A 144,179-nucleotide genomic window follows, 5' to 3' on the forward strand; every position below is an offset into this window, starting at 1 on the left:
GGAGAAAACCCACGCAGGCACGGGGAGAACATGCAAACTCCACACAGGCGGGGCCGGGGATTGAACCCGGGTCCTCAGAACTGTGAGGCTGACACTCTAACCAGTCGTCCACTGTGCCGCCCATTTTTATACTTGTTTTCTGTTAAGTTTGATGTGAATGTGACGATTAGCTTATTCTCAGTGTTGTCAGGAATGAGATGGCTCAAATGGGCGCCGCCATTGAAAAATCTGAAAATGGCCTACTTAAGCATCACAGTTTCATCTCAAATCATAAGAAACATATGGCCATTTTTCTACCAAAAAGTCAAAGTTTCGGTCACAAAGTGAATACATTAATTAGGCTTAGAGAAGTGTTTATTATTTAAAAGGGCAATTATTTAACCGTTAAGCCTTAAAAGACAGTGTGTGTAAGTGACTAAAGACAGCTGCCTCATTATCACCAGGTTAACTACTGTCTGTTTCGTGACACTGTGAGGAGCCTCAGAAGTAACACAGTCATAACAGCCTGTTGCAAATTCATTTATCTTAAATTAATGAGATCATTAAATTACATTTTTGGACATAATGTAATAGTACAAATGAGAGGGGGAAAAAAAGTTTCTTTTTTTATTTTTAGTAGGAAAAGCAGGGTTTGCCTGATAATGTAATTTCGGCCCGTGATTGAATTGTCAGGAAAAGATTTGGCCCGGGGCCAAACTTAGTAGCCGACCCGTGTTCTATCACATCAATTCTACCCATGAGACCCATCTGATGCTGCAGAAGCTCTTTACAGATCATGCCTTGTGTTGGAAGGTGCGACTACAAAAATGTCAGGCATTGGATGTTAGAACAGCTGAGATTTATTTGGAGTTAATTAGACGCACTTGAAATGGTCGTAGTTGTGTGGTGACTCCAATTTAACATGAGTTTGAATGTGATTGCGCACATGTTAGCGCACATGTCTGACTGGGCCCCTGAGGTCAACCATAACTACAATATAGTCATTGATAATACTGTAAGATGCTTGCAGACGTGGCTAAGGTATTCAGACTCTGTGCTTAAGAAGAAGAACAGAAGACTGGTAAAGGTATGGATTATTTTACGTCATTTAAGTAACCTATGTAATAAGTGAATAAGTACAGACTCAACTACAAAGAGAAACTGTTTTTATAACTTGTCACAACAACAAAAAAACCTCTGCACGCAAAACAGTTTCCCTACTTTATCAAATTGCATAGTGCACATACTGAGAAGGGAAATAAAAAAATCACTGTACATGCTATCAAAACATGTTCCCATAGCTTTGCTAGCTTTGCTAGCATTGCAAACTGCCTAAGAAAAAAATGCTAAATTAGCTCATAATAACAGCTAAAAAATACACCTTACCTCTGTTTTTCCAAATTAGAGGGAGATTTTCTTTTTTTAACCCATCATTCTCAATGTCGACTACATCGAACAATTTTCTTGAACAAATACTGAGTGTGGAATATCTTGCTCCTCTCTATCTGTTTCATGCTTCCTGCATGGTTCACTGTTTCCACCCCGGCTTCTGCATCCCCGAGGTCTTTAATCAAGTCTAACTCTTTTTATTAACGCATTCTTTACCTTGGGCGGCACGGTGGTCGACTGGTTAGAGCGTCAGCCTCACAGTTCTGAGGACCCGGATTCAATCCCCGGCCCCGCCTGTGTGGAGTTTGCATGTTCTCCCCGTGCCTGCGTGGGTTTTCTCCGGGTACTCCGGTTTCCTCCCACATCCCAAAAACATGCATGAATTGGAGACTCTACATTGCCCGTAGGCATGACTGTGAGTGCGAATGGTTGTTTGTTCCTATGTGCCCTGCGATTGGCTGGCAACCAGTTCAGGGTGTACCCCGCCTCCTGCCCGATGACAGCTGGGATAGGCTCCAGCACGCCCGCGACCCTAGTGAGGAGAAGCGGCTCAGAAAATGGATGGATGGATGGATTCTTTACCTTGTGTCTTCATCGGCAAAGGTTGAAAAAACATTAACTGGGGAAAAAAAAGGTACCTGAAAAAATGTCAGTACCCACAACTGGAAGTGCGACACCGCTGCTGTAGCTGGTGAATACCGATGGCGGCGCTGTCGTCTGTTGCAGGTTGCAACACACCTGCTGCTCAGGTAATTTCGCGCAAGAAGGAAGCGGGCCGCAGGGGCGCGGCTTCCGCAAACAACGAGGAAGCGGAGTGCAGCTCGCGGAAGAAGCTTGTGACAATTTCCAGGTCGAGTTTTGCTGTGCCCGACAGTATCAACATGCAAAGACAGGCATGCGAAAAAAAAACAAAAAAAAAACAGAAATACACACCGAGGAATCCAAAAGAAACTTTTCAGGTCATGTTTTCTATGGAGATAATTTAGGTACATAAGCACACCCAGTATGCTGTCAAAGTCATTTCAGGTATGCGCGAGACCTTGCTTTGGCAGAGGAACTATTTAACCCCTCCCTGCCACTGACAGCGACCAATTTTCACGGCAAATAACATGCACCGACGTGTTTTTCGGCTCGATTTCTTCCCGGAGCCGCATTCCGCCCCACCCCTCGCAAACACCATCATCACTACACGCCTACCGAAATCAGGAAGCGCCGACGCACGCCGCTGTTTTCTTTTCCTCCTTTTATTTGCGTCCACATTTTGACGAGAGTAGCGTCGAGGGAAAACAAGTGAAGGGTTTGACATATTCGATGTTGACGACCGCTGACAGGACTGAGGCTGTGGATGCAGTCGACGGGCTAACCGGAGAGAGAGAGAGAAGGGGGATGTGCGCGACAGCCCTGTTCTGAGCCACGACAACAACTGTGAGTAAACAGTAAAGCGAGGACACAACCACGATATGATTATGACCTTTTCCATGTGTTTATATGCCTCCACTGCAACAGAACTGCGCGAGTGCGTGGTGGTGGACGACAAACACGTCATCCACTTCTGCGTATTTACTCCGCTTTGGCATGCGTCGTGTTTCGCAACAAATCATGTTTTTATGAATACCGTTTTCAGATTGATCGTAGTCTCCCCATTTGTCACTAATAGTACTTCTTCATAATTTGCCCCCCCTCACGCACATGCTCAAATTGCTAAAATATTACTAGAACCACAACCACCCCGACTGACTAATAACCGAACACAAATCTTACAATTTAACGTGAAGACAACTCTGCTATAAATGTGCTATAAAGCAAATTATTCAGTTACATTTAATTTTTTTTATAGGATTTGCATTCATTTGGGGTGATATCAAAACCTACAAAAAACGGCCATTCACTTAATTTTGAGTATTACATGAATTCACCCAATCTTTTCATGGAACTATTGGTATGTTTTCATAGAAGCTGAGTTTAAAGGGGAGTGTATATACTGACGATTTAAAGTATAGTAGGGCTACAAATGTTTACGGTCCCTGTTGATAATCTTGATATTTTACATCCAACCTCATTTGTTTTCCCCAACCAATAACCCTTTAGTGTATGAAGTACTGCACGTACTGCTATCAGGGGCCGCCATGAGATTTGATGCCTGTGAAAAATATCATTTTGGAACCCATAACTTTAATATTGCAAATTGAAAATGCTCTTTTCTGGGGCCCCTGTCAGGTCTTGGGCCATTGGACTCATCATCACTTTTCTCTCCTTTACTACCTGACAACTACAATGCGTATGTTGTGGAATTTTCCTAATCTTTTCAATATTTGGTTCATTATTTTAAAATTGTAAATGGATGGTATCAATTCAGTCAGTGTATGCTAGTAATTGTACATACTAAGGGTGGGAGAAAGGATTCTCAATTAGTTGATACATATGAGTAATTGATGAATAAATACTGGTAACCTATAGCTGGTAAAATAAAATTCAATGCAGAAGTGTAGCACCCTCCGGACATTGTGGCGTACATAGCGGGTCTTGTCGCTATAACAATGAATATATATTTAAATCTTCAGTCGCATCATGTGACGTACAGACCCTTTCCAAAAAAAATTTGAATACCATGGAAAAGTTGAATTAGTTCCATAATTCCATTCAAAGAGTTAAATTTTCATAGATTATAGATTCAGGCCCCACAGTTTAAATAATTTCAAGTATTTAATTGTTTATTTTCACATAAGGCGGCACGGTGGACGACTGGTTAGAGCGTCTGCCTTACAGTTCTGAGGACTGGGCTTCAATCCCCGGCTCCGCCTGTGTGGAGTTTGCATGTTCTCCCCGTGCCTGCGTGGGTTTTCTCCAGGCGCTCCGGTTTCCTCCCACATCCCAAAAACACGCATGGTAGGTTGACTGAAGACTCTAAATTGCCCGTAGGTGTGAATGTGAGTGCGAATGGTTGTTTGTTTATGTGTGCCCTGCAATTGGCTGGCAACCAGTTCAGGGTGTACCCCGCCTCCTGCCCGAAGATAGCTGGGATAGGCTCCAGCACTCCCGCGACCCTTGTGAGGGGAAGCGGCTCAGAAAATGGATGGATGGATGGATGGATTTTCACATAATGTGGGTTTCCAGCTCATAAAACCCAAAAAATCAGGAATTAAAAAAAATGTAATACTATGAAGAAATCAGCCCAAAATTTGCAGGCGATAAATGTTTTAAACTGAGTGTCACACACTAATCATCTACTAAACTCAAAGCACCTACACAGGCTTCCCCAGGTGTCATTAAATTGCTTCAGTTCAGTATTGGTTTCAATATGGGGAAGACTGCAGACTTGACAACTGGCCAGAAGACCATCATTGATACCCTCCATAGGATGGGTAAGCCACAAAATTTCAACGCTAAGGAGGCTGGCTGTTCACACAGTGTTGTGTCCAAGCATATCCATGGAAATCTAGTGGAAGGACAAAATGTGGCAGGAGATGATGCACCAGCAAAAGAGATGACCGTGGGCTTCAGTTGATTATCAAACAGAGAAGATTTAAGAATCTAGCAGAGGTCCAGAAAGAGTGGAATGAGGCGGGAGTCACAGCTTCAAAAAACACCACATTCAGGCGCATCCGGGAGATAGGCTACAACTGTCGGGTTCCTTGGGTCAAGCCACTTCTGAGGATGAGTCAGAAGGAAGGAGGAAGCGTCTCAATTGGGCCAAGGAGAAAAAGGACTGGACTGTTGGCCAGTCGTCCGAGGTCCTATTTTGAATGAAAGTGTGCCTTTCATTCGGGAATCAAGTTCCAACGGTTTGGAGGAAGGCGGGTGAAGAACAAAACCCAAGCTGCTTGAGGTTCAATGTGAAATATCCACAGTCAGTCATGATTTGGGGTGCAATGTCCAGTGCAGGTGTTGGTAAACTCTGCTTTCTTAAATCCAAGGTCACCGTAACAGTCTACCAGAATGTTTTAGAGGACTTACAAGACAGGACTTAGAGACAGCAAGCATCAAGGAAACCTGGGCTTCCATAACTCCCAGGCAATGCCACAGGCTGATTGCCTCAATGCCACGGCGCATCGAGGCAGTGATTAAAACAAAGGGATTCCCAACCAAGTATTGAAGATTAACGTATCGTTTTGAAAGTACCATATTTTGATTTATTTAATGCGACCCTAATTTCCTTCTTTTTTTAAATGTAAATGGTGATTTCTTCACAGTATTCTAATTTTTGGAATTTCAGATTTTGTGGGTTTTATGAGCTGGTAGCCCAAATTATGTGAAAATAAACAAATAAATACTTGAAATTGGCGACACGGTGGACGACTGGTTAGAGCGTCAGCCTCACAGTTCTGAGGACCCGGGTTCAATCCCCGGCCCCGACTGTGTGGAGTTTGCATGTTCTCCCCGTGCCTGCGTGGGTTTTCTCCAGGCACTCCGGTTTCCTCCCACATCCCAAAAACATGCATTAATTGGAGACTCTAAATTGCCCGTAGGTGTGACTGTGAGTGCGAATGGTTGTCTGTTTGTATGTGCCCTGCGATTGGCTGGCAACCAGTTCAGGGGGTACCCCGCCTCCTGCCCGATGACAGCTGGGATAGGCTCCAGCACGCCCGCGACCCTAGTGAGGATAAGCGGCTCAGAAAATGGATGGATGGATGGATACTTGAAATTGTTTCAATTGTGGACCCTGAATCTATAATTCATGAAACTTTAACTTTTTAAATGGAATTATGGAAATAAATCAACTTTTCCATGATATTAAAATTTTTGGGAAAGGGTCTGTAATTCCCAAACCAGCTAAACTAGAAAATAGAACCACATTAATCGGGGGTTCGTTATGTCTGTGGCTCTGAGGAACGAACACCTGACACATCAGTCCATAACACGTTATTAGGATTCCCACATAGTTTTCTGGCAGGACACGCCCCACTGCATATCATCATTGGTGCCTACGTCGCGGGAACGGCAGGCTGCGCAGCTGTAACCAGATGACCATCCCAAACATGTATCACATTTGTACGAAATAAAAACTAAGAAGTTTGTTCTGGTTAGGTTTAGGGCAAGGATAGGTTTTAGGATAGGTTAAGGTTAGGACTAGGGTGGGTTAGCGTTAGGTAAGTCACATACTTCTTTTCCCGTCTGGAACCAGTAGGGCGTGCTCTACCGGGATACTGCAGCCAATCATAGAGCAGCGGTATGTGTCCTGGAGCCAGTAATATTGGAGCAGGGTGTGTCCTGCCTGGAAACTACAGTATGTGGGAATTCTAATAAGGCATCAATAACGAAGCATCTCAGTGCGATCCCTTTGTTGTTTTTGTGAGTGAAATCTGAATTGATTTGCGTGTGAAAAGACATAGAGCCTAATTCAGATATTTACCACTACAGGATGACATTGTAATTTATACATGTTCCATTTTATTTTAAAGAAGGTAATGGAAACAAATATGTCTGTAATTTATTTTAGTCATGGAAATAGGGGTCATTACGAATACTGTTTTAAAAATCGAAAGTAGTCACACAGTAAGAAAAAAAATGAATGCTGTACACTGGATCATTTGAAGAGGTATCGTGATGCATTTATAAACTGTAATAGGTTAAAATCATAGCCTGCTGATGTGGTGAGAAGTTTCCTACCCAAACACATGCAATTCATATTATCATCCATCCATATTTTCTGTTCTGCTTATACTGTATTTCACATCTCAAAAAACAAAGTTGGTTGTTGCATCACAAGTACCGGTACATGTGAAATAATCGCTGTAAAGTGTGATATTTCACAATCTCTGGTGAAATATGAAAATGCACTGTCGCTGTGATCCACTATATGGGGATATACAGGGGGGTGAAAGGTAACTAGGCCTTGAAAATTGGTAATAATATCCATAGCCACCCTATTACAAACAGTGTTTCCCACAGGACCAGAATCTATTTGTGGTGGTGGCTATCCGGCGGCTGGCCACGGGTTTTGGGTGTGATGGGGGTTAGACCCAAACAAACAATTACGGAATATCTTATTCTAAATAAAAAAATATTTTTTTAATTACATTTGCTTGAATAAATAAATACGTAAATAAATAAATGTAAAGTCAAAAACTTACAGGGCACTACACTAACTTTTCCATTTGTAGCACTGGACCATGCATGATGTGTATAGTCTAACGTAATTGGCGTACTGCAGTTTTTTATATAATAAAGATTGACAGTGACTCGAGTTATCTGCAAAATATTTTACTGTGAATATGAAGTTTGTCTGCAACGAGCAGTGGCTGACTAAACAAGTCATTTCTTTTACATACAGTAATTTTAAAAGACAATGGAAACATATTCTTGTTCGGATTAAAGCAACACATAACGTGTTTGTGTGCATGTGTTTACATGTATTCTATGTATTCTGTTTTGTTTTTTCAACTTTTCATAAAAGACGTACTTAAATTAACGTATCGACAGCATAACCTTTAACTTAATATCTTTAACTTAATAAAAAAAAACAATAAGTGTGATTTGAATATAAAACGTTTATTTGTTAACAAACAAGCAGAACTTGATTTTTGGTAACAATGTAGTTGCTTTCAAAACTTGCAGTACTTTACATAAAATTACAACTAAATACCTTTGTTGGAACTTTTTCAAAGTTACTTATTGGCAGTATTGAAGTGAAGTGGGATGCTGAGCTGACACTGTCCTAAATGAATGGTGGACATGAGACTTACTGTAAAGGCCTCTTTTTTTTGCAATGCGGCCGACAACGCATTGCATCACGTGACTGACGAATTGGCCCGCGCGGCCCGTCTGCATAGCTTGACGCGCACACGGCAAAAATTGTTGCTGTGTGTAGAATGCCGCGGAGATCATCTCTCGTGATTGGTCCGTTTTAGTCACATGCTGTGATGATATAATCGGTGTTCCTCCCGGTTCCACATAGCACCTATGCCGCCGCCTTCTCGATTGATTTTGCAGCATAATTAAATGTATCATCTGGTCATCTAGGTCCATTTGTTCTAGCAGACTTTGTTCCACGGTCGCCATTGTTCTTGCTTTGTTCCTTGTTACGGAAAGGAAAGTAAAAAGGGCTACCAGAAATGGCCATAAAATGCAGAGGAAACGCCACTGTGGCGTCCTAGCCAATACCAGCCATAGCGACACCCCCGACTTGGAGGAGAACCGCAGCACACTTTCAAAACAGCGCGCGTGCGTTGCGCTCGAGTATGAAAGCAAACTGCGTGCGGGGTAGCCGCAGTGACGTCAGCGTGGTTGCCGTCCGCGCGGGTATAAAGAAGCCTTAACAGTTAACTTGAGTAACGCGTGGGCGCGTTAACTCGCCGTGCTCGGCTTTGCAGCTTTGCTTCACTTCCTGTTATAGTCTTTTCGCAGCGTCATCCTAGTCTCAAAAGATCCTGAAGACTGTACGTAGGCTTTGCCCAACATGGAATGGCATTTCCAAGCGAAATACACACAATTACAAACAAAAACAGTACAGAGTGTGCTGTGAAGAGACGCCATTACGCCGGCTGGATCAGCATCACTGGTGTGGGGGACGGATCGATACTGTCTGAAATGTTCACGTCGCTGAAACCAGAAAACCGATTGTCAAAATTAAATATTGATATTTTTGATGCTTAAGTCATTTGAGGGACGGAATTTTAAGTATCATATCAGAAAGGAAATCAGTGGTATGGATCATTAGCAGACACACAAAAAGAACACAATTTCTGCGCAGCAAAAGCCAAAATCTATTTGTGGCAGCCAAAATTTAATTGTGGCGGCCCGCCACAAATAAATGTTTATGTGGAAAACCCTGACAAATGTATTGAGGCAAATGGTACATGTTCTTTATTATATTGGAAAATGAAAGTAAATCCTTATATTTCAACATAAGCACCAGTGATGTCAACCACTTTCCTTAAAGGGCCAGGGAAGGAATGAACAACCTTGTGAAAGACCCCGTCTGAAATATAATCCAGTATATGCACAATCAGCTTCCACATTCCGCAACAGTGGTACAAGCACTTTCTCCTCGCATGAGTGAATGGTGAAGTGGATGGTTTCAAAGCACACATAGGAACTCTAAAGTCTACAATGTCTTTTTTTTCAACACAAAATGTCACCACGGCGCTGCCAAAGATGACAATAGACGGGGTTTCGGCTTGCTTCATGTTTATGTATCATATGATCCATCCATCCATTTTCAACACCGCTTATCCAGGTTAGGGTCACGGGGCGCTGGAGCCTATCCCAGCTGACTTCGGGCGAAAGGCGGACTTCACCCTGAACTGGTCGCCAGTCAGTCGCAGGGCACATATAGACACGGACAACCATTCGCACTCACATTCATACCGTCACTGAGTGGGAACTGAACCCACGCTGCCCGCACCAAAGCCAGGCGAGTGTACAACTACACCATCAGTGACTTGTATCATATGATATTTGTATAAATAAATGATATACATGTATTCAACTTTTGTCTGAAGACACTAGCTATAAAGAAAAATAAAATAGCTTGTTTGGCTTCAGGCGGCACGGTGGCCGACTGGTTAGAGCGTCAGCCTCACAGGTCTGAGGAGCGGGGTTCAATCCCCGGCCCCGCCTGTGTGGAGCTTGCATGTTCTCCCCGTGCCTGCGTGGGTTTTCTCCAGGCACTCCGGTTTCCTCCCACATCCCAAAAACATGCATTAATTGGAGACTCTAAATTGCCCGTAGGTGTGTATGTGAGTGCGAATGGTTGTTTGTTGTGAACTGCGATTGGCTGGCAACCAGTTCAGGGTGTACACGCCTCCTGCCCGATGTTAGCTGGGATAGGCTCCAGCACGCCCGCGACCCTAGTGAGGAGATGCGGGTCAGAAAATGGATGGATGGATGTTTGGCTTCAAACAATCATGTCATCAATCCAAGTTATGCTCGTTAGCATAGCATACACAGAACGTCAGCTATCCCGTGTCCCGCGTTGGTCACGTGACATTCTTCATATAGCGGATTGAGAACCTACTGAAGTCGTGTCTCCAAGTCCTCCAGTGTCTGAGGTTTTGTCTTGTACAGAAACCGCTATGAGTGTTGTCTGTTTAAATTTTTTTTCGAAATGACTTCATTCATTCATTCATTTTCCATACCGTTTCTCCTCACTAAGGTCGTGGGCGGGCTGGAGCCAATCCCAGCTATCTTCATTGAAACCAAAAAATTCTATAGGCAAATTCTAAGGCCCAGTTACTTTTCATCCACCCTTTACAGTACCCTAATCGGTCATAACATGATGACTACTCGAACAATCTAAAGAGATCCAATTCACGATCCGTATCATACCATTTGGATTACCGCCATACAAGAAAGGATGCCAGTAGTTGCAGTTTAACCTTCAAATCGTTTAAGGCCAAGCCTCTGTTTGCCTGTGACTATTTGGCTGGTAAATCTGCAGGGATGTGTTCATCTGCATCCCTCTGAATTTCATAAGATATTCATCAGCACACTTGGGACCAAATATAATGTGCATTTGCATTACTTTCTCTTTGTGAACAGGCACATTTATACGAGTTAATAGCAACTAGTAGCAACAAGTCCCCAAAATTGTGAGTGTATGTGAATACAATGAACAAATTCAGAAGTGTTGAATGTGAAGGTGATACAGTATATTGAAATTAGTCAACTTCCGTCCTCTCTTCCTCTCCAGTTGCTGCCTCTTCTCGGTAAACAGACTGAGTCACATTACCTGCAGTACAAACAGCCCCAGAACTACAATACTGTTTTGTTGTTGTTGTTGCTGTTGTTGGTTGACCATATAGGCTTGGTGCTGCCTGTCAACATGAGGCACTAGACTGACCACATGCATATGCTGTCATCTGCAGCAGGAGCTCAGCTTGCATTGTTGTGACAGTTCAGTATTTTCCCTCCAAATCCATGTTAAGAGGTTGTAACTTGTCTTGTTAGACATCAAACCCCGTGTGACTGTGATTGTCCCTCTCAGTTTGAGAAGATTATGCGTAGTCCTCATGCATGAGAGTGTATCGCAAGGACACCCCTGGGAGGAATGGGAGGTACCCATGCATAATGAAACAAAACAAACAAATGCTTGAATTAACAGCACATAATTTATGCACAGTAGTGCCCACAGAGAGACATGTTTTGTATCATCCTCACAACAGCCTTCTTTTTAACAAACAAAAATAAAAAATCTGCAACTGCCAGTACAGTGTATTTTCCAACATCTTCCCAGCAATACATTTAGACTAGGCATATGGTCATGACAGATGGATTTAAAATAAAGAAACATTTGACTGTTAAATTTGCATTTTAGAATCAATGTTAAATTTTGTCATAGACATCTTAATGGGTACATAATTGGCTATTTAATGTTTGTATAAAAATAGGTCTCTGTGTCTGCCCACACATCAAGTGTGAAATTTAAGTATTACACACCCTCAAGTCCACTGTCATTTTAGTGAAAGCCGGACTCGCCATTGGTCCAGCAGTATGTGGGGTGGGGTGAAGACTGGCTCACTGAAAAACAAGTTCACCCCTAAAAAAAAGCTGGTTTCACAATGGCAAGAAATATGCACAAAATTTGGGGCAATTATATAAATACTTTGAGTCTAAAAGCATTTCTATAATTCATGATCTTTGGGGTATTTTGACAAAAGCATGCCACAGACATGCTATTAAGACACTTGGGAACTGTTTTAAATTGTGAAAGAAGAAAAAAACAATATGTTTATTAAAACCTTGTAAGCCTGATAAATTTGAATGCATGGCAGTAACCAATTAAAAAAAAAGTGTTGAAATAATATATATATGAAAATAAACCTTCAGCGGCACAGTGAACAACTGGTTAACACATCTGCCTCACAGTTCTGAGGACACTCGTTCAAATCCGGCCCCACCTGTGTGGAGTTTGCATGTTCTCCCCATGCCTGCGTGGGTTTTTCTTCCACATCACAAAAACATACATGGTAGGTTAATTGAAGACTCTAAATTGCCCGAAGGTATGAATTTGTGTGTGAATGCTTGTTTGTTTTCTACAATATGGGTCCTACAATTGGCAGGCAACCAGTCCAGGGTGTACCCCGCCTTTCGCCCAGCGTTAGCTGGGATAGGCTCCAGCACGCCTCCGACCCTAGGGAGGATCAGTGGTACGGAAAATGAAAATAAACCTTCAGAAAATCTTTATCTATTGTGCAGCCAATGTTGTAGGAAACTTAACGTGTTTATCAGCAATACTGTCACGATTGGTTTTTGAAGGAGATGAAGGCAAGGCAAAAACGTGGAGGACCCAAGTGCAGGCAAGGTAGAAGTCCCAAAATATTTAATTCCAAATCAAAGGTAAACAAGAGTCATGGAAAAAGCAAACTAAACAAAGTCCCCAAACTGATATTGAAAGTAACAAAGAAACACTTGAACAAACCAAAAATGGAACCAAAACATGACTGGTGAGTAAGACGTGGAACAGACAGGGACAATGACACTTGACAATGACATACCACAATGACAGTGAACCAACAAGACCTGAACGAAACCAGGGAACTAAATACAAACAGATTGACACCTGGACAAGACACGAGTGGCTGGAGAGAGCTAAATGTCGACACAAGGCAGAAGGTTGACGAGAACAGGTGGACACAACAAACAAATGAGCCCACGGCAAACATGGAACACAGGAAAACACAACACAACCCAAACCAAAACACAGACCATGACAAATACAAGTGTAAAAATGAATTAGCCACCATAATATCTAATAGTAATATTGTGTTGCAGGCATTCATTAAAAAAAAAATAATACTGCCACACTGGTGTAAAAAGGTATTAACCGTTATGAAACGTAACATAAATAAAACACTACCTTTAGTTAAAAGTGAGGGCACTGATTGCAACTAAGTTCTAGAAATCAACAGTAAATTAAATACTAAACGAACAAATACAAAGACAAAAATAATAATGTTAATAATAAAACAGATCCATTGTAAACATTGCAATAAGTGCTGCTTGTGTTAACAAAGCGGGAAGGACAGCAGGCAGTGGGCCTGATGTTTCAGAGCAACAGTGGGAGCCCTCAGGCTTTTCTCAGTGGAGGAACTGCTGTACTTCTCACCAGACATTTACAGCTGACTGGTCACTGAGTTGACAACATCTACGTATTGGCCTCTTCTCCTGGTTGTATTTTCAGTATAGCCCTTCTCACTTATTCAACAAACTGACATTGTTATCCTGACAAGGAACAATTATGTCATCATGAGTATGAGTCATGAGGGTGACTATATGTTAACTAGCAGCCCATGACTTTTGTGGGCTCAAGATCATTCAGTTTTCATTTCTTGACATGCAGAAGTAACATTTTAATATGACCAATTATCTCAACATATCTTCTCATTATGTCTTGCCTTGCCTGCAATTTCATTGAGTTAGATGGGACACGTACTAGGGTCACATTGTGTTTTTTTGTTGTTGTGTCTGATCACATTTGTGGATTGGTGGCAGTTCCGTGCAGCACGTGTTCTGACAAGAATCAGGCAGTAGATGGCAAATAATGGCCTTTAATGTGAACCCACAAACAAATGACAAAGACAATGATCTACTGAGTGCAGCCAGTTAACTCGTGGTGCAACATAAAATGTCATTAAAACAATTCAGCCAACATGCTGTAAATACTACCTCGTCTTAACTAGCTGGCTATATTAGTTTTTATATTACTATATTGGCATTCATCAAAATGCACAAAAGTCACAATAAATACAGTATATGGGCCAGGTTATATAATTCTTAGTGTAATGATGAAATTAAAATCCTACCACTAAACTACTCCTGTTCTCCCACTTTCAGTCTGAAGGCGAGATTGACTCAGTAATTAAGTGTTTTGGTAAATCTCCTGTTGACTTTCCATCCAAAAACAATAAAGACTGCAGTGCACATTTGCTCAACACAAAATTATTGCTGACTGCATGCATTAGTCATGTTTGAACACAATGATAAGCTTCAGTGGCAAAACAAATGCTCAAATAAAGAGGCCGATGTAGTGCTTGCTGGATTTGAAACTATGCTCACTGCAGGCAAATGCCGTCACTTTAGGACCTTTGACCTCAAATCCTTGAGTATAGAGCTTACAGTGGCAGCTTGTTACTACTTGGTCCTCTAGTCACACTTTGGCCTTCTTCCACTGGCACCCACACATAATGTACGTATTACATAAGTGGCTCAGACTAAAGGACTACGGTGGAAACAAAAAATAAAACTAAATCAAATTTGTTGTGCATTTTTTGTATTTAATATTATTGTGCTCTCTTCCACCAACTGAGGGGTAGTCTTAAAAAGACTAATCTTGTACGATATATACAGTGTATATAAAGTCTACCCATCCCTGTTCAAATGCCAGGTTTTTGTGGTGTTAAAAAATGAGACCAAAATAAGCCATTAATGTGACCTAATCTGTATAACTCAATTGAAAAAATAAATAAAAATCAGTGAACTTCAAAATAATCAGTAGTTTTGGCAGAAAGAATTCTTTAAAATAGCCTCTCCCAGTTTAAGTTTATTGTAAAACTAAACATAAAACAAAGAAAGTTACACATGTATTTAATCAAACCACATAACTTTGTCTTACAAAAGTCCGCTAATTTAATGGTAACACACAATGCAAAATGCCGTCATAGTTGTAGTTGCCTTTTCAGATAGGTGTGCAGTTATCTATTTTGTTTTTTTTATATTTGAGGAGATGGTAAATGGACTGCAATTATATAGCGCTTTATCTACACCATCACAAGACTTGCATATTTTGTACGTCCCCATGCTACCAAGTTAGTTTTTAATAAAACATTTCCTCATGCTTGAGGCACCTCTGCTTGTTCGCTGCACTGACCGACAACCTGTTGATTTCACCAAGGCGTCCGTATTGTTAATGCCAAGACACATGACTGACGATCAATCGACTTCAAGCTTTTACCGTCATTGTGGAGTGGTAAAAGTGAGGCGTCCACTCGTCGATTCAATGTTGACAATATAGCAATACTCACAGGCAATTTATTCTTTATTCATCTATGAAAAACAACTATTATTACTGAGGCTTACTGAGCAGTTGTGACCATCTTCATCGTGTATATACGTTTGTATTATACTGCCACCTGGTGGAGAGGCGCACACGCCATAAGGCACTGCACAGTGCATTAAAGCATGAAATCATGATTTACAAAGTTTAATTCTTTACGTTCTTTTGAATAGTTTTTACTATATGTTTTTATAAAGTACAATCCTGTCGAGTGCTATTTTTCTTATTCAAAACAGCATTTCTGTTCAGTTCAATCGAAAAAAGATGTGATTTGAGTTACTAGTGTGATCATGGATCAAATTAAACTCTTAAGTCAAAGCACCACTGTATATGGCAAAAAATAATGCATTGTTTACTTGCCCTCTCACATCCACCCATCCATCCATTTTCAATATCAATTATCCTGTTTAGGGTTGTAGTGTGCTGCTGCCAATCCCAGTTTACTCCGGGTGAAAGGCAGACTACACCCTGAACTGCTCGCCAGTCAGTTGCAGGGCACATGCATTGTAGAGACAGACAACCATTCACACTCACTTTCACACCGTCACCGAGTGGGAACTGAACCCACGCTGCCTGCACCGCAGTCAGGCAAATGTACCACTACACCATCAGTGACCCTCTCACAACCATCTTGAAATATAAAAAGTCATTTTAATATTATGCGTTACATGCTCAGAATTTTTGGGGCTGATCACCGATCAGCAAGTTTAAAAAATGATAACCGATCACCGATCCGATCACAAGATGGAGCAATGTGTCTATTTAAATGAGCTGTTCATTTACTGTATATACTGGTGTACCTAATTGCTAAAAGAAAATATTTACAATAAATAATGTATCTTTGTACATCTATTTATATCTATTTTTCATTTTGTCATGTTATGTGTGATGATGTTTTCACAGTTTGTTGTGCTATCAGGTAATCCATTCTCCCTTTGGTCAAAATTATAAAACCTGTAATCTAAGCCTGACAAGGAGATGTATGTTATGTTGCCATATTCGCATGCTCTCAAACTAAATCACTGAAGTAAATAATGTAATTGTAGGCTACTGTACCATGTGTGGCGATGGATTTGTGAGATGTCTGTCATTTTGTGTAAATCCAGCCACACTTTAAACTGACATGCAAGTGGTCCGTCAAAATTAAGTGGACCAATCAGGACCCTGGGCCAGCTTGGCTCAGGTGTAGAGTTGTTGTCATGGTCAACCTAAAGTTTGAGAGTTCGATCCACTGTCTGAGTTAACGCGTGGTGAAGGTGTCAATGTATAAGAGCTGTGAGGTTGTTGAACACTTTATTAGGAGAAACCCTTTGAGATGCATCAGATTGTACATGTTCCCGGTTTCAATGTACAGTGAACGCCCATTTATTAAGGTGATATGTTCCAGATCCATCAGCAGTAGGTGAAAATATGCAATATTTTGAATCTTCCCCATGGCACACACATAAAATAAATGTAATATTATTAGGCTTTACACGATGAGGATTTTTAGGGCCAATCACCGATCCGCAAGTTTAAAAAAAAAACGATCACCGATTACCAGATGGAGCAATGTGTCTATTTACACGACTTGTGCATTTATTGTATATACTTGTGTACTGTATACTGCATCCATCAATCCATCCATTTTCTGTACAGCTTATCCTCACAAGGGTTGTGGGCGTGCTGGAGCCTTTAGATTTAGCATTTGGTTGACGTTCCCCACGATGTACTTCAGTTGTCCACAGACTGCAAATAACTTACGTGTTGTTTGTCTGAGACATCGAAAAATAGTCCCACACCGACGACGTGTTTTTTCACCGACAAGATTGAAAACTTTATTGGCCGTCAGATAGTTACAGTACTGTGCGAGACTCTAGCTTTTGGATTCATACGTGACGAAGACGCGGAGTTTAATGTCTTGTGCGGAGCCGATCGATTATGTCATTGATCGGATCGGCGAATTATGACCTGAAAGCTTATCAGCCGATCATCATAAAATGCTAATTATCGGCTGATACCGACAACGGCGACCAGATCGGCGTAAAGTCTAAATATTATTCAAACACACCTAAACTTGTTGATGCACACTTTTTCAAGTATTCCTTGGCACCTGTTGTCACTCTCTTGGTGTCAAGAAATGGGAGACAACCTCTGTTGTGATTTGGTGCTATACATATAAAATTTTAATTATTTGAATGAAATTTGGACTTGCCTGTATACTGTGACCCCCCCAACCACACAAACACACACAAAAAAAACACCAAATGCTGAAAAGTAAGCGATATAGCAGGGTCTTGAAAGTTGAACCGCAATATAGTGGGAGCTCACTGTATAGGGTTAAACTGGGAAAAGAGTTTTTTAACACCACCCCTATGGCTTTCTAAATCACAGGACACTGGGGGCGAGAGGAAAGGCTGGCATATTGTGTTTGCGTGTGGGCTCATTTGAGAAGTAATGTTGCTGAATTATAATTGTAGGCTTTTATCACACACCCACCGCTCAACAGCCCTTTCTGCCTTTTTCCACTAGATTATGCAACAGTCTTTTCTCGCAAGTCCTTCCAGGATCACAGCTCTGATTGTGTAAGGTTCTATAGTGAAACTGGCTGTGAGGCCTCATATTTAGTTTTAGTGACATCTTTCTATGCCTGACAAAAACATTTTGGTCTGCAGTAAATTTGAATACGGCACTAAACTGAACACCCAGCTTCTGGCAATTGCAATTGTTTTCTCCTCGTATATTTAGCAGTACGTTTTGCCATATTTTTGGGTTGCTAGCTTTTGCTTCCCGAGTTTTTCTTTTCTAAAACCGGCACATTCAGCACACCAAGTACAATTTTTAGTTCAGAATTATTATTTTTTTTTCCAATTATAGAAATTTTGTACTAGACGATTAATGCTAAAGTCATGTTACGATTATTCCCCAAATTGTCCACTAAACAGTGATTTGTCCGTTACAAACAAACAAAAATGTAATTTTCCACCCCAAGCCGTAATCACTTCGGGCCATATTGTCCCGTGTGCGTAAGTCAGAGGCGTCGTCAAATTTGTTGGTGGTGATGATGCCAAAAAGGGGCGGCACGGTGAGCGACTGGTTAGCACATCTGCCTCACAGTTCTTAGGACCGGGTTTCAAATCCTGGCCCCGCCTGTGTGGAGTTTGGCTGTTCTCCCCGTGCCTGCGTGGTTTTTCTCCAAGCACTCTGGTTTCCTCCCACATCCCAAAAACATGCATGGTAGGTTGATTGGAGACTCTAAATTGTCCTTAGGTATGAATGTGTGCGTGAATGGTTATTTGTTTATATGTGCCCTGCGATTGGCTGGCAACCAGTTCAGAACTCCTTTTTTTAATGTTCATTTTTTTACTGAAAGTGGGAATAAATTACAGCTTTCACACACATAACGTGGACATCAGAATCAGAATCATCTTTATTTGCCAAGTATGTCCAAAACACACAAGGAATTTGTCTCCGGTAGTTGTCTAGTACGACAACAGACAGTCAATTTACAGAACACATAAAGACATTGACAAAAAAGAAACAGTCACTGAGCAGTAAAGGGTTGCTAGTTATCTGGTAATGCCGGTACATTTTTATTATTTTTTTTTTTGACAATTGTGCAAAAAGATGCAGTGTCCTCTAGCACTTAGAGCAGTTCAAATGGCTAATATTGCAATAGTCCGGTGCAATGACCATTGTACAAAGGGCGCTGAGACTTCAAGGAGTGTATGCGGTTTAAAGTGACGAGTAGTGCGATAATCTGGGACAATGTTGGTTGTGCAAATAATTATATTATGAATTATATTTTACATTAGGAATCAAGAAAATGAGGCATAGATTGGGTAAACCTATGTAGCTTCAGCACAAGATCGTCTGCATAGATGACCAAAGACGTCACAGTTTTTCTGCAAAGTTTAAGTATGACTTTTTTTTGTGTGGCGCATTTTTGTAATGATCTGGTACAGTAGCTTATAAGGTTTATGGCTCATGATCTCAGGCACACATGGTATCTGAAATATGAAGTGTATTGATATGTTTATGAAAGTAATCCACATCCGCTCTGCAGTGAGCCCACGTGAGACATTTGTGGTCAAGCATATCTGCCTCCAAGATCTTGCCAAAAATTGACACGAATCCTGATGATACTGGTGAAAGTGCCACTCATTTGCGTTCGGTGTTTTATAGCACACTGCATATCATTAGCATAATAGCATAATTGCCTAAGTCATTTTTAACTAACTTTCAATATAGCAATCAAAAATACCAATGCGCTTGCCAAAAATCATGTATTTTCTTTGTCTGTGTAGATTTTCAGTTATCCAGGTCATGGTAATCTGCAAAGATTGAATTGAGGCAACTGTACTCTTCTTTGTTGAATTTTCTCCTTGATGACTGAAAACGTTCAAAAATGACTGAGGCAATTATGCTATTAGGCTTATGATATATACAGCATGATATTAGGAATACTAGATGAAATCACAACGGAAATTGTTTTGCATTACAAAATTATTATTAGTGGTGTGCAACATTCTGGGTATATTCACGTGTCTAGGTAGATTTTATTCATACTTTAGTAATCACTCTTCTTGCTTATACAGTATAAGCAGTATGACCTCGCTCTCACCCTTTTTATTGAGTCCTGGTTTTTACTGGTCTTTCCTTTTCAGCCTCTGTCAGCAGCATGGGGCAGCGTCTAGGAAGGAGAGACTCACCAACAGACAAGGTACAAGTCCCTTAAAGTGCTTTAATGTCTGTATGTCAGTGTGAACATTAGCTTTTATTAGTTGGAATTTGGACTGATTGTGGACAAGCATTCATGTTCCTTTATTCCCACTAACTGGAGTCAACTTTTCAAATTCCCTCAAATAACAGAGCAGTGTGTAAAAAGAAAAAAAAAAACATTTTTTTTCAGGATTAATCTCTATATTTGCACTTGACTAATCTGTAACAAAAGTGCTTTACCCATTAGACCACCTGTTATAAAGGGACCACCCAGCTTCACTGAATGCTTTCAATGCCTTCGTTTTACAATTTAGAACACGAATAAGGAATTTACAAACTGAATTCCTCTTTTTATACACAAATTTAAGGATGCTCACTATGCTTTAAAATTTATAAAAACAATTATCAAGCATTGCATTCACCCACTAAAACTAATTACCAAAGCTGATAATTTAGCTGTAGTATAAACACTGGGTAAAGAGTTAATACATTTAAGCAATGTATAGATGTATAGGAACCTTTAGAAATTTACAAGATTAATTCGAGTTTTCATACTTTGAGCTGAACAAAACGTTTTTTTATTATTATGGTAAAAAAAAAAAAAACAATGCACTGTGTCACAAAGTGAAAGAACTAATTTGTCAAGCTGTCATCCAAAATACAATGTATTTTACTCACATCTGACTGCACAACACTTGATAATCCAAATTCTATAAATGTAGTCATGATTGAAGATTGAGAACACCTGCATATGGCTACTTACTGTGTTGTCAGCATGTTAACACCCACTATACACTATGTTTGTCTGTGGATCATCCTCTGATGAATAGTCCAGACTGCCTGTAAGGCTGTCACTAGAACTTTTCTTTCATTTGTAATGGTTAAATGTTACGAGGACTTTTGTTCAACTGCAGTAGGTTACACACTGATACTATACTATTACTGAAGATAGTGTGACATGTGGCCAATACTTCCCAGGAATTGAGAATCAAAGAAAATGTTAAGGTAGATTTTGGAGTGTATGGGAGTTATCTATTCTTCCAGAAGAACATTTGTGAGGTCAGATCACTGATGCTGGTTGAGAGGCCCGGGCTTGAAAACTCTATTCCAGTTCATCCCAAAGGAGATGGGTGGATTCAGGGCTTGGGCATTCAAATCCATCCAAAGCAAACCCATCATACATGTCCTACCGGAACCAAAAAGGACCTCCACAAACTGTTGGGAGCATAAAGTTGTCTAAAGTTGCCCCAGTAAGCCAAACATGTTCACCCATTTCTAGCCTGAGTGATTATTTCAAGGTTTGTCTCAAACATTTTGTCTGTCCTGTGTCTATTTATCATAAAAGTAACATTTGTAAGTTGTTGACATTGTTCTTCAGATTTGACTCAGCATTTTGCCATGTCAGAAGCGTGGGTTAGATTGTGTGTTGGTAAGCAGTTATATTTTGTGATGGGTTATTTTCTTCCTGTCGAAATACTTGTTCATTGAGTGTGCAGCAAGAACTGTCCATCCATTTTCTCTTCCGCTTACACTATTTATACTTAAAGGCATCAGCATGGATCAGTGACTGCTTTGAACTGGGTTATAAAAAGAAGGTTTGCATTGTTGGGAAATTTTAATTTTCTACACGAACTAGTTCAAAGTTCAGTTCACCGTTCCAAAAATGAAGTAGTTCATAGTTCTTTTTTTTTTTTTTTTTAATTGTCAATATGTTCCTGACAGGCTGTTTCATTTAAAATACTGGCATTTCATTTTCCCATTGTTGCCACTCATTCAGTCCACATTGTCACAATTCGTTTTTGACTGAACCCAGAAGCAGGTGGAGGCTGAGAGGTTGTGATGAAAGGTTTATTGAAAGAGGAAATGGAGATGATCCTTGAGACGTGCTGGCGGGTTGTAGAGGCAGGGAACGTGTGGCAGGCAGTGGCGAGAACAGGCGGATGGCTTGGCGGCGTGGTAGAAGAAGTCAACTCGGCAGGGGACACGGAGGGAGCACTGAGTTATAAGGAGAAACATGGAGGTCAGAAAGATAGCCAGGAATGGCGTAGCTTACGTGAATGCTTGAGAGCCGTTGTACCACAGGAGAACAAATTGCACAAAACTAAATTGCACAAATATATTTGAGCCACGCCTTTGCAACATTCATTCTGTTTTGTTAGCTGCAGACATGACGGGTGAGAGGCTGTTACTGTTGGTGTGAGTGTGGGGGTCAGGTTGAAACTGGAACACATGCAATTGAATGATATTATATAATTAAGATGAGCCTTTCTTAAGTCATTATTGTCACAGACGCTCAAAATTGTAGAAGCTGTCAAGAGTGTGGGCCATTAGAGGCGAGATGGCTATCAGCTATGCAAAGGTTACAGGGTTGTTGTGTGTAGGCTATTGCGGGTGAGGGGGAAAAAAGAAATAGATGTCAGCTAAAAGCTTTTTCCTATGTCGTGGACCGTGTACTTCTGCTTATATTTGCCTGCCTGGCTGAAGCCTAATGGGCAAAGGGATTGCATTGGGAAAAGGGAAGCCCAAACAAGCTGGAAGACTTGTCTCAGCTGACCCCCAATCTTTTCATTTGCCAGAAAATTCCTTAGTTCAAAGCAGATTGTGTCAAATGCAAATGTCCAAGGAGAGGGATTATTGCAACTGGAGCAAATTACAGCCACAATTAATTAAGTAATGTAGATGTAATATTGTTACATTAACATCTTTATTTCAGCGTCAATCAGATCTGAACATTATTATCTTTGTGAATGTTTAATCCTTGATGTAGATCTTGTATTTGGTGCAAGTCGCCATATAGTTTGCAGCTGGTCGCTGTAGATCTCAGTTTCCCTTTTTTTTTTTTTTGGGGGGGGGGTTCACGAAACTAACATCAGTCAATTGCCCATCTTGCAAAACAACTGGTAGTCATAGCAATAATTAGACAAGAACATGACAGAGTCACACAGGTTGTTTTTGGGTGCAAGTTAGGTCTGATCCCCCTCCCATTTACAGGACAGGAAGGGTCTAATATTATAACAGCTCAAGACATGCTTTCTTCAATTGTTAGTTTTGCAACTCTATTAATGATTTGGTGCTTCCGGAATGTATTAAATAACAACTGTTACTGTACAGTATTTCTCAAGAGGAGGCATAGACAAATTGCATTGCACACTTGCGTTATTGTGACACATCACATAGTTCCTGCTGAGTTGCTGTAAAACTGATTTGGTTTTCTGCGGTCTCAGCATCAGCATGTACTTCAGGATGTGGTGCGAGGCAGGCCATGCGGCCACTGTGCATTCAGATTCACAGTGCTCCTTGTAAATACTAAGCAGATAAATATACTGCAGCAAAATCAGTCCCTAGTCACCAATTTCTCACGTGACTAAGGTCAATCGGTATGAATACAGTGTAGTCAACAGTAGCGGGCGGTGAGTTTGAGACCTTGGGCTTCAGTGACTTAATCCACCTCTTAAAAACACGATCACATCGAAAAAAATAATGTACAAAAATGCTACAAATGTATAACTATGTGTGGCATTAAAGAAGAGACAACCCATATTCAGCTCAAACAATTAGAGCACTATTTAGCTGAACCAATCAGGGAATGGGAGAAATACCAACGTGACTCAGCCTGTGTCAAGGTGCAGAGTGTTGAATCTAAAATCTGATTGGTTAGACCATTTCACCAGAGTGTGTTTGTGTTTCACTTTGTTTACGTCAGTACTTGGGATTCTGAAGGCCTTTGGTAGATAACATTTACAACCCCAATTTCAATGAAGTTGGGACGTTGTGTTAAACATAAATGAAAACAGAATACATCCATCCATCCATTTTCTGATCCGCTTCTCCTCACTAGGGCCATGGGCGTGCTGGAGCCTATCCCAGCTATCATCGGGCAGGAGGCGGGGTACACCCTGAACTTGCCAGCCAATCGCAGGGCACATACAAACAAACAACCATTCGCACTCACATTCACACCTATGGGCAATTTAGAGTCGTCAATTAACCTACCACGCATGTTTTTGGGATGTGGGAGGAAACCGGAGTGTCCGGCGAAAACCCACGCAGGCACGGGGAGAACATGCAAACTCCACACAGGCGGGGCCGGGGATTGAACCCGGGTCCTCAGAACTGTGAGGCAGACGCTCTAACCAGTCGCCCACCATGCCGCCAAAACAGAATACAATGATTTGCAAATCATGTTCAATCTATATTTAGCTGAATACACTACAAAGACAATATATTTAATGTTCAAACTGATAAACTTTATTGTTTTTAGCAAATACTCATTAACTGAGAATTGTATGGCTGCAACACATTCCAAAAGAGCTGGGACAGGTGGCAAAAGAGACTGAGAAAGTTGAGGAATGCTCATCAAACAGCTGTTTGGAACATCCCGCAGGTGAACAGGCTAATTGGGAACAGGTGGGTGCCATGATTGGGTATAAAAGGAGCTTCCATGAATTGCTCAGTCATGCACAAGCAAAGATGGGGTGAGGTTCACCTCTTTGTGAACAAGTCCATGAGAAAATAGTCAAACAGTTTAAGGACAATGTTCCTCAACATACAATTGCGAGGAATTTAGGGATTTCATCATCTACGGTCCATAATATCATCAAAAGGTTCAGAGAATCTGGAGAAATCACTGCATGTAAGCGGCAAGGCCAGAAACCAACATTTAATGCCCGTGACCTTTGATCCCTCAGGAGGCACTGCATCAAAAACCAACATCAATGCGTAAAGGATATCACCACATGGGCTCGGGAACCTTCCGAAAACCAATGTCGAAAACTTATGTACAGTTCGGCGCTACATCCGTTACTGCAACCTGAAACTCTAGTGTGCAAAGCAAAAGCCACTTATCAACAACACCCAGAAACGCCACCGGCTTCTCTGGGCCCGAGCTCATCTAAGATGGACTGATGCAAAGTGGAAAAGTGTTCTGTGGTCCGACGAGTCCACATTTCAAATTTTTTTTGTAAATTGTGGACGTCGTGAGGCCAATGAGGAAAAGAACCATCCGGACTGCTATGGACGCAAAGTTCAAAAGCCAGCATCTGCGATGGTATGGGGCTGTATTGGTGCCAATGGCATGGATAACTTACACATCTGTGAAGGCACCATTAATACTGAAAGGTACATACAGGTTTTGGAGAAACATATGCTGCCATCCAAGCAACGTCTTTTTCATGGAAGCCCCTGCTTATTTCAGCAAGACAATGCCAAACCACATTCTGCACGTTACAACAGCGTGGCTTTGTAGTAAAAGAGTGCGGGTACTAGACTGGCCTGCCTTCAGTCCAGACCTGTCTCCCATTGAAAATGTGTGGCGCATTATGAAGCGTAAAATACAACAACGGAGACCCCGGACTGTTGAACAGCTAAAGCTGTACATCAAGCAAGAATGGGAAAGAATTCCACCAACAAAGCTTCAACAATTCGTGTCCTCAGTTCCCAAACGTTTGTTGAATGTTGTTAAAAGAAAATTGATCTAACACAGTGATAAACATGACCCTGTCCCAACCTTTCGGGAACGTGTTGCAGCCATAAAATTCTAAGTTAATGATTATTTGCTAAAAACAATAGTTTATCAGTTTGAACATTGAATATCTTGTCTTTGTAGTGTATTCAAAAAAATATAGGTTGAACATGATTTACAAATCATTGTATTCTGTTTTTATTTATGTTTAACACAACGTCCCAACTTCATTGGAATTGGGGTTGTAGATGGCAACACATAGAAGCTGAAATGTGATTGGACAAAAGAAATTGTACATATACAACACTGTACATGACTGGAAGCTGAGAAAAGCATATGTAGACTTGGAAATAAATTAATATATATATTACGTATACACATATGTTTTATTATATTATTGTCGTGGTCTGTGTTTTTGTTTGGGTTGTGTTTAGTTTTGTTCCATGTTTTCCTGTGTTCCATGTTTGTCGTGTGCTCATTAGGTTGTTGTGTCCACCTGTTCTCGTCTACTTTGTGTCGACCAATCAGCTCTCTCCAGCCACTCGTGTCTTGTCCAGGTGTTCCTCGTTGTCTCGTCAATTTGTTTGTATTTAGTTCCCTGGTTTCTTTCAGCTCTTGTCGGTTCAATGTCATTGTCACGTCTTTGCCATGTCATAGTCGCCAGTTGTCGCTCAGGTATTTCACCAGTCATGTCTTGTTTCTTGTTTTGGGTTCACTCAAGTGTTTCTTTGTTACTTTGTGTTTAGATTTTGGACTTTGTTAATTTAGCATTTAGACTTTTTCATGATCTTTGTTTTCCTTTGTTTTTGGAATTAAATATAATTTTTTATATACTCTTGCACGGCTGCGTTGCCTCCCTGCTTCCCTGCACTTGGGTCCTCCATGTTCTTGTCTTGCGTTCCTCACCTTCGCCCTAACCACAGAATGAACCGACCAGAACAGGACCCAGCGGGAAGAACATGGCGTCAACTTGGACACCACCAAACTGCCTCCCACTGTCCTCAGCCTGCCATCCAAACCTACCGTCCTCCAGTAAGCCCTATCGTTAAGTCTTTTCTGTCCTTTTCCTCGGGTCCCCCCACTTGTCCAAGTTATTCACCATGCCCTACTATTTTACATCCACGTTTCTTTAGATTCTGATTTTTCTGATTGTGAAGATGGCCCCGATTTAGTTAACCTCCTGTCTGATTCTGACTCTGACACAGATTTAGATTTTTCTGGTTCCTTCCCTAGTTTATCCTGTCCTCGTCCGTTTTTGTCACGTCTCCCCGTTTCCAACCCCAGTGAGTCCAAATCCTTTCCCGCTGACCTTTTCTTGGGCACCCGTTTGGCCATCTACCCGGGACCGCCGCGTGGTGGCCAACCGAGGCGCCCAAGTAAAGGTCAAATTTTGCCCCCTCGTTTTATTTCCCCCTGTTCACAAGTCACTTAATTTCTCACCTGTTCCCACACGTTGTTCCACGGCTCCAATTAAGTCACGTCTAGTCAAACCTGCCCCCAAGCCACCATGTTCAGTACCAGCCATTTTTCATAGTTCACCTTCCCGAGCCATTGTGCACTCTGCCACTCCCGTACCCTCTACTCCCAAACCTCAATGGCGCCCGGCTGAGGAAGCGACTGCAGGCCCCGTTCCTGCTCCTCGGCAGCTGCGGCAGGCTCCCGTTCCTGCTCCTCGGGAGCTGCGGCAGGCTCCCGTTCCTGCTCCTCGGCAGCTGCGGCAGGCTCCCGTTCCTGCTCCTCGGCAGCCGCGGCAGGCTCCCGTTCCTGCTCCTCGGCAGCTGCTGCAGGCTCCCGTTCCTGCTCCTCGGCAGCCGCGGCAGGCTCCCGTTCCGGCTCCTCGGCAGCCGCGCCAGGCTCCCGTTCCGGCTCCTCGGCAGCTGCGCCAGGCTCCCGTTCCGGCTCCTCGGCAGAAGCGCCAGGCTCCCGCTCCGGCGCCGCTCGTCCAGCGGCCGCCACCCGTCCGCGCTCCGGCGGCGCTCGTCCAGCGGCCGCCACCCGTCCCCGCTCCGGCGGCGCTCGTCCAGCGGCCGCCACCCGACCCCGTTCCGGCGGCGCTCGTCCAGCGGCCGCCACCCAACCCTATTGCCTGGCCCCTGCATTACCATTGGGTTCGGCACCGTGGCCGTCCACCTGAATGGCCCTGTAAAGACCCTGGTGCTTGGCATCCTGGACGACCTCCTGAACCGCTCAGCCAAGCACCTCACCTCGGGTGGCCTGGATGGCCACCAGACTGACCTGAGGGGTGGACTCTGTACCCTCCTCCAGGCCCCCTTCCGCCCACCCTGGGTTGGTGACTTTTTGGTTGTTGTTTGGGGAACGTCTGGGATCCGTTCCTTTAGAGGGGGGGTACTGTCATGGTCTGTGTTTTGGTTTGGGTTGTGTTTAGTTTATTTCCATGTTTTCCTGTGTTCCATGTTTGTCGTGTCCACCTGTTCTCGTCTACTTTGTGTCGACCAATCAGCTCTCTCCAGCCACTCGTGTCTTGTCCAGGTGTTCCTCGTTGTCCCGTCAATTTGTTTGTATTTAGTTCCCTGGTTTCTTTCAGTTCTTGTCGGTTCAATGTCATTGTCACGTCTTTGCCATGTCATAGTCGCCAGTTGTCGCTCAGTTATTTCACCAGTCATGTCTTGTTTCTTGTTTTGGGTTCACTCAACTATTTCTTTGTTACTTTGTGTTTAGATTTTGGACTTTGTTAATTTAGCATTTAGAATTTTTCATGATCTTTGTTTTCCTTTGTTTTTGGAATTAAATATAATTTTTATATACTCCTGCACGACTGCGTTGCCTCCCTGCTTCCCTGCACTTGGGTCCTCCATGTTCTTGCCTTGCGTTCCTCACCTTCGCCCTAACCACGTACGTGACAATTATAATACATTTAAATAATTAATGATTTAATTAAGTTGTAATTGTAGGTCAATGCTTTTGATAGTGTTTAGTCTAGCAGAGAAGGCTCTGAAGGCCTTCACGGTACACCATAGGTAGTCAGGGTATCATACTGCAGGCCACATTTTATCAGAAGAGTTACATCGGCATGAAGTAGAAATGTTCTCTACATTTCAATGGCTATAAAGAAAATTAAGAATGGGAAATGGCAAATTAATACCCTACTTGTATGGATTCACTCAGGTATGTTTATTTCCGTAAATAAATGCTTCAGAAAATGTAAAATGAAATCCAAATATTAAATCTCAGTCGAAAGCTCCAAACCAAATATTGAAACAAATTGTGAAAATTGAGCGAAAATGAAGAAAGAACTCTCCAGATGAGGGAGCCTAAGCATCAGTTCTCTCTCTCTCTCTCTCTCTCTCTCTCTCGCTCTCTGTCTGTCTGTCTGTCTGTCTGTGGGTTGTGCTGTGACATTGACGTCTTAAAAATAACTGTACTTTTAACACTGCAGCTTTGTCTTGAGCAGAGTTCTCACAGTTTGTCCTTAATTCATCTGCCCTAACTATACGAATGCTTGAATAAGAATGAGCTCAAATTACTCTGCATGTTCCATTTACAGTACACATTTACTGTCTACTCTTTTAATATTTTAATCTGACCTGAAGTGTGTCACATTCACTGCAAACATTCATGCTTGTTGAATATATTCAATTTTTTAAAATATTGTTTTTATTTTAGTAATAATGTATCACACTTATATTGTATTATTTAAAATTAATTTAATTATAATTAGGGTTGGGCATCGTTTTAATTTGAGCGATTCCGGTTCCGATTCCAGTTCCTTAGTTAGATTCCGGTTCCAAACGATTCTCAATTTCAATTATTTTAGGGGGCTGGGTCAAAAGGTTTGCATGGTTTAAATAAAGGGTGTCCAAATTATGAACATCCATTTTCTTAGCAGCCCGCAGCATAGACTAAAATGAACATTTGACTCGAGGTTCTTTATAACCAGTATCAATATTAAACCTATGAACTAAAAGGCAGTGCTTGTAACTAACCCAGTGGACTTAATATTCATTAATTAATGGTTCAGCTAAAAGTTAAATATAACATTGTTAAAATAGTTATTTTAACTGTTTTAACTATTTAATTTTATTGTTTCACTCAGGCGGCACGGTGGGCGACTGGTTAGAGCGTCAGCCTCACAGTTCTGAGGTGCGGGGTTCAATCCCCGTCCCCGCCTGTGCGGAGTTTGCATGTTCTCCCCGTGCCTGCGTGGGTTTTCTCCGGGCACTCCGGTTTCCTCCCACATCCCAAAAACATGCATGAATTGGAGACTCTAAATTGCCCGTAGGCATGACTGTGAGTGCGAATGGTTGTTAGTTTCTATGTGCCCTGCGATTGGCTGGCAACCAGTTCAGGGTGTACCCCGCCTCCTGCCCGATGACAGCTGGGATAGGCTCCAGCACGCCCGCGACCCTAGTGAGGAGAAGCGGCTCAGAAAATGGATGGATGTTTCACTCACCCAGTTGACTGAGAGTTGACTTCATTGATAGCATTGTTAAAATAACTATTTTGTTTTGTAGCTGTCCCTGTATTCTGTTTCATCACGTCAAATGCTTTTTATGTGCAAGTTTTAACTTGACTTCTTGTTTTAAGCTTGAAGCCTTTTATTTTGAAGGGTATGCACTGGAACTCCGCATTTTGGCACGAAAAGTAACTTCACACGGCATCTGTGATTGTTTTTTATTTTATTTTTTTATTTTATTGAATTTATTTTTTAATGGATGGAACCAAAAGAAATTACGGTATATGCTGGCTCCTTCAAGTAGGAAAGCAGACAACAAAGCCTAAATTAACCCAATTTGAAATGAAATTAAGCTATTGAATTTAAAAAAACAAATTATGGCTCTCCTCATTTGCTGACATCTGACTCAGTTTTGGGTGAATCCTGACAGCTAATTAATGTACTTGATGGATTGTTTGGCTGCTTTCCACTGATAACAGGTGCAACATAGTAACAAGGGACAATGTGCTGTCAATGAAATGCAGCTATAGTGACGGATAAATTACTTAATTTTCCGGGTAAATTACTTAATGAATTAAAATAATCCACTCTCATATAAATGTAACATAAATCTCTGAAAGAAGAAAAAAAATCTCAATTTACACTGAGGGTGTGTTATTTCAAAGCTTTTGAGAAGAAACAGTAGCTGATTTCAAAGTGATTTCGTGATGAACATGCTATGCTTCACACTGACAAATCTGAACTCTAAATATTGATAGCGACAACGGATCAGAATGCACCTTTTTGGCATTCCACATTGTGATTTAAACTGATGAATCAGAATGCTGCATATTAATATCAGCAGTGAATAAAAAATGCACCCTCTTGGCATATCAGGTAGTTCCAGCCACATCTTCTGACTGCTCTGTTCTTTCCCTAAAGTGAGAGCCAGAAAAAAAGAAGTGTTTTTTATTGCTCCTGTGATGTGCGTTCTAGACCCTGTAAAGTGAATTCAGAGATTTGGTTCTATACCTGTTTGAAGATAATTGCTGAAAATGTAGAAAGACAGAGAACTATGCAGTGCTTAATTGTCGCGACTGCTTTTCACCATTTCAGTTTTCCTGATATTTTTTGGAATCGTAGCGAAAACAGCGCAGAGTCACGCACTTTGGAGCTTGACATAAGGCACTTATATTAGACACAGTTGTTCTTGGGTTCAACCCTAATACTGAAAGTCCCCCAACAATTCTGAGAAAGTGTCCTTGGGTGTATTCGTGTTTCACGCTACAAGGTCATGTCGTCGGGTGACCTTGGGACTACACATCAATGTTGAGCAGACAGTTAAAGATAGAAAAATATAAATGATACTGATTGACGACGATATAATTTAAGATTTAGTGAGAATAAATTCAGTCTAAAAATACAAAATAAATCATACTTTTTTATATGAATGCTCTGTTTCATTTAATTTTATAACTTTTTTATTTTTTTTTAAATAATGAAAATGCTTGCTTGAGCAGCTGGGATAGGTTCCAGTTTCCCAGTGATAGAATGCACTGTGTAGAAATTAATATATGTATATGAATAATTCTCAGTCAAGCATCTTATCACTCATTCATTTCTACAGTAAGTGTATGAAGATTAACGTAGCACGGCACTGCAATGACAAGACATCGCATACAAAACTTCTCAATGAAGAAGAAAAAAATCAATTCAATTAAATAGGTGTGACTTTGTTTTCTCCGGGCACTCCGGTTTCCTCCCACATCCCAAAAACATGCATGGTCGGAAGACTCTAAATTGCCCATGGGTGTGACTGTGACTGCGAATGGTTGTTTGTTTATGTGTGCCCTGCGATTGGCTGGCAAGCAGTTCAGGGTGTACCCCGCCTCCTGCCCGATGATGACTGGGATAGGCTCCAGCACTCCCGCGACCCTTGTGAGGATAAGCGGCTCAGAAAATGGATGGATGGATGGATGGGTGTGACTTTATTTCTCACCATTGATCGGGCTCTGCTGTTTCCATGGTAACTTTCCTTCTAAACCTGTTTTTGTGTCCCATAGGCCTTATCATCTGAAACCAAAGATGAGAGAGGACCGCCAGCAGTAACCACACCGGCAGAACAGCCTGAAACACACGATGAAGTCTTTGGTAAGAGATTAATCAACATTTAAGTTTCCCTTTGGATCTATAGTGGCAGAGGGGCCAGCATATAAAAAGTGAATTGTAGTGTTTGCAATTTTGGGGGTAGCTCATAGTAATACTGCTTTAAAATTGTGACAGGAAGGACAATCACTCTAGAATCATCAAGTTAAAAAAAAGAAATACACCTTAAAATTTCTATAAGGGCTGGACCATGTCTTATTTGTCAACATGCCATTGGATCAATTTATTGAATTTTTGATTTGAGATGAGATACTGTAAGTGATGATTAGCCCGCCAAGCAGTCACAGTTCATCTTGTGTTTCTTTCTCAGTCTATTTAGTTGTCAATGAAACCTTCTGTTTAGGAGACAACCACTCTACCACCTGAGCCATGCTGACCCGATGACATGCATATATACTGTATGATTTGATGTACATACAGTACATCAAATCTTCAATTGCAGTCATGAACAGAGATGCCAGAAAAGTGTGGCAAAGTAACTACAGTTACTTCTTCAAACCAGGAATGGTTACTTTTGAGTCATCAATGTCTCTCAAGTACTAATTTTTGGCTGGTGAATTGAACAAAACGCAGTCCAGTTATTCAATAGCATTTAACCATGGACGCAGACCGCTTATTTATAAGCAGACAGAAGAAAGCGATTGGGAGGTGATTGTTTATTCTACGATGCACAGTGACAGTGCAGTACCACGGAAGTGCAAAGAAATGCACGATTTCACTATCACCACACTATTTTTGTTATTTTCCTTAGTAAAAAGTGTATTTGATTGTTGTTACTTTTTTGCTCACACATTAAGAATAGAGTTTTAATGGCGTGTTAAGTGTGCAATGCATTGTGGGTTAATTATTCATACCGAAGTTCGGGGTCATAAATCGGTCATGGAGGGTAAGGACTGACTCACTGAAGGACTTAGAATACTTAGCTTAAATAATATTTACAATGAAAAGTGAGAACTTTCAACTTCGTCTATAGTCCGGACTGTGAGTTGGTTTCACGAGCTGCACGGCTGACGTCACGTAGTAAGTGGTCCCCACCCAACCTCCTGTCAATCACCCACCGCTTTGCTGTTTTTTTTTTTATCAGTTTATTTTTGAAAGGGGACAATGCAATTTCATAAAACACATGAAGTACACATGGTTAAAAAAGCCAGAATTAGCCAGAAGGCTAGTTTTCATCTGTAGTCCCCTGGCCATGATGTAAAAAAGCAGTAAAATACATCTACAAGACAATATAATACAGGATACATAATCAAACTATACTATTAAGAGAGAATAAAACCATAATTTTTTTGATCATAACAAAAAGACAACATAACATACTTGTCTTTTAGCGTTGGCAGCTACAGGTGTTAACTTAGCCACATTTTCAGTTTTTTTGTGAAGGCCTTGTATGTTGTAAGCAGTTTAACCTCCTCAGGTACTGAGTTCCACTCACCAGCGCTCCTCACTGACCAGGCTGACTTACTGAAAGTGCTCCTGCGCAGAGGAATGAGACAGTCACCTCTGACAGAGCCTCGAGTGACACGCTCAGAGCTGTTTCTTTGGCTGATGAACTCAGCCAGAGGAGCTGGGGCCAAATCATGCAGTACTTTATAAATCAAATTTAAATCTCCAAATATGTGAAGACTGTCCCAGTTTAAAAGACTGTATTTTTTTAAATTGCACAGTGATTATAGTGCCTTGGTTTTTTATCCATCACTTTAATTACTTGTTTGTACAAAACTTCCAATGTTTTTTTTGCATTCTGACCAGCCTGGGACCAACTGGTTATGCAATAGTTAAAGTGACTAAGAATCATTGAATGCAGGTAAATTTTTGCAGCTTCAATTGACATTTCATTCCGAATTGCACGAACATTTGCGAGGTTTAATTTGATATTTTTACACAATTTGTCAATATGGGCTTTAAAGGAAAGCTGTGGATCTATTATTAACCCAAGATATTTGTATTGGCTGACAATTTGCATTTTTTCTCCATTAACAATAGATACTCTATTTGTTTTAGTGAAATACATGCCTACAGTTTTAGAAATGTTTAGCTGTAGACAGCACTCCTGCAACCAAGTTGTGACACAGGACATTGTATTAGTGAGTTTAGCAGCAACAGTATCTTTGGAGCGACCATGAACAAAGAAAACTGTCGTCTGCATACATTACGCACTCTGCTTCAGGGCAAACAGTGGGAAAATCGTTGATATAAAGACTAAATTAAAGGGGGCCCAATATTGATCCCTGAGGGACTCCAGAGGTTAGCCTAAGAGACTCTGATCTGCAGTTGTTAACTGATACAGATTGTGTTCGGTCATGCAGATATGATTCAATCCAGCTCACAGCTTTGCGAGAGAAGTTAAATTTTGAGAGCTTGGTAAGAAGAACAGAGTGATTTACTGTATCGAAAGCTTTCCTGAGGTCCAAGAACACCGACCCTACAACTCCACCCTTGTCGAGAGAAGATTTTATTTTCTCAATGAAGAGGCATGTAGCCATTTCAGTGGAATGCTTGGATCTGAAACCAAACTGCATGGCATGGAGAGAGGGGGAGCTGCTGATTAAATAATGGACAATCTGCTCTGACACCCATTTTTCTGCAACTTTGGAAATGGCCGGAAGAATGCTTATAGGTCGGTAGTTATTCAGAGAAGTTGAGTCACCGGATTTAAAGACAGTGGTAACAATAGCAGATTTCCAGGCCTTTGGAAAGTGACCAGATGAAATTGAAAGATTAATGATTGAGGCAATAGGAGGAGCAAGAGTTGAACCTAGATCTTTGAGCATGCTCGTGTCCATTCCAAAAACATCCTTTGCCTTAGATGGTTTGAGTGAATGAATTAAATCGATAACTTTGGTCTCAGTAATATTTGTAATAGTAAAGAACTGCGTTGCAGACAATGCAGGGTATTCCTTCCTTTGTTTTACTGCAAACTTAGAAGAGATTTCTGACACAGATTCAATGAAGTAGTTGTTAAAAGCATCAGCCATCACTTGAGGTTCCGTCAGGATGTTTCCATTTAATTGAATTTGCATTAGTTTTGTTTTGTTATTTTGTGTATCACCCAATAGTTTTTTAATATAATTCCAGGTTATTTTTTAATTTCCCTTCGCACTATTCAGAGCAGTAATGAAAAAGTCAGCTTTAGATTTTCTTATTTCTTTCACTACCCTATTTCTCAGTGAGATAAAGTGCTGTCTATTGTATCCTGATTTGACCGACAACTTCAAGGAATGATCGCGTTCTTTCATCAGTTTCAGAATAAATGTGTTTAACCAAGGCAGGCCATTCTTTCTAGCTTTTAGTTTAATTATCCGTGTAAATTGTATAATAATTTCTTGTATTTTGTTGGCAAATTTAGAACAATCCTCATCTAAATTTTTACCAGCGAGTAATACATCCCAGTTTACTTCTTGGATGGAATCTTGGAAATTTTGTTGTTCATGTTTTGGTATCCTATTGGATTCAGTGGTGGCCAAGGGTTTGAAGCGCTTTTTATTTAATTTTCTTGTGACCATTATAAGATTGTGATCAGACAATCCTGTGAGCATATTGTATGGCTTCAAGATCCTTTCTGGCCTATTAGTAAAGGCTAGATCAATCTGAGTTCGGGTGGAGTTTGTAATTCTCGTAGGGCCATTAATAACCTGAGTCATATCCATATCGTCCATAACCCTTTTCAATTTTTTCCTAACTTTGTTAACTTCCCAATTAACATTTAGGTCACCCATTATTATCTCCTCTTTTGCAAGATTGAGTTGTTTCAGTAACATTTCCAGCTTTTCATAGAAAGCGGCATTTGATGAGGGAGGCCTATAAATGACTACAAGAATAAAAGACATTTGCTGTGACAAAGAAACAGTTAGTCCAAGGAATTCTAATCCATTCTCATCTGTAACATGTATTTCATTACAATTAAAAGTGGCATAAATCATAACACCTCCTCCGTTAGAACCCTGTCTGTCATTTCTAAACATTTTGTAACCAGGTACAGATAGTATTGCTGAGGGCGAAGATTCATGGAGCCATGTCTCAGATAGGCAGAGGAAGTCAATATTTGAGTCAGTGAGAAGGTGATTGACCTGATCACTTTTCGTTAAAATGCTTCGTATATTTAAGTGTGCACAAAGAATGCCTTTTGGTTTACGAGTCCCATATTAATTTATTATTAGTTATTAACGGTTTGGAACGCCCTCCATTTCCGGTGCTTTAGTATTGCGGGGTTTGGCAGCCCCCTGTTTCTTTTATTGCCAATGTTTGCATATAGCTTTACGCTGCCAGCTTCCGCATCAGCCGGTGGTGGTGGAGGCCCAGCCGTCGGTGGTGGTGGTGGTGGTGGAGGCCCAGCCGTCGGTGGTGGTGGTGGTGGAGGCCCAGCCGTCGGTGGTGGTGGAGGAGGCCCAGCCGTCGGTGGTGGTGGTGGAGGCCCAGCCGTCGGTGGTGGTGGAGGCCCAGCCGTCGGTAGTGGTGGAGGCCCAGCCGTTGGTGGTGGTGGAGGCCCATTGGCACACATGATAACACAGCAAAAAGGTTGTTTGGAATCATACGCCCAATATTGAGCCATTTTGACAAGAAAGCAGTTGAAGAAGTTGCGACTTTTGCGAGGACCAAGCAAAGCCCAATTGGCTGGCTGACTGTCGACAAGTTCCCAAATACAGAGTGGCGTCCAAACACCAGAAAGTTTACCTTGCCTGTGCGCGGCTGGGCTTTGTCTTCGACGGAGCCGGCAAATTCGGTCACTTCGTCCTTCGTGCGCCGCCGACGAGGAGCTCCCACCGCCGCGGTGTAACCAACTAGCTGGCGGCACGTTAGCTCGGCGGCTAGCGAGGTTAGCCGAGTAGAAAGAGGAGGACGCGTTTCACTTCGGCGGACTTTGCTGCCTCGCCAAAAAGGTCCGCCGCGCCGGCCGGTTCCCTCACACCTGGGCGATGGGTTGTGCTCTTCGAAGAGGAAACCGACACTTCGAGTTCATCCAGACAGAAGCGCTGCACGTTCCCGGGCGCAGGCTCAAACTCAAACCGCATAATCTTGCCACTTTTTCTCGCTCTTCTCATCAAAATTAAGATGGCGGGAGCAATGGTGGTGTGTGTGTGCATGTGCCCCCAATATCAAAACTGCCACTCACGTTTACGTACACGCACGCACGCACAAACGCACACGCACACACACACACACACACACACACACAGTTACCTTCATGGACCACAATCGGCATCCATCTAGCTATCAATTTAGAGAAATGTACTGAGAATGGTGGAGAAAGTTGTATTCCTGCCACTTGGCAGCTCTTTAAAGTAAATAAAAAGTTACTTTTTTCCAACTTAGTTACTTTATATTTTCTATATTTATATTTTATTTTATATAATTAAATTCAATCATTATTGGTGGAGGACAACAATTTTTAAACTCGACAATTTCTTTTCAGTAAGTTTTTTTCTCAATAATCTATGACGTATTTGATGGATTGATGTAGCAGTGACTAAGTGGTTAGTGCGGCTGCTTCAGTTCTGAGGTTTGTCTTTGCTGTATGGAGTTTGCATTTTCTCCCCGTACCTGCGTGGGTTGTCTCCGGGTAGTCTGGATTCCTTCCACATTCCAAAGACATGAATGTTAGGTTCATTGAAGACTAAATTGTCCACAGGTGTGAATGTTAGTGTGAGTGGTTGCTTCTTTATGTGCTATACAATTGGCTGACATCAGTCCAGATGTACCCCGCCTCTCACCCAAAGTCGCTGGGATTGACTCAAGCTCACCGCTGACCCTAATGAGAATGAGTGTGATACAAAATGGATGGAAGGGCTTTTGTAATGCTGCGACCTAGCAGATGAGGGCAGAGTTTGTTGCACATGTTCAACACAAATTTGAACAATTTTGATAGTGGTGTGTATATTTGTTTGATGAAGGGCATTCTCTAACAAAGATAAGTTGCAGTTGCCAGTGCAAATCAATTTCATTCTTACTACCTCCTCATCAGGTAGGGTTATGTGTGGGGTGTTGTTTTTTAAGCAAACTCCATTCCAATTATTAAAAAAAACAACAACAAAGTTTACATTGATTGATTACAAAACATCTGACATTGAAGACAGTTTTCCCTGTATTCCTGCTGGCCTGTATCAATTGTACTGAAAGAAGTTGAGTAAAACTACAGTTACTTACGAAGCTATATTACCAGCCTACACTTACATTATTATTTGTGGGTTGTTTTTAAGTGTGTAACTTGCATCAGATTTGATAATGTGTATAATATATTCGAAGAAAGTGAAAAGAAGCACATGAAAAACATGATGGGGCGGGACCTACTTTATAGCTCTCAAAATGTTTGTGTCATCAGCGGGTGTAGATTTAGACAACTGGGGTCATCTTAAGCATTGATTGTTTATAAAAACAAACACAAAGGCTGTCAATGCAGATCAGAGTGATGATGGCTAACCATGTCATTTTTAAGACAGGTCAATATTCTCATATGTGCGTGGTTCAATATTTGGGTGTCCACGAATAACCGATTGTGACAACTTGTTTCTGTGACCAATCTAGCCTTTAGGTGCAGAGGAAGCATCGCTCGTGTTTTCAATGATATTAGCTGGTTAGAATTTGTCTGATTGACTGCTCGTGTTAGTTTATGGTTGGTTGGTTGGTTTGAACATTGATCAGGATGGAGCGGACTTGATGTGGTGTCCAAAACTATAATGCTCAAAATCAGCCCCTTTTTCCTAGTATTCATTCATCCTTGCATTTTGCTATAATGAATGCCATCTGTAATATAATATTACTGCAGATATGACAAGGCATGTTAACGTATCTCCCACAGATGTAACGACTAAATACTGATTTCACTACAGCAATTGAATCAGAAAATCGTTGGGGGCAAAAAACAAAAAAACCAAATTTTGGGAGTTGTAGTTGGATATATGTACAAAGTATGTAGTTGGATATATATATATAAATTCACAAATTTAGTCAGTTAAGAAATATACTGTAAATGTGCAAAAAATTAAAATGCAATTCTCTTCAAACATGTATAATGTATTTAGAAACAAGCCTATGAATTTATTTTGTAGGGACTTTTCCCATTTTAACACAAATTGGCCAATGTGCAATGGTTTATGACAGGTAAGTTCGTTCAACTTTAGTGGTTCCTCTTTTAGTGTAGCAGACATCAGCAGGCGCCATGGCTCGCCCCATGCTGTTCAGTCTGTGGGGGTGCCTCCTTTCTGTATTTCCTGTTTGTGCTGCTTTACCACTGAAAGGCAAACACCACCATAAGCTGCGTGGTTGTTAAAAGCCCATTATGGCTCCATTACCTGGACCCGCCTGAAGCAGGCACCCACTCAGCAAAGCAGCCCCCCTCTGTCTGTCTGTCTATTAATTGCTGACAGCTGCGTTACCATTTCTCCAACATTGCAGGGAGAGCTGAAGAGAACTGTGGTGCTGATAGATGCGTTAGAGAATGGAAACCCACCAGAGGTGAGGAGAGAAGTGCAGTAGTCTTTCGTGAATCGTCTTCTTCCTCAGACAATGCAGAGACTGATACAGTACATACTGTAGGAATGCACTAGTCAGATGTTGACTTATTGACCATGTGCAGAGTGATATGCATTTGCTGTATGTCTTGTGTGGCCCCATTCACTCTGCATTATCTCAGATGGCCTACTATTTCCCCTATGTTTCATAGCTTCTTTCTCTTCCAAGTACGCATTTTTGACTCAGGGCTGCAATTTGGCTAAGAAATTATATGTACTATTACATAACATGGAGTTAATGTAGTTACAAATAATCAGTTAAAACAGTTGCAAAACACTAATATGGTCCTTTATTTACACAAACTAGCATGTACATACAATGATTCAAAAGAATGAATGTCATGTAAAAGGTTTACAACGGAGGTCTCCAAACTACGGCCCGCGGGCTGGATACGGCCCGCCGCCACATTTGGCCAGGCCACCTGAATAATACAAGAGATGCATTATGATTTTTTTTTTCAGTCTGGCCACGCGATCGAGACTAATACACAAATAGAACGTGACATTCTATTCCACCCTTCTGCCGTCTGTGCCCCTATAGGATGCAATACACATATCCCGTGCACAGTTACTGTTTTAGGCAAGTGACTATTTTGTCTATTTTAATCATCACTTAATGCACATTTTCCAACTATTATTTATATTGATTGTCAACAGATGAAGAATGACTGACTCGTCAGATGTAAGGCTTGTGTGGCTTTGTGAATATATATATATATATGTATGTATGTATGTATATATATATATATATGTATGTATGTATGTATATATATATATATATATATATATATATATATATATGTGTGTGTGTATATATATATATATATATATATATATATATATATATATATAAATATGTATATATATATGTATTGTTTGTGTATGCATGTATGTATGTACTGTATGTATTGTACAGGTAAGTAATTGCGTTGAAGTCTCATGTAAGTGTTGTGGTTCAGTAATTTGTCTCTATGGCAGTGTCAGACACAGGGCGACACGAACACCATCGCTGCCATCATGAAGCCCCTCCTTCCCTCTCAAGGCTCTGATTGTTAAAGGGAAACATCCATCACTAGAACAGTGTCCTTTGCTTTGACACAATTGTTCACATTCACTGTTTTCTCTCAGCTCACTCTCTCGCCTTAGATCTCTTTCCTTCTCAGTCAGCTTTTTCACTTTCTCTCACAAAAGGATGAGCTTCGGTTGATGGAAATTGGCTGCAGAATTCAAATGTTTTTCTTTTTGGTTTTTTTCTTTCTTTTGTTCGCCCCAAATGCGTCCTTGATTATGCAAATGCACTCATTCTATGCATTCTGTGTTTGTGCACCATGTTGTGATACTGAGGGCATATGTGTGGCCTCTTGAACTTGTCATCTGGCCTTGGCCAGCTGGCAGGACAGTTATCCAAAGTGTTAGCACGTGTGCGTGCATTTGTGTGTGTGTGTGTGTGTGTGTGTGTGTGTGTGTGTGTGTTTGACTTTAAGAGTCCAAGACGAGGGAATGATGGGTAGCTGGGAGAAGACCAAAGCAAACCAGGGATTTCATAGCAGATGAGTCAAAAAAGAAGAGAAAATCTACATACAGTATGACACAACTTTGAATCTTTTGGTTGCTTCTGCACCAAGAATTTCCCTTTGAAGATTTACTCATTCATTCATTCATTTTCCGTACTGTTTATCCTCACTAAGGTCGTGGGCGTGCTGGAGCCTATCCCAGAGGCGGGGTACACCCTGAACTGGTCGCCAGCCAATCGCATGTCACATATAAACAAACAACCATTCGCACTCACACACACATTTAGAGTATTCAATTAACCTACCGTGGATGTTTTAGGGATGTTGGAGGAAACCGGAGTACCCGGAAAAAACCCACGCAGGCACGGGGAATACATGCAAAATCCACACAGGCGAAGCCAGATTTGAACCCGGGTCCTCAGAACTGTGAGGCAGATGTGCTAACCAGTCATGCACCATGCCGCCCCGTTGAAGGATTGGGAAAATTAAAGTAAAAAGGCTTTCATAGCCTGAATGATGCATGTACTACTAAATACAATTGCGACATTTTCATTTCCCACATAGACTACTCCTTGCCCGTGGCAGACCCACATTCTCCGTGGTTCAGTTCCTTTTAGTTTGACATCACTTCATAAAACTCATGAATTCAATGAGTCTAACTGCAACTTTCTTGCTGTGCCCTATTTCGAGTTATTCTTTTAATTTATATTATGCAAGGTGGCGGCTATCATTAATAACTGGGGAGAGAAATTATCACATTAACTGTAATGCAGGCCCTTCTCCAGCAACGAAAATGTACACTTTAGAAAATGAAAGGCAAGTGCATTTTTAGCATTGGAGCCACATTTTTCATTTAAACTCATTTATTGGTAGTATTATTGAAATGGTCGGTCGGATCATTAACGTAGCCCGGGAAAGCAGAATGTTCTTGTTGTTCTGTTGTCAGTCTTATCGCTAAATGGCAAAAGTCCTGAATACTGCATGGCTTTTTACTGTAGAGACAGTGAAGGGCCTTTTCTTGCATTGTGGGTGCTTCACATCTAGCATCCAGAATGTAGCAGCAGAGGGCTTTTCGCCGCTGGGTAGGAGTTTTGGTCTAAAGCCACATACTGCAATTCTGGGTGTTTGTTCAGAGGAATGTTTCCCCTTGCACAGTCACACAATGCTTGGCCTCACATCCTCTTCATACCAAGGAAGAGGAGGAAAACTGATGAGATTTAGGGCCCACTTTCTGCATACCTTAAACCATCAAGCTTTCTTTCTCCTTTTGTTCTCTACATCTCCAAGTTGAACTGCCGTGATGTGCATCCACTCTTGGCCGACAACAAGGGCATCGAGGCCACGTCAGCTGTCTGTCTGAAAGGAAGATGTATTTTACTGATGTAGGCATAGCTAGCTAGCTAACTGCACGCCCCATCATATTTAGATACAAATATCTGTATTCACTTGACAGGGTCATTAAAATATATTGTTTAGAAGAGCTTCTGTAGAGGTTGATGGACTGTTCAGTATGGTCATATCTTTGTCACTATGAAAATTCTCAACATATGAATATATCCAGTATTAATGGAAGGAGCACTCTTTCAGAAGACACCTGCTCCCACCAGACTTGTGGACAATTGGCCCTCGGTGTTGTTTGCGTGTCGTGCTACTTCTGCAGAAGCAGTATACTCACAGTAATCGCCACGCAGCAGGGGGAGAGTTTTGAGTTTTTCTCCAATTCACAGCATCGCATTCGGTTCATATTCTTGCACGCTTTCATCACCTCTTTATGCAGCGTCTTAGGTGAGAAGAAAAGCCTTTGATTAATAATTCCTATGAAATCACACTGATGAAAAGCTTCAACTATCATATTGAAATGAAGAGGCTCCGGCTGCCTGCTTGACTTCAAACTATTGCACAGTGTAAGCAAAATATTGAAACAAGTGTCATACCATTGAGGATGAAGCTACACAAAAGTGAGGGAGATCTGGTAGAAAGACACGAGTGTGACCCCTATATGTTGTAGCTGAGGGTTGTCCAAAGTCCGGCCCACGGGCCATTTCTGTGGCATACACTGTGCTAAAAATAACAATTAACACAGCCCGCTTCAACTTTGCCTGCATTTTAATTATTTCTTTTGACACTGGTTAGCATTGCTCCTACAAGGTGGGAGAAGGACACGAGAAGACTAGTGGGCTTATTGTGTCATGTCACTGGTGTGAAATATATAAAAACAAGCAAGTAATATTGTTTTGTTTTTTTCCACACTGGGAAAATATAACAAAGTGAAGAGGAGGCTGGGCGCCCTAAGGGATTCGGGCCTCATGAAAAATAATTGAGGGGGCCCGCACTTCAATGCTGCAAGTTATGGTTAAGTTAAGGCGTTATATATGGTGTTTAATATGCAAGGATGTTAATCCAGTAAAGTAAGACACTATAAAACAGTACATGAAGCGGGGACAGCAGAAAGTTAGGCAGTTGACCATTTGGGGAATTTGCTTGTAGTGGTGTAGCCAGGGATTTTGGACCTTCAAGGAAAAAGATTTTTCCAAGGTCCCTGGTTTTATATACTGAGAGGTTTTTCTAAATACTCATGATGCTTTCAGAACATACAGTAATGTGAAAAAAGTGGATTTAAAAAAAAAAATTGTTTTTACAAAATTGACGAAGTAATCGATCATAAAGGGCGACAAACATTTGCTGCGGTTTTTTTTTCCCATCATTGAACAACATTAATTGTAGTACTGTTCGTAACTATAGTGAGTATATTCCAATTCATTGTGTCCCGATGAGTGAAGCTGATTCGTTACTGCAGCAAATAATGTGAATCACGGTCATTTGCTCAGATTTCTGCTCCATGTCAAGGTCTGATATGATTTATATCACACTAATAATATATAAGTAAACATCTTTAAAGAACACTCACAATCAATTAATTGCTGGGTATGTCAACAATTGCTGTTCCCATCTGAAATTTGATGATAACTGAAACAACAGCACCCACCAACACTTAAACTCTGAATCTCTCAGATGATTTTAAGCGTTTGGTTTTGCACAAACATAATAAATTGAACATTTTTGAATGACAAATATTTTTGCACATGAGCTTATGCTGCAATGTTGATTATTACCAATTCCAACCTCTAACTGGCATACATCAGATACATTTTTACCCTTAAAAACTCGCTATGACTCATAGAATCTACAACCAGTTGCATATATGATTATGAAGTAAGGTAATCAACTGCCATCACTAACAAAGAAATTGTATACTCAAAGCAATTCATTTGCAGATGTACAACCCCAATTCCAATGAAGTTGGGACATTGTGTTAAACATAAGTAAAAACAGAATACAATGATTTGCAAATCATGTTCAACCTATATTTAATTGAATACACTACAAAGACAATATATTTAATGTTCAAACTGATAAACTTTATTGTTTTTAGCAAATACCCATTAACTTAGAATTGTATGGCTGCAACACGTTCCAAAAAAGCTGGGACAGGTGGCAAAAAAGACCATGGGTGCCATGATTGGGTATAAAAGGAGCTTCCCTGAATTGCTTAGTCATTCACAAGCAAAGATGGGGCGAGGTTCACCTCTTTGTGAACAAGTGCGTGAGAAAATAGTCAAACAGTTTAAGGACAATGTTCCTCAACGTAAAATTGCAAGGAATTTAGGGATTTCATCATCTTCGGTCCATAATATCATCAAAAGGTTCAGAGAATCTGGAGAAATTACTGCATGTAAGCGGCAAGGCCGAAAACCAACATTGAATGCCCGTGACCTTCGATCCCTCAGGCGGCACTGCATCAAAAACCGACATCAATGTGTAAAGGATATCACCACATGGGCTCAGGAACACTTCAGAAAACCAATGTCCATAAATACAGTTCGGCGCTACATCCATAAGTGCAACTTGAAACTCTACAATGCAAAGCAAAAGCCATTTATCAACAACACCCAGAAACGCGGCCAGCTTCTCTAGCCCGAGCTCATCTAAGATGGACTGATGCAAAGTGGAAAAGTGTTCACATTTAGGGATGTTGGAGGAAACCGGAGTACCCGGAGAAACCGGAGTACCCGGAGAAAACCGACGAGTTCACATTTCAAATTGTTTTGGGAAATTGTGGACGTTGTGTCCTCCGGGCCAAAGAGGAAAAGAACCATCCGGACTTTTATGGACGCAAAGTTCAAAAGCCAGCATCTGTGATGGTATGGGGCTGTGTTAGTGCCAATGGCAGACATCTGTAAAGGCACCATTAATGCTGAAAGGTACATACAGGTTTTGGAGAAACATATACTGCTTATTTCAGCAAGACAATGCCAAACCACATTCTGCATGTGTTACAACAGCGTGGCTTTGTAGTTAAAGAGTGCGGGTACTACACTGGCCTGCCTGCAGTCCAGACCTGTTGTATTAAATTATGAAGCGTAAAATACAACAACGGAGACCCCGGACTGTTGAACAGCTGAGGCTGTACATCAAGCAAGAATGGGAAAGAATTCCACCTACAAAGCTTCAACAATTAGTGTCCTCAGTTCCCAAACGTTTATTGAATGTTGTTAAAAGAAAAGGTGACCACAGTGGTAAACATGACCCTGTCCCAGATTTTTTGGAACGTGTAGCAGCAATAAAATCCTAAGTTAATGATTATTTGCGAAAAAAAAAATAAAGTTGATCATTGATTATTCAATTAAATATAGGTTGAACATGATTTGCAAATCATTGTATTCTGTTTTTATTTATGTTTAACACAACGTCCCAACTTCATTGGAATTGGGGTTGTATTTTTACATAGCAGACTGGGCTGCATTGTTGTATTGAGAGTGTTGGGCAGAATTGTCATTTTTTTGCAGTAATGCATAGGATTTGCGCATCGTCCAATTCAATGTAAAATAAATGTAACTTTTTGCCTCAGCTACTACTAAATTTGTGTGCGAATGTGGAAAAACGAGTATACGCTACATTCATAACCTACTTGACATGCTCGAAGATTAATATGAAGAATTTAACAAATCCTACTTACATACTGTCATCCTAGTATGAATATTGAGCTAAAATGTAGCAGCTTGTGTCAGCAGCCCTGTAGCTTTTAGGTTCCAAGTTTAGTTAAGTGTCACAATGTTGAAATCCATACTTATAGGAGTTATTTTAGTGACACAAGACCCATTGTCCCTTTGTAATAACTATGAAGATCTGACAATGGAGCACTGTATCAGTCAATATTAGCATGCATATTGTGTTGTGTAGTGCGACACCATTCCTCCACAGTAGGGTGTGTATATTGTTTGTTGGCAGGAATGCACTGGATGTCCTCATGTCCAGCAGCGCTCTACAGTACTTTAATTTTATAGAATAAAAAGATTTGTACCCTTGAGGATAAATTAAGATTGGCTACATGCACAACACGATACAACCAAATGGGAGTTGTCGAAGTGGTAATGCTGCCACGGGGCAGTTTGCAGTGGGGTGCTCAGTGCCTTGCTCAAGGGTATTCAAATAATATGCTGAGACTGAGCTAGCGTCTGTCCAGCTAGGATATTGTTCCTAAGTGACCCTCAGAGAAAAGGGGTTGTGAATTTAAATCTTGGCTAGTGTCTTTCTGTGTGGAGTCTACAACCTCCTCCCAGAGTCCAAAAATATATACAATATGTTAGATTAATTACCTGTATTGATGTGAGTGTGAATGGTTGTTGCACGTAAACCCTGGTGATCAGTCCAAAGGTGTACCCCGCCTTCAACCCGAAATCAGCTGAGTTAGCCTTGTAACCCCGAATAGGATAAATTGTGTAGAAAACGGATGAATTAATGGATTATTGAACTAAAACAACAAACAAAGAATTAGGGATAACATATTAGGGGCCTTCATCTAATTACCTTGCAACATCTTGACTCTGCAAAGAAGGTGACGCTACCTGAACATTCCCGGCAGGCATACCAACAGTTTCTATCTTAGAGCTGTAAGTATTTAAATACTGAAAATACAGTAGGTAAAACCATAAATAAAATTTCATTCACTGGAACTCAGACCTGTGCAAAGACCAAAAAAGTGAAACAATCATCATGGTTGTTTATCCATTTATTTGTTTATTTGCTATTTCCTGGTTCATAGACTGAAGAGATTGTGGCTTAAAATGAATTCCTATACATCTTCATCCAGATCCTGCCCTTAATGTCATTGGTTTCTTCTTGCTCCAATTTTTGAGATTTGAGGATATGTTTTTTGTTGTGTGTATTTAATTTTGGATACTACTGTATGTGAACCTGTGTGGAAATATAATAAAGAAAAGCTTAGGAAAAAAAAGAACGAATCTCCAACCAGATCAGTCAAGGTTCATTCTGGTTCATATGCCGATGTTTTGGACCTCTCAACCCAGCAGCAGGAAGGGCGCAGTGTGGTCAAAAGAGCCCATTGTGTTACTGCAGTGTGCTGTGTGCCATGCAGGCCCGAACCCATAAGTGACCCCTGTTGTTTCTGTGCAGGAAGGGGTGAGACAGATGCGAACCAGAACAATGGCTGCATCTCGGAGAAGTCGGCGGTGACTGACTCCACAGGCGCTGAGGGCCCCCACTCGGCCTGGACCTCCGCCAGCACAGCTGACCCTGACGCTGCCACGCCGCGCCCCCACCTGGCCCGCCTCTTCTCCCGAGATGCCCCGGGCCGAGAGGACAACACCTTCAAAGAGCGACCCTCTGAATCGGACGAGCTGCAGACTATCCAGGAGCACAGCGGAGCGGCTTCAGAGTGCGGGTCGGAGAGCCCTGAACAGGACCTAGACTAGGCTAGCCTTTGCTCCCTCCATCTCCCCTCTCATCTTACGTCCATCCTCTGCCATTTGCTCTCTCGTTCCAAAGAGAGACGTGAACCCACACTTTTGACAACTACGCCAAAAATTACAACTCTCACAAGCATGGCATCGGCAAGCAGCTCCGCACAGGCCGCCTTCGGTTTGGGCCGCAGGAAGAAGAACCCCGGCGTTCTGGATCAGATTGGAAAATTCTTTGGAGGGGACAAGAAGAAGAAGAGCAAGGTGAGGGGGCAGGGAGTATCTCAGTTCATTCAAACAATTCTCTTGCAAAACCACTTTTCACTTGTAGCGCTTTAACAAATCTTGAAATAAATTGGTACAAAGAAAATCTTCCTATAGACTTGGGTATTTCCGTTCAGTTTCACAGTCAGTTGTTGTCTTTGGGTTGTGAATTTTCATGAAAATAACTTTTGGCTGGGGTTGTAAATGCTTTTACTGTATTATTAATACAAAGGTTATGATTTTGAATCATTTACAGATATTTTCTGTGTTCAAGTGTTTTTGTTTGAATGGTACTAAAATCTGTGGTATTATTCTGTTTGGTTAAATTTAGTTAATGTTGTACAGGTGATATAATTGCAATGCCTCTGTTTATTTAAACATTTTATGAACTGGATAAGAGCCAACGTATTACAGGTGTGGGATGTCCCAAAATGGTTGTGAAAGATTTCACTTTTTGCCAATATTATTATAAATCTGCATTATTGTGTATTTAATCTTTGATCCTTGGTGACCTTTCAAGTTGAAGCGGGAAATAATAGTCATACATAATTGAAGAGCATATTGTTGCAGTCCAACAAAATCAACGCATCAAATTTAGTCAGCTGATATTATCTTCATATTCAGGATATAACAAAAAAATTAAAAATTGGTGAAGCATGCTTTTTACTGGACAGCAATGATATACTGTAGCTACTACTTTAAAACAGTTAGGTTCAAAACTATTTGGACAATGAGAGCGTTTGTATAGTTTTGTCTTTTTGTACTGCCACAATGGAACTAAAACAGCTCAGATTTCATATTCAAGATGTTTCACAAAACTATGGCATTTACCGTTTATGAATTACAGCCATTTATGCCGATTACCTCCATTTTTGTAAGCGGAATTTGGTGATGTGATTAATGTAACGGCAGCACTCTGCCCAACTGGTTATGACGTCTGCCCCACACTTCTGACATTTGGGGTTTTGAATCTCAGCTCAGAGTTCGTATGTTCTCCTCATGGATACATTATGTGGATTTTCTGCAGGTACTCTGCATTACTCCTACATTCCAAAAGTTAGGTTAATTGACTGTAAATATTAGATGTACAGTGAAAAAAAAAACCCAACCACTTTACTCCCGTGGTTGGGTTGCACACTCGGTTCATTGCGTGCTGATCTTAACCACTAAACGTCGTAGGTCCAGACCATCGTAAACAAAAGACCCGCTCTAAAGGCATAATCATAAAACTCATTGTCCAAATACGTCTGTACCTGACTTGACTGTATTGTTATGCAGCATTTCAGTTTGCATGGATTTCTGCAGTCTTGTGTTGTCAGGATCCCAACATTTTGCCATCAGTTATTAATTCTAATGATACACTTTATTGGGTAAAAAGAAAATGTATGTTTAGTTTAGTGGCTATCTTTGTTGCTGCAGTAGTTAGCGGCATCGACTAGGTTCTAGTTCCAAACACAACGGACCAATGTCTCCTTAGCTATGAAGTGTCCATAAGTGATAGTTCTACTTTTTCTGCAGACTGTGCATACCGCCATTCCCTCTGGAGGCAGTGGTTGGTCACATCACAGTTTAGTGATCTCATACCACAGATGATATGATACACTGAAACTAAATCCAAAGCAAGCCTCTTGTAGTTTTGTGGAAAAGAGGAGGCAGACGTTGGCCTCGTGTGATATGGGACTGTTTGCCACTTCTTTTTATTCAGACACGATGACTTTGGAAAGATAATAGCTTGATCTTCCTTCCGCCTACTGAAATGTCCACTATGGCTAAGCGTTCTGGAAGACTGTCAGGAGAGCAATTATTAGACATTTAAGGAATATTTTGTTCATTTCTGTTCATCAGACATTCCTTTGCTTTGGTAAAATGAAACACTTGTCAGGGAACATGTTAACGAAACAAAGTGTGAAGTTTCATGCTAGGGAGCGTAATATTTTTGCAGCAGTATTTGCTTAATTTTCTCATTATGAAAGTCATACATTGTAAATTGAAGACCGTTTTACAGTAAAAAAAAAAATACTAATAATTATATTTAAATTCAATATATTGGCAAAATTATTCGCTCATCTGCCTTGACTCACATGATTTTAACTGATATCCCATTCTAAATCCATATGGTTTAATATAATGTTGGTCTACCCTTTGCAGCTGTAACAGGTTCAACTCTTGTGGGAAGGCTTTCAACAAGGTTTAGGAGTGAGTTTATGGGAATGTTTGCCCATTCTTCCAGGGCCATATTTTTTAGGTTGAGCGCAGGCCTCTGTCCAGGCCTGTCAAGTTCCATGCCACATTCTCTCATCCATGTCTTTATGGACCTCGCTTTGTGCCCCCGTGCACAGACATGTTGGCACAGGAAGGGGTAATCCCAAACTGTTTGACTGTCCAAAATCTCTTGGTATGCTGGAGCATTCAGATTTCCTTTCACTGGAGCTCAGGGGGTAATATTTTGGACATCTCCAACTTTGCCCCTTTTCTGTTCCAACATGACTGCGCATCAGTGCACAAATCAAGGTTTATAAAGACTTGGATGAGAGAGTTTGGGGATTAATTTGACTGGCCTGCACAATCTTGACCTCAACGCTATAGAACAATTTTGGATGAATTAGAGCAGAGACTGAAAGCCAGGCCTTCTCGTCCAACATCAGTGTGTAACCTCACAAATGCACTTCTTGAAAAATCATCATAAATTCGCATAAAGAGACTCTTAAACCTTGTGGAAAACCTTCCCAGAAGAGTTTTAAACTCTTATAACTGCAGAAGGTGGACCGATGTCATATTAAACCCTATGGGTTGATAATGGGATGTCACTTAAATTCATATCTGAGTCAAGGCAGGTGAGCAAATACTCTGGCAATTGATGTACTCACCAAGGGTTTGCCTTCAATTAGTGTTCACATTTCAAGTAACTCAGATGCAGTTGGCCCACCTCTGTTGCCTCAAGCCAAAAGGAACCAGCACTTTATGCTGTACACACTTCATTCACATCAAGGATTTGTTTTTTTGATATAATTACTGCTCAAAGATGTTAAATCAGTCTTACATCCTGTCTGCTATATGACTGGCGAGGTGTTTTCCAACCATCTTTATTTCAAAGATGTTACAACTTCCAATTGTTTTATAGCGCCAATAAAGTGCATTACAAGATGGTGAAAAAAACAAACCTCTTGTTAGCTGCAGGAAATGTGCATTTAAATGCTAAAACCTTCTTCTTTAAAATTAAGGGTGGATGTACATTGGGATAGCCTTTCTTCTGTTTGAATATCATATTATGTTTTAACTAAAAGGAAGACTTTGTCATGTTGAGCAGTGGTTATATTAATCAGGCTCTCGCAAAGGAGCTCACTTTCACACCAAAATAAGACTATATTCTAACCCTCGTGTCTTGGCTGGAGGAGGGAGCAAGGGCACACTCTCCCTCCCTCACATCAGTCGCTCGCCTCAGGTTCACATCCTTGACCTCTGAGTGTCAACTTTACAGTGGATACTTGTGCTGTATTTGTTTGCTGTGAACTCTTTGATGTGACCAGTGAACTGTTCCTAATCTGCTCCTGTTTTCAGCTTTTGGATTTTTGCTTGATTAAAAATCTTTAACAACACCTTTAGCGCTTATTGTTTTGCTTTGCTTGCCCATTTGTTTTTAATGTCATGCTTCCTCTGTTTATTTCAGAACATCCCAACTTTTTCCATATGTTCTAACAACTGACAAACAAACAACTGTGTTGCCATATTTTTTAGGTAGCTTGCATTTTCTGCACGATTTTTTTTCCCCATGTCAGAACAAGAACTATTGCTTTCACAATTATGTAGCCCAAGATGACGAAGAGATGGCTATTCTTCCAATTAGCTAGGCATTTAATTTTAATTTCACTTTGAAAACGTATTTTTCCAACGCTGTCTATAGATTATCCTTATGTATGTTATGATCTATATGAATATAAGCATAACAAAAGTAGCTCATTTATCATACCACATGGTTGAAGGTTGCGTCTGTTATTTCAGTTTTCAGATATTCATTCATTAATTTCTTTCATTCTCCGTACCGATATGAAAAAAAACAAAAACTTTGTATTCCAAGTCTGTTTGACTGAGTTTGACTGATTAAAGAAATTGCCAAGTATAAAAACATGAGGCTTCAAAATAATAAAACATCATACAGTGTATAATGTGCATGTTGATCATTGCTGACCATTGCAAACAGCCTCTCAAAAATATCCACATCTCTATTTTATTCTTGCCCGTTGCCTTTCCCCTTTGTGGCTATCCACTTCTTCCATGACAATCGTGCCATCATTTAGGGTGGTTCAATTAAAAATGATTTAGTACAGTATATTGTATGTGGTGCCTCAAAACCTGATATCGGGTCGCTGTTTTTCCGTTGAAGCACCTCGGTTGATGTCTAGTGTTTAAGCACTTAATTTACAGAAAAGAGTTGCCGACTGTAATTTGTCTTGCGATGGACAACTTCAGTTGCTTTCGCCGGCGTCGCTCGGTGTGCAATGGGCATGAGTAACTCGCAATTACGCAGGTTAACCACTGACACAACATTGGTGCAAGTTTTTATATAGTGGTGGAGGGACCACTCGTGCCCAATGCCCAGTTACACTGGGCCGCGTTCTAGCCGAGGCAAAAAAAAATAATCAGGAAAACTGGTGGCAAACAGTCTAACGCTATACCTCCACAAATGAGTACAACCTAGTTCTCATTCTTTGCGGACCTTTTTAGTCCTTTGTTTAACCGTCTTCCTGAATCAGGTCGGCACGTGCAGTAAGAAGATGGAATAGTCCAGTGCAATAAAGGGAAGTGGGAGCATTCAAAAACGATCATGATAGATATAGCATTCGGCTGTGCGTTTCAGATTTTAAATAAGATTGAAACAATAATAATTGCTTTAAATCAAAGATAAGATCAGTTTTTATGAGACTTTTGGGGACCCCAGGAAATCTCAGAGCGCCGTCAATTCTCTGCATTTTCCATGGTAAATCTGCCATGTGTGGATATTACCCACATTTAAATCAATGGGGGGTATGTAATGTTCAATATTTGTATTAATTGTTTTTGTTTACTTCCGTTATCACTGCCTGCTGTTGATTTTTTTTTAAATATATAATAATGATCATAATCTGACTGAAGCATTAAATCGCAATCGGGCAAGTGGAAGAATGATTTGGGGTCTCTTTCAAATGTGTCATCCTTCAAATCGTGTGCTTTACAGTGAAAGAATAAAATAGATAGGAAAGCTAATGTGTCACTCACGAATGGGTTCTGTGAATTGTTATTCATAACCTTTCAGTACTGAATTTGGTGTCATGCATTATGAAGTGATATGTGCGACCTCGTGGTGGCCTCTAACCTCTAACTTGTGATCGTTGGACTCTTCTATGCTACAATACACAACTTGATCATTAACCTGAATGCTATATAGATTATAAAATTTCTAAGAATACACTGTATTTGTGATGCCACTCGCTCAAAAAATATTCAACTAGTAATTACTTTATTCCAAAAAGATACAAAGTAGTTTGATAATCAAATCGCTTTAAATGTTGAAATTAATATACAAAATAATACAATTTAATAAAACAAGATCAATTAATTTTGCCATGTTGCTGGCAATGTGGTATCACTGCTATCGCTCAAAGATGGTTTGGCGTATTTGGTTCAATTAACATTAGAACATAATCAACAGCAATTGTACTGATTGGTAAAATAATAATAATTACGAGAAAAAAATAAGATGAGGCTTTGTAATTAATAACATTTTAACTGAATAATAATATGTGATGGATTCAGCTACAGTATGTTTTCAATTTAAATAAATTGTGTTTGATGTCGAGACATATAAAGGAAATACAACAGAAAGTTGTTGCTGTTCCACCTACTATAAGTCCTTTATGGGTTGGTTGCACGCTATTGCAGACTACAAAAACAAATCAAGTAGAAGAAAGCATTTCTGCTGTTTGGGGAATAGGAATGCTAGTTGTAGAAATAACACTAACAACAAAGCAATGTGATTATGTGTGCTTTCATCTCTGCGGAAACCGTAAAGAGGTACAGGTACATATAGACGCGCGACCTTTGACACACCTTCATAACATGAGTTGACCCACTTTGCACAGGCGTAGTGAGGGGAAAGCATAAAGCTTGTGAAAGCCGTTCGTAACCATGGTTCGCCTGTATAAGCTCATTGTCAGGACAGAGAAAATGTCTTCTCCTCTTTCAGCCAATTACTGAGACAAACCAGCCTTGCATTAAGGCATGGGTGTCAATCTCACTATCACCACGGGACACATCATAGTTATGTTGGTTTCCCTCAGAGGGTCGTCATGACAGTGAAAATTGTATACATTGGTTATAAAACAAAATGTCTACACACCCGTTTTTTGTGACATAAAAATACGTCCATGATGAATAATTTCAAAACTATTTTCACCATTAATGTGAGCTATAAACTGTACAACCACATTGAAAAAATAAATATTTTTTTGTGAGGGGAAGTAAAAATTAACAACTGAGATAATGTGGTTGCAAAAGTGTGCACACAGAGGATGAGTTTGACAACAAAAATGTCAGGAAAAGACTACGATGATAGCTCAAATTTATTTGTAGTTCATCGGAGGCACTTTAAATGGTGGTGGGTGAGTGAGTTCGAGTGTGATTGGTTAATTCTGAACACAACAACATCCCCAGGTTGTGCACACTTAAGCATCCACATTAAACCATCTCATTTTTTATTTTTTTTTACTTCCACTCTCAAAAAGATCATTTTTTCTTCAATTGAGGTGTACATGTTTTAGGTCACATTAATGGTTGAAAATGTTTTGAAATAATTAATCTTGGTATCCTATAACAAAAAACAGGCACCTGGTGTTGAGATATTTTTATATCCACTCTAAATTTATAATCATCTCATCATATTTTTATGAACAAACAAGTGCCCCGGCTATTATATTAATTTTAACCAAAATGGAGTTTGAAATTAGAAGTCATGGAAAATAGTGGCAATCAAATAAAAATATTATTATCCAATTTATAGAAAGGATTTTCTGCCACAATAAAGAGCACAAATCCGTTTAGAAAAAGGCAATGAAGTAGACACAATTGATTTGCTTTACTGGGCCACAAAGAAATGTTGTGGCAGGCCAGATCTGACCCCCAGGCTTTGAGTTTGGCACATGCAACACAAGGGAATCATGTAGACATGTAGTGCTTCGGTGAAAAGCAAAGTCCTACTTGCACAAACCAGATCAGGGAGGTAAAGTCACTCTTAATACAGAGACATTTGATAAATTGGGTCTTTGCTAACTTTGCTTGGGGAAACATTGCTTGTGTTTGTGTTTTTTGTACTCAGGTTGCTGTCTTACTATGGTATGTATTGATTTAGCATTTTTAGAACCCATCCATCCATCCATTTTCTGGTTGGGTGGTGGGGGCAGTAGCTTTTAGCAGGGACGTCCAGACTTCCCTCTCCCCAGCCACTTCATTCAGTTCTTCCGGGGGTATCCCGAGGCGTTCCGAGGCCAGCCGGAAGACATAGTCTGTGCAGCGTGTCCTGGGACGTCCCCGGAGTCTCCTCCGGGTGGGACGTGCCCGGAACACCTCACCAGAGAGGCGTCCAGGAGGCATCTTAATCAGATGCCCCAGCCACCTCATCTGGCTCCTCTCAATGTGGAGGAGCAGCGGCTCTACTCTGACCTCTTCCCGGATGACCGAGCTTCTCACCCTACTTTTAGAACCTATTCAATGATATATATGGTCCCAAATGAACATTATGGGTCCCTGAAGATTGTTAGCATGCTAGATGTTAGACAAGTAAGTAGAGTCATTTTGTTTGTGTTTATTATTGTTGTCATTGTTTAAATAGTTCTACAGGGGAAGTCAAACACCCAACAAAATAAATGTCACACATGTAGCAGGTTGTGGGTGAGCAAATGGTAGCAGTCCCATATGAAATTCAGCTCTAGCATTCATACTTAATTTGTACAGAAATTATATTCTCTATAGTCTCTTCATGATATTTGAATACATCTTCAGCATACTATAATAAGCTACACTTTTAAGAAACCTACATGAGAGGGCACATGCAAAGGAAAAGCACACATTCATCAAAGTCTGAGATGCTACAAAAAGCACATGGTTGCGCCATATCCTCCTTTGATCTCACCAAAATCCAATCACATGCAACATGCAGACAGCTACATTTGGGGAAAATAACGGGTTTATGTAAGAGCACTTCATAAAAAGGTCACTGGCAGGGCTTCAACAACAGGGTGGATGCACTAAAAACGCACATCAAAACCCTTTATAAAGCATGATAATCGACTAATATGTGGCCTGCTCACCCTTCTCTTTGGGTTTGTCCCTTTTCCATGTAAGCCTATCTCCTGCATCCTCCTCTCGAACACCAACTGCCCTCATGTCTTCCCTCATCTATCAATCTTCTCTTTGGTCTTCCTCTCTTGCTTGGCAGCTCCATCCTCATCATCCTTCTTCACCATGACAAAAAGAACAACTTTTTGTCATGGTGAACTAAACTTGTAACTAGTTTGTGTAGAAAATGAACTTTCCCAACACTGCCTATACCTAATAAACCTTGTGAGTATATCGCAATAGGTAGTAAGTGAGACTTTTGTGACTACTAGGAAACATTTGAGCACATGGGTTTATCATAGATTGTTCACCATTTTTGTGTCTCTTCTCAGGGGTCTTTCCGTGGGGCCCTCTCTCCCGCCCCCCAGAAAGCGTCTGCCACGTCCCCTCGTAAGCGGGGCCCAGAGAATGCGGTTGTACACTTCTTCCGTACCATCGTGAGTGAAGTACAGCTCTGATGGCCTCACAAGAACTAAATTTGAGGAGCTGTTTGTCTCGTTGCAACTCTGCTACTGTGTATGCCCTCTCATTAACTCTGTCCAAACTCTTCACTGTCTTCCATTAATCCCTCTCAGGTGTCTCCCGCCCCCCCAAAGTCAAGGGTGAGTCTTCATAATATGACATATGGCACACAGTGATGAATGCATTTACACTAAATGAATAAAATTGGGAGGACCATTAGCAGGATATTGTCACGTTTGAATCTCAATTTTGAAAGTAGAAAATGTGGACATTATTTAAGAAATAACAGAAATAACTTTTAAAGGCAGTAATTAAATCTTAAATCTTAAATATTTTATATATATACACACACACACACACACACACACACGTATAAAAGGTATGACTGCATAGCTGTTTTGGTAAATAGTGGTCTATTTCCCATGAAAAAAAAAATACAAACGATTGACAAATGCACAATTTTGCTTTTTATTGGAAAACTACAGGCATCTTTGATTTATTATTGTAGGGCACATTTTTAAGTTCATCTGCACAGTAATGTGATGCAAAAGAAAACAAGAGCTAGATCAAATATTAAGCTATTAAAATGATGATAAAATGAACAGCAATGATGATGATTATAACTTTTAGTTTATCTTTAAGAGAAGTCCAGTATTCTTGAAAACAAGAATTGAGTAATTCATTTAAAACAATATATTTGTACTGCTTTTTTTTTTTTTTTTTAATCAAATATGTGTTTGTGTGTTAGCGATAACCAACTGGCTAGTTTGTTAGCTCGTTAGTTAGTTAGAGTACCAGTGAAAACAAACTTTCCACTCTTTTCTCTGTTTTAAAGTTAGCCTTCGCTTTGCTCTCCTCTCCCTCTATCTCTTCTCCCGTTGTCTTTTCTTATCCACCCTTGCCAGCCCGCATGACCCTATGACTTCTTCCCTCCCCTCAGACAGACTGGCATTTCTAACAGTTCCTTGTCCCTTTTACTTCCTGTCTCTTGTCTCTGGGTATGTCCAGTGGAGAGGACTAGCAGCCAAGATAGGTCTGGTAGGTGCTTTGACAACGCCAAAAAACACAGTGGTATCATGGCTCATTTAATCCGTGGCTCAGGCAAGGTCATCCTATCAAGCCTTTATGCCTGATGCAGTAAATCTGTTTCCCTTTAGTCTACAGTACATCGACCACTTCAGCCATTCTGCCTCATTGACTACCTGTCCATTTTTTTCAAGAAATATCTTGAACATCTGCACCCACTTAACTAATGCATGTGTGCGCGCGAGTGTGTTTGTGTGTGCTAGACGTCAATCATACGTAGCTGGGAAAGAGAATATTCATTAGGATGGATGTCGGACAGAAGGACTGCAACTAAATGTTAGTTACGCCTAGGAGAAATTGCAATTCTCTCGTATTCCATGTTGATAATGAGAGAAGCTAATAGTGAGCTGAAATGCCCATTGAACAAATTATCGGAGGGCCCTAATGCTGATAATCTATCACAGGATATGACAGCAACACCCACATATAATTCGGCCATTAGAGGCCGCGTGCGGTTTTGGCCTATTATCAGACATCAGAGCGACAGGTCACGAAAAGAATACTTTTTCCCTTGCTCGTACAGTGTACACACTCGAATGTGGCGTGCCTGTCCATCAATCAGGTTAAATGTGTGTCGCTGGTATAGACATTACCAGAGATACATTATTTGTTGAAAATAAATCGTCATTTTTCGACCAATTAAGTGAAATTGGATGATCACTCATGCCACACACAGCACACTTGTTGGGAATCTAGAATCTTAGAGGTTGCATGCAAATGCCGAGAAAGGCTAGCACTCGGATAAATTGAAAACTAATATTAAAAAAAAAAAAAAAAGTTTTAATGACTGTATAACCCTAAAAAATACATCACTGCGTCCCATTGCAGTCCCAAAGTTATGGAATTTTAACATCACACTTGATTCTCAGCATTCACATTCTTAGTGTTAATGAGAATGTGCATTTTGCAAATTTAGTTGAAAATGTTCAATGGGAAGAAGACTTGCGTTGATGATGTGTGTTTAACATGTTTTGATTTGCAAACGTTCTATATTAAAATGTTGCCAAAATCAATTGTACCTCCGTCATATGTGGTGTCAGGAAATGAACACAAAAGGCTGTCGTGAAAACAGAGAACAGACTCCTTGTGAGCTGATTAGTATCGTTTTTCTTTCTTTTTCTGTCATGCTTTCGGTGTCGGCTGGAGGTCAGCGTATCCATTATCCAAAGAAAATACACCAAACATTTGAACAGTCATTCCACAAAATCGAATCAAAATGCCACGGATTGTAGCTTTTAAAAAATTCCTGTCAGAAGTAGTGAAAAACTGTGAGTAAATATGAGCTGTAAGTTTTAGTTGTTGCTGTGGCAGCGCGGCGCACTGGTGCTTAGCATGTCTGCCTCACAGTTCGGAGGTCCGGGATTCAAATCTCAAGTTTGCACGTCTTCCCTATGTTAATGGGGGTTTTCTCCAGGTAGCGCGGCTTCCTCTCACATTTAAAAAACATGCATGGTAATTGAAAACTCTAAACTGTCCTTAGCAGTGAAAGTGAGTGAGAATGGTTGTATGTCTACACTGCATGTTCCCTGGCAATTGGTGTAACTTACCTCTCGCCCAAAGCCAGCTAAGTCTATACCTAATGAGGACAAGCAGTATAGAGAATGTATGGATGTCTATGAATGTCTAACTGTTTAACACCTTACGATGTTCATCAATTTCATCTTTTAAGTTTCTTCCTTCCATTCTTTAGTGGCAGAAACAAACTTGTCTGATTCCCCATCAATCTTGTTTTTACACCTTCTGTCTTGTTCTGAATTTGACAGTATATTCCAGTGCTGAAATTCATTTGTACAAAAGCTAACAAAAGTTCTTCAACCGAATCCTTGTATCCTTGTCCCAGGGTGACCAGAAGTCTCAGTCTGCTAAAGCCAAGAGGTCCAGTGGAGGGGACGGCAAAGGCACCCTGACTAGGATCTTCAAAATGGTAAGGAAAATAAGTTTCTAAATTAGTTTCAAGAAACATCTACTGCATATTCTCTTTCTCAGAGTCCAAAATTGTGTTTTTATCTTTTGTTTCTACCTCAGTGACGATAACAACAGAAGCGTGAGTAACTAACTTGGTTGTATTCAAGGTCGAAAAGCTCAGAAAACATCCTAATCTCAATAAATCCACCGCAGCTTTAAAACCCACAATTGATCAACATGCACAATATATCACGTACTTTGAGCTTTAGTGCAAGTGTTTATTTAATCCCGCTGGAGATGCCAGATCCACTTCTCATGGCAGGATCCCCAACTATGGGCAGTAATTTAATATGATTATTTTGTATCGTCAAATTCTTTTTGAGAAGCATTTTTCTCATTTGGTTCATGTGGTTAAACCCATCACAACAAGCACAAACGTGTTAAAACATTGTGTACAAAGCGTGATGTAACTATGTATCAGAGGTTTTTGCTTTATAAAGCTACTTTTCAGACTTCTCTTTGTGAATCACAGATCAACCACTACAACATATCAGGCATGGGAAAGTGGTCCCAGAAACATATTCCTATTTGATTGAATGGTCTAGCTACAGGCTAGTCATTGTACCCTTCATCAATCTAATGTGAGCCAATGAAAGAGCTGTGTAGTCATTGAGGTCTTCTCAAATATTGTTTTTGTTCTTTTTTTAAACAGTTTTTACACTGTCAGACAGTATATTTGTTATTGAGGTTGTAGTTTGTACTGGTGTAATTCTTGCATTATACAGAACTTTGGCATATTTTGGTAATGTTCAGCTACATAAGGGTCGAATTATAACCACAATTATAGACATCCTTAAACATTGATGAATCCATACAGTAACCTACTTCTCTGATGAGGTCATTTAAATCAGAACATTATGTAATGTTTGCAAAGGAAGAATTATTGTAGCGTATTAATGTGCGGAGTTTGCATGTTCTCCCCGTGCTTGCATCCCCGGGTTTTCGCTGAGTACTCTGGGTTCCTTCTGCATTCCAAAGACATACTTGTTTGGTACATTTGACACTCCAAATTGCTCAAAGGTGTGAATATGAATATAGTTGGTCCTTTTTCCTGCAACTTGGTGGTGCCCAGTCCAGGGTGTACCCCGCCTCTCGTTCAAAGCCAGCTGAGGTAGGCTGCAGCCCACCAGCGACCATAATGAGTACAAGTGGTATAGAAAATAGATAGATGTTATGTATTTTTAATAAATGACTGAAATCAAATGCATACAAAAAGAGTGTCTGGGAGACCCTAATGTCATACTAAGTGTTAATTCAAGGGGAGAACATGCAAACTCAACACAGGCGGGGCCGGGGATTGAACCCGGTCCTCAGAACTGTGAGGCAGACGCTCTAACCAGTTATTTTTCCTTTCTATTTATATTCCAACGAAGAGTAATGAGTTACAGCAGCCACCTCTTAAGCCTTGTTATTTTAAGGCATTCATAATCAAATCAAGCAATATGTATTAACCAATATTAGAACTAGTAGATGTACATTTTCCAAAATGAATAAAAATCCCTTATAAAAACAAGTCTTCATAATAACCAACTTTATCACATTTTGACTTGGTTTTACTTCTTCTTAAAACTTATCCCATGATCTCATTATCAAATTTGCTTCTGAAAAACTGACTATTAATTTTTACATCCATTAATCCATCTTCTATACCACACTATCCATCTCATGTTAAATGTATTTATTTATGTTACTGCAGTGGAAGAAGAAGAAGCTGCTGTAACTTCAAACCCATCTGATTACTACCACGCTTATTTCTCACAAGAAGAAGTTCAATGTTGAGGACGAGAGATAAAATGTGTTTTTGTTGGTTGATACATTAAATGAAACATGTTTGATTCGAATAATAATAAGAGGTGCGAGCAGCTATGAGTGGGCCCTTGCATCCTTGGCAACGTTGGGGTACTGGCACATTAGGCATCCATTGTAAATGAATGGAAATGCCATTCATAAATTCGAGGCCCCCCAAAAGCGGTAACAACAATGCAACAAGAAAAATTGCATTTTAGAGTACTGTATTGCACTTACACACAGCAATAAACTAACAAAACATAGAGGCCTTCACAGAACATGTGTATTTACACAGAGTAGATCACACACGAATGACACAATGTACTAATTTGGTGACTTGTGAAGGCGATTGATTGCGGTGAATAGTAAAGGGTGTCAGAGTACAGGGGGCTGAATACAAAGGCACACCACACTTTCCAGGTTTATATTAGCTTAATATTTTCAAATCCGTATATCATTTCCACTCCACAATTATGTGCTACTTTGTGTTAGTCTATCACATCCATCCATCCATCCATTGTCTTCCGCTTATCCGAGGTCGGGTCGCGGGGGCAGCAGCCTCAGCAGGGAAGCCCAGACTTCCCTCTCCCCAGCCACTTCCTCTAGCTCTTCCGAGGGGATCCCGAGGCGTTCCCAGGCAAGCCGAGAGACTTAGTCTCTCCAGCGTATCCTGGGTTGTCCCCGGGGTCTCCTCCCCGTGGGGCGTGCCCGGAACAACTCACCGGGGAGGTGTCCAGGAGGCATCCTAAACAAATGCCTGAGCCACCTCATCTGGCTCCTCTCAATGCGGAGGAGCAGCGGCTCTGCTCTGAGCCCCACCCTATCTCTAAGGGAGAGCCCGGACACCCTGCGGAGGAAACTCATTTCGGCCGCTTGTATCCAGGATCTTGTTCTTTCGGTCACGACCCACAGCTCGTTACCATAGGTGAGGGTAGGAATGTAGATCGACCGGTAAATTGAGAGCTTCGCCTTTCGGCTTAGCTCCTTCTTTACCACAACAGACCGATACAAAGTCCGCATCACTGCAGACGCTGCACCGATCCGCCTGTCGATCTCCCGTTCCATTCTTCCCTCACTCGTGAACAAGACTCCAAGATATTTGAACTACTTCACTTGGGGAAGGATCTCATCCCCGACCTGGAGAGGGCATGCCACCCTTTTCCGACTAAGGACCATGGTCTCAGATTTAGAGGTGCTGATTCTCATCCCAGCCGCTTCACACACATCTGTGAACCGCTCCAGTGAGAGTTGGAGATCATAAATATCCATAAAAGTTATGAACAGAATCGGTGACAAAGGGCAGCCTTGGCGGAGTCCAACCCTCACTGGAAATTAGTCCGACTGACTGCCGGCAATGCGTACCAAACTCTGACTCTGGTCGTACAGGGACCGAACAGCCCGTATCAGGGGGTTCGGTACCCCATACTCCCGATGCACCCCCTACAGGACTCCCCGAGGGACACGGTCGAACGCCTTCTCCAAGTCCACAAAACACATGTAGACTTGTTGGGCGAACTCCCATGCACCCTCGAGGACCCTGCCGAGGGTGTAGAGCCGGTCCACTGTTCCACGGCCAGGACGAAAACCACACTGCTCCTCCTGAATCTGAGATTCGACTTCACAACGAACCCTCCTCTCCAGCACCTCTGAGTAGACCTTACCAGGGAGGCTGAGGAGTGTGATCCTTTTGTAGTTGGAACACTTCTTAAAAAGGGGGACCACCACCACAGTCTGCCAATCCAGAGGCACTGTCCCCGATGTCCACGCGATGTTGCAGAGGCGTGTCAACCAGGAGAGCCCCACAACATCCAGAGCCTTGAGGAACTCCGGGCGAATTTATCACCCCGGGGGTGGATGAGATAAAATAAATACAATAAATTCAAGTTGGCGATTTGAAGGTCACAAAATGTGAACAAATTGAAGGTGTAGGAATACTTTTTCAAGGAACATTTGACGTGCAGTATGTGCCAAGTTTGGCAGTCAAATCTGTTGGAGGAGTTCTTTAAAATATGAACTCTATAAAAGGACAAAAAATGGCCAAAATTTGAAAGTAAATAAAAGATGCCAGACTTCCTTTTAGGTTTATATTATAGCTCCAGAAGACTTTTTGAAGCAAACATCGCAAGATCTCTGTGCACGTGCTGTTCGAGCATATTGCCCATTTTTGGAATGGGAAAACTATTAGTTTGTGGATTGGGTTTTAACATATATTTTTAAATATACTTTTATCACTCATGTCTTGTCTGTTGCACAGGGAAGCCGCAGCTCTTCTCCAGCCAGACGCTGAAGTTCCAACATCCCCTTAGAAGAAGTCAAGGACAAGAATGAGTAACGCGGGCAAGGAGAGGAAGAAAATGAAACTTTGTGATCCTTTAAACTCACCTTTGAATCTGATAACACATAATATTGTATAAATCTCTTGATTCGTCTGTCCTGTTGTCTTACCCTTCACTGGCTGGCAGATCGCCACACAATCTGTTGCCTGCCCGCGTCTTTTCCTGCTCTCCTGCATCCCAAATGACCCCCTGACCCCTGCCATGGCCATATATGTGCTTGAGTGTCTGTCCTCCCTAAAAAACTCAAATGTGGCTAAGCAGACCTGGACTGTGGGAGTACAGGCCCAGTTCAAGTTCTGAACTTGCCTGTTGTTGTTGTCCTAGGCTCAGGCTGCTTCTGTCTTTATTGTCTTGTCGCTATGTCTTTGTCATGTCCTTACACGCTCCCTGTGCCCATTAACAGGAATTTGTGTTGATTTTGTGGTACAATTAACCCCACTTACATTACTGTAGACTAGAGCCATTTTGGTTCTATTGTTTGTTTTTTTTCCCACTCCACCTCCCTGTGTCTGATTTAAGTGTGATGTCATAAATGTGATGTACATGTTTGTCATTTGAATGATTTTGGTTATAGATAGACATACTCAACCATTTTAAATATGTTCTGCAATGAGCACTGAAGCAACACGTACTCGTCATTTCTAACAACGTAGCGCTAACAGCACATTGCAATTTTCTCCGTGTGCATCGCTGGTCTTTAAACGTTCAGTTACTGACTCTAAAAATATGGCCAGCCTCTCGTCTTCAGCCTCTCTTCTTGCCTCCTTAAACCAACTGCTGTTTCGTTTTTCTTGATTACTCAGACAAACAAACACAATTTCAAAAAAGGTGCTCTCTGACTAACTAAGTGGTAGTGAAACATTCTCTGGTGCTTCTGTCCAACTATGTCAGAAATAAAACAATTGGTCACAGAAATGCAGACCATCCTTATTCCAGATGAATTAAACTGCAGGTGTGTGCACGCATGTGTGTAAAATATGGCATCAATCTACAATGTGTGTGTCTGAATCCACTTCCAATGCATCCTTTAGATTGAATGTAAAGACCCTCCTGTTTAATAAATTGAATGGCCACTTACCTGAAAACAAAAATAAAAAAGCCCGATCCCTTCCATAGTGTGTGATGCTTTATGTGAACATGAAGGAAAGCAAAATGATTTGTGTGTATTTTCCTACTACATAAAACAAACATGACTCATTTCGAGCATGTAATTCAGACCAAGCGCTCTGATAGGCCACAATTCAGGTGTATTCTGATGTTTTGGTGAAAAGAGCATAGAAATACACAGTGAAGATGGAGGGAGCACTGGAGGGAATTAAAAAAAAAAATTAACCATTTATTTTCTACATTCATATTCCCTCAAAAAAAGCAGCAGACCTCTTTTTTCACCTAATAAAACATTCAGCAACAACCCACCCACCACCTTGGTCATACTGTATTAGGACATCACTGCTTTGAGAAAACTTTATACATCAGTAGTAGATCCAACAGCAACCTGCACTTGTATTAGTCTGATTAATGTTTATCTGGCTGCATTACATTATTCATATACTGTACATAAGCATATTGTTTGGCAACTAGCCTACAATGTGCTATTTGGTCAAAAATGTTTCACATTAAGATATTTTCACTTCAGATTGTGGTTAAAAGCTAATACAATCAATATAATAATAATAGGGGGAAAAGAACGGGTAACCATGGTGACAACAGATTCATACATCCATTCGCTTTCTAAATGGCCTGTCCTCATACGAGCTTGAGCCCATCCCAGCTGACTTTGGGGGAAAGGCAGGGTAAACCCTGGATTGGTTGCAATATTCAAGCACTGAAAGAACGCCACACTCCACAGCTGTGATTCAAAACAAGAACCTCAGAATTTAGAACTAAGGACTATTCCACTGTGCTGTGTTGACTAAACATAGCTCCGTTACCACCAGATTTCATAAGATATGTGTTTATATTCAGATCACCATGCCTACAGCAAAAAAAAAAAAAAAAAGATATGCCTTTACAATGCTGGCTGGGCAGTTACTGTATATAAAAATAGTTAAGACTACATAAAACAAGAGTGAGTAGAGTGACTGGTCTTGAGACTAAATCCTGAGTCTGATGGAGACGACCCGATACCAACCTCAACTTTGAGTATTACATTACCTTTTGCTGTGAGGAAGCAGTGCTAATCTTGCTTCAATTGTGCTTTCCAATATCAGTACATTGGAACTTCCAAAGTCAAACCCCAAAAAGGTTTCACAATTTGGAGGTGAGCCAATATTTGCCTCAAAAGTCAAACGAAATTTACAGTGGCCCTTAACTGCAAAACACAACAGCAAATAACTAAACACAACAGTAAATAAAAAAACACGACAGCAAATAATTAATCACAACAACAAAGAACTAAACAGAGCAGTAAATCAAAAAACATGATGGCAACTAACTCATCACAACAACAAGTAACTAAACAAAACCACAAATGAAAAAAAACTAAACAAAATTAAGCTACTGGAAAAGATAGGTACTGGTGGGGGATAAGACTCATCACTGATTGGACGAGAGGAACGACTTAACTAGACGGCGCCATCTGTCCAGCCTAACCACTTTTAAATGCATTGTCAGCATGTGCACACTTATTTGAATGTCGTGATTAGTCCCGAGCATATCTATCTAGTATCACCTCATATGTGTGTAACTGGAGCAAGTGAGGCTGTGCGGATGTAGAAGAAACGCAGCACTCGTCTCCCATATGGAATAAGAATTGGGCCAAAAGGATGCGATTTAAAATGTTTTGTGAAATTCTTTCTTGCCCAAGTCTGATCCCATACATATGTCCCAAGTCAAAACATTATTTGAGAGCAGCAGCTATGTTTGAATCACTGGCAACGTGCATTTCAAAAACCGCACCAGATGCGGAATAACTTCCTGCTCAAAGCATCCAATCAAGTCCACCCTCTCGTCCAAACAACGATAAGTCTTATCTCCCCAACCAGGACCTACCTCTTCTGGTAGCTTAATTTCAGATGTCATGTTTGGAGGAATCCGTGCACTACTCCTCACCTGGCCAATACCATCGCAATGGTGATGCATGGAGGTTGCAGCGTCATGCTGTAAGGATGGAACTGGGAGAAGAGTCAGGGAAAAATTAATGTGCAGAGACATCCTGGATGAAAACCTGCTCCAGAGTGCTTTTGATCTCAGACTGAGGTGGCGGTTCATCTTTCAGCAGGACAACGACTCCTAGATTCCACCTAAATATGAAACAAGTGACTTCAAGACAACTCTGTGAATGTCCTGAAAGGCCCAGCCAAAGGCCAGACTTGAACCGGATTACACATCTCTGGAGGAATCTGAAAATGGCTGTGCAACAATACAGCTGACTGCGCTTTGGGAAGTAAAGTAAAAAATAAAATAAAATTGTTGTCATTATGGTGGTGTGTGTAGAATTTTGAGGGAAAATATGAATGTGTTTCATTTTGAAATGAGGCGTAACATAAAATCTAGAAGAGGTGAAGAGCTGTGAATACTTTCCTAATGCACTTTTTGTTTGTCCTTGGTTGTGTTTTTTGATGCCACACAAGGTACGTGTGTGTGTGTGGGGGGGGGGGGGGGGGGTTCTTAACCAGAGAATCAGAAGGGGAACTTAGTCTGACATGAAAAAAATCCTAGCTACTCAGCCCAATAAGAGCAAAATAATTGAAAACGACATTTTTTTTTTTTACACCAAGCTGATATTAATGAAACGTAGCTGAAAGCAATTTAATGGCTACTGACTAACACTGACGTGACCAGAGAAGCAACACAACAAATTGTCCTGTCCCCTCTTTGTTATTTGTCTGTCAAGTGTCATCAAATTGTGAGTTTGTAGTATTACTCAATTTTAGTTTTACTTGGTTGAGGTACTTGACAGTGTTCAACGTCTACATATACTGTATGTATGAGTCACGTACAACATTTCCTGTACACAGAGGTGAGTAGGAACACGCTACATTTACTCCACTACATTTACTCAAGTAGCATTTTGTAATATTCATCTGTTGAAGGTAAATAAATGTATAGAAAATTTTAAAGTAATGTAAAAACACGAAAGGGTTTCAGATAATATAAAAATTACTTTAATCATCTTTTCTTAAGGACAATAGAAAACAACTGATGTCTGCTTTACAGTAAGCTCAGTAGGCTCAAAATACAACCATTCTGCAGAAGATCAACTATAAACAAAACTAATTCACTATTTACAAAAGGAGCAGAAAAACAAACCAAAAAATATACACTATAAACATTTATTACTATAAATGTCCGTATAAGACCAAGTAATAAAATCAACAGTTGGGGAGAAAAAATTTGCTCTTGTTAAGCTGCTTTGGAAGCCACGGCAGCAGTACCGTTGGGTGCATTCGTCCCAGTGAGCAGACCGTTAATAAAGTCTCTCATTCTCTGCGAGGCTTTTTTTAGGCTACACTTTCCTTTTTCGCATTCGAAAAACCAGTCTACTTTCCCAGCTCTCTTTAATGCCCATACTTACCTAAACAAACCTCTCAAGAGAATTTGAGAAATTCATAAATGAACCCTTCATAGGGGACCCATTGAAATACTAGTAAAGTCAACATTTTAACCCTACAACACTTAAAAACATGAACTATTACTTAATTCTAATATGGTATCGTGAAACTATAAGGACATATCATTGTACATTTTTTTTTATTGATTGATTCTACATTTTCTCTGACTGGTTGTGTCAAAATGAGATTGTTCAAAGCCTCACAGTGAGAAAAGCAGTGACAGAAAATAGCATCTATAGATAGAAGGGCAATATCTTTCCCCCCCAATGTAATCATTTTGAAGGCAAGATGATGTTTGGTAAAAATTAGCAGTTTTTTTTTTTCAAACTCAACAATGTGCAATATATAACCTGTTTTCTTTTTCTCTGATCACACGCATTGTATACAATATAACCTGTTTTGGATTTGTGTGATCTGGGATGACTCATGGGAAAACATTATGCCAATCTCCAGATGACTCAGGGACCACTTCCAGGTCTAGCTCCGAGGTTACAGTGACTTGAGTGGTTGGGTCTTCTTGGCGCAGAGTCATATCCTGAATTTGACCTGTGAAGATGAAAAAAGGCAAAAATAAATAAAAGGTGTGACTCTAATACAGAAAAAAAAACACACCTGAGGCTTTATATTTTTACTTTGAGTAATTGAGAACACATGGAAAAGAATGCCATATGCAAAACAAACTGTGTTTTACAAAATGTATTCGACTGCTATAAAATGAGAGTACATCTTGCTCCTGCTATTTTTAAATAAATGAATGAATGAATGAATGACATTACAAATGTTTCCCTCTGTGAAACAGAATGCTTGGCCAGATGGTTTTGTGGTTTTTCATGGCATAAAATGGTAGACAAAACTAATCAAAATTTTGTTTGCTGTCACATTGGGGAGCGTTAACTCAGGGGTGTGTCTCTTCTCAGGTCAGAGCACATATTGTAGATGCGAGGCTACAGGTGGTTTGTTGTTGATGTTGCGACCAGGAGGAGTCTGTTATGGTCCGTGAACCGTATTTTGTCAGAAAAACACAGAGACAGGTGACACTTTAAATGAACAAGAATAGATTTTTTTTGTCTCTTTGTAGAAACATAGCAGAAAACATTTGGATCCTGTTGCACTTGTGAAGTATTCCGATATTCATAAGCCAACAAGCCAGATCACAGAAGAATAATGGCGGGAAGTAGTGAAGTACAAATGCTTGGTTACTGTACTTCAGTATATTTTTCAGATATTTGATGTCTTACCTGAGTATTTTTCTGATGACATTTTATTTTTACTCCCTACATTTGACAACAGGCACAGGTATTTGCACTTTTTAGTCATTGATTTGTCAATATAGGCTTGTTATTTTTTTTTCAACCTCTGCAGAAGATGACCAGACATAAAAAAAGATGTAAATAGAGAGTGGTAAAGTCAACTGCAATTGAGATTTTGTTTGCTTGATTGTGATCTTGGGGACTTATTAACAACATTAACATATTAACACATTCGTAGAAGTATCTGTACAACAAAGTACAGTAAGACTCCAACCCACACTGTAGTGAATGAACTCAATTAGTTTTATTATGGAATTTTCTGTCGCCAACCAATTCTGCGTTAAGTTTATCATGATAAAAGTGAGGGCAGCTCTAAACCAAGGCTGTGTGGAAGAAGTAAAATGCAACCGCTCAGTTCAAGGAGGACGTTTTGTATGCTGACTGTGTCAAGCACACTTCCACACCGTTCAATATCATGAAATGCTTTTAAGAGCTTGTAGGTGACTGTGTCCACATGCTCACCGTAGCCGTGGGCTCGCTTCATGTGGTGTCTCATGTTGCTCTTCTGAGTGAATCGGATGCTACATATCTCACACTTGAAGGGTTTCTTTCCTGTGTGTTTGACCATGTGCACTTGCAAAGAACTCTTCTGGTTGAAGGCTTTGTCGCATTGAAGACACTTGAAGGGACGCTCGCCTGTAGGGCAACAAGACAAAACACTGTCGAGTACCAGTTCTCTGATCGTTCCACATGTTCTGCTGAAAACGTCAGTGCTTCTACAAAAACCAAAGTCAACCCCCAATTTCCAAAACTGATGCTGCATATGGATAGTGGTTTGAGCATATATTCGATGAGGATATCCAGCTTAAGGTCCATGTACTAGTCCGCTGAATTGTCTTACTAGTGATGACAAAGAGGATATCTAATGAATGCTCAAATGGCTTTATGGATTGTAGTATTTGTTATAAAATACTAGTTAACATCTAGTACTTCACTAGGAGACCTAATAAGTTTTCCATAAACGCATGTGGAGCTTCAGAACGGCCTATTGAAAGATACTCTACAATTTTACTAGACTGCGAATGACCTGAGAATAGTGACATCCTTTCCCGAATCTGTTGAACGAGATTCAAAGCCTTCACCATCCTTCATTTTGCCAAAACTGCACACACTCACAAACTTACGTCAGAGATGTGCCAAAGCTGCCCTATATTGACAACAAAGAGATGGAAAAGAACCATATAATACCATAAATAAATACCAATAATAAATAACACAAAATACTCCTGTGAGCCACTGATTCCAAAATCATTTTTCTAATTTTCATTATTTTTTTATGTCTCAAAAGTAAAGTCAAAATGGCTATCTATTGTCATACTAGAGCAGCTCCAACTACCGGGGACTGGAGACAAATTCCTTTTGTGTTTTTGACATAGTTGGCAAATAAAGAGGATTCTGATTCTGATACTCATTTATGTTGAGCACAGTATGTGCAAATAGGACAGCAGCGAATTCCAAATGCTAATGTTGTTGGCACCTACTTGATGCCAACTTTCTAGAAAACGTCACAGGCTGTGGTAGGAATTTGACGACAAGAACAGCGGCTTGATGGCTGCACTACTGCGGCAATGTTGCACAATCTCTGTGGAAAAGAGGCCATAAGGGGTTTGGAGATTTAGTATGATGCGGTCCAAATATACTCTTGTGAGTCTATTCAAATGATAATGGGCTGACAGAACTGTGTCTCTATGCTTTATAGAGCTAATCATGTTAGCTACTTGATTCCACAGAGGGATGAGGCAGGACTCTGCTCAATGTGTAAAAAAGAACACATCTCCTCATATCACCTGTGTGTGTGCGGTTGTGTCTCTCCAGCTGACTGCGCTTCGGGAAGGCCTTCCCGCACGAGGAGCAGCTGAAGACTCTGGGTTTGAGGGAGCTAAGCGATGGGCCTGGCTGGTGAACTCGTTCATGCTCCTATTACACAAACAATGTATCCACAGTAAATCACAGCATATGTAGTATATACTGTATATTAGGTCTGATTTATGTAATGCCCCACAATCAAATGAGATACAATACAAACTGTGTATATTCTATAATATCTGTGTGAAAACTTTTGGCCTTCAGTTTTGTTTGACTATCAGAGAGGTATTATATTACTTTTAACATGTTTGTTAGTGTGGTAAAGATGGTAAAGATTTTGCCTATATTACATGTCAGGCACAAATAAGTGATAATACCAGATTATATTAATGGTGGGTGTCAAGTAAGAGCTCGTGCTCTGCAAAACGCGCTTACCTTAAGGTGCATTGCTCTCTTAAAAGCTTTGTTGCAGATACTACAGACGTGGCATCGGTCTTTACTATGAGCTTGTCTACAGTGATGGCGTAGTGAGTTGGCATTTGGGCAAACGAGATTACAGTAGAAACATTTGTGCCGATTATCAGCCTCCGTGGGGTGACCCTTCCTGCTCTTGTGGCTATCATTTCTTGGCTAGAACACAAACACAAAACATAAATGTCAAATGCTTTCTGTCCAATATTTTTGCATTATTAAAAAAATGCATAATCGTAGACAGCCACAATGTACAGTGTATGTAAGTTCTCATGCACTTAAACATTATAGTGGATGATATTAGTTCAATGAACTTGCTTTTCCCTTCAACATTGACAAAAAAGTTGGACGAATAAATTAATCCATCTTCCACATTTGTTTCGTCTCCCCTGGTTAACTAATGAACTTACGTTATATCCATTGTCAGATGTTCCCATCACAGATTGGGAATGATGGCTGACCAGTATGATCGGCTGGCCTGCAATTGCTGGTTGCCCTGGTTGTAGATTGGAGTCACTCAGCACTGCAGGGCATGTCTGACCCTAAGGATGAGGTACAATAAGATACAATGACTTGGCTAATTAAACGGTCAAGAATTTGAAGCAAGCGGCAGGGTGGACGACTGGTTAGCACATCTGCCTCAGAGTTTTGAGGACCAGGGTTGAAATCCGGCCTCCCCTGGGTGGAGTTGGCATGCTCTGCCCCGTGTACTTCGGTTTCCTCCCACATCCCAAAAACATGCATGGTAGGTTAACGGAAGACTCTAAATTGCCCGGAGGTGTGAATGTGAGTGTGAATGGCTGTTTGTGAATACAGTATGTGCCCTGCCAACCAGTTCAGGGTGTACCCCGCCTCTCGCCTAGCATCAGATGGGATAGGCTCCAGCATGCACGCGACCCTAGTAAGGATAAGCGTTACAGAAAATGGATGGATGGAAGAATTTGAAGCCTGGTAGACAAAAGGTGGTTACAACAGCACAATAATAACCAACAAAATTTTAATGTAAACATGTTTTACCTGTGTATTGAGATTTACAGTAACACCATCCAGCATACCCTGGGCGTCTGCTAGGGTTAGTGTAACGCTACCATCATTGGCCACACCTCCAGGTGACAATACTAGGCTTTGAGATGAAGTGGTGTGTGACAGTGAGGTGCTTGAAGGAAGACTGGTGACTGTAAAAGAGATTGTTGTGTATTTTAAGATTTTCATTCTCATGTTCTGGCCAAAGTGTACAGGTATAAAACGTTTTATGCTGACTGGTACTGTTTTTTAATTTTTTTTTATTATTATTACAATTTTGTAATGAAACAAACCTATCTGCTGAAATCATCATGTGAGAGATGCAGTCAGCAAGGTTTACTTCCAAAAAAAAGGAACGTAATGACATTGTAATGGATGCATGTATTTTACAATAATTTCTAGTCATAAAATAAATATTAATTCATTTAACCAGAGATATTTTATAGCAGCAAGTAAAACTATACAAGCCACTTATTTCATTTTGACAACTGGTAAACTTGTGCATTTAATATATCAAAGTGGAGCCTGACTACTTTTTACAAGCACCAGATAACACAAAAATGAGTGCATACTGAGTGATGGAAATATTGTAAACTGAGGGCCTTTGTATATCTGAGGCAGCAATGGGATTGTTTTCACTTTTGCTAAGAGGAGAAAAGTAACGAGAACAGCAAGGTTAGATTATAATTTTGATCAAGCTTTGAGACAGCAAATTCTGTTTCGTTGATATGAATTTAAATTAAAAACAAAAGTATATTCATTACAGGCAAAGTCCTACCAGCCATTGCAGTGTTGGTGGGGTTCTGAGGTAGAAGGTGGTCATTGGTGATAGTCAGGGTGGCGTTAGTGGGTTGGCCTATAAGTGGTGATGCCAGTCTGAGACTGCTGTTCATCTCTGCATTGTTGCTGTGCTGGGGGAGTAGATCTTGACCTGCAAATATATGTAAGAAATGTGGAATTATAGGTTAATTGTTACAGATTGGAACTGATTTTGGAATTGTTGTGTACAGAATAGAATGGAATGTAAGGAATAGTGTACAGAGCAGTAATCCAACAATACAAGCAGTCAGTTTGGTTTGAACAAGCATCATTTTGGATGCACATTTTGAACAAGTTTGCTTTTTTGCTCTGGTAAAAAACGAACTGCAATGCAAACCCAATGCGCAAAGTAATTATTACAAACTTTCTTTTTCCGCTGTAGATGCTGTGTGTATCCTAACATGAGCATAATTTAGCTTTGTGAAAATGTGATACGTCCCTCCAAATATACAGAGGCTGAAATAAGCATTTAACGAGTCAGCATTGTCCTCACTAAATATATTTCCAAAAGTGCTATTGACATAAAAATTTCACCAGATGTTGGGAACAACCCAAGTAAACCATACATACAAAGAAAGCAGAACAAATAAGATCAGAAATTAAGTTATGTGTAATAATGTGAAATGACACAGGGAAAAAGTATTGGACACGCCAACTGGTATTTATTTAATGCTTTGTACAAAAGCCGTTGTTTGCAATGAGAGCTTCAAGACACCTCCTGTATGGAGAAACTAGTCTCATGCGTTGCTCTGGTGTGATTTTGGCCCATTCCGCCACACAAGCAGTCTGCAAATCTTGAAGGTTCCGTGAGCTTCTTTTATGGTTAGTTAGTTTCAGTTCTTTCCATAGATTTTCGATGGGATTCAAGTCAGGTGATTGGCTGGGCGATTCTACCATCTTATTTTTTTTTCTTTGAAACCAATTAACAGTTTCCTTGGCAGTATGTTTTGGATCATTATCCTGCTGAAATGCCGACCCTAGTTTCATTTTCATCATCCTCGTAGATGGCAGCAGATTTTTGTCAAGAATGTCTCGGTACATTTGCCCATTCATCCTTACTTCAATAATGTGAAGTTTACCAGTACTGTTTACTTGAGAATCAGTAAAAAGTACATAGTGAAATAATTACACAAGTACTGAGTAAATAGTGAGTAACTTCTGATTTTTTTAACCACAGCATGAACATCAATAAAATAAAAATAAAATGTTTTATACTGCAAGGTGTTTTCTCAAGTAATAAGTGGGCTGAAATGTCCACGTTTGGTGTAGATAGTGCCAGACAAATACTACAATAAATGAAAGCTGTTGTTTTTGTTTGTCTAAATGTAAACCATGAGTAGCGCGCCATGTCCTTCATGGTAACGACGACGTTCCAAACTTGGCCGCCACGTAGGCACGACAATCAGCCAGGCTGGCTTATCTAGTGTTAATACCTATGCCTGAGAAGCCCAATAGAAGACGTTGTGTGAGGTCATGTGACTATCTTGGGTCATGTGATTGGTGAACTAGACTTAAACGTTACTAGCGCTTAAACTGGATTGGTGCAAACAGCGCCCAATGTGGAAGTCGAAGTCTCGCGCAAGAAATTGTTGATAAGCAATAATTGATAAATAAAAGTAGCGTGCGACATTTAGATAATTGAAACGGAGTAAAAGTACCGTTACTTCTTAACATCTGGTGTCATCAACTCCTGTGACTCCAAAGCAGGTCCTGAGCGCACAGGCGGAACCTCAGCCAGATGCGCTTTCGCATAGCAACCCTTTACTGCTCAGTGACTGTTTTTTTGGTCAATGTCTTTCTGTCTCCAAAGTGTTCTGTAAATTGACTGTCTGTTGTCGTACTAGAACGGCTCCAACTACCGGAGACAAATTCCTTGTGTGTTTTTGGACATACTTAGCAAATAAAGATGATTCTGATTCTGATTAGTCCACTGGAGAATATCCATCCATTTTCTTTACTGCTTATCCTCACTAGGGTCACGGGCTGCTATCTTCGGGCGGGAGGCGGGGTACACCCTGAACTGGTCGCCAGCCAATCGCAGGGCACATAGAAACAAACAACCATTCGCACTCACATTCACACCTACGGTCAATTTAAAGTCTTCAATCTACCTACCACGCATGTTTTTGGGATGTGGGAGGCAACCGGAGTGCCCGGAGAAAACCCACCCTGGCAGGGGGGGAACATACAAACTCCACACAGGTGACTTGAACCCCGGTCCCCAGAACTGTGAGGCACCTGTGCTAACCAGTCGTCCAGCGTGCCAGCCGGTGCAGAATAATATTCAGAAATGACATGTATGTGGATGGTGGATGTGTGGAAAGGATCGAGCTGCCAGCATTCATGGAGTATTAACCAGGCTATGATGAAGACAGCGACGACGACCCCCGCGGCAGGGAAAAACTCATCGGATCTGTACGATTCAAACGGCGAATTTCGCAAAGGTTGTATTTGCATGTATTTGTGCATTATGGCATCCAAACAGTGCAATTTTGCTCTCATCCAATATTCTCCCAGTATTTAACTGGCTTGTCCAAATGTTGTTCAGCAAACTTTAAACGAGCTAAGAGATGCTTTTTTTCAGCACTGGAGTCTTGCGTGATGAGCGTGCATACAGGTCATGATGGCGGAGTGCATTACTCACTATTTTCCTTGTGACAACAGTACCTACTAATTCCAGGTCTTTTTGAAGCTCTCCACAGGAGGTCCTTGGCTCTTGGACAACTCTTCTGATTATTCTTTGCACTCCTCTGTCCGAAATTTTGCAAGGAGCACCTGATCAAGGCAAAATCTATGGTGGTATGATTGGATTTCAACTTACGTATTATGGCCCCAACCATGCTCACTGGAACGATCAGAAGCTGTATTGCAAATATTAGTTTTTGCTGATCTTGAGACAGCTCTCTGCTCTTACCCATCATGAGATGTGTCTTAACTCACACCTTGGCGAAGAGACCTTTTTGTAGGCCATCAATTAGGATTGAACCAGCTGATACTCGTTTGCACTGACAAGGGGCTGGGTTGCTGTTTGATTCTTGATAGATCTTGTGTTTCCACGCCTTTTTGGACATTCTTTTCTTCATGTGTTCAATAGTTTTTCCCTGTGCCACTTCACATTTTTACACAAAACTTAATTTCTGAGCTTATTTGTTCTACATTATTTGTATGTATGGATTACTTGGGTTGTTCCCAACATCTGGTGAAATGTTCAGGTCAATAGCACCTCTGGAAGTATATTTAATGAGACAAATGGTGACGTGTTAAATACTTATTCCAGCCACGTATTATTAAAATATATCCTAATTTATTCTTCTTAGCATTTTTACAAAGGCATTGTTGCTATTTCTTCTTCTTGGTATTTTAAAAAGGGATTGTTGCTATTTCCTTTTAGTTTTAACTGTAAGAAAGTTCTCCCTGAATTAAGAAATCAAGAAAAATGGGACTAAAATTGGACAGAATGTTTCTTCCTCTCTATTTTATTGTCTGAATAAAGAGAAAACAAGATTGGAATGTACAAAGGACATGTTGCAGTGCAATACCTGATATGGTGAGCGTGATCTCTTGAGGGTTTCCTGATGCGGTGTTGGAACCAGAAGCTGTTGCTTGTACTTGCGCTAGAGCATGTGTGAGGCTGGAATTGTTGATAGTGAGCGTAATCTCCTGACTGACTGTGCCTCCACTCACCAACCCAGTGCTGCCCATGACATGGCTCAGGTCCTGAGAGCCTGGATGTAGAGTGATGGGAAAGCTCACCACTCATTATTCAGCTCAAGAAATATTGTTAATGTTCACAACGAAGGAACATACCTGCAGTGTCCTGCTCAGAGAGGCCAGGCATTGTGACCTGGGCAGGGGTGATGGTGGAGGGTTGCAGGCCCAGGCTGCTCAGGGGCTGGAGGACAAGATTGGCTGACACAGATGGGTCACTAGAAGACATGAGCTGACTGCTAGAGTGGAGGACAAGACCAGTGTCAACGCTCAGAGGGTGTGAGAGAAGGCCCCCCTGCTGTAGCGTCTGTTGGAGAAGGGCATGGTCTATCTGCACAAGAACACATGGTGTCACGTGAATGATTGGGAATTAAATCTAGCTAGTAGAAGACTTATAATTTGTTTAACATCTATTATTATTATTGCAATTACATTTTAACAGGGTACGCATGAGCACATGCAGGTACAGTACAAGCATGGCCTAACACCAATAGTTAGGTTTATATAATTGAAGATTTACACTCACCAGCCACAACTAAATATCTTATGTAATGAGATCTGATACAATTCCTACATCCAAATGTTTGGCTTAAAAGATAAAAAAAAAGATATTTTTTTTAACAACTAAGAGGTATTCACTCAATAATGTATTACTGTTGTTGTTTTCAGCACTGTAGAACTGCAGAAATATGTCTTTGATTGTTGCAGTGCAGTAGTTTCACATTACAACTTATAACATTTTTTAATTACTGTAATTTCTCATGTATAATGCGCAATCGCGGCACGGTGGCCGACTGGTTAGAGCGTCAGCCTCACAGTTCTGAGGACCCGGGTTCAATCCCCGGCCCCGCCTGTGTGGAGCTTGCATGTTCTCCCCGTGCCTGCGTGGGTTTTCTCCGGGCACTCCGGTTTCCTCCCACATCCCAAAAACATGCATTAATTGGAGACTAAATTGCCCGTAGGTGTGACTGTGAGTGCGAATGGTTGTTTGTTTGTATGTGCCCTGCGATTGGCTGGCAACCAGTTTAGGGTGTACCCCGCCTCCTGCCCGATGACAGCTGGGATAGGCTCCAGCACGCCCGCGACCCTAGTGAGGAGAAGCGGCTCAGAAAATGGATGGATGGATAATGCGCAATCCCCCCCCCCCCCCCCCCCCAAAAAAAAAAGAATCATAAATTTTTAATAGTGTGCATTATACATACTGTAGGTATAAGAAAAGTTTAAATATTCCTCTGTATTACAATGAGATATACTAATAAATATATACCTTTATAATGACATAATGTATTCGTATTAAGGTTCTGCCACTTTGTAATCCAATGTTTCCTTGAAGAAATCATATGCAGAAATTTATTCACTCCTGAATAATGTGTTTAATATTGTAGCTATGGTTCACTCTAGGGCGGTAAGGTGGGCGACTGGTAAGCACATCTACCTCACAGTTCTGAGGACCAGTTTTCAAATCCGTCCTCGCCTCTGTGGAGTTTGCATGTTCATGCATGGTCAGTTCATTGAAAACTCTAAATTGCCAAGAGGTGTGAATGTGAGTGCGAATGGTTGTTTGTTTCTATGTGCCCTGTGATTGGCTGGTGACCAGTTCAGGGTGTACCCTGCTTCTCGCCCAGAGTCAGGTACAATGGGCTCCAGGACACCAGCGACTGTAGTGAAGATAAGCGGCGGTAAATGGATGGATGGATGGTTCAATCTAGGGTTCAGTTTTGATACTGCAGTTTTAAGGTGGGTGCTTACCCCTTGCACGGGAGCACTGACATGTGAGCCGACTTGCACGATGAAATGAAAACTAGATCGGTCATCTGTCGGGATGATACATTCACTTCTAGTTCTAAAAAACAAAACAAAAAAAAACCCCCCCCCCCAAAAAAAATTTGTTAACACGCTCCAACAAAATGCAGAGGGAGGATATACACACATAAGGTCTATTACCATTCACTTTATTAACTATTTAGGAGATTAGGAGACTAACTGACATAAAACAGCATTTTGACATTTACAACAACGCTAGGCATGCTGTGAAAAACTCAGATGGCTACGTGGTGAAGTCATCCAGCTTGCTATCAGAATATTTCCCAGGATGCCTAGTGTCACTGTACAGTATGTACGGAAAGTATTCAGACCCCCGTTAAATTTTTCACTATTTGTTATATTGCAGCCATTCACTAAAATCATTTAAGTTATTTTTTTCCTCAATGTACACACAGCACCCCATATTGACAGGGGGAAAAAAACTGAATTGTTGAAATTTTTGCAGACTGATTGGACTTTAGGAAAGCCTGTCTATGTAAGACCTTACACCTCACAGTGCATGTCAGAGCAAATGAGAAACATGAGGTCAAAGGAACTGCCTGAAGAGCTCAGAGACAGAATTGTGTTAAGTTACAGATCTGGCCAAGGTTACAAAAAAGAATCTGCTGAACTTAAGGTTCCTAAGAGCAAAGTGGCCTCCATAATCCTTAAATGGAAGATGTTTGGGACGATCAGAACCCTTCCTAGAGCTGGCCGTCCGGCCAAACTGAGCAATTGGGGCAGAAGAGCCTTGGTGAGTGGTAAAGAAGAACCCAAAGATCATTGTGGTTGAGCTCCAGAGATGCAGTCTGGAGATGGAAGAAAGTTCTTGAAAGTCAACCATCACTGTAGCCCTCCACCAGTCGGGGCTTTATGGCAAAGTGGGCCGACGGAAGCCTCTCCTCAGTGTAAGACACATGAAAGCTTGCATGGAGTTTGCTAAAAAACACCTGAAGGACTCCAAGATGGTGAGAAATAATATTCTCTGGTCTGATGAGACCAAGATAGAACTTTTTGGCCTTAATTCTAAGCGGTATGTGTGGAGAAAACCAGGCACTGCTCATCACCTGTCCAATACAGTCCCAACAGTGAAGCATGGTGGTGGCAGCATCATTCTGTGGGGGTGATTTTCAGCTGCAGGGACAGGGAGACTGGTTGCAATCGAAGGAAAGAGGAATGCGGCCAACTACAAGGTTATCCTGGATGAAAACCTTCTCCAGAGTGCTCAGGACCTCAGACTGGGCCAAAGGTTCACCTTCCACCAAGACAATGACCCTAAGCGCAAAAATAACAAAGGAGTGGCTTCAGAATAACGCCGTGACTCTTCTTGAATGGCCCTGCCAGAGCCTTGACTGAGACCCAATTGAGCATCTTTGGAGTCATCTGAAAATGGCTGTCCACCAACGTTCACCATCCAACCTGACAGAACTGGAGACGATTTGCAAGGAGGAATGGCAGAGGATCCCCAAATCCAGGTGTGCATCATTCCCATAGAGTCAGGGCTGTATTAGCTCAAAAGGGTGCTTCTACTAAATACCGAGCAAAGGGTCTGAATACGTATGGCTGTGTGATATTTCAGGGTTTTTTTGTGATAAATCTGCAAAGATTTCAACAATTAAATTTTTTTCTGTCAATATGGGGTGCTATGTGTATATTAATGAGGAAAATGAAAATAAATGAACTTAAATCCATCCATCCATCCACTTCAACACCGCTTATCCTGGTTAGGGTCGCGGGACGCTGGAGCCTATCCCAGCTGACTTCGGGCGAAAGGCGGACTACACCCTGAACTGGTCGCCAGTCAGTCGCAGGGCACATATAGACACGGACAACCATTCGCACTCACATTCACACCGTCACTGAGTGGGAACTGAACCCACGCTGCCCGCACCAAAGTCAGGCGAGTGTACCACTACACCATCAGTGACTCTGAACTTAAATGATTTTAGCAAATGGCTGTAATATAACAAAGAGTGAAAAATGTAAGGGGGTCTGAATACTTTCCGTACCCACTGTAAATAGCTGTTAAAATGCTTTATGTCAGTTTGTCCCCTAATCCCCTAAATAGTTAATAAAGTGAATGCTAATAGACTGTGTGATTATCCCCTCTGCATCATCCGAACAGATCACCTATGCAGTTTTCGTACATCAGTCGGCTCATCTGTCAATGTTCATGTGGGAAGGGTAAGCCGCTACCTTAAAGCCGCAATGTCAAAACGTAACTCCAAACCGACATCAGTGTGTAAAGGATATCACCACATGGGTTCGGCAACCTTCAGAAAACCAATGTCAGTAAATACAGTTCGGAGCTACATCCGTAAGTGTATGGGGCTGGGTTAGTGTTACAACAGCATGGCTTTGTAGTAAAAGAGTGCGGGTACTAGACTGGCCTGCCTGCAGTACGGACCTGTCTCCCATTGAAAATGTGTGGCGCATTATGAAGGGTAAAATACGACAATGGAGACCCCGGACAGTTGAACAGCTGAAGCTATACATCAAGCAAGAATGGGAAAGAATTCCACCTACAAAGCTTCAACAATTAGTGGCCTCAGTTCCCAAACGTTTATTGAATGTTATTAAAAGAAATAGTGATTTAACACAGTGGTAAACATGACCTTGTCCCAGCTTTTTTTGGAACATGTTGCAGCCATAAAATTAATGTTAATGATTATTTGCTGAAAACAATAACGTTTGTCAGTTTGAACATTAAATATCTTGTCTTTGTAGTGTATTCAATTAAATATAGGTTGAACATGATTTGCAAATTCTGTTTTTATTTATGTTTAACACAACGTCCGAACTTCATTGGAATTGGGGTTGTTCATCGGTAGAAGACTTCTCAATTTCTGGCGTCAACTTTAGGGGTGTGCATTATCCTTGAGAGCGTATTACATACGAGGTATTACGGTAACACCTCTCTGACAGTATCAAACAAAACAATGTGTTATTGTGGAGATTGTGAAGATGTAGCTAATGTTGTGGCCTGTGGTTTTCATGGCTATAGTTTCTTATATCCCAATACAAACAGGAAACTTAGTCCACAGTGATTCATACTTGTCTCAATATTTGGATCATTCTATGAACTAAATCTATAACGTAGCACTCAGGTTTCATGTGTGACTAATATGGAGTTGTGACCAAAGCCACAGCAAACAAACTACACTAAAACAAGGTTTAGAAGGAGACGTGCGTCACCTGAAGTGTTATGTTGTTTAAGTTGCTCGTGTCGATGCCAGAGATCTGGACATTCGGGCACACCAAGTTGGCAGGAGTCAACTGGAGGTGAATCCCTTCAAGTGTGGTCAGCCCATCTGATAGGGACACATTCACATCTGCCACCACGAACACACAAACATGCACGCGGACACACACACACATGTACACACACAAACACTTACCTTTTACATTAAGAATCTTATTTTTGTTTCAACTGAACAGACTATGTTACTATTGAGTAACAGTTATATCACACACCCAATGTGTGCGTATATACGTAATAGCAATGATGTCGATGAACAAAATCCTTGCATGATACCAGTGGAGAATAGCACTAGGAGTAAATAGTTCATATTTTATAAATGACAAAGCACCAAGTATTAAAAGTATTGCCCGGTTGTAGAGCTACAGCCCCTTAATGGTTCCTGTTGGAAAAAATAATCTCTGAGTTAAGGGTGTCATGATCTCCAATGGCCAAAAGATAGGACGACAACAAAGAATATCTGAAAATGTATCAAATCCTCTCCCTGGATGCTAAAATAGGAGGTGATCTTTTCTTATGATGAGATGTGCACTCACAATTAAAGTATAATGTGGAATGCATGGAGACGAAAGCAATCACCAGAAAGCCATCCTACAGCAACTATTAAAGGAAGGTCAGATGACAAAGATGTTATGGGGTCAGTTAAAATTCACATTTGCATTGTTTATGTTATGTAATGCATGCACATAACTTCCAGCAAGTGTTTATAATTGTGAGGTTTTTATGACGTATATTGAGCCCTCCCTGAACATACCCGAAGCTCAAGACACCGGGGTGTGGTTACTCTATCCACCACAAGGGCTACCAGAAGTGACGTTGCAATTGACAAACAACGCACTACACACTATACGCAATGGCGAGCAACGTGTTAGAATATGAGGATGAGGAGGATTTCGACGTACAGGAGCACCCAACTGAACTTGGCATCGTCAAAGCGTACGTTTGAGCCGATCAGCTGGTCGGAACCTGACAGTGACGACGACGAGCAGCCAAGTAGCAGCTGTACAACAGAAAAAGAGAGTGGCCACTGGGTCAATGTGACGGTATGTCAAAAGCATGTCTTTTTATACCCCAAGGGTGCCAATATTTTTTAGCACGACTATACGTATTATATATTCATATATGTTTCAGTGACACAGGACAAGCTTTTACATAGTATGCAGTATTCCTATATATTGTGTGCCCCTCGCTCGAGTCGTGTCATAACACGCCGCACAGAAAGTCTTTGCTGTGTCTGTTGGCTTGTCAAAAAGGCAAAAGTACAGACGACAGTACTGAAAAGTACTGCGTGGGTCTTTTTTCCTACTTCCCAGTGCATAGTAACCATGATAGCGTTGTAGGTGTATACAAGGAAATCTCCTCTTGTCTACGCCGCGGCACCGTGTCGGCTGCAAGATTTAGTTCTCTTGAAGTCCCGATAGGCGTAGGAAAAATAGTTGGTACCGCAGTTGGTTTCAGCCTCTACCACTGTATCCAATTCTTTCTGCTAAGTCTTTCTCAAAGCACGCCGGTTCGAAGTGATCGGCACAGAGTTTGGAATGCTTGCTATGCACCCATAGCTGACCACGTTTCTTCCCGTTGATTTACTTTCCCTATCCACTGGTCACATATTCCTTTTTCACTTGGAAACCCCAAAAAAACGCCTGCCACTGCCTGAACCATTTGTACAACCAAATGCCACAAAATAAACCATTGTGACATTGTTAAATCATACGACAACATATATACAAGGACAGGAACAACAGCATGGAATAATAGTACACAACGCCGAATGAACAGGCTGTTTGGCTCGTGTGACGTCACAGCGGTGGAAAGAGACAAAGACCGGAAGGCGCTGGATGCAAAAAGCAGAAGACGCGTTCTGCATCATATTTATCGATTTAACAGCTGTATATCTGCTATATAATCACTTCGAAATGGCACGTGGTTTGTAAAGTGGTTCTAGAGTTATGAAGAAAAACATTTCAATCTTTGTCCTCTGACCTTTAAGCAGGAGTGTGCAATTTCAAACTGCAATTGATGCTAAATAAGGAACCTGAAAAAATACTGGCAGGTGTTACCTTCTGATGACAGAGCAAGCATTGCAACACTACAATTACATTTCAGTCAAAATATGGCTGTATAATCTCTTCTCCATGTGAAGATTTGTTTTTGTTCTTTCAAATTTCCATTACAATGGTCAGCTGCTCACAGAGGTGTAAAAAGATAGATTACTTTGGTTTTATTAGTCTCTTAAACATACTTACGCAGACAATCCGGGCACTTTCGAGGATAGTGGACCCATAAAAAAAACAATCATCACAACAATCTAAAGCTGGTTTCTGGAGAAGGACACTATACTGAAGGTGAATTTGTGGCGTAAAAGAACCTTCCTTCATGTCCGTAGCAGACTCATCAGAGATATGGCCTGCAGCTATTCAGTAAAGATAGTGTCAGATGATGGTCCAGAGTCTAGAACTGATGATACTTACATGTCACTTCCACAAACAAGACTTCATTTAACATCATCTTGAAATGCCCAAGTTGTTGTCACTTGAAGGATGTAACTAACTTACAATGTACTTCTCTCTATCTCACATTCTTTTAAAAAGGATCACTCAACAGATATCCAGCTCTAACTTCTTACCCGTGAAAGAAGCTTGCCAACAGCTTATAGAAGTTTTGTTACAATATTTGACTCAACTTTTTCAATTATTATTTTGATACTTTAAATAAAACTTAGCTCACGTTGAACTGACGTTAACCAATAAACAGTAAAATGTGTCTCTTAAAACGATGCATGAGTGTCAAAATCAAATGCTCAATTCATGACTGCAATACTACATTTGAACAAGTGGTTAAACTTCATGTGGTATGAAAGCAGACCATACCTGACATTGAGGTAGGCAGAATTGCCTGTCCCACCAGGCCCGACTGTAACAGATTCTGGTCAAACTGCCCAGTCAGCACTTGGTTTGCTGGGAGGTAGATGTTGTCAGAGTTGGGGGTTTGGAGCAGCCCCACAGTCTGAAGTGCCTCTGATACTGTCGTATGCTGGCCGTGTCCTGAGGCCCCATCATGCCCTGTGTCTTGACTTTGACGGGTCTGAGCAGAAGACGAGGAAGACCGTTTGGACTTGCGGCTCTCGCCATTAGCCCGCAAGTGGCATTGGATGTGGGTTTTGCGATGCCCAGAAGTTCGGAAGCGAAGGTCACAAAACGGGCATTTGAAAGGCTTGGAGCCAGTGTGGAGCCGCATGTGCACCTTTAAGCTACCCTTTGTAGAGAAGGAAGTGTTGCACATGTGGCAGTTGACCAGTTTCTGACCTGCAAAAATTAGAAGACATGTAGGAAGTGAATGTGAAAGTTATTATTATTATTTGTACGTTTTTTGGAAACAACAAAAACAAAGTAGAAAGCCTTGATTCAATTTTTCAGATTACCATGACCTGGAGGATTGAGAAAAGTATTTTTTTAGCAAGCACTTTGGTAGTTTTTATTGATATTATGACAGTAAGTCAAAAATTACTTGGGCAAGTATTTTAGGCTAACAATATGTATGTAGCCATGTAGTTAACCTACACCTTGACTTCAATCTAAAATTACTGACAAAGAATTTACTCAACTTCATAAAGAAGTAAAGAGCATAACGACTAACCTGTGTGTGTCTTCACATGACAATCCAGAGTCGATTTCACAGTAAAACTCTTCCCACATTCATCACACTTGTACGGTCTTTCTCCAGTGTGGATTCGAATGTGCCTAGACAATATGGGTAAAAGTTTGAGAGTTGTGCTTCTTGGTTTTCCCTACAGTTGTGAAGTGGAATGTAAATATAAATCAATAGCGGTAAGCATTTGGAAACTAACAATAAAAAAAACAAAAAAAACAAAACAAGAACAACAACAAAAGACGCTAAGCCTGTGAATACATAATAAAACAAAAAGAGCTTGATGGCGTAGTCACAAGCCTTAAATTATTTGTAATTAGAAAGTACAACCTTGTATTATTTACTGACTTAAGTCATTTTCACACTTCTGGCACATTCAAATTATGTGATTTTATACATGTTTTGTTCATTACATTGCAGTTGTGTTGTGGGCGACAGTGTCACATGTTGATATTCGTATTAGTATCATGGTATTAAAATGGGGCTCTCATTACCTGACAAGATCACTGGGCTTCTTGAAGCTCTTGGGGCAGAAAGTGCAGCAGTTCGGAAACTTGGGTTCTGTCTCCAGCACCACCGCTTTGTCTTTGATCTCACTGATCCGATCCCTCTCAGCTGCAGACTGGGAAAGGATTCGCTCTGACACGGATGCCTCCTCACCAGGATCCTTTGCCAGTTCTGCTGCCTGCTCCTCTGTGAAAGTGATGATTTCCATTCCCCGTCTCTTCGATGTTTTTTGATCCCCGTCATCTTCTTCGTCTTCATCCTCCTCCACATCTTGATCTTCCAAACCAATAACTGAGGCAATAGGAGACAAAGTTCCAGCATAAACAAATACAGTGGAACCTCAGGTTACAAACTTAATTGGTTGCCTGACCTCGTTTGTAACACGAAACGTTCATTTCTCATTGAAATACAATTAATCTGTTCGAAGTTATATTTCTTCTAATTTTAATTGGTGTGTGGTTAAAAATAAATACACTACAACATAAAAACAGGTGACCCTATAACTCTATTATGAAATATATAACACACTAAAGAAAACATATCTGTTTCTTTCTCTTTAACTAAGGAGGGGAGAAAAGGGAGAAGGACTACAGCTCCTCCACAGACGAAAAAGTCTCCTTCCATAATAATAAATCTTATTCAGTTGTTTTTTTTCTTTTGTCTGTCTGTTTTCTAAATCATCAGTGGTTGATTTTGATATAAGAAACCGATCCAGAGAAACTTGTCTTTTTTTTTCCAGAATTTTTTTCAGGAAGTCGGACATCATTAAATTCAGCTGACAGCCTGAATTAATATACGGACGGACACTGTCACATCCTATATCAGTTTCTGTGAAGAGGTTTGTGTACCAACAAAATCTTTTCGCACATTCAACAACAACAAGCCGTGGTTCACTGCTAAACTTAAGCAGCTTCGCCAAGCTAAGGAGGACGCATATCAGAGCGGGGACAGGGCCCTGTATAATCGAGCTAGAAACCAGCTGACTAAAGAAATTAACATTGCAAAAAGAAACTATGCAGCAAAGTTGGAAAAACAGTTTAGCGCAAACGACTCTAAATCAGTCGCTGACTAATTACAAGCGACGATCCCCCCAAGCTGAGAACAATAGCACACTAGCCAACGACTTGAATACCTTCTTCTGCAGATTTGAAAAGGACACTTTCACACCACACACCCACCCGGCCGCACCCGCGACCACAATCACACCTCTGACTTCTGTGTTAACCATTCATGAACAGGATGTGAGACGCATCTTCAAACAACAAAAGATTAATCTGTTGTACTAGAGCGGCTCCAACTACCGGAGACAAATTCCTTGTGTGTTTTGGACCTACTTGGCAAATAAAGATGATTCTGATTCTGATTCTGATCACGTTCTCATTCAAAAGATCAATTGCTCTGTTGGCCACAGTTTTATTTGGGTGGAGCTTTTCGATCAATGTCTGCACATCACTCCATTTCGTGCACATTTCTTGTAACATAGCAGAAGACACCTCCTCCTGAGTTTCATCTTCCTCTGAATGCTTGCCACTATTCTTAGGAGCCATTCTAAGGTTTAATTGAGAGCAAAAAAAATAAATAAATATTGAGTACACTTAATGAGATATGCACAGAGCTAATAATTGTTAAATAGCACGAGAAGAAGCACAACACAGATCCTTCCGCCGTCCACGGCAAAACGTTTCACATGTAGAAAATAGTAAGTGAACAGAGATGATTTTTCTATGAAAATATTTTGCGTAACCCGAATTGTTAGTAAATAGGGCTGATCGTAACCAGAGGTTGCAATGTATACACATACACTGGGCCACAACATTAGTTATACTGACACAATCTAAAATCAGAACTGTATAACAAAATTATACATAATATCAAATTCAGATGTGCTCAGTTCTGATTGACATTTCAGAAAGGAATACATTAACATTACATTTATTATTGTGGTAATAATTTGCAGTGGTGCACAAATAGTTTGCCTCTCTTATATAGCTAAGTAAGTTAACCAAAATCTCAACATGAATATTTAAAAAGAATCAAAACAATAATTCGATTCAATCAATGTGTTGCGACTTTCAAAATGTGCTATCAGCGGTCACCACAGCAAGTCATTGGCATGATTTCTTCTGCACAGTTTTTACGCCGGATGCCCGAGCTGACACAACACAGCCATTTTATTTTATCGGAGTTTATGAGCAGAATTGCATGGGTACTGGGGAACTTGGTCGGAAGTTGAACCCATGCGCTCCGCATGAAAGGCAGCAGCATGTACAGGTACTACTACACTACTCGTGCTCCACAATTAAATCAACTACTATGTAGTATATACTTAATGGATCATAGTTTCTCTTTTTTATTCTAACTTTGAGTGACCATGTTGTGAACTGAGATTACTTACTTTGATCTTCTAAAGCATGCTCTTTTTTCATGTGCTTTTTACACAGCAGGCTTGTCCTGAAGCTCTCGTCACACATTGAGCATTTGAATGACTTGACGTGGATAATCATGTGGCGGTTCAGACTGCCATTGGTTGTGAAGGAGGCGTCACAAACGTTACACTTGAAGGGCTTCACTCCTATCATTGGGGATGAAGGGCATGAGAAGGATGTGTTGAAATGAAAATTTGTTTATATTTCATTTGACACTAAAAGGTTTGACTTATGATATAGTGTAATACATTTTAAAAGGACAAGATTTCCCTCCAGGAATGCACTGAAAACCTAAGTTCTTAAAAACAAATTGAACTTAATGGTCTAACAGTACTGGAAACTCTTGAAAATAAATGCCAGGATTTAAAAGGTAAGGAAAAAAAACCTTAACCTTTTATTACTGTGAAGGACATGGTGCAATTTGGACTAAAAGGGAAATAAATGTGTTTAAATGTTTCAATTTAAATAACTTAGATATCTAAAATTACAGTAATTTGGGGACAGTTTCACATTTCTCAACACACTTTAGACACTTACCTGTATGTGTGTTCAGATGGGATTTCAGCACCCCAGCTGATACGAAAGCTCTTCCACAGAGGTGACATCTGAATGGCTTCTCGCCAGTGTGGGAGCGCAAATGTTGTTTTAGATGACTTGACTTTTTGAAGCCTTTATTACACCAACTGCACCTAAAGAGTTGAAAAATGTATTAGAAGCACTTCCTGAGTAAAATTTCCTATATCTCCATAAAGACCCATCCGCTAGATAACTTTCACAAAACCAAACATCTCCAAATACCTTGTAGTACAGTATTTAAAAGAAATAGAGTAAAATAGTATTAAAGCAAACTGTAGTATTGCAGTGAGTGTTATGCAATTAGGAATGTTGAATGTTGTTCAATTGATGAATGAACAAATAAAACACTTCAAAATGTGTGGAAACTGTGGAGATGTGGAACCATCCCCCAAAGGGTATTTAAAAGAAAAAGACCCATAAAGCTGATTAGCTGTGTAAATACGTTTCAGAGGCTAATGTTTTACATACAGTATACAGCGGGGCAAAAAAAAAGTATTTAGTCAGCATTTAGTTCTCTCACTTAAAAATATGAGAGAGGCCTCTAATTTTCATAAAAGGTATACTTCACTATGAGAGACAAAATAAGAAGAAAAAATAATCCAGAAAATCACAGTCTGATTTTTAAAGAAATTATTAACAAATTTTGGTGGAAAATAAGTACCGTAATTTCCCGTGTATAATGCGCAGTTCCCCCCCCCCAAAGAATTGTCAAAAGTCAATAGTGCGCATTATACATAAGTATAGGGGCTTATTTTCACATTTTATAAATGTATGCCGCCATCTAGTGTTTATGAAAAACCTGTACACTTTCATTCCAAAAAGCCACCGCCACCTAGTGGTTATAAAAAAGTTGTAGCCTACACTTTCATTCAAATATGACAGGGGTACGTATGAGTGCATATATGTACAGTTGTGCTCATAAGTTTATGTACCCTGCCGGAATTTGCGAAATATTTTATTTCATTTATTTATTTATTTTAATATGACTGATGACTGAACAACAGCCATCCTTAATTTATTTATGGTTATGTTTTGTTTAATAAAAATGCTTTTGTGAAATGCTTGACCCTATAATTTGAATACCATTAAAATAAAATTAAATGTGTTTCACCTGGTCCTTCATGTTTTCTTTAAAGAATTGTACCCATCTTACAAATTCTGCCTGGGTAATCAAACATGAGCACAACTGTGTGTTTTCTAATTTACTAAATAAAAGTAGGGCTGTGAATTTCAAAATAAGAGCAAGTAAATTAAAAAAAGGATTAAGTGCTTAACTTCAGAATAATTCTTTGAAAAAAAACCTAACAAAATACAGATAATACTTCATGTTTTGATCATATGGGTAGAAGCAAAAACATGCATTGTAAAAATGCATTATACATAGGTAGAAGGGTGCATGCATGCATGCATGTTCATGACAATAAAGATGATAAAGATTGATGATGCATAGGCTAAAACAGCACAAAACTGCAAAAGCACCAAAACCACAGCCAGCAGTCATTAATCCAGTTATGCACTGCATGTTTTCAAAGCAGCTACATTGCCTCACAATATTGGGGATAACAGTTATCTGCCCATATAACAGAAATGAGCTTCTTTAGCCCCCCACCAATATCGGTTTTGGCTTAAACCCCAAAAATCCCATATGAGTCTGGGTCTGAATTAAACCTGTATGCTCTCTTGCTGTTGCCTTCACTGTCCTCCTGGTAGTCATGTGGCTCACTGTCCAGTTGTAGGTCTCCCTGACTGTTCTGCTGCAGAAGCCCATTTGTCTACATTGAAAAGGACAACACCAGTTTGAATCAACTGCATTCAGACACACATAAGCAAGATACTTAATTGATTATCAATTAATAATCAATAGATCATGCTGCACATTGTTGCGGTTGGGGGCAAACCTCCTATGTCCAAATTTGGTCAATTTCATATTATTTTCAAATCAATTCTAATCAGTCCGACTAGTCAGTCTTCACATGGGTCCTTTATGTTTTTTAAAAAAAATAAAAAATATTTGTTTTGTTTTGTTTTTAAACAAAATTATTTGGAAATCTTGTGTTGAAAACAGCTTGAGAACTTAAATACAAATGTGTAGCAACTGCAAAAATATGCCTTTTTTAAACTTCCTATATAAAATAACAGTTTTTGAGATGACATCCTTCTATTGGATTATCAGGCTTGAAAACCAGGGGTGTCATACATATGGCCTGCGTGCCGGTTTTGGATGAATTTGAAAGTGAAAAAAAAGACATTGTGGTGGTGGGGACTGACGATAATTTTGAGAATTATTATACTCCTGTAAAAAATGGCATGGTAAATCCTAGGTTTTCATACGTTGATAAAATTTTAAAGTGCAATATTATATTTTTCAGCTCAAAATACTGTGACTTAAAGTTTCACGCCTTAAAATACAATCTTAAAATACAATCACTGTGATTATTAACTTTCAAATTGTAGATGACAAACTGAAGCTAAATATTCTATATAAGAAATTAGGTTGTTTTGTAAAAATATTATTATTTTTTAATTATTACATATAAAGAGGCGGCACGGTGGACAACTGGTTAGAGCGTCAGCCTCACAGTTCTGAGGACTGGGGTTCAATACCCGGCCCCGCCTGTGTGGAGTTGGCATGCGCTCCCCGTGCCTGCGTAGGTTTTCTCCAGGCACTTCTGTTTCCTCACACATCCCAAAAACATGCATTAATTGGAGACTCTAAATTGCCCGTAGGTGTGACTGTGAGTGTGAATGATTGTTTGTTTGTATGTGCCCTGCGATTGGCTGGCAACCAGTTCAGGGTGTACCCTGCCTCCTGCCCGATGATAGCTGGGATAGGCTCCAGCACGCCCGCGACCCTAGTGACCCTTTATGTGGCCCCTGAATTATGAATTTGACACCCCTTCCTTAAACAATTCCACAAGACTTAATAATAAAGCTCCCTATTCTATCCTATTATAAGTATTTTTTTTTTATCAAACTTTTAATTTATGTAGTGATTCATCATTGTCATCCCCAAAGGGAGCTATTAATCAAGCAAACTTTCACAGTAATCAGTGACTTCATTTTGTTTCAGGACTCTTCTGTATGAGCCACATGTCTTAGTTCATTTAAAATGCAATACATGAACCACTATAAGTCACAGAGTTTGATGGAGACCAGGGCTGAGGGAACATGTTTGAGGCCAGGACTCACCACTTCAGCATTGGGAACATGAAGCAAACTGGGAGAGTGAAAGCTGGATGACAGGGCCTGAGATTCCAGGGTACTGGAATCCTGTAGCTGCTGGACAGTGGAAAACTGGCTTTGATTGTAACTTGATTCTGTCATGGTAAAGCCTGGAGCAGCCCACATAGAATAAAATATTTTGAATGTTAAAAATAATTATGGCAGCAAAAGGTTCTTGACAGCATTTCAGACCTCATGTAATTTACAAGTTAAAAAGTAATGTATGCAAAAAAAAAAAGTAAAATCAAAATCGGCATGCTGACAGTGATGCAGTACTAGAGGTATTCAAATGTCATTAGATAGAGTACTTCAGATGTTTGTAACTGAAAAGTAATAGCCTCTCAAGATCTGATGGCTCCTTCAGTGAAGTGACAACTGCCGCTTCTACATGGAACTTGCCTAGTCAATAGTGTAAAGCAGCAACCGAATCTCCAAGAGCTCACGAAAAACTGACAGAACTGAGAGAAAGACAGATGGAAATAATTATGCTCTTTGTTAACTGAATCAAGACTGTCATGGTGAAGTGGTGCAACAGAAAGCGCTAGACGAGCATTTAAAAAGATCTAACAAACAATGCACGACAAATTTATTTCATACTAGACAGCACTGTAATGGTAGCTACAATTAGGCATTAATAGCGATTGCTGATGTTTGGTCTAATAAAACAAAACCAGTATATTTTAATTCTTACAGACAAAAATCTGTCTGAACGCACCTTGTGTTAAAGCTTGCTGGTCAAATGTGGCCTGAGGGAGTGTTGACGTCTCAAACTGGGTGATATTCTGAGGCAAAGCATGTGGGGTAGTCACATAGGAGTCTGTAAACACAGAAAAGAGACACATAGGGGCTAAAAATGTAGTCTTCAATAGTACTAGTGGCCAAAGGCATGAAAAAGGTAAAAAAAAAAAAATTTAACTTTCAGGTGAGGTCTGGGGGGGATCCCCTGAGCCCCCACAGAGATTTTTTTTAAAAACATTATTTTAACATACATTAAGCAATCTGGAAGACTCTAAATAGTACAATAAGGCCAATAAATAAATAAATCTTCATGCAGAAAAACCTATTTACACCGCTCAAGTACATGTTGATGTACAAATTTAAGGTTAAAATTAAATTTGCCTCATTTCTTTGCTTTTTTTTTCTGGCCTCCAACTTGAGCCAGGACCATCTCCACCTGCACCTGATGCCTGCTTTAACATGAATTGCATCCTCCTTTTTAAGCACTCTCATTCTGGAAAAAAAATGACTAAAATCATTGTCCGTTTCACTTCATTTTTCACTATTACTAACTTCAAAGGCTATTCCCAAATGCATCCTCCCGGAAAATATGAAGTACAATATTTTTCTGTTTTTATTGGCCATTTCTGAATTTGAAGTTAGTTCATTCTGTGTTGTGACATAATCCTTAACAGGGCTCCGTTGCTTAATACATTTAACATTAAAATCAATGCATCCATTTTCTGTACCGCTTATCCTCACTCGGGTCGCAGGCGTGCTGGAGCCTATTCCAGCTATCTTCGGGCGAGAGGCGGGGTACACCCTGAACTGGTCGCCAGCCAATCGCAGGGCATGACATTAACATCAGTAAACTAATTAGATAATTGTAGCCGCGTTTCCTAATTCATACAAAATGTACTAGCGGATCAACTCTTGTCGCCGATGTTACGTGCGCTTCGTGGTTCCACTTGGGACCACAACCAGGGCCACGACACGCAGAACCTCAACGCGAAAATACAAAAGACTAGCGCAACAAATACCACACTGGCTGATCTGATGAACAAAAATGTTGCTTAAAAGTAAGAGTATCAATAGAGGATGACCGCTCCAAAGGTGGGTAGAATAGCCAAACATTGTCCTCAAGTAAGAGTACTGTTACTTGACAATGATGTGACTCAAGTAAAGGTAACTAACTGGTAGTCCTTCAAAAAATTACTTGAGCAAGAGTAAAAAGTAAACAGTGAAATTATTACTCAAGTACTGAGTAAACAGTGAGTAACTTCTGATGTTTTTACCACAGCATGAACATCAATAAATATATATTTTTTTAAATTACAAAATAAAATCTGAATGTACAAATTCTGATGTTGCTGTGTGTGTGTATGCACAGTCAAAACTAAAAAAAAAAAAAAACATCTGCAATTTATTGAACAGTGTTTTCTCACGTTATAAATGAGCTGAAATATCCACATTTGGGCAGACACTGCCAGACAAATACCACAATACATGAAAGCTGTTGTTTTTGTTTCTCTAAATGTAAACAAGGTATGGTAGGTATGGTAACGACGACCTTCCCAACATGGTCTCCACATACGCACGACGATCAGCGGGGTGGGCTTATCTAGTGTGTAAACCTATGTCCAGGAAGCCCAATGGAAGGTGTGAGGTCATGTGACTTTCTTGTGTCGTTTGATTGGTGAACTAGACTTAAACGTCACTAGCGCTTGGATTGACAGCCCCCAATGCGGAAGTGGAAGTCGGAGTCTCCCGCACGAAGTAGTTGATAAGCAATAATTGATTAATAAAAGTAGCGAGCGACATTTAGATCATTGTAATGGAGTACCGTGACTTATTAACAGCAGAAGCAGCGAAATTTTCTTTCTGGTCTCGTCAACTTCCGTGACTTTGAGCGTACAGGCGGAACCTCAGGAACCTATTAGTCCACCACGGAGTAATATTCACAATTACATCTGTGTGTGGATGGTGGATGTGTGTAACGTTAGTGACAGTGTCGGCGAACCCCCCCCGCAGGAAAAACTAATCGGATCTGTACGATTTACGTAAATGACATATTTTGAGTTCAAAAGGGCGAATTTCGCCGAAAGGCGACTGATTTGCATGTATGCTAGTAACATTCTTTTGTTATTTTTTTCCTCCTTTCGTGGTGACTTCAAGCAGGGAGCCATTCGTATCCATAAAGGATGGCCACTTGATTAGGGACACCAAGAAGGACCGCAGGTCGGCTTGTTGTCTCCATGGTTTTGTACACAAAATCCCTGTATCCCTTATTTCAAGTCGGGTTTTGTGCCTTGTTTAGTGGAAGAGGTAAACAAACATATTACTGAAATACAGACAATAAATCGATCACTCCGATATTTTGGGGGTAGCCAGGAACCGCATCAAAGCCCTGTTTTGTTTCTATTTACCACGTAGCCTGAGTGCAAAACCGAAAAACTGCGGTTAATAAGGACCTATTTGAACTGTGCAGAACGTACCGAACGGTACGGTACTATACACATCTGGCAGTAATTCAATGATGATAGAAACTACAGATACTCTTGGGGATTATGTGTGACCATTCTTGTTACCTTCTTCTTGCACCAGTGGTTGGTCTCTCAACTGTGCTTCTAATGTCACCGGCTGGCCTCCATTTACACCTTCTGCTTGGCCAAGTTCCAGCATGTTTTCTTGCTCACTTGAACGTCCGGGTGGGTGCTGAAGGGAGTTTCCCTCAATCTCCACCTGCATATCATGGGGCACTGCTCCAGCTTCTAGGGGGTCTTCAGCTGAATGAGGCTGCATTTGCTGAGCCAGTTCATATCTGGTTTGGCGGAGATTATGATGAAAAAAAAGGTATATTTAGAACAACTTACAAATAATTTTTATTAGACTATAACAATTGCTAAGAAAAAAGTATGGTGCATCATATTACAATGTCTTAAAATAAACAATCAAATCATCTTGATGCTAGCATTATTCTACACAAAGAATAGACAGGAAAAAAAACTCAAACCTGTGTGTCTTCATGTGTTTCCGGCAGTTTGGAGATGACTTGAAGGTCTTCTGGCAGTAGGGGCACATGTAAGGTCGTAGGTCGCTATGGGTCGTCATGTGACGGCGTAGGCTACCACTGGTGGTGAACGTTGTATCACACATGACACACTTGTATGCCTTCAGTCCTGAGTGGGTCCGTATGTGCGCCTTGAGAACCCCTGAGGAGGCAAAACCCCGACCACACTGCACACACTTGTATGGCCTTTCTCCTGTATGAGATCTTGGTTAAGCAAATTGTAAAAAAAAACAATGACACGGTTACTTTAAATGAGCAAAGCAATGACCAGTATTAGAAGACTAGTCTCACCTAACATGCTGTTTCAAATGACTTGATTTCTTATAGGCCTTATTGCAGAACTGGCACTTGTATGGACGATCGCTGCCCACCACCTCCAGGTACTGTTGGAATGCCAGGCGAGGGTTCTGAGATGGGATGAGGCCTGTTGAGCAACCAACACATGGTTTTCAATGTGCGATGAGATACCAATTCATACAAGGACATGCTACGCAAATGAATAAACAGGATGAGCAATGCATTCTACTCATGTAAAGAGTCTATGTTCAAAATTGTCGACACATGCTCTTACCAAAGTCCGTAATGAGAATTGGCTCCTGCAGTGGGATGTCAGGTAGTGGTAAATTACTCTTAGATGCTTTGGCTTTGTTTGTTTTTCGTGGAAACCTATGCCTCTTCTGCTGTAAGCTTTTGAAGTGAGAGGCAATGTGTGTTTTCCTGTGTCCTGATGTACGAAAGATCTTATCGCAGTGAGGGCAGGAGAAAGGACGAACACCTAAAAAGAAAAAGTACATTTTGAAACCATTGACAATTGAAAATGGTGCTGACTGCGAAATATCTACTGTATTTAAAAAGGAACTTATGAAAAGTTTTCAGTGCTTGAAAGGGCTTTCATGCGCACTTGCTCTCATTGTCCTCTTGAAATGCTCTCGACGCTTTATCATTTTGAACAAGTGTTAAATATATTGTAGAAGTTATCATTTATTTGCTTAGCTTGCATTAGTATTATGGACCATTTTGAGAAAGGAACATGTCTCGCCTTCAAGAAGATGACTCAGCAGGAATCATCAGAGAGAAGGACGTGGCCGGGACGTGGCAGGTGTTGGTCCCATGTTTTCACCTTGAAACCCTACCCTTAGTGTGTTGTGTCTTGTAGCTTAGTACGTTATGTCTTGTAAACTTAGAAACCTCCCTATTTCAAATAAATACAGGAGCGACGGGAGAGATTGTTTAGCGCGTATTGAGAGGCTGTAATCTGAACAATCTCCCATACGCCCTCCTCATGAGAAAAAGAAACCAGCGTCTTCATTCCTTTTGTGTCTATTTTTTATAATGTTGGGTAAGATAAATCCAACATTAAATTGGTCCTTCGAGCCGGATGTCAACACACCCGAGGATTCCACTTGTGGAGCCGACTTCCATTTAAGAGACCGTGGCCACGGCAAGTAAGACCCTTTACGGGACTGGTCTTCGTTCTCCTCAACTGGGATCTGAAGGTTGACGACAATCCACAGGATTGAAGACGATTTTGGTGAGTTAAATTTTACATTTTTTTAGGAAAAAGGACGGCGGAGTCCGACAAATTCCGCGAGGACGGCGGAGTCCTGTACGTACTTAAATTCTGTGTTTAATAAACCCTGTGAATACTAGTCAATGGCGGGTAAAATAAAGAAACTAGGAAAGTTTCGTGGCGTCGTAGTTAAATTCCGTATAGGACGGCGGAGTCCTCTAACAAGCTGTTCACAGACATAGTTAAATTCCCTATAGGACGGCGGAGTCCTCTGACGAGCCAGTGTGAATGAAAACTGTTTGAATGAGAGTGTAAATAGAAAATGGGAAACCACTAGGTTTTTCATTCCATACCAAAACAGTGGGAAAGTAAACGGTGGACTTTTGTGGATGCAAAGGCAAGAATTCTCCACTCGAAAGAGTTGAAGTGAGAATTACCACAGAAAGTAAATTTGAATCACCGTCCTACTGAAAAGAAACAGTGTTCTAGACTACCCTAGGTAGTATTACACTGAACCAAATTCTTTCAAATGGTGAAAGGAAGTAGTAAAATAAAAAACAGGGATACACTGCAGTGTAAAGGTTGGAAGTTCATTAAATTAAATTAAAAAAGAAAAAAAAAACAGGATCCTGATAAAATTTAATATTTAGAGACAGGGATAACTGAACACGGCTTTAATGGTTGGTTAAATACACAAAAAATAGCCGCGTTGCAGGAATCAAATTCTATAAAATAAAAGCGAATTCGGACAAACTACCGCATGACTAAGCCAGCCTGATTCCCAACTCAACAAATCCTCTTGCGTAATCATTACAGAGAATGAGGAAGTGGATTTCAATTTACAGGACATTCTGAGTTTGGACACTGAAAAACCTGAAATAACCTTGTCAGTAAATGGGAAAGAAATTAAATTTCTTTGCGATACAGGAGCATGTAGGACTGCATGTCGGGAAAAGATTCCAGGTTCCAAACTATCGGGACATAAGGCAATAGTTAGATCTGCAAATGGGCAAATTACTTTTGCCATGGAACTTGAGCCTGTGTGGATTAGAGACCCACAGGGGAGAACTTGTAGAATGCTCATTTTCGAAGTCCCGGAGTGCCCTGTGAATTTGTTGGGAAGAGATGGCTTATTCCAACTAGGACTTGTACTCATTCCATCATTAAATGGAAATATTGTCGTGAAACGAAAACATGAATTAAAAAGAGAGGACCTCAATGTGACACTGGAAAGCAGAGAAATTAAATTCTATTACACAATCGATATCCCAGAGAAACCACCGTTAAACATTGGAAAAGCCCTGTTGCAGCCTTGCAGCTTATCACAGAAGTAGAAGATAATAAAAAAGCTGATGAGCTGCATATAACTCATACATGGTAGGTTAATTATACAGTGCGTCAACTGGTCTAATTAGGAAGGCGATGTTTTGGACAATACAGGGTGATGAAGGGAAACACATGCATCCTGTTTGATTAGACCAAATGATCCTCACTGAAATTGATGAAGAAATATTTTAAAAAAAGTTCCCAAAAAATTATGGTCCACAGGATCATTTGATGTAGGCCTTATTAAAGGGGCTTTACCAGTACAAATTAGACCCAATACAGAATATAGACCAGGGATTCGTCAATATCCATTAAAACCAGATGCACATGAAGGAATCAAACCGGTAATTGAAGCACTAATTAAGGCAGGAGTTATAGTGGAGTGTCCAGAATCACCATGTAACACACCCATTTTTCCCTGTAAAAAAGGCCCCACCTTCAGTGGGTTGGAGACTTACAGGCAGTAAATACTGCAGTAATACAGAGAGCAGCATGCGTACCAGATCCACACACATTGTTAAATTCATTAAGACCAGACGCTACTGTGTTTACAGTAGTGGACATAAGTAATGCATTCTTTTCTGTACCAATAGAAAATAACAGTCAATTTTGGTTTGCATTCACATTTGAGGAAAAAAAATATACATTTACTAGATTACCGCAAGGTTACTGTGAAAGTCCAACCATTTATTCACAAGTTATGACAACTTCTGGCATCTCCAGATGGAGAGACATGCAAAGATTCATTGGCCTTACTGCATCATCTAGCAGAAGAGGGACATAAATTTAACAAAAATAAATTGCAATGGTGTAAAAGACAAGTCAAATATCTAGGCCATAATTTAAGTATAGGAGGAAGGACTATATTAGAAGACAGGAAAGCTATAGTCTTAAAAAATCCTAAACCACAGAAACATATAAATCATTTTTAGGTCTGACAAATTATTGTAGAGCATGGATTCCAAACTATGCAGAAATTGTTGCACCATTGTCAAAATTAATGTATGAAGACAACCTTAAAATGACATCACCTCTTTAATGGTATACAGAGGCAGAAAAGGCCTTCTGTGACATTAAATAACATTTGGTGTCCAGTGCTGCGCTAGGCCTTCCATATTTAATGATAAAACATTCATTCAAATGGTAGATTGTAAAAGCTATTACATGACCTCCGTACTTACACAACAATACGGTGATAAGCTAAGACCAATAGCTTATTTTTTTACTGAATTGGACAGCGTGACGTGTGCATTACCACATTGTGTCAGCCTTGACGGCAGTAGAGAGCAGTTCCACAATTGTGTTATTTCATCCATTAACTCTTAAGGTCCCACATACAGTGTCTGCTCTCCTATTGCAAACGAATATGCCGTTTTTATCACCTGCAAGACATTTATCTTGCATGGCCATCTTGCTGTCACAACCACATTTGACTGTTGAGCGATGCACAACCTTAAATCCAGCCACACTAATACCCTTACTTGATGAAGGCACGCAGCATGATTGTCAGGAATTGGCTGAACAAGCTGCTGAATTAGTAGCATTAACCGAGGCATGCAAACTAATGATAAATAAAGATGGTACAATCTATACTGATAGCCAATATGAGTATTCCACAACAAGAACGCAATTATTGGGAAAAACAAAGTGCAAAACTACAAAATGAAATTTACATTAGCACAGAGAAAAAATATATATATATTCAAATGGGCTGCTATATTGAGCCATGCTGTGTCACATGTCTCAACCGGAGGGATGGTGGCACAGATAGATTGACACTTTACAGCCCTAAAAAATAGCAGAAAGAATCACATGGGTTCATTTAACACACTGTAAAAGAGTCATTTCAGCTGAGTACTCAAATAGGGAAGGTGAGCAAAAGTCTGATAACGGAGCGGGAGCAGATGTGTAGATTCTGAAAACGCTTGCTGGTCAGTGAAGAAAAAAGACACCAACCCTTTTAGTGAGAACTCAGCAGAAAGGCACACCCACGTTGGTTATGAGATTCGATAAGTTGTTACGTAGCAACTTTGGCTACTATGGTGTTGGTTTTGTTTATGTGGTACATGGGACGTCCCACCCTAAATGATAAAACCAATTTTTTAGATAGAAAATCACCTACCAACTGGACCAATATGACGAACCCAATAATAACAAATTTTTGAATCATTAACTCGTATCAAAAGGAGTACAGCTGATGGCCAGAACTGTGGGCATGGCCTCCAAACGCGGCAAAATGGTTTAATATTTTGTGCCCCCAAAATCAAACTGCTTTAATCATAATTCCATATGCGGCTCTCACCAATGATGCTCAAGAGAATGGGCAGAATTGGGGATTTGGATATGACTGGTATGCAACTATAGGCTTTGGATGGGAACACCTCATTGGTGAAACAGGTTATGATTGGTCCAGTTGGTCACAAAAAATAGCAAAAGAACATAGAAAGAAGTTTAACATAAGCAAAACGGCCCATAGTTTAATATTGAAATACAAATCAAGTCACCCAGTGTGTTTGATGGTGAGCTTGTGGGCCTATTCTGGCGGAAAAGATCCCCACTTCCAAGTAGCATTGTGTTATAGGAACCGTGTTAAACCAGAAATGCCATTGAAAACTTCAAAGAAAGTTGGACAAATTTTAATAGTTAACAACATAACTACTGATGATTGGTTCCTTGTTGTTACAGGAGTTTCAGGACAAAATAACAATTGGTTACTATTGATGGAACAAGCAGCAAATGTAGCGATAAAAGATTGTGTTGTTTGCATGGGTCCCAGGCCTTTGTTGCGCATAGTTCCGGCACAATTATCACAAGATTGTATTATTCCATTAATGAACGCTACTGTACCAACTGAGAGGTGTAAATCATGGGATCCTATATATCCCGTAACAAAAGCAGATAAACAGAAACCAATGTTTTCTACTTTAGTAGCACCAAATAATTTCACTTGTATAAACATGATTAGTAAAGGAAAAAAATTAGGACCACTGAACGACACACAGTGTAAAGTAACCTTAAAGGTCGGACCAAATTTTGTGCCAGTATCACGGAGCGACATCTGGTGGTGGTGCGGAGATGATAGACTGTTTGATAGATTACCTAAAGATATATCTGGATTGTGCGCTATTATCACTTTGATATTGCATGTGTCAGTATACCCTATGCCTGTTCAAGATTTAATGGAAAGGGCACCAATGTTTTTGTCCAATCTAGAACATAGACAAAAAAGAGATTTATCCTGGCAGAGGCAAAATTATCCAACATAAAACATACATCGACGCCATAGGTGTTCCTCGTGGGGTTCCTAATCAATACAAATTAGCTGACCAAGTTGAAGGAGGATTTGAATAGTTCATATGCTGTTGGTGTACGATTAATAAAAATGTTGATGGGATAAACTATATCCACTTCAATGTACAGAGATTAGGAAATTGGACTCAGAGTGGGTTGGAAGCTGTGCACGAGCAGCTCAAGGACGTTCCAAAACCGCATAGCTGTCGACATGCTCCTCGCAAGAGAGGGAGGTGTTTGCGGTATGTTTGGAGAACAAACAATACTGCTTCAGATGGCAGCTTGACCAGAGCCATCGATGGTCTACGGACCCTCAATCAACACTCCTTGTGGGACAGCTGGATGGACGTTTTTGGTAAATACAAAACCCTAATTTCACCAATATTGATATCAAGTACGTTATGTCTTGTAAACTTAGAAACCTCCCTATTTCAAATAAATACAGGAGCGACGGGAGAGATTGTTTAGAGCGTATTGAGAGGCTGTAATCTGAACAATCTCCCATATGCCCTCCTCATGAGAAAAAGAAACCAGCGTCTTCATTCCTTTTGTGTCTATTTTTTATAATGTTGGGTAAGATAAATGCAACAACAAGAATGAGGAATTTCAAACTGAATGCACCTTATTATACCAAAATTTGAGCCAGTTCACTAGCTTTCTCTTGAGAAGACATAAATCAATTAAGCAATATTGAAAAACTAAAGCAATTTTTTTTCTGTTCAGGAATGCAACTGAATACCTATAAATTGACATCGTACTCAAGAAATAATAATGCACTCGATTACGTTTCAGTTTTATATTTTTAAACATATTTACAAAATACAAAATGCGTGGATAGCAATAATATATATATATATATATAATGCTTTAGCATTAAAACCATAATTTTGAATAAAAAGCTTCCACATACTGGTTTATTAACCATTCACATTCCTTCGTGAGGAAAGAATGGGGAGGTAGAAGTGCTGATCAAACATTTTCTGTCTGAAAAAAAAAAAAATCATCTACAGGGGGTAGGGTGCCGCTATGAGGAAAGTAATTGCTGCTGCGAGGGAACGTTTAGCTGCACGCGTAGGGGCACTTAGGGTAAAAAAGAGGAACTATAGGTAAAATGTGTGTGTGTGGGGGGGGGGGGAGGCAGGTGTCCCCCAGGTCTCCCCAGGTCCCCCCGCCTATGGCTTCACACAACCTGCAACAGGAAGGAATAAAGTACGAATGTGAAGGAAGCGAAGGTGTATTTTGATAGGAGAAGATTATGTTGTCTGGTTATTTACAATTGTATTATTATTATTTTATTTTGTGCATATGTTATATGTTTTGTGTGCAGTTTTGTCTCCATCCCATTGTATAAATGTTGTATATTATTTATTTGTATTTATCAAATTGTACGGAGGTAGCGTATTTATTTATTTGTACTTGCTTTTAGTTTGCCTTTTTTACTCGGTTGTCTGCAGCCAGGTCTTCATTGTAAAATAGTCTGTTATCAGTTGCCTTACCTGGATAAATAGACCTTGAATAAAAAAATAAAAATTACAGAAACGTAATGATCTTCATTGCAATTTATAGTCCAGGGCTATAAATGGGTTGTTTTATGTGTAATTCAGCGAAATGGTACAGTAAAGGCAGGGTCACTTAGCTGAGAGCATAATATTTACAGCCTGTACATGAAGTCATGGCACAGGCTCAGCTATCATAAACAATTTAAATTTATTGTATCAAAAATTATTCTAGTAATAGTGGTCAAATAAAAATTATTCCAAAAAGTTACATTTTGCGCAAATGTCATAAGCAAAAGTGGAAGTCCAACATTTAACAAACATAGGCTTATCATAAAGTATGTCGGCCACATCTTAGTGTTTCCTCTAATGTAAAAGATAATCATTCGATAAAGTAGAGATACTCACCCGTATGCAGTCGCATGTGTACCTTCATGCTCCCAGAAGTAGAGAAGCACTTAAGGCAGCACTGACACTCAAATGCCTTGATGCCTGTGTGAGTTTTCATATGGGCTGTTAGGGTACTCTTGACAGCAAAGGCCCGAAAGCACTGTTTGCACTTGAAAGGTTTCTCATGGGTATGGATGCGGATGTGACGGACAAGGTCGCTGGGCTTCTTAAATTCCTTGGAGCAGTAAGGGCATCCATGCCAGCGGATGCCATTTTCCTCCCTGATGGAGCCTAGGAATAGAAGTGGACAATGGAGCCGGCATTTCCGTCAGCTATTTGATTCGGACTTAGAACAAAGAGGTATTCTTTCAGTTGAAGGAGGTATTATTTTCAGTTGAATAGCTTTATCCATAATCAATCAGTTATGCTTCCATACCTGGCATTTGTATAGGTTTCTTGAAAATGCTTCTTTTTCTTTCTCTGACAGGTTTGTCTAGAAGCGGTGTTTTTTTCATTTCTGCACTAGTGCCATCAGATGTCTGGTTCTGAGGCTCTCTGGCATTGGCATCAACATTCTGAGTTGGGGCTACACTCAGCCCGCTGTTCTCGAGAGCTTGCTATAAAAACAGAAACTTAATAAGCTGAAAAATCAACATTGGAACATAGTTTTAACTTTATAGCTCTAATGAGTGTGGCTTAGTTTGGAGTGTGCATTTTTGTAATTAGACACCAGTATGACGCATTGGGGGAGAATGTTCTTGACACACCTGTAGGATGTCTTGGTTAATGGCGCTTTCCATGGCAACAGCTGGCTCTGGGGGTTGGGGCTGGGCTGTCTCCCCATTGACTTGCTCAGAGAGTTCTAGTAGCTGCTGGATGACATCTGTGACTGCCTCTCCACCGTCTGACCCTGCAGGACCTGCTGCGTCTGTCTCCTAAACAGGGGGATGAATATATAGGGGATGAGAGACATGACAAAGGACAAGTAATCAGGGCAAGGCACATTTTTAAAGATCTCATGCACAATGATATGGAACGCAACAAGTCAACATAACTGTCAATGGAATTAACATCGTGGTTGTAGTGTACACTAGTGGTACAGAACTGCACTGCAACAAATTGAGAGGTCTTTATATTTTGGTTCCCTATTTAGCTACATGAGACGGAAAAATGCCTCACAATAAAATTCAGTCCAAGGCTACACCAATGCAAGCCACATGCACAATAATAAACATTTAAATCAATACCTCTTTGACAGCAGCAATCAATACTTAGCATCATTACATTTTCAAAAGCATAATTTCATTTTATTTTGACACTGTTGTCACTGTTGCAGAAATGGAAGACATTATGGTCGCAGAACGCTTTTGACAAATAAGATCAATCAGTAAAAGGAAAATATCCCACTGCTGAACTGGAGAAATCAGCAAATTATTATTTCATTTGTACCATGTACCAATACTATCAGAAAGTAGAGGCACTCAAAACAACTTGATAAAAGCCACTTAAGATAAAAACTAATTGTTGTTTTGCACAGACAATATAACACGATTTGGAGTAATAGGCTTTTCAGTGGACAGCAACATTACTGATATATATTATTTAATGTAGCAACTATTAGCATTCAACAAAAGCATGTGGCTAGACATTGCCACGTTCGATTTCATGAATAAAACTAAAGACACTGATGAAATGATGTTACTCCTCATTATATTGAAGAGGTATCACCTCCGTTGGCGTTCTAAAGTATGCAGCAGAATATGGATGAGGCCATGGATACAGAGAAGGGCTGGACAACTGTCATAAAAGAATGTACAATCTGGCCACATATCAATCAATTTGTCCTCTAAAATGTAGTCGCTGACAGCTTCGCTGTGGGCTGCCATCTGTGAACGGAGGATGTATTTTGATAAGCCACCAGCATTTATGCCCTTGGCACAAGGCTCAATTAACGCGTATGAATTGAGTTTTTCACTTATTCATCACAAGGGTTCGTGAGGCTAAGAACTCACTGAAAATGAGGCACACACAGCGAACTATATGCTGAGCAAAGGTCATGTATTGAATGACTTTGCTCAGTTGAAATCTTCAGTGTGTGGCAGGCATAACACATTAGGGAATGTATATACAGTATATGTATACATATACATATATCTGCACGTATACATAATGCTTTGCAGTAATATCCTGTTTATGTCTGGTACAAGATGGCTGGATAAAGATATTTTATTGATTTTGTACAACGCTTTTGCTGGCCTCAATACGTAATGTATTATTTGAGTAAGGTCAAAATGAGAAATCAAAGAGGTGCAGCAACAAGAAATGGTCAGGGGAAAATTGTACAGTAATACACAAGTTAAGAAACTTGCACAGAAACTATTTACACCACAGCAAGTACTTTAACCCATGCCACGATACTTAACCAGTAGGCTTAAAATGTTTTTTTCTACATGCTATGCTTTATTACCGAAGTGCTGGAAGGCACATCAATGACAGAGATGTGCATCTTGCCGATGTGTGCATTCAAACTGCCCAACTTCTTAAATACGCAGCTGCAGTCCATACAGGGGAACAATGGCACACCTTTTGCCTATAAAAGAATCACACCAGAACATACATGACATAACGGCATTCTAGTTGAACATGTACCCCCTAGGTCAGGGGTCGGCAACTTTAAATACTCAAAGAGAGAGAGATTTCAACCCGTTTGACATCAAAAACTAAATTCGTTTCCCCCCCCCCTTTTTTTTCTTTCTACATGCAACAAAAATATTTGCAGACGCTGGGTTGATGCTTACTTTCAAATACAATACTACATGTTTAAATAAGTCCTCCTCATATTCATGAACTACAAATCCAAACTTAAATTATCCACCTGCAAAAAATAAAAAATAAAATGTACGCGTCAACATTTTATCACTTGTACTGGAACGTGAACCTTAGCGCACAGCGTCTGCACATCAGGGCTGTAAAATGTATTGAAATGTATGCATAGACACCGCCTTGAGCCTTGTTGTGAGCGTCTTCTTCTTCTTTTTTCCCTTTCAGCATGTCCTGTTAGGGATCCCCACAGCGTGTCATCCTATCTCCTGCACAGCCACTTCTCCTAGATGCTTCCATTCCTCCACAGGTAGGTCATCAGGACCAACTGTCTTTCCATTTTTCATCCTCTTTTTCTAACGTCCCCCTTACGACTCATTGTTACTTCCTAGTCCAGTCCTCTTCTACTCTTCCTTCTCTCTCATTTCCCTCAGTCATCAACTCCTCAAAGTATTAGTTCCATCTATCCAGCACGCTGCTGGCACCAGTCAACACATTTCCATCTCTATCCTTAATCACCCTAATCTGCTGCACATCCTTCCCATCTCTAGCCCTCTGTCTGGCCAACCTGTATAGATGTTTTTCTCCTTCTTTTGTGTCCATCCTGGCATAAATATATGTCTCTTGTTTGGCCTTTGCCACCTCTACCTTCGCCCTATGTCACATCTCCATGTATTCCTTTCTCCTCTCCTCAGTCCTCTCAGTGTCCCACTTTTTCTTAGCTAACCTCTTTCTTTTTATGTTTTCCTGTATTTTGAGGTTCCACCACCAAGTCTCCTCCTCCATTTTCCTACCAGAAGATACACCAAGTACTCACCTGCCTGCCTCTCTGATCACCTTGGCTGCAGTGCTCCAGTTGTCTGGTAGACCTCCTCTTGTCTACCGAGAGCCTGTCTCACCTCTTCCCAAAAAGCTGCTTAACACTCGTCTTGTCTCAGCTTCCACCACATGGTTCTCTGCTCTGCCTCTGTCTTCTTAATCTTCCTCCCCACCACCAGAGTCATTTTACACACCACCATCCTATGCTGTCTAGCCACACTCTCCCCTACCACTACCGTACAGTCTGTAACCTCCTTCAGATTACATAATCTGCACAAGATGTAATCCACCTGTGTGCTTCTAACTCCGTTCTTGCAGGTCACCCTATGTTCCTGCCTCTTCTGGAAGAAAGTTTTCACTACAGCAATTTACATCGTTTTTGCAAAGTCTACCACCATCTGTCCCTCGAGGTTCCTTACCTGGATACCGGATTTACCCATCACTTCTTCATCACCCCTGTTTCCTTCACCAACATGTCCATTCAAATCTGCACCAATCACAACCCTCTCTCTGTCTGGGATGCTCAGAACTACTTCGTCCAACTCCTTCCAGAATTTCTCTTTCACCTCTATGTCACATCATACCTGTGGGGCATAGCCACTGATTACATTATACAAAACACCATCAATTTCAAGTTTCAGCCTCATCGCTCGATCTGATACTCTTTTTACCTCCGAGAGGTTCTTAGCTGGCTCTTACTTTAAAATCACCCCTACTACATTTCTCGTCCCATTTACACCATAGTAAAATAATGTGAACCCTACCCCTAAACTTCTAGCCTTACTGCCTTTCCACCTGGCCTCCTGGACACACGGTATACCAACCTTTCTCCTCATCATCATCTCAACGAACTTCCGAGCTTTTCTTGTCAATAGTCCCAACATTCAAAGTCCCCACATTCAGTTACAGGCTCTGTGATTTCCTCTTCTCTTTCTGCTGAAGAACCCGCTTTCCACCTCTCCTTCGTCTTCAACCCACAGTAGCTGAATCTCCACCGGAGCCCTGGAGGTTAACGGCGGCGGTGGCGGACGTTGTTGCACCACAATCGATCTGGTCTGGAATTCTTTGGATGAACACTTATATTTGTTTGGCAAAGTTTTAAGTTGTTTGTGCTGTACAGTTCTGTGTGATAAATAATGGTAGAAATTGTGAAGGTCACACATCTGTGACTGTCAATAAAAACTGACCATGATATTACCTTTGTAGTGGCAGAATATTTGATGCACCTCTTATAATAGATATGATTAGATTGTGCAAGTAGTCACATATTGTGGCTGGTTGGTTTATATAGCAACGTGACAAGAGTTGAAAAAAAAATAGTCTGTCAAAATGCTAAGTCTTGTGGGCCCTTGGCAATGCAGAAAGAATTTTGAAAATTTAATTATGGATTCTGGAAAAATGTAGTTTTTTTTGTGTCAGAAAAAATGGCCTTGTTGGGAAACGTTTTTGTGTGATATTATCAATAGAAAATCCGGTCAAAATATGCCTTCGAGTTAGAGTAAAAATTTATTATTCTCAACAAATCTCTTCAACCATCTTATTTCGTCTTCTAGTCAGGGAACCCCTTCTCTGATTGGCTGACAAGTTTCAGTTAAAAATATCCATTGATCGCTCATACAGGCTGAAATTCCAAGCAGATGTGTCAAAATTACCGTAACATTTCTAACGGCGTCATTTACCCTAAACACACGACTTAACTAGTGCAAATGGAACATTATTGATAAGAAGAGCAATGTGTGCAGTAGAATAGGTCATTTACTTCAGCAATCAATTGTTTTCCCATGAATTGATTTGTTATGGAGGATTTTAGAGGCATTTGAAGTGCTCATTTCATGTTTTTTTTTTTTTTCTTTTAGAAAATTACAAATGGTGGCCACTTGTCAAGTTGCTAGTTTATAAAAACACGATATATGCAGTCTGAAAAAAAAATTCACCCTTTATATTCCTAAGATTTTTACCACTAAATTATCAAATAAACAATGTACTGTATTTACTTTCAATGTCAAGGAGTTTGGGTGGTGAGGATGGAGAATGCTTACACATGTCAGAACATGCGCATGTGGTAACTGAGTGAAGGATAAGTCAACATTGTACAGGAAACATGGCTGTTCAACTAATGGCCATTGTTCTGTTCTGTGTTCTGACACAGAAAGGAGATTTTAAGCTGCAAATGAACCAACAACAGTCTACTTTATCACAGGTACAAAGACACCATAATGATTTTTAAGGTTTTTTTTTTTTTTTTTTTTTTACCAAGTAGAAAATTAGAGATTGTTGGTGTGAGGTAGACTTTACTCCATCTACTTGTGATATCTTGTGTCATGTTTGTCAACATCAAACCTTTTCCTTTCCTTCCATATGTGACACAAAATCCATTCTTATTCTGACCTTTGATTTTAGCCATCTCAAATGTGGTTGGATATTGCTTAAAACTATAAATGATCACATTGTATCCCACTGGGCAATTATTTATGATTGTATATGTATATATGTATATGTATATATGTATATGTATATATGTATATGTATATATGTATATGTATATATGTATATGTATATATGTATATGTATATATGTATATGTATATATGTATATGTATATATGTATATGTATGTATATGTGCTTTCAAGTTGACTAATCAGGTTCTGAACCCATATGAGCAAAGGATAATGGATGGATGGATGGATGGATGGAATGCACCAATTGAAATGGGGTGAAGACTGAGAAAGCAAATGTTAAACGTTCACCAATAACTTTAACATACAAAAATGTGTCAAAGTACTTATCCTGCTCTTTTACCTCTGAATGAACCCTTTGAACATGAGAGTGCAGGTTCCCCTTTTGGGAGAAGGAAGCCGGGCAAAAGATGCAGAGATGAGGTTTCTCCCCAGTATGTCTCACCATGTGAGTTTGCAGCACCACCTTCTGGTTAAAAGCCTTGCTGCAATGTGTGCACTTAAAGGGCCTTTCACCTGGGTAAAAATTAGGTCAGATCCATTAGGATGTACCAGGAAGAAAAAGATTATGCATTTTTCATAAGTAATAAACACTGACACAACTAAGATCCTTACAGCCCAAAACTTAATTCCTAAAACTGTAAACCTTATATTTGGTACATCATCAAGAGTTTGTGTGAACGTATGGCTCCACAGCAAATCCACTGAGTGTGTGTGTGTGTGCTTGTTCCCTTTTCTTATCAATACAAGCTCATAAAATAATAGAAAGTATCCTGCTGCAAACATTCCCACATTTAATTATGTTAATTCTCCAAGGGTTGTTTTGGAGTCAAAAGGTATACAGTATCATTAGTCTCCAGTCATCAGTACCTGTAAAGAACCTGTGCTGCACGCAATCATCTTGCATAAGCAGATGTGGACCAATGGTGATAAGATCAACACAAACAGTTTTGGGTTCAAAATTAAAGACCCGTATGTGCCAAGGACCATTCTTGCTGGTAGCTGCTAAATCCCACTGTTATAAACCAGTTTTAGGAAGTGTCAACATCTTATATGTATTTCACTGAGATGCATGCGATTTCTGAAAGGTGCATGAAAATATTTCATGTTCCAAGGGCAGAATAGCATCACTTTTTTGTGCTATTTAGTGTGTACAGCACAAACAAAATCATGGCGTTGTTTTCTGAAAGTCACACTAACCTGTGTGTATGCGTATGTGTCTGACAAGCTGGCTGGGCTTTTTGAACGCCTTTCCACAGTGATGGCAGCTGTTGGTGAACCCACTGCGATCAATATTTTTCTTGTAGTTTCTGGAGCTAGATGATAACGGCCTGTAGGGAAGGATAATGAAAAATGTGCTCAAAGTTTGAGAGCCTAAGTAAAGTTTTTTTTCAAGAACTTAACCACTGTAAAATAATGTTTTACTTTCATAAACAATATTTGAGTTGACAGTTTGATCACTGCTATTATTTTGGAAGAAGGCTCATCTCATTTGACTTTTCACAGTATTTATTTATTTTTTTTCATTGAAGATTCCTAACCTCATTTTGATGTGACACTTCATGTGGTCCTTGAGGTGTGCAGATGTCTTGAGCTCCTTCCCGCACGTCTTGCAAGTGTAGACCTTGATGCCGGACAACTCCTTGCGGTGGTCCTCCAAATGAAGAGACAGCTGACTCTGAAGAACAAACTCATCCCCACATTCTGCACAGATCAGATTCTGCAAAAGAGAGAAAACTTTTTAATTGAGATTAAATTCACCAATTTGATGTGTCACCAGGCTCACCTCTTCCCTTTCGTGTAGCATAGTATGGGATTTGAGACTGGCGATGCGGGAGAACTTTTTATTGCATACAGGACAGGTGAAGTCAGACGTTGTGTGTGTGGACTTGTGGAGTTTGAGATTGAACTCCACATTAAACGTCTGTGGACACTGGTCACATCGATGAGGCTGTGGGGAAAAAAAGGAGCCAAAACGTTAAGCAATGTATTTCAGCCATTAGGGCCCTGCAGCGCACCCCTTTGGATTTCTCTGTCCCTCGCTGTTGCATCTTTAAGTGCTTTCAGGTGAGGTACCATATACTATATATAAACACAGTAACACCAGAATTATTTTGTGAGTTTGCATTCATACTTAAACAACATGTAGTCATACAAAGACACATAATGCCAGATGTGAAAGTCACTTCAAATTCATGACTAGATCAATTCAGATGCATGGAATGCAATGAAATCTCAGTACCACCTTTATCAAGTATCAGTTAAAAAAGGCAAGTACAGTTGGATAGTGCAAAGCAACAAGAAAGACTGAATAAAAATATAAAACCAACACTTTTTTGTTTTTGCTTCTATTTTTTTGCTCTATGACTTTTTCAACATTCTATCGTACACAAAAAGCCCATTTCTCTCAAATCTAGTTCACAAACAGGCTATGTCTAAATCTTTGTTAGTAAACACTTTTGTCAGTTTATCCTTGTACATTCAAAAAGCAATAAAATGCACCTGTGTTTGTTGTGCACAACATATGTCTGCCCATACAATAACCCCAGCGCCATCATGGCCACTCAATCCACTACGTTGACTTCAGCAAACCATTCATCCACACGACGCCATACAGGAAGTCTGTCATCAATCCTGTACGCCATACAGGAAGTCTGTCATCAATCCTGTACCGTGAAAATCCGGATTCATCCGTGAAGTGAACACCTCTCCAAAGTGCCAGACGCCATTGAAATGCGGGCATTAGCCCAGTGAAGTCACTTACAACGACCCTGATGGGGATGAAGGGGATGCAGATGAGCTTCACTGAGACAGTTGACATATATACATATACACACACACACACACACACATATATATATATATATATATATATATATATATATACACACACACATATATATATATATATATATATATATATGTATGTGTGTGTGTGTCTGTTTGTGTGTGTGTATATATATATATATATATATATATATATATACACTTCACGGTTTTTCACCTTTCGCGGTAGGTTCTGGTCCCCGTTAACTGCGAAAAACGAGGGATCACTGTATATATACACACACATATATATACATATCTATATATACACACACATATATTTACACACACACATATATATATGTGTGTGTGGATGGATGGATTACCTGATAACTAGGAACCCTTTATTGCTCAGTGACTGTTTTTGTCAATGTCTTTATGTCTCAAAAGTGTTCTCTGTCAATTGACTGTCTGTTGTCGTACTAGAGCAGCTCCAACTACCAGAGACAAATTCCTTGTGTGTTTTTTGGACATACTTGGCAAATAAAGATGATTCTGATTCTGACCAGTCTCCAGGAGATGTCACAGAGACATCTTCGCAACCAGCAGAGACTCGAGTCGCAATCAGGTCGCCAACTAGTCTCCAGTCCAGTGAGATAGGGGTCTCAGTGAAGGCCCAGGTCCAAAATGCATCACACGCCACTGAGCAGCAGTAATATTAACAGTTGAACCAGTCACAATAAATGTATGATCATCACCAAATACAATTACTTAAATACCTAGTATAGCAGACCACTTGTGTTATGTTGCTGGATGACCTCGTACATTGCCACAAAGCATGTAATATGAGCATTTTAATCCAGAATGATATTACCGGGTACATAGCTACAATCAACTAAAAAGTGCAACTTTTATTGTCCACCATTTTACTGATCTGAACTAAAACTACAATACATAGAATCTTGGTAAATTTGCTGCTTTCCTCTACTAACAGATATTTCGCAATCCTCTCAGTGGTGTATGTCAGGTCTTTCTTCCTACCTTGTCATTAATCTCATGCTCACGAAGATGCTTCTGCAGCTGGCTCTCCGTGGTAAATATCTGTGAACATATTGTGCACTTCTTCTCTTTGAATTCGCCATCACTGAAACCAGCCACCTTATTTTCATTGGCATCTGCATCGAAAATGAAGAACAAAACAGACCACTGTTATCTCAGTTCAGTGAGCTTTTACATGAAAGAAAAGCACAGGGTGTTTTTTTTTTTTAAATAGTACTGTGGTGTATTCAAAACTCTATTTTAGGCACCAAACTAGGTTCATAGGTATAACACCATCAAGTTGCCCATCACTCTGACATTAATCTTGTCTGCATCAGAACTTGTGCGATGCAATGCATGCAAAATAATTTTAGACTCACTCGATAGATGAGAATATTAAGCGTGTATGTTTTATGTCATTACAAGTTCTTTTCACTTCTATATGAGTGAGTGTCTGTGTCCCTGTGGACAAGTGGTTGGGGGGATTTTAATTCATGTAAAGCACTTTGGGTTGCATTGCATTTATGAAAAGTGCTATATAAAATAATATTGATTGATTGATTGATTGATTGATTGATTGAAAATTAAATGAAGCAGGTTCTCCTGGCAACAATTTATTAACAATTAACAAAAGCTTTGCTAATGGCATGAGAGTGAATGTTGAGAGCATATTGTACATCGACAATATCTACTGTGGTATTCATTTGCAGATCCTTTTCTAAGGGTACAGAGAACAATGTGAAGCTCATTCAAACACTTCATCAGTTCTGAAATACTCTGCTGGGGTGTTTTCATTGGAAGATGTACAATTTCTGACTGCAGAAAGCAACAGGGGCAGGAGGCGGGGTTCACCCTGAACTGGTTGCCAGCCAATCGCCGGGCACACATAAACAAACAATCATTCGTACTCACATTCACACCTAGAGGCAATTTAGAGACTTCAATTAACCTACCATGCATGTTTTTGGGATGTGGGAGGAAACCCACGCAGGCACGGGGAGAACATGCAAACTCCACACAGGCGGGGCCGGGGATTGAACCCAGGTCCACAGAACTGTGAGGCAGATGCTCTAACCAGTCAGTCACCGTTCCACCAATTTGGCCATTGTGTAAAATTTAAATAAAAACAGAATAGAATTATTTGCAAATCCTTTTTATCCTATATTCAATTGAATACACTACAGAGACAAGATATTTAAGATAATTCGTTTTTATTTTATTTATTTGGTGTTGGGGGGATATTCTCTTTGTTTGAATTTGATGCCTGCAACATGTTCCAAAAAAGCTGGCACACGGGCAACAAAAGACTGGGTGAGTTGGGTGAATGCTTAAAAAACACCTATTTGGAACATTCCACAGGTGAACAGATAAATTGGGACGAGGCCAGTGTCATGACTGGGTATAAAAGGAGAATCCCCGGAAGGCTCAATTCAACATTGAATGCCGAAAATCAACATTGAATGCCCTGGACGGTCGATCCCTCAGGTGGCACTGCATGAAAAAACAGCATCATTATGTAGAGGATATTGCCAGATGGGCTCAGGAACACTTTAGAAAACTATTGTCAGTTGCACAGTTCACTACATTTACAAATCCAAGTTAAAACTCTACCATGCAAACTCAAAGCCACACATCAATAACACCCAGAAAGACTGCAGGCTTCTTTGGGCGTGAGCTTGTCAAAGTGGAATAGTGTGCTGTGGTCTGACGAGTCCACAATTCAAATTGTTTTGGAAAATCATGGACATTGTGTCCTCTGGGTCAAAGAGGAAAAGGACCATCTGCATTGTTATCAGCGAAGCATCTCTGATAGTATATGGTTGTGTTAGTGCCCATATAAGCAGTACGGAAACTGGACGGACGGACGGACTGATGGATGGATGGATGATGTGACACAGTGGTAAACAAGGCCCTGTCCAAGCTTTCTTGGAACGTGTTGCAGGCAACAAATTATAAATGAGTGAATATTTCCCAGGCAGCACAGTGGAACAACTGCTCAGCACATCTGCCTCACAGTTCTGAGGACCTGGGTTCAAATCTGGCCTCGCTTGTGTGGAGTTTACATGTTCTTCTGCGTGGGTTTTCTCCAGGTAAACCAGTTTCCTCCCACATCCCAATACATGCATGGTAGATTGATTGAAGACCCTATTATTGCCCGTAGGTATGAAGGTGAGTGAGAATTGTTGTTTATATGTGCCTTGCAATTGGCTGGCAACCAGTTCAGGGTGTACCTCACCTCTCGCCCAAAGATAGCTGGGACATGCCTGCGACCCTAGTAGGGCTAAGCGGTACGGAAGTTTATCAGTTTGAAGATGAAATATCTTATCTTTGTAATGTATTCAATTGAATATAGGTAGAGAAGGATTTGGAAATCACTGTGCTGTTTTTATTTACAAGTCCTAACTTCATCGGACTTGGTGATTTTGTTGTTCGTTTTATAAGTGTCATTAATGAGGGGGAGAATGCATTCATTTTAAGTGTTGGAATGTTCACTCCAGAGAACGCCCACCCTCATTGTTTTATCATATTCATATGGCCATAAAATATGTGTAGATAATTATAGTACCACCTTCACTGTGAATGAACGTAATAGTCAATCATATCAAACGGTGCTGTTCAGAACGGTTTGCCAAGTGTTGCCTTTGTGACATAAACGTTTCCGTTGTGCAATTTTCTTAAATGTTTTCTCATAACCGTCTGCATTTCGACGCGACAACATGCGGCTCCGGTTCACAAACACTGAAATTACGTCATAAATGTTGACGACTGACACGTTTTGCCAACAGTTCATTTATTTCGCCAGTGCAGGACTACAACAATGATGTTGTTATGATGTGATAGCCCGAATACAGACAAGACAAGAGTATGTTTTCTATGCGTGGTTAGTGTAACTTCTCCCACACATAAACTAACCGTCAGCAGCTGGACGGGGTTCGTCGGACTGTTTGAAAACATCCAAACGACAGCCACAATTGGACGAGTTAGCGTTTAAGCTAGTAGTAGCAAAACGACGAGCGAGTTAGCAAAAACATGCTAATGGGAAATTGCGGACAAACACGACAATGGTACAAAATACGCAGGAAGAAATCGACCGTCGGTAACGCAGTTGCTCTCTTTCCGAGCATCGATTTAGACTGGAAGTCAGTCAGAAGAGCCACCGAAATACTATTAATATCATTCCGCCTCAATCACTCCTTCGCCGCACAAAGCAAAGCCCACCCGCAATACTATATCCGGGGACTATATGCACTACATTTAAGTGTTATTACATACGACCTAGAAGTGTTTATTCAAAAAAACACCGGCTTTTTTGGATAGACTACAATCTATATTTTTTATTCGCTGCATTTTGGGACTTATTACCTGTTTCGTCGTTGGGTTTAAGTCTCGGTTTGCGAGGCCGGCCCCGCGGCATAGTTCCAGTTCTCTGAGCGGGTGTGCTATGAACAATTTGTTTTTCAAAATGGCGTCTCTGTCATCTGTAGTGCGGAGTGGCAATGAAAACGCACAGCTGCATGACGAGGGAGACATCTACTGTTTGACCTCTTGTAATGCTTCCACAGGTGTGCTTCACTTCTAAACGCAAACTATACAAATACAACAAGCGTGTAAATGAAAGAGACGAACATTTAAATGAATGTATCTGAATGATATTTTACACATCGCTTTAATCACATTGCAGGGTGAAACAACCAATTACCAAACTTTGGTGTGCAGTACAGTGAACAAAGGGATCTGGAAAAAAATCACGCAAAGACATTAAACACAAGGCGTGAAAGACTTAAAAAAGCAAGGATTACAGTGAACAAAGGGGCATGTTAAAATAAAACAATTCATCAAAGAAATTAGACACAAGACTGTAAAAAGCAAAGATTATTTGAATCAAATATCAACATATTGTATTTGCCCGAGCCAGGACTAGATGCATAAAAAGCTGTATCAAAAAGATAATCATGATGAAAAATTAATAAAGTCAACATTGGTCAAGGTTTTAGATATTTTAATCAATATTCATGCACAGAATGCAGCAAATAAAGGCGGTTCTCACTGAGTCAAACAGACGACATCACATCACTCCAGTTTTAACACCATTACTTTTGCTTCCGTGTGATTTTAGATTTTTGTTGGGTTTTTTTTGGAGGTTTTACTGATGACTTGTAAAGCAGCATGGGTCTATCAGTCGAGCTCCCATCTACAGGATCGATCAAGACAAGACAAGGTGGGTTTATTTGTATAGCACAATTCATAAAGAGGAAAATCGTAGTACTTTCCAAAAGAAATGAAGAAAGACAAGTTAAAATCACAAAATCACAATTAAAACGATTAAAACATCAATAGTAATTCATCAAAATAAAGTAAAAGACAAGAGTGCGGATAGAACACTTTCAGTTGTAATATGCATAATGCATGCACAGCTGAACAACTGTTTTCAGCCTGGACTTAAAACATTGTCAGAGTCGAGGCCTGTCTCACTCAGGAAGACTGTTCCAGAGTGTAAATGCATGGACCTGAAAGGCAGCTTCACCTTTTTTAGTTCTGACTCTGGGCATCAGCGGTAGACCTGTCCTTGAGGTTCTCATGGTTCGGGATGGTTCATATGGGACCAATTGAACATGTATGTGAGCTTTAGTCATTAGACACAACTACCTTGAGCCAATGTTCAAGCTGAAATGTTCCTTTGCCCTTTCATCTTCGCTGACGTCGCAAACAGAGACATCATTGAGCAACTGGTACAATGCGTGCACGTTTAAAGCACTTTATGGTATGGTAGCATTTTGCCAGTCCTGGAACATACGGAGGGTCGAAATAACTTTTCCAAGAGGCCACTGTAACAAAAATAATACTGAAGAAAAACATGAAAACATCAAACATCCATTCATACTTGCTCTTCGTTGTATGTTTATCTACGCCATCTCGGTGCCCAAAGCGATTTACAGAGGCTCACATTCACCCATTCACGCATGGCTCCATACACCAATGAGCGGTCATGCAAGGCGTTGCTAGGTCCACTGTGAGTAATTAAGGGAGCAAAAAAGTAACAGCACCCACCATTGTCAAAATTGCTATACTGTAACAGGACGACATATCAGAGATGTACTTTGGTGCTAGGCCATGGAGAGACTTACACACAAGTGAAGCTGTTTTAAAGTATAGTATTCTCTGAGCAGCAGGAATCCAGTGCAGAGACCTAAGCACAGGACTGATATGGTCATACTTGCGGGTTCTAGTCAGGACTCGAGCAGCAGCTTTCTGGATGGACACCAGCTTTCTTTCAACTCATTTTTAGACCGTTATTGTAATCTAACCTGGAAGAGATGGATAAGTGTCTCTTTATTGCTGGTTTAGACAGTGATTTTGAGATGATAAAATGCTGATGACATTATTGATTTAATGTGGTTGTTAATGATTTCCCAAGATGTATTTTTTTCACCTGATTTTTATGCTTTCGAGCAGGGGTGTCAAACGTATGGCCCACAGGCCAAAACCGGCCCATCTTGCAGTGGTCGTTCGGGGAGGGCAACACTGGAATTGGCCACCCCCCCATTGACAAAATAGTTTGAATTTTATTGTCAGTCCTCAATATATGTCAGTCAGAAAATGGACTGTATTAAAAAATTCACCTGCTCTCAGCGGGATGGAATGCTTGAGCACACTTACTTATGGTAGGACATGTTATTACTGTGTATTAACTGGCCGAGGGTTAGTATGTAAAAACTGAGCAAGAGAGATCCCAGGATGGACCCCTTTGCTACCACACAAGTCACTGCCATTTGGTCTGACCAACAGTTTCCGATTTGAACAAGTGCAGTACTTCCTGTCCTTAAGATCGGACATGAACCATTTTAAAGCAGGATCCGGGATCCTTACCCAGTCCTCCAACAGGGGCAAATCTAGTTTGAATACTTTGGGTGGGCTGAGCCCATGACCTAATTTTGAAAAGGAACCCTCCTGAAATTTTATCCAACTTTTCAGACCTTGAAAAAGACCATTTGGTGGATGACCCAAAATAGGGCAAGCCTCACCAATAATAATAATAATAATAATAATAATAATAATAATAATAATAATCCATCCATCCATCCATTTTCTGAGCCGCTTCTCCTCACTAGGGTCGCGGGCGTGCTGGAGCCTAAATAATAATAATAATATATCAATTTATTTATTTATTCAATGCATTATAAAAGTCTGGTTTATTGTCAGAAAAGCACAGACTTTTTGTAACAGTATGAATACAGCATGAGCATTTCATCTCAGAGGAAAGGAATATTTAGAAAATTTTGGCTAGTGTCTAGCTCTATTAAAGAAGCAATAAGTTGTTTATAAGTTCGTCTTTTGGTTTGAGTAATAGACAACACTGTTAGAAATGTAGTATATACATACCCATGATTTTTATTTTGGCCGGTCCAGTCTGTGACCTTTTTGTTACTATGCTGTTTCATGTCTGAGTCAATAGATGGCAGTGTGAGCTAAACAATGCAGTTCTGAAACTCTTGAAGCGATGGAAGGAAACGAGACTGTTTGGAAGAAGCAATGTTGAAATTGAAGTGAGCTGTAATGACACATTTGAGATATATAAATATATCTCGGGTCATTTTCACTCAAACAATGATCATGTTGTATTTTATCCTGTTTTGTGTTTACACAGTTACCATAACACTTTGATTTTCAATGTAAACTATACATAGAGATAGCGATAGAGATTCTTGGTAAGACTTTGCAGGACATGTCAAGTTTTTTTGCAACATAAAAAAAACAAACTCATTTTTTTTAAAAACACACACACATGAACACGCCCTTTCTTGGCATAAGATACTTAATGGAGACATTTTATATTGTATCAGATACACTGGGCAAAAGGTCTTTGCTACTCAATTAGCTAGCAATAGCTCCAAGTGCCAAATTATCATATTAGCTAATAGCTACTTGGTACGCACCATTACAAGACCCTGCCGAGTAAGTGCGGACACATAACATTAGAGCAATTCAATAGGAGCCATTGAAGCATTGCCGTGTGGTCAAGTGTCATTTCATAGATTGTGTCAGGGTTGTGAATCGAGCATAACCTGCTCGGTAGCGTTAACACAGCTGGAAATGTGTGTAGCGGTTCTATAGATATGAAGACTATACAGGAGCAACCCAGCTAACCGATGTGCCTACGTGGCGGTCATGTTGGGAAGCTCGATGTTCCCTTCAAAGGCAATGCTTGGACATTGAAATTAAGTCATAACTTGTTCATTTCTCTACCGATTTTCACAAGGTTTACTGTCAATGCCAAAGCGTGTGCTATCACTTCAGAATTTGCTTTTTTTTTCCTAAAAAAGAAAAAAAATGATTTATTTATTTATTTTTATTATTTTTTTCAAATTAATTTGAGAACAAATTCCTAGGGTGGGCTAAGGCGACAATATAGGGCTGGCCTCGCCACTGCGCAGCACTCAGATCTAGAAGGACAAAGCTTGAGACGATCCACTTCAGTATTCAGACAGGTATCATTCGTCACCATGATAAAATAAGAGCAGTCTCAGTGCTGAAACCTAACTGGAAATCATCAAAGCAGTCATTCAGTAGAGGAAAGCCAGAGAGCTGTTTATAATCAACTTTCTCAAGGGGTTACCTAAAAACGGTAGTTTTAATATGGGTCGATAGCTGTTCAGTACGGTGGCATTAAGAACACTTCTCTTAAGGAGTGATCTACCGTAATGACAGCACTTTTCAAAGCCCTTGGAAATGATCCAGACTGTAGTGAACTGCGAACTAAATGAGTAAACTGAGGTAGTAGCAAACTGCTCAGCACAGATTTTTAGAAATCTAGTGGGCAAGGTCGACAAGGCAACTACTGAACTCAGACCAGTGATGGTCTCTTGGACTGTTTTATTAGTGTCAGATGTGAAATGTGTCAGTTCAGGTGTCTGTAAGTCTGCGGTATTATGTTTTGTGGTGTTTATTGAAGGTTTAATGCCCTAAACTTGTCATTAACGAATATTGCAAACTTCCACTTAGATCTGGAAACAAATGAGAAAGGCAATGGAGCAAGAGGGATTGCTAACCTATTAACTGTGGCAAACAGGACGGACACAAGAGTTGTTACTACACCGAACCTCCCTTTTTTTTTGTGCCCTTTGCGCTTTACCGCATTATCATTGATGACAATCAAAATTGGTGACATCTTTTAGATCACTTCCTAAAAACAAACAAACAAACAAACAAACAAAAAACTTTCCAGATTGTCTTTGTTTTTTTGTTTTGTTTTAGTTTGTTTGTGTTTTTATGCTTGTGAGTGTTATTATTATTATTATTATAATGTTAATATATTTTATTTTATAAATGTTTTCTTTTTCTGTCCAAGCATTTCGTAAAAACTTTTTCAAAGGGACGTATAAATAAAGTTCTCTGTATGTTCCACATATATTGAGGACTGACAATAAATGTTACCATACCATACATCAAACATCATCTACCACTCACTACCACTGAGGTGTGTACAATACACACAAATAGGCTACTATAAAATACTTTAATACGATGTAACTAAAAACAAATCAGGGACATTATTCAGGTGTTATGGAGGGTGGGGGTTCAGATAAACAGTTTATCTTTCACATCCACACAAAATTTGAGGTTGGCCAGCAGAGAGAGCCATTGAGTAATCCATAGTCGATTGTGAGTCAAAATGTAAATTGGCATACACTAAAAGGGTCTTGTTTAACAATTGCTAATTGAGTGGAGGATATATAACATAGTCTCGCGATATCTCCATGCACACAAAGTCGCCTCACACATGGCTGTTTATTCATATTTGGTATTCATAGCATAGCAAGAATGTTTATTTTTTTTATTGACATTTCAGTGACCTGTAACATGACTCTCCATTCATTTAAAATGATACACACACAAAAATATATACTGTCTGTATAATCAGAGTAATTATAAACCCCAAAAAACTATAAAAGCTTGACAGTTATTCAATCGCCATGACATTTAACCACCCCCCCCCCCCCCCCCCCCCCCCCCCCCCCCCCCCCCAAATGACCACATTTGTCTGCTTTATTAATCCCTTTCAGTTTTCAGTTTGGTTGGGAAAATAATATACAAATTTGGATTTGATGAGATATTAATCAACTGACATCCATGTATTCCATTTTACAGAAAATTCTACAGTGCCCTGGAAGTAGAAAACAATTTAACAAAAGCCAAAACACTTTGTGTTTTCTGAATTGTAAAAGTGTTTTGGTTTTTGTTAATTTGTTTTCTGAAATGTAAAAGTGTTTTGGTTTTTGTACTTTTCTGAAATGTAAAAGTTATTCGGCTTTTGTTAATTTGTTTTCTGAAATGTAAAAGTGTTTTGACTTTTGTGAATTTCCATCCATCCATCCATTTTCTGAGCCACTTCTCCTCACTAGGGTCGTGGGCGTGCTGGAGCCTATCCCAGCTGTCATCGGGCAGGAGGCGCAGGAACGGGGAGAACATGCAAACTCCACACAGGCGGGGCCGGGGATTGAACCCGGGTCCTCAGAACTGTGAGGCTGACGCTCTAACCAGTCGGCCACCGTGTGACTTTTGTTAATTGTTTTCTGAAATATATAAGTGTTTTGACTTTTGTTAATTTTCTGAAATGTAAAAGTGTTTTGACAATTTCATCCAGCCATCCATTTTCTGAGCCGCTTCTCCTCACTAGGGTCGCGGGCGTGCTGGAGCCTATCCCAGCTGTCATCGGGCAGGAGGCGGGGTACACCCTGAACTGGTTGCCAGCCAATCGCAGGGCACATCGAAACAAACAACCATTCGCACTCACAGTCATGCCTACGGGCAATTTAGAGTCTCCAATTAATGCATGTTTTTGGGATGTGGGAGGAAACCGGAGTGCCCGGAGAAAACCCACGCAGGCACGGGTAAACATGCAAACTCCACACAGGCGGGGACGGGGATTGAACCCCGCACCTCAGAACTGTGAGGCTGACGCTCTAACCAGTCGTCCACCGTGCCGCCGGTTTGACAATTTGTTATATTGTTTTGCACTTCCAGGCCACCGTAAAATTCAGTATAACATTTCAATTAAAATAAATAAATAAATAAAACATTCCATTGGTTCAAATTTAGACTCTTTCCTTTTTTTGTAGCCAACAAGGGAAGGTTTGTGGCTTGGCTTCTGGTGAACAAGTTGGTGTACGTAACAATTTAAAAACATGCATTACTACCTGTCCCCTCAGTGCTACACAAAAGCCTTTCAACCTCTGAAAACAAGAGAGTAACATCATTGTCATTTGGTGGAATAAGGTGGTTGTCTATGTCACCCTTTCCACTGCCTCTATTTTCTTTATTATTGTTTTTCCCTTTTAACCTGTGTTATAGTCTCTTCCCTCTTGACACATTCAGATGAGGGTAATTAATCTGTGAAACTGTCACCACAAGAGGGATTATCAGGAAGACTACCTAATAGTTTTGTCAGACAACATACTAAATTAATGTAGTGGAAAACATTGCGGTGTGTCAGAGAGACCCATCCTTGCTAGCGATGTTTACAAAGCCGTCAAACAATGCAGTGATGACATTTTTTATTTTATTTTTTATCCACAGATGTGGCTACACAGTCAAGTCAGACGAGAAAATGTTTTACATATTTGCTGCTGAAGTACATGGGCATGATGGATTTTAAAAATTCTTCAATGTAACCCCTTTAGTTTCTTGCTATGTTTGGCTAGGTTTGTGTGATATTCCTGAGAGCCAGATAGGAAATTCAGCCATAAAATTCTCCATTTAATCAGCACAAGGCCAGTCTGTGAATACTCAATGACAAAGAGACAGGTGACATCATGACCTTTTGAGTGACCTTGCTCACGAAGATTTCACATTCTGCCAATGTTTCTTCTCCCAGGTGTTGAATGATTTCCCACTGTGTTGTCAGAGTCCACACTCCAGCGCCACGAAACCAATCATTCTTTGGCATCACGAAAACAGCATGTGACAGCCACGGTCACCACGGGGGGCTCCCCTTGTGACCGTCCCCACAGGAGAGGAGCATTGAGGTAAAGTCTTGCATGGCAACATTTTCAACGCTGCTGAGTTGTATAAACACTAAGGATAACTAAAAGACATAGCTAACAGAACATCAATTACATAAAATCAAGATTAGATTAATCAAGAAAATACACAAACCAAAATGGAATTGATCATATTCAGGTGAGTTGGTAGGTAGGTTGGTGTGTGGATGGCTGGATAAATGGATAAACAATAGGTACCATTTAGCCTCCCACTGGGTGTTACTAGGGGGAGAAGAGATAAAAAGCATTACACAAACAAAACTTTACAGCCAAGGCACACATTAATGCATACTAAAGGTGAGCCGCTCTAACATAAAGCCCAATTCCCAGCTAGCTGGGCTTAAAAGATGAAATAGCAATGCAGGAGTGTTTTATGATTAATAATGTAGGGCTGTCTATCTTCAGTAAAGAGAAAGCCCATCCAAACACCAGAGGTATCAGGGCTCTTTTCATTTTATACTACTGAAGCTCAACAGAGCAGCATAAGCATCCTTACTGTATTGCTACTTTACTGTCAAAAAGGTGTACATTTCACACGTGAAGGATAGTGTACACTTAAAACAATGAAATGACTCATCTAATGAACGATATAATTCTCATGTAATTATAGTTCTACTGAAGTCTGTACTTCGATATAATGTAATCTCTACAATAATAGGTCACTACTGAGGATGTTGAAAATGCTATGTAAGGCTTGATATAAACAATTATTTATGTTCACTCTACTTTTTATCACACAACATTCATAACCTGATCTTCTGATCATTTTCACATCTTGCTGTTGAATTGTTGTGACCACAGCCCAGTCTCTCCTCTCCTCAACCACCACGAATACAAACATACATACACACTAACTTGCACAAAACGTCTACCCTCAATGCAACATACTGCATATTCATCTGTGACTGCCTGAATGCACATACAAATGCACACCAGATACCCCACCCACTCACTTTTAAAGACACAGCTACAGGAAAGATAACAGTTTATTGCGTTATATTTGTACAATTGTAGGCAATGGCATATGCATGTATAGTACATACCTGTATGCTGTAAAATCCTGACCACTTCTGCAACAAGTATGACACATAAGGATACAGTAATCATCCGCCTACCACATGAAGCCATGTCCCCATGACAGCTCCGATCAATTATACACTGTTAAAAGCTAGTCCCAGAACTGCCACAGAGACTTCCTAATGCCTTTTTCCCCACCGCATGGTGCTAACAAAATCTATTTTCTTCTACACCTAAACCTAATTACAGGTAGAAATGGGCAGCTTGAGATGAAAACCTGGGAGAGGCTTTGATGGCTGGTGGGTAGTGACTCAAAAACAGAGCAAACAGGTAATTAACATGACAATGGGGATGAGGCCAGAGTCTCAAACAAAGAAACAAGTGTCTTTGGGACTGCAGAAGCGGCGGTTGTGCAGATGTGGTCTATATGGTGTTTGCTCAGGGATTCAAAAGCTCAGTTGTGATATTGAGGGAGATGATAATGAAGGCTGAAATTTTTTTTCTGTGCAATTAGTTCAATGTAAAGATATAGTGAGGGAGAAAATGAGAGCTTGTCTCCATACTTTGGCAGGGGGGGGGTGACCAGACTCTTAAGAAGGGTGTTGATATCTTGTGCAGTGATAAATAATTAATGTTCTGACAAAGTACACCTCTTTCATTTTTCATAGCTGCATATTTATGGGCGAGTCATTAAGATGTGATAGCTGTATCCGTTTAAAATGTCAGGTGAATAACCTCGTTATCACCCTTCTTCAAGTATTAAATAACCTCTCACAGTGCCATTTTGCAAGATGCAGTCAATAGGGAATGGGCACAGCTGCCTCACAGTTAGGAGCTCTGGGTACAAATCCTTGTGTGGAGTTTTCATGTTCTCCCCGTGCTTGCCTTCATAGCTGCATGTGTAATGGGAATTTCGGCTCTTTTTCAAGAGCCGTTTTTTTTTTTTTTTAGATTTGGCTCTCTAAAAAGAGCCAGCCATTTCGGCTCCCAAGAGGCTCCTCAATTTTTTTTTTGTCTCTTCAATTAATTTATTGCCAAATGATGGCTCAAGTGAATTACTAATTCAAAACAATACATTATATTGAATACACATTACTATATTAATTCACATAGAGGGCTGCAAAATAGACTGTAAATTACAAACAAAGAACCATCAAAATGCGTAATATTTTTATGTATTATTGAATTATTGCAGTAGCCACATGGATGTTAAGGATGAACAACAGTTTTTTTCTTCTTTAACTCTAGTAATGTATGAACACACATGCCTAATTCAGGTTGTTTGTGGAGCATTCCGGATATGAAATTGTAATTTTGTTTTCACTCTGGCCTCGAACTATCCATCCATCCATCCATTCATTTTCTGAGCCGCTTATCCTCACAGGGGTTGCGGGAGTGCTGGAGCCTATCCCAGCTATCTTCGGACAGTATGCGGGCTACACCATGAACTGGTTGCCAGCCAATCGCAGGGCACATACAAAGAAACAACCAACAGCACTCACATTCACACCTATGAGCAATTTAGAGTCTTCAATTAACCTACCATGCATGTTTTTGGGATGTTGGAGGAAACCGGAGTGCCCGGAGAACAGGGAGAATATGCAAACTCCACACAGGCGGGGCCGGGGATTGAACCCAGGTCCTCAGAACTGTGAGGCAGACGCTCTAACCAGTCGCCCACCGTGCCGCCCCCTCGAACTATCTATTAACTTCAAAATGGACCTTGTTTTTTGATTCCCATTTTTTCACCTCCGTGTCTCCAGTTTGTGTGCTCACTGTGCTGTGTGTCTGTAACCGCGCCATTTTCCCCTTCTGCTTAATGTGGCCACACATGACACTGCCACACATCTTGATCAATCATGTAGCTTTAACAGAAAAAAAGACAAAAAAACCCCAACAAATCAGCTCCTAATCAGGAGCCAGCTTCCATGGTTCACCTCAAAGAGCCGGCAGGTCATTTGTGAACGATACATCACTAGTTACCAGTGAGATCAGGGAGATGTTGCAAAGGAAACAGATTTGATATAGAACAGTCTTAAATTCAGGTTTTGTTTTCTGCTGAGTGCCCTGATTTGTTTCCAATATTATGATGAATGTAAATTTCTGTGCCTGTACATAAAGGTTTCAGCTAAATTTAGTTGCCTCTAAACCAACACCAAGTTTCATTACACTACTGTGTGTAACAAAAAGTGGTTGTATGTGTTTGACATCCATTACCTCCTTTATAGCTATTCATTTACAGTCATTATGGTGTTGTCTGTGTATTAAAAACAGTTATGCCTTTGCATGCAGGTTTGCTTTTGGAGACTAAGCATGCAGGCACTTGACAAAGTGGTCATTAACAGTGCAGATAATGGGGACTATATAACCAACTATAGAATAATTTACACAAGATGACACCCAAGATAAATTGTATAGAATTATACTTAGTCAGAAAATTAAATGAAGAACTATTGTCTCTAAGAATAGATGAACATGGAACAACAATGTACCAGATGCACTTTAGTAAGTAAAATTAACTAACGGGGCTTTTCCAACCAGCCAAGGAATGTTGAGTTTCTGGTAGCAGTAGTTCCTGGTAGAAAAAGTTTCCTGTGGCCCATGTGGTTTGTGTTTAGTTATTAGGTCAGATTAACTTAAGCAAATGAGGCTGATGTTGCTCAATACTGACACCTACTGGATCTAAAAAAATTGGTATTTCAAGCTTTCAAGTTAATGTCTTATTTTTTTATCTTAATCTAAATTTCAAATATTTTTGATCACTTTAAAACCTAACCCTTTATCCAAGTGAGGCCATTGAGAACTGATTCACATTTGCAATGCCAACCTGGCTGCAGACAGTCTTTGAGGTAAGGAGTTTTATTATATACAGGTTTTATTGAGATGACATACCTAAATAGATTGTGAAACAGAAGCTTGCAGATGACTATAGATGTGATTTATCAGCTGGAAATTGCAATAGGGAAATGAGCCTAAAGCCTTACACAGTCCACTACAAATTTGAGAAAAATAAATCAGTAGTCATCTCCAGGCTTCAGGCTGAGGCACCGCTCAGGTGGGTTAGGGGCGGCAGCAGCTCTCGCTGAGTCCGCCGCTCCAGCTCTTCGCTGACGTGACCTCTGCAAGCACAGAGTTTGTCTAGCCTGATCCTTGTCCACCAAGTGCGTCTCAAAGAGAAAACGTAAAGATCGGTGTTTGGAAGTTTTGCTTTTCAATGTATTTTAATGCCCTTTTTTTCTAGCCTTGCGGAAGGCCACATTCAGTAATGGCAGCTCTATGAATGATAACGTAAACGCCCACAGAGGTCTGTCAACGAATTAACGTTCGTCAGCACACCCCGGCCCCTCAAAGGCTCCTAGTAGCACTCGGAAGACCCTACCCGCCAGGAGGAATGAAATAAGGGGGAACCTTCCATACCCTGGTAGTTTTTATCGGTGGGGACACGGGGGGAACTCAAGCTACCAGGGTAGCTAGGGAAGTTCCTGCAAAGGTTCCTGCGGTGGGAAAGCCCCATTATGTACCAGATTTCTTTCTTCAATTTTTAATGCAAACCTCGAATTCTAAGATGCGGGCTCCACCATGCCCACCACCCTAGTGAGGATAAAGCGGTACAGAAAATGGATGGATGGATGTTTGCATAAGGTTTATATTTCCTCACACTGTTTACCTTCTTGATCAGTTTGACCCCTGAAAGCTAAACCACCATGGACACAAGTTTACTATATGTTTTAGCTGCTTCTTTGTTAATGCAAATGATCATGCAATCTCCCATAGTAACCTTACATTTAAGAGCAGTTTTAATTGTTTGAAATTCTTATTAAGGACCTAACCGTACGTACTTCTCCCAACTGTAGTCAGCTGGGATATTCTACAGCTCAGCAGGGAGTCCCATGACTTCTGATTTTTCTAGGTCGACACTAATGGGATGACAGTCGAGTCGACGTCGACTCGTCACTGATGACATAATTGACAAGTTTTCTGTACAGTACTATTATTTAAAAAACAAAATTACTTTGATTTGAGCACCCCAAAAATTCTAAATCCTGCTCAAACCTGTTTTTTAATCCCCTTTTTACTGTTCTCCCGAATTTACCAAAGCTGCTTATTCAGAAATAGAAGGCAGTTCAAATCAATTAAGGTGACTAATTTTATTCAGTGCACTAATCTATTGCAGCAAACAACTCTGTCTCCTCCTCAAGCCAAAAACGTGACAAGTGAGGAGTGGACATCATGCTTTAAACGTCATTGTGGAGTATTAAAGTCAACTAGACTAGCCTGAACAACCCCTAGGGGTAATCCTGTATGGGATAAGTGGTATAAAATGGATAAGCAGGATATTTTGTTTTCTAATATTGTTGATATTCTAAGAATCATAGTGTCATCAGAGGAACGTTTCATAATAATCAGTGTCCTCCATCACAATCCCTCCCGTCTTTGACACAATGTCCTCTGCTATACCTGCACAATCATTTTCTTTTAGAGAACGAATGTATGCATAGCACTTGTTTGGTCCCCCCTACTCAAAATAACATTTTGTAGATGTTATTTTACCTCCTCCTCTACTGCAGGAATGTACTCATACTTTCATTCAGAGATTTTGTTATATGGACAATATGAGGGGTAGGGATTTTCTATAATTAGTATTGGATGGTGCCATTTTGCTTTCATTCATTCATGCATCTTCCGTACCGCTTATCCTCACTAGGGTTGCGGGTGTGCTGGAGCCTATCCCAGCTCACTTCAGGCGAGAGGCGGGGTACACCCTGAACTGGTCGCCAGCCAATCGCAGGGTGCCAGTTTGCTTCCAAGCTAAATTGCATTATCCCCCATATTTATTTCTCCACTAATCTTTGATTGGAAACAAAAAATTACATCAATTCACCTTAGTGGTGTTATGCCATTTCAGATAAAAAAAACAAGGGGTGGCTGGGAGTATGACATTCTAAACAGATTTGTTTTGAGTTTTGCTTTGAAGAGGGAACCGGAGTAGGCTTACCTGTATGTGTTGCAGGTCAGATGATAGTGAGTTCCAGAGGAGGGGAGAAGAGCGACTGATCGCTCTGCTCTCAGTTAAGCCTCCAAAGAAGAAGATAATTGAGCGAGAGCAAAAGAAGCTTAAATGAACAAGAATTTACAGTATATTTGAAGGTAAGCATTTCAAAAGAATCTGTCAGTAATTTGCTTTTGCCAGTTAGCAATTGGCAAGTAGAAAAAAAAGCCCTCTTCCTTGTTGAACCCTAAATGAGTTGTAAGGAGCATCGTTGCCAGGTAGCCTAGCAGAGGCAGACATTTGGCCAAACATCGATTTCCACTTGATGTCACAGAGAATTGTGAACAAAGACTGAGAACAAACTGTCAGTAACAGTTAATTTGTGCGTGAAAATGTGTTGCACTTTAACCATACAATTTGTGGTGGTAAACATGTGATTTACATCACATCATGAAGTATTGTAATTTGACATGGAACGCAACACATTTAGAATTGTTCATGACTGACACCCTGTAGGGGTCATGAGCCATACCTTAAAAAAATAATGCTCTAAATATACTTTGTCTTTCTTTTCTTGCATTTCTGTTAACATGCTGAAATGTGTTTCCCACTAAATTATTTGTGTAAAACATTCTGATATCTTCTTTCTCACCGAGATCCAAACAAATAAATGGTGTACAACCATGCCTGATGGCCTATCACATGGTTGAAATACACAGTAACTCCCAGTCTGTGGCAGAAATGTCACTATGTGATTAGTGTTGTAGACAAGAGTCCTTTGTTATTGATTTCAGTCTAACTGCTTCACTGCTCTGAAATCACTTCGCAACCACAGAACTCCTTTCTTACTAGCAAACAGAAACACTGAATGTGATCAGCCATATCACAATGCAACGATTCCCGCAACTGAAACGAATAACACCATTCTTTATGAAAGCAATCGAGAAAACAAAGAGCGACCCTTGTCTCTGGCTCTATAGATTGGGGTGCTAGGAATTTAAGTAAAAGTGAATCTTCACCAAGATGTACACTATGTCCAGTTAGCACAATGCAGTTGTGTCTTAGAGAAGGGTGTGAATGAGAGATTTGCAAATACTTTCAATGGGGACTCTCTGAAGCTTCCAATGCACATTTGTCATGGTTTTAAGTGATTTACAAATGAGAGGAATGGATGCTTTGTGAGGAAGCTGGGAGAAAGAAGGGGGAGTTGAGTGACTATGTCCCTACGCAACCACACCATATAGATGGGATTAGAAATAGTGCTGTGCATCATCATTGGTATTAAATCAGGAAATGCACCACAGCCTCTTGCAGTATGACATTGACGGGTGAGAGGGCGAAAGGCACGTATGGCCCATGGTGAATTTGCTTCATTCTTGTAAATGAATTGATTGGCGCAGTAACAGATCATAAAACAGATTTTAAATAAATAAACAAAAACATTAGCGAGAACAAGGCCCTATTATAAAAAACAAATCTTATATTTAAATTCTGTGAGTTTCTAATTTAAAATGTAAAAAATCCATTCACCTATTCACCTTCTCACACAAACTACAATTCACCACCAGAAACAGGACCCGCACATATAAATAAATACGAAACGGTATCCAAATAATGTAAAGTTATACATTTGAAGCCAGTGTCAAAAGCATGTTTGTTACCTTCTTGCCACTTTCAACCAATCTGTTTGGACTTTCATTCAGTGATTGGTACTGGCTTCTGTTATCCAGGCAGCCACTGATGGGAGTAAAGATAGGGAAAGAAGACAGAGGAAGGAGGAGGGACAGTTCAAAAACACCCATCCCCCTCTCTATGTGGGAAATACTGTATGTAGCCTTGCAATCCATTATTACTTCACTTAAAGACTGTTTTTAAATTTAAATTACAAATTCAATTTCCTCATAATAGCACAGAAAATCAAATCTAAATGGTATTATTTGTGGTTTATTGTTGCTGCAGTTCCCATGCTATCCACTCCCTGTTTGATGGGAGTTTCTGACAGTTTTTTTCTTGAGGCAACAGATACGCTGTGATATGTTTGAAGACTTTGACTAATCATCATGAACCTCCACACAAACACACTGGTTAGTTAAGTCTATTTTCAAAAGTGCCAGTTTAACGTCAGCTGTTCTGAACATGCCTTCTCTGTTGGGGCTATTGTTAATGCCCAATGTGTGTGTTAAAAAAACAAAAAACAGTTGGGGGTGGGTAGAGTCTGATTTTGCTGGTAGGGCTGTTCCCCCCTACCTCTTAACAGTTAGGACAGACAGACTAATTCCAAAGTGTATTTGAGCGCTTGGGACATTACAAACAACAGCTGTCTATGCCATGAGTAGGAAAGTCAAACACACAGTAGTGTGAACACACACACAGACACGTCTTGGTTATAATTAAGGAGATTGACACATGCGGAGTACGAGTTGTGTTATGTTTCATTGTGAAATAATACTACTACTATTACGACAACTACCACTAAAACTACTACTACTAATAATAATAAATACATTTTGTTGATAAGACATCTTTCAACCCATTCAAGGGCACTGTACACAACAATTAAAGGTGAAGGTCTTAAAAGTGAAATTTGCAGTTTAAAAAAAAACACTTTTTGTCATGTACTGTGTATTACCTGACAGTAGAATATTATTAAAATGAGCTTTTGAAAAATCATCCCTCTCTGGCCCCAATTTAATTTAATTATTCCTTTAAAACTTATCCCGCCGCGACATGAACAGCCTATTAGAGATTGTAGAGACAAGTGAATTAATAGTTTGTCAATAATTTGCGGTACACACACATAAACTACAAAAAGTTAAAAAGAAGGAATTGAACAGATCCTGAGACAAAACAAGGATAAGGATATGTAACGTTCACATTAGTGAGGGGTGTGGCTTTAGTCAGAGACACAAGGGTGGAGGCAGTGAAGTGAGACTACATTCAAATCTTGCTAGCAGTCGAAAAATGCACTCTACCTTTAATATATAATCAAATATGTGACCCTACAGCACGAAACCGATCGGAAGTCGCATGCCCATGTTTTGAACTCGAGCCCATTAAGCATTGACTGTGAAAAGGATAATTTTTCAGATGTGATTCAAACACCAGAAAAATAAGTAAAAATCACTTCCCTGTTGGAATTTATGTGAATGTCTTCCCTTAATGCCTAAAAAAAATGCTTTTATTGAGAGAGTCCAGAGAAATCTGGGAGAAAAGTGAGAAAAGTCAGACAACGACAAAATATCAATGACAGTGCCGGATGCTGCCGTGGGCAAAACAAGGAAAACCACATCATGTCTGGTATCAATAGAAAGGTTGGGGTTCTCTGTAGCAGGATTTGATTCAAATGTACGTCATTATATGTATGAACCAACAAGATATAGTCCCTCGTAGTGTAAACAAAACATCCTTGTTGCTCGGTTAACGCTGAAACATTGCTTCCGATCTTTAAACAGACATATCTACATCAAATGTTACCCGATTACCACAATCTATACATCATTGGAAAGCATATTTAGTGCCTTTTCAGAAAATGTACATAGCTAAAAACACAGCTTTGCGACTCAGTTTATGCTGGAGGGTCACATATACAGTAAACGAATATAAAGAATTACGAATTAGGCAGTAGCAGGAGAATAACAGCGGGAACAACATTCAGAGTGAATAGGCCTGTCTAAAAAGGAGGGTTTTCAAATGAATTCCTGATTCCCATTTTTACTGTTCTCCCTCATTTACCAAAGTTCCTGATGTTAGGAGGGAGGGAGTTCCAAAGCCGTAGACCAGAGCGGCTGAAGGCTCTGGACCCCATGGAGGACAGATGGGCTGGACGGCTGATGAGGTTGTTGAAGGAGGCAGACCTGAGCGTTCGAGTAGGATTGTTTATGTGGAGGAGGTCAGAGAGATACTGTAAGGAGCGAGGTTATGAATGACCTTGAATGTCTAAAGAATTACTGTACATAGTGAATGCAGTGTTTGATTGGAAGCCAGTGGAGCTGTTGTAGAACATGTGAGATATGATTGGTGGATGGTGTTCTTGTGATGATGGGGCCGGAGTTCTGGACCAGCTGGAATTTATGGATAAGCTTAAGGGGAAGACCAAAGATGAGGAAACTGCAATAATCAAAGCGGGGTGTAACCAACGTGTGGACCAGTATGGCGGCACTGAGTGATGGGCGGAGGCGGTTGATTTTGCGGAGAAGGAAGTATGCAGACCGGATAATGTTATTGTTGTGAGAGGTGTTGTCAATGGTGAGAGTGAAACTTGCTGACAAGGATGGATTTGGAGCCAATGCGGACAATCTCAGTTTTGCCACTGTTGAGTTTGAGAAAATTTTGAAAATAAAATTGAAGCAATCATTTGAACATTTAAAATTAAATTCACACATGTTAGGACACTGATGGTGTAGTGGTACATTCGCCAGACTTCAGTGCAGGCAGCGTGGGTTCAGTTCCCACTCAGCGACGGTGTGAATGTGAGTCTGAATGGTTGTCACTCTCTGTATGTGCCCTCCGACTAACTGGCGACCAGTTCAGGGTGTACTCTGCCTTTCGCCCGAAGAAAGCTGGGATAGGCTCCAGTGCCCTGCGACCCTGAATAAGATAAGGCGTGTAGAGAATGGATGGATGGACATGTTGGACAATTTAGAGCAGTGACTGACTGGGAAAAGTCAAAAGTAACTTTTATTCTCAAAGTGTAATACCTGCTTGTGGTACGCGGGATCCCTCTAATGATACACAAAAGAATTAATGTATTAAATGTTCAAACTTTGTTAAAGGTTACAGAGGCTTAAACTTTTTAAAATCCACTACAGTACATTTGTTAAGTGAAAATCAGTTTTATTCAGTTTTTAAGTACATTTGCACATCATTGAGAATGTCTTTACTAACAATTATTTAACTTGAATGACTGACATATCTTGTCTTTGCTTCATATCTGTGGCTACGCTCCTCTTGAGTTGAATATTTTTCAACTCGAGGGCGTGTCGCAGCAAACGCCCACGACACGGTGTTCCGTCCTTGCGCACGCATTGCACATACACAATGAATGTGTTTGTCAACGGCAATGTGAAAAAGACCTTTAGAGCAATAGATCGTGGTGGACTTTACCAAAAGAATGGAAATGGCTGTAGCGAACACTTTCTTTCAGAACAAACAGGAACATAGGGCGACTTGCATTAGCGGAGGAACAAGCACACAAGTAGATCTACACATCTTGTGCAGACAATGTAATCTGAAATACATTAGTGACTCTAAGGTAGTGGTATAGCAGTGTGTAAAAATATTCTGGTGGTTGTGAGGAAGATGAAGAAGACAAAGACAGAGCAAAGAACTATGTGGTGGAAGCTGAGAAACAAAGAGTGTTGTGCAGTTTTTCAACAAGAGGTGAGACAGGCTCTTGGTAGGCAAGAGAATGTTCCAGAAGACTGGACCACTACAGCCAAGGTGATCAGAGAGACAGGCAGGAGAGTACTTGGTGTGTCTTCTGGTAGGAAAGGGGAGCAGGAGAGTTAGTGGTGGAACCTTGCAGTGCAGGAAAGCTTACAAGGAAAAAGGTTAGCTCAGAAGAAGTTGGACACTGAAAGGACTGAGGAGAGGAGACAAAGGGCTCTATTTTTGTAGACTGCGCAACTGCGCCGGAGTGCAAAAATTGCCGTATCTTGATTTCCGTGCAAGCTCAAGGCTCTATTTGCGTGTTTGCCAGTTTGGCAGACCAGTTTGGGCCAAGCTGGTTGTACCGGCGCAACAAGGGTGTGTCCTTTGACATTTGCCTGGCACATTTGACACTTTGGTGGTTGAAAGTCAGTCTAAAGTTATGCCTGCTCAGACCACGTCTAACTTTTGGCGTAAGGTAGACCGCTGGTCTAACGCGATTTTGTTGAATTTGATCGGGCCACATAGGCAGAGAGATACACAAGCTCTGTGGACATGTGTGGTGGATACGTCAGACGGATTCCATTTATAAATAGGCCTATGTGAACAGCAGGCATCAAACCCTCTGAATCATTGTAAAGCAATTAATTGAATGATTTATTATAATAATCATCATCATTATTATATTTTTTTAATTATCAGACTGGCCGGCATGGGCCACATGAATGATCGGCGCTGAAGGGCGGTCTCTAAGTGCCCACTTCACAGCGCAGATCCGTGATCTCCCTACAGGTCAACTTTACATCAGCGACGTGTGGAGGTCTGCTTGCAGTTACGTATGAACGCATTGAACGCTTCTCTCAGACTTGAGCAAATCAGTTTCTTCTTCCGAGATGTCAAAGACTGTCAGTGTGCTACGACTAGCGTGCCACATAGGGGAATGAAAGGAGCTTGGACAGGATTGAAGTCTGCTGGGTTCACGACCACTGCGCCGCAAAACAAAATTTTCTTAAATACGCCGCCTTCTGCGAAATTAGCAACCCCCGGTCTAACACGCTTACACGCAGTTACGTCATGCGCCACGCCGGACATAGGCTATCCACAAAAATAAAGCACAAGCATACAATGAGATGCCATGTAAGGCGGAGGTAGAGGTGGCAAAGACTAAATAAGAGGCATATGATGACATGTATGCCAGGTTGGACAGTAAAGAAGAAGAGAAAGATCTATATGGGTTAGACAGACAGAGAGATAGCGATTTGAAGGATGTGCAGCAGATTAGGGGGATTAAGGATAGAGATGGAAATGTGTTGACTGGGGTCAGTAGTGTGCTGGATGCATGGAAAGAATACTTTGAGGAGTTGGTGAATGAGTAAAATGAGACAGAATGTAGAGGATGCAATTGTGTCGGACCCGGAAGTAGCAATGATTAGTGAGGGAGGAATTATTATGATTATTATTATTATTGAGGATGAAAAATGGGAAGGGAGTTGGTCCTGATGACATACTACCTGTGGAGGTATGGAAGCATCTAGGAGAGGTGGCTTTTGAATTTTTAACCAGATTGTTCAATACAATTCTAGAGGGTGAGTAGATACCTGAGGAATGGAGGAAAAGTGTGCTTGTGCCCATTTTAAGAACACAGGCAATTTGCAGAGTTGTGCGAATTATAGAGGAATCAAGTTGATGAGCCACACAATGAAGTTACGGGTAGAGGTGGATAGTAATGCATTACATTTACTCCCTTACATATACTCAAGTAACATTTTGGATAAATTGTACTTATCAGAGTATTTTAAATGAAGCATACTTTTTACTTTTACTCAACTATTTATGTTATGAAGAAATGGTACTTTTACTCCGTCACAATAATCTACATGCTGCATCTATTTTTATACTTTTGTTTTCGACTTTTGCCTAGGGCACCGTTGCAGCAATCCATTGTGATTACCAGAGTGATGTTTGACTCATGCTCACCAATCAAACGACACAAGAAAGTGACATGTCTGCACACAGTCTTTTATTGGTCTTTACGGCCAGTCAAAGTAAGTCGTGACAGCCGCACGCGACTCGTGTTTACATTACAGACTATGAAAAACAACACCTTTAACATGCAGTGTAGTTTTGTCGCAGATATTTCATCCCACTTCGAACTTGAGAAAATATCTTGTGGTAAGTTGCAGATGAGTTTGATGTTTTGGCTGCACATATGGCAACATTAGTAACTGTACAAGTAACTGCATGTTCAGTTCTCTCTCTTTCTCTCTCTCTCTCTCTCTCTCGCTTTTTATATCCACTGCAGCCTTGTTTCTGTTTTTGTAATCTGCCTGGTGAGCCTATAGTATTGTGCTGTTTAATAAGTGGAAGCAATATAGTATCAGACCATTTATTGGATCTGAATTTGCCTTAATTTGTTGTTTTATAAATATTTTATTTAAGAAAAGATTGTATTTATGTTTTAGATTATGTGATATTGTTCAGCAATATCTAAATTTACACATTCATATTTAATTTTGTTATTTTTATTTCATTTGACATTCTTCCTCTGATTTAAATAACAAATCAGAAGTCACTCACTAGTTACTCAGTACTTGAGTAGTACTACTTAGTAGTAGTAGTACTTTCTTACTCTTACTCAAGTAATTATTTGGAGGACTACTTTTTACTTTTACTTGCGTCATAATTCTAAAGTAACAGTACTCTTACTTGAGTCCAATATGTGGCTACTCTACCCATCTCTGGTTATGGGAAAGAGTAGTGGAGGCTAGACTCAAGACTGGAGTATTTGTGAGCAACAGTATTGTTTAATGCCTAGGAAGAGTACCACAGATATACAGTATTATTTGCTTTAAGGGTGTTGATGGAGAAATACAGAGAATGTCAGAATGAACTGCATTATGTCTTTGTAGAGCTAGAGAAAGCCTATGACAGTGTACCCACAGAGGAACTGGGGTACTGAATGAGGAAATCTGGAATGGTAGAGAAGTAGGTTAGAATAGTATAGTACATGTATTATAGCAGTTAACAGTGGTGAAGTGTGCTGTATGTGTTACAGAGGAGTTAAAGTGGTGGTGGGACTGCATCAGGGATCAGCTCTGAGCCCCTTCTTCTTTGTAATGGTAATGGGTAAACTGACAGATGAGATTAGACTGGAATCCCCATGGACCATGATGTTCACAGATGACATTGTGATCTGCAGTGAAAACAGGGAATAGGTGGAGGAACATTTAGAAAGGTGGCGACATGCGCTGGAAGGGAGAGGAATGAAGATTAGCCGAAGTAAGAGAATATCATGTGCATAAATGCGAGGGGTCAAGAGAGAAGAGTGAAGCAACAGGGAGAAGGGATAGCAAAGGTGGAGGACTATAAATACTCAGGATCAACAATCCAGAGCAATAGTGAGTGTGGTATGGAGGTTAAAAAAATGAGCCAAGCAGGTTGGAACAGGTGGCAGAAAGTGTCAGGTGTGTTATGTGATAGAAGAGTCTCTCCTAGAATTAATTGGAAAGTTGATAAGACATAAGTGCGGCCAGCCACGATGTACGGCTTAGGGACAGTGGCACTAAAGTGATAACAGAAAGCAAAGTTGGAGGTTGCGGGAATTAAGTTTTCCTTAGGAGTGACCAGGTTGGATAGGATTAGAAATGAGCTCATCAGAGAGACAGACAAAGTTAAATGTTTTGGAGACAAAGTTAGATCAAGCAGACTTAGATGATTTGGACACATCCAGAGGAGCGATAGTGAATATACAGTATTGGGAGAAGGATGATGAGGATGGAGCTGGCAGGCAAGAAAGCTCGAAGGGAGACCGAAGAGAAGGTTGACTGATGTAATGAGGAAAGACATGAGGCCAGTTGGTGATACAAGGGATACTGCAGAAGATGGAGGAAGAATAATGAAATGATGTTCCGACCCCTAATGGGATAAGCCAAAAGGAAAAGAAGAAGTTAATGTTCACTGTGCAAAATGTTACAGGAGTTTACAATAATATGAAATATACCTTTTAGGAGGCGGCACGGTGACCGACTGGTTAGAGCGTCAGCCTCACAGTTCTGACGACCCGGGTTCAATCCCGGGCCCCGCCTGTGTGGAGTTTGCATGTTCTCCCCGTGCCTGCACGGGTTTTCTCCGGGCACTCCGGTTTCCTCCCACATCCCAAAAACATGCATTAATTGGAGACTCTAAATTGCCCGTAGGTGTGACTGTGAATGCAAATGGTTGTTTGTTTGTATGTGCCCTGCGATTGGCTGGCAACCAGTTCAGGGTGTACCCCGCCTCCTGCCCGATGACAGCTGGGATAGGCTCCAGACCCTAGTGAGGAGAAGCGGCTCAGAAAATGGATGGATGGATGGATACCTTTTAGGAATAAATCCTGTCCCGCATTTTTAGAAGAACATTTGGGCCTACTGTGCTACTTATGGTAGTACTTGCAAAAAATACAAAACCGATTTTCACAAAGTTTTGTAGAGGCCTAAGGAAGAACCCATTGAATTTGGTAAGGGACTGTATAAAGGGAGAATAAAATAATTCTGTACATTTTGATTGCTTCAATCCCAATTTCATCAATAGAACTGACCACCCCGTACAATTGAATAAGGTGTAATTTCTTTCAGGGTCATCCAACTTACCCTGGAATCGTAATGACGCTGCCCGTCAACTTGCTAAATAAAGAAAAGATGGACAAAGAGACAAAATAGATATGGGTCTACGCTCTTGCATTCTAGTTATAGTATACAGTGTAGCTACTAAAGCAGGCTAAAGTAACAAATTTAGTGGGGCCAGCTATACGCTGGGGCAAGAGGGGAGACGGCTCCCTGAAACAAACGCCGTGCCCCCTCAAATCAAACCTGTGCAATCTCGCATGATTCCTCAAGTCTCCTTTTCGTGCTGTATGTATATCGGCTGCCTGATCTACAGTACTGTCTGCAGTGAGACTGTAGATTTGGCCACAGTCATTTGTTGTTTAAGGAAATATGTTAATCTTTATAATTTAAGTGCCTTAAACTTTTATTGTATGCATTTGTATGATGTTAGTGTTTGAGGGGAGTCAAATTTACGTGATTTATGCACATGTGACGTACATTCATACTGATCCTGCTGCAGTTTGGCGATCGTTAAATTAGTCCGCTACCAGAAGTGATGCAATTATGAGTTTCAAAATAAGAATAAAAAGCGGAAGTACTGTGTTTGCTGCTCAAATATTGTGGGATTAACATAGTTTTGATAGAATCAAATAGAATGCCTAAAATTGTCACTGTACAAAGATTTGCTTTGTAGACTGTACTGATTGATGTTGATTGATTGATTTAATGTTATGTGCGCTTACCTATTTGTACATTTTGTCCTTCTCTTAGAAAACTACACCCACACAACTTAACATATATATGCATGAAGAGACAGGAATTGCATAAAAGGAAAAAAAAACACTGAAGTAAAGGAGAAAGCCACACATTTGTATTTTCATGTGTGGCCTATAAAGGGTTAATCTATTAAATTTAGGTACCTTTAGCGTTTTTTAGTTCCATGTTTGTTTAGAATTGTTGTTCGGGTTAGGTTAGGTTTCACGTGATTGGTGTATGGGTGTTAACGTCACAGTGGCTGGAGGAGCGAAGCTTGCGATGCAGTTGGTGGAAGATAGTGTGTTTACACTTTACAGGATTATAAATTTGTTTGGCTGTCTGCTTTAATGACAAATAAGTATCCACACACAAGTGCAATGTGTAAGTGCCCTGTTAACTTTAACCAGTACCTGTGTTATTAAAGTGTTTTACACAACGTTAAGTAGTGAACGATGCCATGTAGCAATCGCTAAGTGAGGAGCCTAATAATTAATAACATAAAACAAAAATATGCTGTCACATGATGCCACCTTAAAGTTTCTGCCCGCCCGCTCAAGTATGTATTCCTAGAACCGGCCCTGGTGGCCGTAACCTTAGCACTGCAGATATCAAATGCATTTCTTTGCTGCTTTGCTGCTGCTGAAAACCAGCAATATTTGTTTTCTGACTTGAAGGCACCTTAGGTCTACTCTAACCCGACAATAAAGCATCAGTGCCATTTTAGCCATGGCATTCGTTTAATTCATTCAGAATTACTTGAAAAGTTCAAATGTCAAGGTTGGAACATTCTCCTCTCAGTTTCAGTACACCACACTTACTTTTAAACAGTTGTATAAAATTAACCAAAGCATGTCTTTGCTAGTCAAACATTTGCGCTATATGATATGATCAAACCCAGTGAGAATTTTTTTTTACAGTTACTTCATTGTACTACTTGGAGAGTTTGGCAAATTGGAGTAATAGAGCTTCATTCCAGACAATAATGCGAATTAAGTCCTTCAGGGCAAGGAGCTGCAACGATAGTCAAACAAAAGATAATCAATATCATATGGTGCGTGGCCTGGAGTCTAGACCAGCTTCCCCAGCATACTCATCACATGCCTCTGAGCAGTCGTCTATCAGTATATTCAATGTCAGACACAATGTCAGACAGGCAACACGTCCGGGGCACTGTGTTAATTATGACACCATCATGACGGAAAATACACTCCTTTAATATGGCAGCTTTCAACGCAAGGAATCATTGCATGCTGTTGCTTCACAGAAGACACTAATGGAAAGAACACGTGAATAGGATTTTACATAAGTAAGGATTGCAGTTAAGTAAATTCTGATGAAATTCTAATGAATGTTCGTTGTGTAAAGTTTGTTCATTTAAAAAAAAAATTAAAGGTCTCCAATGCCTCTCCGTTAGACCTTATGTTGTGGCCAGTGAGTTTATACAATATTTATTATAGCTGATGGTGC

At 40.4% G+C, this 144,179-nt stretch overlaps 3 protein-coding genes and 1 long non-coding RNA gene across 10 annotated transcripts; 3 read left to right on the plus strand and 1 right to left on the minus strand.

Moving 5' to 3' along the window:
- The first annotated feature begins 2,519 nt into the window (after nucleotides 1-2,519).
- On the plus strand, nucleotides 2,520-65,241 carry LOC133479252 (myelin basic protein-like). Of its 2 annotated transcripts, XM_061775942.1 has the most exons (7): nucleotides 2,520-2,793; nucleotides 20,008-20,063; nucleotides 31,980-32,067; nucleotides 47,579-48,126; nucleotides 59,882-59,965; nucleotides 60,067-60,085; nucleotides 64,049-65,241. In XM_061775942.1, the coding sequence occupies exons 2-4, from the start codon at nucleotides 20,022-20,024 to the stop codon at nucleotides 47,875-47,877; spliced, it is 429 nt and encodes a 142-aa protein (XP_061631926.1). In that variant the 5' UTR covers nucleotides 2,520-2,793; nucleotides 20,008-20,021; the 3' UTR covers nucleotides 47,878-48,126; nucleotides 59,882-59,965; nucleotides 60,067-60,085; nucleotides 64,049-65,241. The 2 variants fall into 2 exon arrangements, with proteins under 2 accessions (XP_061631926.1, XP_061631927.1); XM_061775943.1 differs by lacking the exon at nucleotides 60,067-60,085.
- On the plus strand, nucleotides 47,993-65,241 carry LOC133479253 (myelin basic protein-like). 4 transcript variants are annotated; one of them, XM_061775946.1, is made up of 7 exons: nucleotides 47,993-48,126; nucleotides 56,826-56,930; nucleotides 57,069-57,095; nucleotides 57,964-57,993; nucleotides 59,882-59,965; nucleotides 60,067-60,085; nucleotides 64,049-65,241. In XM_061775946.1, exons 1-6 carry the CDS (start codon nucleotides 48,007-48,009, stop codon nucleotides 60,067-60,069), a joined length of 369 nt encoding a protein of 122 aa, XP_061631930.1. In that variant the 5' UTR covers nucleotides 47,993-48,006; the 3' UTR covers nucleotides 60,070-60,085; nucleotides 64,049-65,241. The 4 variants fall into 4 exon arrangements, with proteins under 4 accessions (XP_061631930.1, XP_061631929.1, XP_061631932.1 ...); XM_061775945.1 differs by lacking the exon at nucleotides 60,067-60,085; XM_061775948.1 differs by lacking the exon at nucleotides 57,964-57,993.
- Nucleotides 65,242-68,213: 2,972 nt separating this feature from the next.
- On the minus strand, nucleotides 68,214-118,481 carry LOC133479702 (zinc finger protein 236-like). Of its 3 annotated transcripts, XM_061777011.1 has the most exons (32): nucleotides 118,324-118,481; nucleotides 114,964-115,097; nucleotides 112,943-113,107; nucleotides 112,698-112,876; nucleotides 112,357-112,487; nucleotides 111,500-111,672; nucleotides 107,529-107,651; nucleotides 105,829-105,996; nucleotides 105,498-105,678; nucleotides 105,080-105,352; nucleotides 97,620-97,823; nucleotides 97,340-97,472; nucleotides 96,992-97,252; nucleotides 96,567-96,799; nucleotides 93,977-94,078; nucleotides 93,229-93,371; nucleotides 91,708-91,811; nucleotides 90,001-90,152; nucleotides 89,433-89,609; nucleotides 87,025-87,328; nucleotides 86,519-86,622; nucleotides 85,753-86,187; nucleotides 82,819-82,955; nucleotides 77,920-78,151; nucleotides 77,652-77,837; nucleotides 74,072-74,224; nucleotides 73,288-73,445; nucleotides 72,681-72,812; nucleotides 72,235-72,429; nucleotides 71,781-71,910; nucleotides 70,456-70,629; nucleotides 68,214-69,229 (listed from the first exon to the last, which is right to left on the minus strand). In XM_061777011.1, exons 1-32 carry the CDS (start codon nucleotides 118,373-118,375, stop codon nucleotides 69,108-69,110), a joined length of 5,550 nt encoding a protein of 1,849 aa, XP_061632995.1. In that variant the 5' UTR covers nucleotides 118,376-118,481; the 3' UTR covers nucleotides 68,214-69,107. The 3 variants fall into 3 exon arrangements, with proteins under 3 accessions (XP_061632995.1, XP_061632997.1, XP_061632996.1); XM_061777013.1 differs by lacking the exons at nucleotides 111,500-111,672; nucleotides 112,357-112,487; nucleotides 112,698-112,876; ... (1 more) ...; nucleotides 114,964-115,097; nucleotides 118,324-118,481 and adding exons at nucleotides 109,120-109,284; nucleotides 109,525-110,530; XM_061777012.1 differs by lacking the exons at nucleotides 111,500-111,672; nucleotides 112,357-112,487; nucleotides 112,698-112,876; ... (1 more) ...; nucleotides 114,964-115,097; nucleotides 118,324-118,481 and adding an exon at nucleotides 109,120-110,530.
- On the plus strand, nucleotides 96,693-109,180 carry LOC133479703 (uncharacterized). The gene is made up of 4 exons (XR_009789043.1): nucleotides 96,693-96,831; nucleotides 97,019-98,579; nucleotides 108,110-108,191; nucleotides 108,641-109,180. It is a non-coding gene; the product is annotated as an uncharacterized LOC133479703 (long non-coding RNA).
- Nucleotides 118,482-144,179: the final 25,698 nt, after the last annotated feature.

The sequence above is a fragment of the Phyllopteryx taeniolatus genome, chromosome 6 (genome assembly GCF_024500385.1).
Source record: "Phyllopteryx taeniolatus isolate TA_2022b chromosome 6, UOR_Ptae_1.2, whole genome shotgun sequence".
Lineage (NCBI taxonomy): Eukaryota > Metazoa > Chordata > Actinopteri > Syngnathiformes > Syngnathidae > Phyllopteryx > Phyllopteryx taeniolatus.

Excerpts from the sequence above, each read along its gene's own strand:
- LOC133479253 (XM_061775945.1), top strand. The coding sequence starts at position 48,007 with ATGGCATCGGCAAGCAGCTCCGCACAGGCCGCCTTCGGTTTGGGCCGC. Across the intron at positions 48,127-56,825 it reads ACAAGAAGAAGAAGAGCAAG|GGGTCTTTCCGTGGGGCCCT; the intron begins GTGAGGGGGCAG and ends GTCTCTTCTCAG. Across the intron at positions 57,994-59,881 it reads TAGCAGCCAAGATAGGTCTG|GGTGACCAGAAGTCTCAGTC; the intron begins GTAGGTGCTTTG and ends TCCTTGTCCCAG.
- LOC133479702 (XM_061777011.1), bottom strand. The coding sequence starts at position 118,375 with ATGCCGCGGGGCCGGCCTCGCAAACCGAGACTTAAACCCAACGACGAA. Across the intron at positions 87,329-89,432 it reads GCATGCTTTAGAAGATCAAA|TTATTGGTTTGGAAGATCAA; the intron begins GTAAGTAATCTC and ends CTATTGCCTCAG. Across the intron at positions 77,838-77,919 it reads CTCTGAGCAGGACACTGCAG|GCTCTCAGGACCTGAGCCAT; the intron begins GTATGTTCCTTC and ends CTCTACATCCAG.
- LOC133479252 (XM_061775942.1), top strand. The coding sequence starts at position 20,022 with ATGGGGCAGCGTCTAGGAAGGAGAGACTCACCAACAGACAAG. Across the intron at positions 20,064-31,979 it reads GAGACTCACCAACAGACAAG|GCCTTATCATCTGAAACCAA; the intron begins GTACAAGTCCCT and ends TGTGTCCCATAG. Across the intron at positions 32,068-47,578 it reads AACACACGATGAAGTCTTTG|GAAGGGGTGAGACAGATGCG; the intron begins GTAAGAGATTAA and ends GTTTCTGTGCAG.